The 144,179-nt window shown below is 43.7% G+C and overlaps 1 protein-coding gene across 1 annotated transcript; it reads right to left on the bottom strand.

The window, feature by feature from the left end:
- Positions 1–41,014: 41,014 nt before the first annotated feature.
- LOC133349238 (phosphatase and actin regulator 1-like) lies at positions 41,015–137,152 on the bottom strand. The gene is given in 14 exon segments (XM_061562563.1): positions 41,015–49,194; positions 50,619–50,695; positions 52,223–52,363; positions 53,573–53,634; positions 57,387–57,442; positions 59,974–60,130; positions 62,360–62,655; positions 63,314–63,761; positions 64,125–64,140; positions 64,142–64,329; positions 65,426–65,608; positions 66,353–66,433; positions 79,315–79,479; positions 136,967–137,152. Coding segments are annotated over 14 exon segments (2,019 nt in total). The 5' UTR covers positions 137,100–137,152; the 3' UTR covers positions 41,015–49,178.
- Between the last annotated feature and the right edge of the window lie 7,027 nt (positions 137,153–144,179).

Raw genomic sequence — 144,179 nt, 5'->3', positions numbered from 1 at the left:
TCTGCATACCAGTGCAACAACAAAACTCCTTGGACATAATTACGCCGTTCCTATTTGTTTCATTTGAAGCTAGTGCTGGCTTTAATGACCAAAAACAGAATTCTGTACTCGAAGGATCATCCTTTCAGGGTTGTAATGTGGTCCTGTGTTCATTGCCAAGTGTGTGTGTGTGAAAGAAAGTATGTATGTGTGTGCAGGTGGTGCATCTTACAGTCTTATCAGTCAGGCAACCCATGGCACCAAAGTCTGTACCGTGAACTCCTGCTAGCGAGCTACCAATACTTCACATGGCCTAAAAGTACACTTAGCCTGGCACAATCACCGTGTTGATGTCACCGCCATGCAGTGTCGAATGGTGGCCGATGTTGTTGTTGTTGTGTGTGTGTTGACTCAGCATCAAATGAACACCTGGTGTTGTGTGTTTCGCTTTTCACAGACTGGTAGGGTAAATGGGGTTTGTGAGCACCTATTAAGACTGGAAGGGCCAATGGGTATGGTGGTGTGACCGGCACCACACCCAGCCGGACTTGTCTCTCCAATGCTGATGGTAACACACCACACCACCTCTCGTGCGGTTAGTGCCCTGCGCTAACGGCAATGAACCCGTGGCTCACATCAACGGCAAGCGACACTATCCTGGGCTGCCCCTAGGTCGACGTCGACCCAAATTCAAATGAATATCAGGTTTGGTGTGTAAAACAGCACTGGGGAGACAAAGGCAGCCAAGCTCGATGCATGCCATACCACATCGACACATCATGCCATTTCGGCCTTGCTATGATACTGTGTGGTGGGTCTTCGTGTAATAATGGGCACAGACGAGGCGATTTCTAGTGTGGAAGGGCTTTATTTACAAGGGAAACAAAAGAAAGAATATCCATCCACAGGCAATATTGAAGGTATCCATGACGTCATTCGAAAAGAGTGGCCCATTGTGTGCTGGCGTCGTGGTCTAACTTGGCCAAATCACGCGTTTATGACAGCCATACGCTATGAGAAAATGGCGTAAATTGCAAATGTCCCAAACTATGGTTATCTAAGGCACAAACTCGCCGGCGCTAATTGTCGCACGTATTCCACACAACCTCTCCCGCTCCTGCCCTGGATATTGCTCACCCAAGGACTTCCCCATCCTCACCACATCAATCACACTCATCCTTTTCCCTTAGCAATTTACTTTGCATCCTCCTTCCAGGGGGGTGAAGCCTCTCTCGGCACGTGTTGTGGCGGGTACCACAAGATCCGATCGTGTCCTTCCAGTGCTCGCTGAACTGTATTGGCTTCCGGTTGCCGAACAAATACGTTGTAAGCTCGTACTCATTACACACAAAGTGGACCACAATTCTTTGCTGATCTCGTTAAGGAGCATAAACGATCACGCAAACACCGATCATCTTTGCAGTGGATTTTGGCGTGCCATCGATCAAAGACGGTCACTGCAATGCGTGCTTACAGATGCGCTTCTGTGGCCGTCTGGAACTTTCTACCTTCCGATATAAAGAAACCACTGGAGCTATGCACGTTTAAATCTAGATTGAAAACTAATTTCTTTAGAACTGCTTTTTGTGTTTAGTGTGTTTGTCCTCCGCACCTCCGATTAGCATGGTTGGCTTCGTACGGTGCGAAATAAGTTCAACATACATGAGGGTTGATGACTCAATCACCAGTCTTATTAGTATACCACAATGGATATGTTTAATCATTCTAGATTTGAAGTTTTCGTGACTGCAAGGATCCATACTCTTTGGTTCTTTCGGTAAAGTCACGTAGGTGAAAATAAAAAATAAAAAAAATTAAAATAACTAAATTAAATCACGACGTTTCGGAGGCAACACAAGCTTCCGTCATCAGGTGTGGACAACCACAGCAAAAAAAAATTGAATTACTCTAGTGGGCAGAATTACTCTAGTGGGCAGAGTAATTCTGTTTTTTTGCTGTGGTTGTCCCACCTGATGACGGAAGCTTGTGTTGCCTCCGAAACGTCGTGATTTAATTTAGTTATTTTTATTTTTAATATTTTCACCTACGTGACTTTACCGAAAGAACCAAAGAGTACGTTTAATCATGCGTCTGCTTCTGTCACACCCTAACTGCACTGACCCAGTAAACATTCCAATGTTTGGCCAACGTTCCATGTTTATTGGGGAAGCCCTTCAATCATCCTGTAGCAAGGCCATCATTGTGAATTCCCTTGCACCCACAGCATCCATGTTTCATCAGTAATCACAGTTGTACCATGTAGGCAACATGGCCTATGATGGTTGGTTATGTGTTTGAAGTCGTATTGTAGCAAGACAGAATGCTGTCACAGCAATCTGAGTTCCATTCCTCACCATAGTGCCTATACCAGTGGAAATGTATAATACAATACTGTTGCTAAACAACACATCGTTACCCATCATCCACCGAAGCTCAACAGAGCCCATGAAATGGCTTAATAACCATGATATAACGTTGACATTTTCATCTTGCCATACGAAAGAGGAATACAATACCGTATGCACTATAATACAATTTGGATGAATAGATTGTTTAAATATGCCTTACAAAGGCAAAGATGCCCCGTATAGCCTGGATAGACTACTGGAGCTAGTGCTCTTAGCAAATACCTATGAAGGCCGGCAAGGCACACGAGTATTTTGTTTGAGTCGACCTAGGGGAGTCCCAGAACTGGTTCAGATAATCGTCACTGGTATTGGCTGTGAGCGGGAATCGAACTCGGGTCGCCAGGTTTGTAGCACAGCGTGATATCCACTGCACTACCGCTCCCCATGAGATGCTGTACAAATAGGGAAGAACATGCAAATGGGAGTTTGAAGTGTGTTTGAAAAAAATGCCTCCTGAAGCTTTAATTATTCAGGGGAGAGAGCATTACCGGATGTTAGGCATGCTTCGGATAATTAAATAACACAATCATTAACATTGTATTATGTGTACACGTCAAGGCTGTAATTATAATATATATTGGGGGACACCCCCCCCCCCAATATTCAAATATGCTCAAAATGTCCCCCCCAATATATTTCTATAAAAATTAATTGCTATGCTATGTAAATAAAAAGAACAATTTGCTAAACCTTGGGCACAATATCTGGACTTGTCTTCATATAAATCAATGCATAAATTTCTGTTTATATGATTGTGGTTATGGTTGTACTTTAGGAATCCCTAATCTCTGCCATTACATACAATGAAACAAGAAATGGTAAAAAAGTAAAAACAGAGCAATGTAATACAATATACTATTAGACATTATTGTAAAACAAAAAAGTCCATCCCATGTGTTAGTGAATTTGCTTGATATTTTAGGCAGGAAATTAGTTTTCAAATTTCGATATTTTTTTGGGTTGGGACCCCCAGACACCCTGAAAGATTTGGTCCCCCCCCAATGTTGACTCCATGGCTACGGCCTTGGTACACGTACATTAGCAACGAAGACATTTGATTATAATTCACGTAAATTCGTAATATATCGTGAAATATGTATGATTTCATATTTACAGTTTGATAGCACTTAAAAGATCGACACGTGTAATGTATATTTTAACTGAGTCACCATCGCCGTGAAGCGGAGGTGGAAGGGGTGACTCTTAACTTGAATAAGGGATAAAAGAGCGAATTTGTTTTTTTTATTATAAAATAAATATCGAGAATGAGAGAGAAGAGATGTTAACAAAGCACATGGAATGAGGTGGTGTTCAAGCGCACGGGTTACATAATTCCACGCGACAGAGATGATTAGCACAACGCTGCCTGCATACACATTTACAATTGCTCAATCAGTTTAACACGTAGCAGGCTTTTGCAACAAATATTATCCATAAGAGGTGTTTTGGGTTAGATCGCATACATATAAATGTCGTTAAACCCACCACTATCCGACACAACCAATTAGTAAGGTTATTTGGCATGTTCTGTTTACGTGACAAACCTTTACTAATTGGCTGTGTCGGGTGGTGGTGGGTTTAACGACACATTTATATTTACGCGATCTAACCCAAAAAAACCCCTCTACCGTGGAGAATTGCTCAATCATCTGGTCCTGCTGCTACTGCGTTGGCAGCGGTGCACAAGCACCATTAACAACAACAAAAACACATGCGTCAATAACACCTTGGCCTTAAAAGGAAATATATTTAGACATATAATAGGCGACGTTTCAGGCAACGACCATCGCGTGCTACAAATAATGTCTATGGCTGCAAACATCGCTGATATATTTTCGTTTTGCTTTAAGGCCACAGTGGTATCGACGAATGTGTGTATTTTGGTATCGCTAGTGCACAATTATACACACAGTTGTATTGACGAGACTACAATGGTCAGGGTTTTCCACTGGCTCGTCTTAATAGACACGTGGAGAGTTTCCGGCACACGGTTTGCTCAGAGCTTTAGACACGGTCTTCCTGCAGCTTAATTCGTGTGCAAATTGTTCCGGTCGGACATGTCTTTAACATTTCCTTTCTTTATTACTGTAGGCTTTTCAAGCTTCTCCAGAATTCTGGCTTGCCTAAGTCTGGCTTCGGGAGTTTTTTTTGTTATAATGCTACAGTTTCTGCCTCTCTGTGTGTGCTATGAAAGAGAATTACCACTGTCAACGCTTTAGCAGCAACATCACCAAATAATAATGTGTTAGAATAAGATAAGAGGGGTGGGGTATATGGGCGGGAGGGTCCATTAAGGACCTTAAAGATGGTGAGAGGAATATTGTAGGGATTACTCTCTGGATATCTCATCTTAAGAGATGTCTTACCTGAAGAGTATTTACATAAGAGATATATTCAGGTAACAGAGAAAGCCGGTGCCAATCTCAGGCTAAAATGGGTACCCAGTGTGGTGGGTCCACCAATGTCATAACTGGGAGACAACGGGCATAAAGCATGTGTGGTGCAGATAAAACAAAGGCCCAAAGATAAAAAAAAAACTTCCTGGCAATAGCAACCCCAACAGTCAACTGCAATTGCCTTTGAGTACGTGTTGGTTTCAGTCTATCGCCGTATGCATGAGTGTGGTTATGCGTGTGTGTGTGCAATGTATTTCCTCTGGGCAGACAGTCAAAGAGAATGACAAAGTGTGCGGCGTCTGCAGGAATCAAATCATTTGGTTGCTTTTAAAAGGAAATATATCAAAGGAACAAAATAAAAATATAAATAAAAGTGCAATGTGAATTTCCTCAAATAAGCTCTGATAAACCTTCTGCCCTTGGCTTCTAATGCACTGTTTTATGAGATCCTAAATACATATGGAGCTGCTTATAAGATTTAATAACAGGTGAGGGTACATTGCGATTTATTATTTCACGTACAATGCAAGTCTTGGGAAATGGGAATTACTTATCAGTGATAAAAAAAACACAATGATAATAATAATAATAATTTACAGCCCGTTGTCATCCACTGGCCATGAGGCTCTATTTCACCACAATGCACCACGCTGGTCGGTGTCGGTTTGACGGAGGAGGGACCAGGATCGGTGCAGACATCACTCGTCATTGATGTTCTTTTTTTTAACTTGTAAATATTTTAACGATTGAAAAATATCGGCTCTTAAACATTAAACAAACTCGATGTAACTTTCAACAAGCCAATGCACGACACTGCAGCAAAACGAATTCTCCAGAGTATAAACACTGGGAAAACCCCAATAACTTAATGCAATGTAACTTACCCTTGATGTTAGCCATGAATTTAACACGAAGCATGAATCGCTGCACCGCTGCTATGTCCTCTTTAAACTTAGTTCCATGCATTTTTTCAAGTTTGCATCATGAGTGACAGCAAATAACATGGCTTGGTAATTTACCAGTAAAAAGGTCTTTAAAACATTGTTCTGTAGCACATTCAACACGCAAAATGCAGCGCTCTTATCGTGCGGTAAATAGCACGAAATACCAGCACAAGCAGCAAGTTCCACATTTAGAGGGCATAAACATTTTGCTGGAGCACCATAAAATATGGTGATAAACTTGAAATTCAGATCTAGATGCAGTGCCAAGGGGAAGAGAAATGAAATCGCTCAGAGTTGGAAAGTTGGAGAAAGTTTTTTGTAGATTTTCTGAAAGTCACTATAAAGTTATTTGCTGCAATACTGCCCGAGCTCATATTGATTGCTTGTGGATTGTATAGTGCTCACCATATAGAGATGACGTCCTCATTTCAGGCTATTGACAGTTTGCCTCTCGACAAAGCTTTGGCACAGTCAGCATTATTATTACGATTATTTTTATTCCCCAGCTGTGCTCGCTGCGAAAAACCATGGAATGTGTTTCTTATGTACTATTGATTCTAACTGAAAAGCCCTATTGAGATTCACACCTCTTCTCTGCACAAGCATCCAACCTCCACGGGGGGACACTTTGTGAGAGACAATCACATTTGCTAACTTGAGGAGAACACTTTATGGAATAGTACGTATATTGATGGTTTCAGCAGTAAGTACATAGGGCCTTCTTTAGATTAAGCTACGTTCAAGTCAATAGCGCTGCATTGTAGCAGCAAATTAATACAGCATCAATGTCATTTTTTCCCAAGACTTAGGAAGAGACATAATGGATCTGCATGGCTTCGAATGAATACCTTTCAAAACAACTGCATTTTCCCTTACATATTGTTTATCCATCCAGTGGTGTTTCCATTTATTATGCACACAAACAAACTACAAAGTGTTTTATATCACATTCCCAAATGTATTGTTTTCCTTCTCTATATCGCCACGATTTAATTACCCACAACTATCCTCTTTGTTACAGAAGATATTGCATTGATTACACAAACACAGACATAATGTAATTTCAACCGTGATGATGGGTACAAACTTAGTCATTATTGGAAAGATGTTATTAACCATGCAAAAAAGATGTAACTACACATATTTGGAGCATTCCTGGCAGCGATTTAAGCCGCACCACCTCTACATAACAATAGGCTCAGTCAACCATTCTACACAACAAAGACTCATTTCCTGGCAGCGATTTCAGCAGCATCATCTCTACATAACAAAAAGGCTCAGTCCCTTTTACACGCACCTTTACATCATCCGCACCTAGTTTACACAACAAAGGCTTATTCCTAGCAGCGTGCTTCAGCCGCACCGAACCTCACAAAAATCATATTCAGGGCCTACCTTGGCTCCTCCCACCCTCAACCAGTATATATATACAAATACTGTTTTCTTGGAATTTCTCTCACTTGATACAGCTATCGTGCTGTGACGGTTCCACCTGAAGACGGAAGCTTGTGTTGCCTCCGAAACGTCGTGATTTTTATTTTATTTTTTTATTTTACTTTTATTAATTTTTATTTTTTACCTACGTGACTTTACCGAAAAAACCTAAGAATTTTATTACACTGGTCAACAAAAAAAAAATTGTGGCCTGGACTTTTGCAGCTGTTTTAAACTAATTTCAGGGTGCTGATTCCAAATCTGATCTCAAATTTGCTCTTTCACATCAAATTTTTATGCTATCGGCATACCCCATTTTCATTGATTTTACCCGAAATTAACTCTGTCACTCATGATTGTAAGTTGTTGCGAGTCAGTGACTGCTTTAGTGTTAAAATGTGGTGCTATATTTTTAGGATAGTGTGTTTATAATATTATTTTATGTAGATATCCACATTTATTTAATATTTTTCTTCTGCATTTTTTATTGAAAATGCAATATTTGATATCTCAAAAACCTGATGTGATGCCAGATTTGGAATCAGCACCCCACAATTACCTTTAACCCGTTGGAATACCTTATGCCAGAAAAAGTGTGTTGACCAGTGTTATCAGGTGTCTATCACTCCACTCCCCATGCAGAGGGAGGTCACTGCTTCTCTTCTGCTGCTTGTATGGTCTGAACTAACCTCTTCGCTGCACCCTGTAGTTCTGTCTTGCTCGGTTTAAAAGGCCCGTACTTCCTTCTCTGCTGCACACGATCGCCATCAGGCACTTTGTACAACATACTGTATATTATGCGCTCCTATGGCGGGTTGTGGGTTATAAAATATAGTTAGCTGGCCTAACAATTGATTCTGGAAAACATTGGTAAAAAAACACACACACACAAACAGGGTGTGCTTATATTTGGTGGAACATATCATTGTCTATTTTATATATTGCATATAACCATGGGCAACAGCAAAATAAAACGTATTTCTATTTTTGCCCAAGAAAGACTCACAAAAGTCCCAAGACTTTTCCAGGCGGTTGTGTGTAAGATGATTGAACAAGTTCCATTTGAAGGCATTTTTTTCACATCAGTCTCATGACGTTCAAAAACCTAATCACATCTGTACTGCATCTCAAGGGGCCTTTGCACTTTCACACTGTTGTATAACACTGTTGTATTTCCTGCACCTCGGATCAGCACGGTTGACTATGTATGGTGCGAAAGAAGTTCAACATACATAATACAACTCCAACATATCCTTTTAATTCCTCCACATTGTTGCATGTAAAATGGCAGAAGAACTCTTGTACGCGGTGATGTGGGAGGATGAACAGTGCAGATCCTATTATGTAAAATATGTTCGTAAATGTGATTTATCTGTGAGAAACTCAGATGATCTGCGGAGAGGAAGAATAGGGGCATGGATGATAGGAGTTGTCATGGCTCCTCTAAGCTCCGCAGCTAATAGGAGTCGTGGGTAAATAGGGGTGCAGATAAGGAAAGCTCTATGGTACTGTGTATATTCTATGCAGGGCACACATTTATCAAGCACACGAGAGGATATTATCTGATCTGTATTGTGCATGTAGCGTATAACTCATCAGGTTGATACACTGTGCATAATGAAATATAACTCACACACAATGATGATCAGCCGATTGCTTTGTGCTTGTGTAGTAGTCACTGACTCAGAGACACTAGGAGTAGGAGGCACTCTATTTGTTAACAGCCTTCACAGTCCACACAAAGTAACTACAGCTCCATGACAGCTGGCAGACTGCCTGACTGACGACGCTGAGAAGATGAAGACGGTGACGGCGGCGAAGACTCCAGCAGCACGAAGAGGGGACCCCACTCCAAATGACAGCCCCGAGCTCTCCCTCAGGGCCCCCTTTTATCCTCCCAGCGTAGTCCTCGCTCCGCCCCAGCCATGCCCCCTTCTAGAACCTACCAGCGGGTTCCCGGGCTTCCCTTACGTGCCCCTTCTGTAACCTTTCCCCTACATCCCTCTCTCTGGCTTATCACGTGACCTGCTGACAGACAGGGTTGCTGCAACTGCAGATCCACTTCTCTGCCAGCAACCAGCGCTATGCTATGTAGTGACCAATTCCATGTCACTACACTTGCACCGATCCTTTAACCATCCACCTTTTGCATCAGCCTATTATGAATACTACCGACATAATCAAATGTGCACATTCTCCCGAATTCAGAACAAACACGACGAAGAGCTTTAATAAATCCCCAGAACCTTGATTAATAATCGGCTTACTTTCTAGAAAATAATAATTATTCAACCAATTTTGACTCTCACTCTCATCCCTGCAGCGTGCCTTTGAGCTTAAATTAACAGGAATAATTTTGTTGCTTTAAACGTGCCGGTGTGTACGCATGGTGTATGTTGCCGTGAGTGCCTGCATGCACGTCGTGCTTTGTAAGTGCCCTATTTCTCTACGCGATGTATCGACCACGGTCTCAATTCTCAATCACGCACCTTTCTCCGGCGCTAAGCAGATGGGCTAATCAATCCTGAAGCTGCCGCATCTCATTGGAGCTCCGTGGCTTTGATCAGGGCATACTACTGAGGCTGGCAGTCTCTCCAGGCTTTGAACTTAAAGCCTTCACCACCAGCATTACAATCTAAGCCCATTCCTCACTCGTGCTAAAATCTATTCCACATTTCCAACCGCCCTCTCCCGTCACATCAATCCCCCCTTTTCTCTACGACCAAACATAAATGTATCAATCAGCCACTCATTGTTACACGGTCGTGCCGTGCAGTATTGCAATATGTGCATAAAAGGTGACAGTTCAAAAGCCATTTAATGCCACCTAAATAACAAATTACATAGTGTGCGCATACATTTTTTAAAATTTTATCACTTCTGAGAAAACTGAACCAAACTGCTTGCTACTATTCCAGCATAAAATTAACGTTAAGCTCAACTCTCCTTATCGCAGCCTCTTCCATGCTGATCCCCAGCTCTGCCTTTCACTCACTTACGTTTTTATTTGTCAGGTTGGATCGCGTGTTGCTCAGCTTGTTGTTTTCCTTTCCGTTTCATTCCATGTGTTGGGGACTTCCTTTGGAGAGCTATACAGAACTACGTAGTGCCTCTTGCACTGATCATAAACACACACTTGTACCACAAATAACACTTCATCCTTTAATTAAGCAGATGAAGTTTACAATCACTGTGGTCATTAGCGAAGGCTCTGAGACATAAAATGCACATTCATTGCGAATCTGGTTTAATGAAAGGTGGCTTCCCAGCGGTGACATCCACTTCATCATTTTCTCCCCTAGGCATTTGAATATGTTGCTTTGAGTGAGCCAAAATAGACTACCTCCTGACCTAGATTTTTCACGTTAACTCTCTAGGTTTTGCCTGCACTGTAATTTGCTTTGCCCTCGTTTTTACTCACATTAAACTGCAACTTGCATCACACCATCACGTGATCCCTTCCTCTGCTGAATATTTTGAGGACAGAGACATCTGTGACACAATCTGGGACTTGTCCATTAGAATCAAGTCAATCTCATTTCCAATTTCACAACGTGTGCCCCTCTAAATCCATTGCCAGCAACCCTTCTCTTGAAATAAGTATTTATTATCTTAATGTCCATGCTGGCCGTGAACGCATGCTCACCTCTTTTATCCTTCACACCAATCTCATTCATCATCTCATCTCTGTATCGGTCATCTACTGTTGGTACACTGAGATTTCACTGATAAAGTATCAAAGTGTATATTATATGGGGAGCTGCGCAAGGGGACACGTTTTTATCGCAGCCTTCGTTCATATGACCGGTAAAAGTCTACAGTGCGACGTCTGGTTTGGCGATCCCCTCAATGGCTTCCTGAGATGCTAAGTCGAGAATTGAAGCACCTACAGCAACGGATCTCCATGGGCAGGTTGATGCCGATACGTCCCATGGTCTCGGGCTCACGGCTACGGTAGCACGTGGAGGCCACATCCCTCATTGTCCACTCGTGAAGCAGGCGGCCAATGCGTCATCGCTCGTTGTCCTGTTGTGCAGAGTGCCGTCCACTGTGTTCGAGGGAGCTCGAAACCTAGGAAGGACCTCTGCTGTCAGGTTCGTGATGAGGTTGTTGAGTCTCTATTCGTCATAGTTATAACAGGGTGAAGATAAGTGAAGAAAATAACAATCTTCTCAGACTTGTTGATGCCGTAGTTGTTTGAACAATCAATGGAAATGAACGACAGGATGTTATAGGAGAACTTACAAAATAAGGAAACGTTGGACTCAATATAAATACGAGCAAATCGTGTCAAATGAGTTTGTATGTATGTATGTTGAACTTCTTTCGCATCGTAGTTAAGCTCACCGTGCTAATTGGAGTTTGGTAAACAGTTGAGAAGATCTGTTGGAGCAGGGGTCGGTAACCTGCAACTCCAGAGCCACGTACGGCTCTTGAAGGACTGCCTCGTGACCGTCTAGTATTAACATGCATCACCGGCTCTTGAAATATTGAGGGTTTTTTTTTACCAAATGAAAAAAAAGTTATTTTAGTTGCCGACCCCCGTGTTGGACGGGCAATACTATAAAACATCAAAGTATGTATGCCTAGGACAGTCATTGAAAAACAGACTGAGATCAAATGGTGAAATAAAAGAGGGGACGAAATCGAGTCAGAGTGCATTCATAAAGCTGAAAAAAAATGCAAAGCAACATGCTAATGTGCCTAAAGTAGAACATATGGATCAGAAACATCAATACTGACAAAAAATCTAACAAATTCTGAAAAGTGCACAAACACACAGAGGGAGCTGTTCTTGGAATGTTTTATTTCAGTAAAGGCCCATCGTGCTAAGAAGCTGTTTTCAACAGTGGCCCAGTTACATCGAGAGACAGGAAGAGGAACACACGTGGATCAGAGAAACGCACAAGGTCGTGAAATCATTTTGACTGATAAGAAATGTTTAACTTGGGCAGGATGTCGCGACAAGGGAGGATTGCTGGTGGTCAAGATTTAGCGATGGCATGGCAGCCAAAGGAGAGAGGGGAAAAGAAACCTGCCCAAGAGGATAACCACCACCAAGATGGTGCGATAAAGTCACCTTGTTTCCAGGAGCTCGCTGGATTGGCGCATTGTGAGTCTGTGAGAGATGGAGATGGCTTGGAACGGCCATCATCCGGTGGTGGAGAGTTCGTGGCTGATAAAAAGGACGGTTTCCTGAATTACAGGTATTGGCTCATTGCTCTGATATTGGCATGCCATTAGTTACCTAAGCCATGCCCTGCCACCGCTACTTTTCAAAATATCGATCACAAAGGAACACTCATCAGGTTGTCTCTAATCGATTTATTACCCAGACACGGGCCCAATTATTGTCTAATTACAGCCTCCCCCAGTGGCGAATGTGTAGACCAGCCCATAACCAAACTACAGGCACACAAATTATCTTTGAGTGACTTAAACATTTTCTTAATTAATGTGTTATGTAAATGTGTGTGATAATCTAAGCCATGGCGTGGAGGTGATTGCATTTATTGTGCCATCTTTCTTGTGGCCCAGAATCAATTCCTGGCCATGCACAGCATTAGTGGCAATGAATGTGCAAAGATCTCTGAGGATCAGTGGTGGCACTAGAGGGGCCCTATGCACACATTCTTTTTTGGGGTGCCTCGTTTAAAATTGATCAAATCTTAGTGAGATGACAGAAGAAATATAGGAGCAATGGCGGAGCCAGGATTTTCAGGTAGGGGGGGGGGGCAACACGTCCAGCAATGAAAAATGATAGAGGAGTTGTTAGTAAGTAAGGACTTGTCCCTTGCTTTTTATTCGACGCGTGTGCGGGGATGGCACAGCCATCGGTCGAGGGTCGAATTCGCGCTCGCTGAAGGTGAATTGCCTTCAGGGAAGTCGTGTGGACTGTATACGCAACTGCACACAATTCTGAGTCACTTATAACTGCTTTGCCGTTACTTATTACCAATAATGGACTCAGACTATTGTCCTATCATCTCATAGAGTCCCTGGCATGTAATAATATGCCACACAGTGGCAGTGGGGGTCGCAAAATGCCGATTTATTACTAATAAACCCCAATGATCCGATCGAAATTAGGGATTTCGATCGGATCATTGGAAGGGCACGTGCCACCCCACTCCCCACTGGATAGGAGAAATGTTGACAAGCAGAGATGTAGTGAAATGAGAGACGAGAGACGCGTACAGGAAAGACATGAGAGAGATTAATTGGTGTTTTATGTTAATGGTTGTTATATTTATAAGGATTTGAGTTTGAACTGATGTAGGTTTCCTTATGTATGTTGAACTTATTTCACACCGTGCGTAGCCAATCAGAAGTGCCACCACTGCCGAGGCCTGCCATACTTGGCTCAACTGCATATGAGTAGCACTTGATGTACGGATGTGGTTGGCGTGAGAACGAGAGAGAGACAAAGGACAGCCTGGTGTGCACAGTGCTGATATTGCCATTTTCATGTGTTCCAAGCGGGACAGAAGAAGGAGCCTGCTCACAGCATCTGCACGGATGATCTCTCCACAGAAGAATAAGTTGTGTCGGGGTTTTTTTTCGTAATCATTTTTTCCATGAAAAACGATTCAGTTTCCAGTTGAGAGCAGCACTGCATTCAGAATGTTCTAAGGAAAGGATTCTAAATAATTAAATATAAATGAGAGGATTTTTATTTTTCGATGTAAAGCTTTCGTGACTGCAGAGATTTATTTTCTTGGTTCTTTCGGTAAAGTCACGTAGAATGGAAATAATAAAATAATAAAAATAAAACATAATAAAATAATTCTCACGACGTTTCGGCCACAACGCAAGCAGCCGTCCTCAGGTGGAGAGCAGGTCTGTCGAGTAGTCTGTCGAGTAGACTGTCGAGTAGACTCTGTCTACTGTGTCTACTCTGTCTACTCGACAGACCTGCTCTCCACCTGAGGACAGCTGCTTGCGTTGTGGCCGAAACGTCGTGAGAATTATTTTATTATGTTTTATTTTTATTATTTTATTATTTCCATTCTACGTGACTTTACCGAAAGAACCAAGAAGATATATGAGAGGAGTTGTGGCACGGACGTTTGCACACTGTGCTATGAATCCAGTGGCCTGGATTGTGATTCCAGGCTATGGCTAACATCAGTTGTGAGTGGAATCTGAATCGGTCCTGGGGCCTCCTTGCCCAGGCCACACTGAAGAGCGTGGTGAAGTATGGTCAATCAACTCATGCAGCTCGCACGGCACGGGGAGGCTATCATCCCAGAGTCAGCTGATGAAAGGATTCAATAAAATTCATGTAACATTTAAGAAATACACCAATTCCTCATCAATCGCATTGAGCATCCGCGGTATTTATGCCTCCACGTGTTTCCTTCGGCATACCAATTTTCTCACCGCGGTATGGAGTTTTGTGTATCCGAGGTTTTACATGGCGATTGGCACTTGTAATTTCAAATCACCCGCAAATCCGAGTTTTCTCATCCTCGTCAACGTCACCGTGGACTTAAACCCTCAGTGTTAAAGGTAAATAACATTTTATTGTTTTAATTATCATATTTTTACATTTATCGTTTTCATTAAGTTATTGTGTATTTCATTTGTATTCAGTGAAGGAGCAGGCAACTTAGCTAGGCTTTGACGAGTGTGACCACGGCCACAGCTTTCTAACCCCCTATTTCCCATAAATCCTTGGTATTGCCAATAGCGGTTTTACCAACAAACGGCGGTTTTCAGGAACGTAACCCCGGCAGTTGTCGATATATTGTTGTATATATAAATATAAAACAACTCATTTAAATATACGTATCTAAACAGTGCTTGGAATATTATACAGCTGTCTATTTGTATGTCTTATATAAATGTTAAGTGTATGTGTACGTTTGGTGAACAGCAGCAGAAAGATCTCGAAGGCAGTTCCCTCGATTCACTTCTGTTGCTGTAAATCAACATAATTCAATAATCAAATATATCTCTCAGACAACAGCACGCAATAAATGTATGAATATTGCCTCCATAAAAATTGATGGCCTTGCAAACTAAAATTGAGGATTAGAAAATAGCCTAAAGGATTCGGTTAAATTTGTTGAAGGTTATTTTGGCATTTATTTCAATATCTTCAACAATTACAGGCATCCGTATTGAATTTAGAGAGATTGTTTTGCAAATATCAGAATTGTATTATCAGGTGTTAGCAAAATGTTCTGCAATAAAAAAAAACCCGACAGCGTTGCTTGGCATTATCACATTCCGTTGTGCGTTAATGTTGTTTGCTCTTCCACTGAGATGCTTTACACACAATACAGTGATTCTGAACAAAATACATTGGTTGTACAACATCAACAACAACTATAACTTAAGTTGTCTATGCTATACAAATGCAGATGCCTTATATCGGTATAGGATATCGAAATTCAACATCGTCACATTATGCTTTACAAGAGTGAAGGACAGGACTGCGAAAGTCAATGAAATAAGGAGTGAGGGGGGGCAATAGAGTCACGGGGGGGCGGGGGGGTGTACACGAGAGAGAAGAAGAGCAGAGGGGCGATGCTATACCACTGCCTCGGGCCCAATGAGGCCAAATCTATGGGTGACAAAGCCATTAGCCCTTTGCTAATGAGTACCAGGGGCAGGGGCGGTTTCTTCATTAGGGCGATTGGGCGACGCACCACCAATGTCATTCAACCACAGAGTCACGCTAGCCGTCACTGTGCCTCTGGATATAGTCCAATCAGCGTCATGTCACGTTCTGTGGAGTACCGCCTCTTTTTGGGCGATTTCACTCCGGCTGAGAATCGCCCCGAGTGGCCCCATAGACTTACATTCAAAGATGTTTTTTTTCGACCGGGGGGCGCTGCAATGCATTCTCTATGGCTTCCGGGAGGACTCGCCCTAACGTGCTTACGTCATCATACGTAAGCACGTTTCATCCAACAATATAATTTGTCGCCACCTAGTGGAATCTTTAATAAAAGAAACTTGAGTGGATTGTATTAATAGTGAGTATAGAAACAAACAAGATGTATTGTAAGAGTCACTTTATTTTTCATTAATATTAAAGAAGTGAAGTTGCCTTTATATGCTTAAGCTGTTAATTTATCCATTGCATGGGTGGACCTTATCCTTATAAATCATCCAGACATTTGCCCCCCCTGAGAGATTTTGCAGGAGCCGCCACTGCCCAGGGGCATTCGGCATGGGGGGGAGGGGAAATATTGCAGGGTGTTTTCTGGGAGGGAGAGCGGTGGCGCAGAGGTTTGTACGCTGCGCTACGAACCCAGCCGCGGCGAACATAGTTGGCAATTGTGATATCTGCACTGGTTCTGGACATCTCCTTTTACCAATGGTCAAGTAAACCTATGACCAACATAGCATAGGGGGAGGGGGACCTCATCCAGCAGTGGCTTGATTGGCCATGTTTGTTTGTTGTAGTACGGAGTTAGACTGATGGCTTCAATCTAAGTTGTCTTGTGGTTGTTGTTGTTGTTGTTTGACTTACATCCCACTGGGATTTTTGCACAGCGTTGGTGTACAATGCTTTTTCTGGAAAATCTTTCAGTTTTTTCCTGGATTTTTCTGTTTGTGCATAGTCACTTTAAGATGTTTTCTTGTTCATGTTTGTATTTTGTGTTTGTTGCGGTTGCACCCGATTCAAGAGCCGAATGGCTCACAGGGCTATACCAAATAAATGCAACTGAACAAAATAACTGAAACTGAAACTGATTGACGAAGAGTTGATTATTATTATTATCTTATCAAGAGAGTGTACAGGTTATTTCGAAAGTCTTTGTTTAAATGTTGTGAAAATTAAATTATCTTTAAAGATCAAGTGGCTATAAGCTCATCTTCTTGGTTCTTTCGGTAAAGTCACGTAGAAGGGAAATAATAAAATAATAAAAATAAAACATAATAAAATAATTCTCACGACGTTTCGGCCACAACGCAAGCAGCCGTCCTCAGGTGAAGAACAGGTCTGTCGGAAAGACAGCGTCTGAAACTATAAGCTCTGTTTCAGAGGGCCAGGATGTTGTGGCACTGTGATTTATTTTTAATAGCAACATTGGAAAATGTGCTTGTTTCAGCCAAAGATGTTGCAGGATTTGAATATTTGTTTTTCACACATGCAACCCTGAATTGGTCTTTATAAAATTCTCAAGGTCCCATGGACATGAAGGAAAATGTAAATAACGTCTTCTTCGAAATGGCTGTGATGGATCCACACATTTTTTCCTTGTGATTTACCATGACCTAGAACCTGGTCTCATGAAACGAAATTTCAAGTTGCATAGTGGTTCTACATTGCCTTGTGTCACCACTAAAAAAAAATCTCTAAGGGAAATGTGTGATGGATTTGACATCAGGATAATAAACTGCGTTTGCTGCTGCTGATCATTGATAAGCCGCTGACCGCTCAGATCCTTGGAGGTCCAGCTACTGGGAATAAAGAATGAGGCTCTGCTGCTAAATCAATTATGTTGTTTCTGGCATTGATGCAGTGTCAGGTTGACTCTACCTCCCTGCAGGGCTTTAATACGTGGCGTAATGCAAAGCTGCAATACTAATTTCTGTGCGCATATCAGCCATAGAAACGATGGTCTTTCTGGTCCTTTCCGGGCCTCTTCTGGGGGGTTAGAGTGCTCCGAAATGTGCAACCTGAGATGGTGAGTCTCAGATGACGGTACACACCTTTGACCTGTCACAATAACATCACTTTGACCGTGAAGCCCGAGATGCTGCGTGGAGATACGGATTTAAATGAGAAATGTAGCGGCAGCGGCGGTGAGCGAGACATACGTCAAGCAAATCTGACACCGCCCTGCATCACAAACACAGTGGCACTGTATTTGCACTGCCCAAATGTCAATGTCGTGCAGCTCCGTGAGCCTCGGGATTTTGTATTGGCTCATAAGAATTCAAATTAATCAATAGAGAACCATTTCTGGTAAATTCACACAGAAATTATATCATTTAAAGTTTGCACTGGAATTTTTTTTTTACTCTCAATTGTCAATCCTTTGCTGGATGAAGGCCTCCCCGTACCATTTGTCCATGAGGGGATGATTGACAACATATTTCACTGCACGTGAGAGCTTTGGTTTAATTTTAGGTAAGGAGACTGAGATTTAAAATCCAGGATCGTAGTGTTGCTGGTACAATGCTGTGATCCACCCTGGGCTACCCAGTCCCCTGGGCATTATGTCTCTTACATATTATCAGGCAAAAGGTTAAACACAATAAAAAAATATATATACTTTCTTTGTCAGAACTGACCATAATGAAATACCACTCAAGTTTACGAACCAAATTTATTCGAAATTTATATTTCCTTGAGCAGGCTAACATGAAATGTAAGATGTGATACGGTGATATGTGATACATTTCAAAGGAATTTACAATAAAATTGTTAATTATCTCTTATCTCTGAGCTATACTGAAAGTTGGTGTAAAAATGTTGATACAAAAATAAATAAAAATTTATCATAAAGGAATGCATAATCTGTGGGGGGGAGAATGTTGGTTGTGTTACATTCATAATATATTTGCGTCTGCCAGGTCCAAATTAATTTTAAAATATATATAAACACAGTTTTTTTCATACGTGACTTAGAAATCAAAAGTCTACCAACCCTAGCGAGACATTCAAAATATTTCCTAAAAAATGTTACCAGCAATCCAGCACTTTCCCAAAAAAAGATCACACAATTTTTTTTTTCAATGTTGGTTGCGTATATCCTGTCAGGCTGGATAGTTTAGTGGATATGATATTTGGTACTCAAGTAACAGCAGGGTTTAGTAGTTGTAATCTCCTACCTGCTACGTAACACTGTGGAACATTACAATAAGTCAGCGGTCGGGAACCTATGGCTCGCGAGCCATATATGGCTCTTCTGGTGACGGCATATGACTCCCAGACAATTTTGAGTTGAAAAAAAAAATACAAAAATCAGTTTGGAACTGATTTTAAAATACTTGTGATATTTCTTAATAATACTGTGTCATTTTAAAGTAAACAGAAATTAGTTTTGAAGATAAATTTCACAGGTCACGGGGCCTCAACGCCTGCATGAAGCTCAACCTCACCACGTACGAACCAGACTACAAGGCCATCAGCAAAACCATGCAGCACCAGAAGTCGCATTAAAAGTGATACATATTTAATTTATTATACGTTAAAAATACTATACGGCTCTCAATGAAATATATTTAGAAATATTTGGCTTTTATGGCTCTCCCAGTCAAAAAGGTTCCCGACCCCTGCAATAAGTGGTATTCAAGAACTAATACAGCGATACCCTGACTTTCGTCGTTTCGCTCTTGCGGCCGTTTTCAATTATAACCACATTTCAAATTTCGTCCACGCACTTTCTTTTTCATTCAGTCTTTGAATAGAAGTCGTTCAGTGAGCATCTCTTATATTTGTGTTTATTCATATATATTATTAATTCTGTACTTATTTCTGTGATTATACTGTAAACAATTCCTAGTTCTTTTTGTGATAACAGTATAATACTACAGTGTTCATAGTTATTCTCGTGATTATAAAACACGTGTGCAGTATTCATACTGTGCATCTTTTTGTGATTTCTGGAAAATATTTATTTTTGTGCTTTAATATATTCATAATGGGTCCTAAGTGTGGTGATAGGAAAGCTCAAAGAACCCATAATGTTCTCAATTTGCAAGCAAAGTTTGACATAGTCACACTTAATGAGCAAGGCATGTCCCATGCTGATACAAGTAGCAAGCTAGGCATACCCCGCACAAGAGTTTGTACAATTCTTATTTATTCTTATGTTTATTTTTCTTTTATTTCAGTTTATTTAGGTTTCGCACGCAAATTTTATATAGCTACTGTAGTTGTTGCATGTACTTTCTTATATTTACTGTAGTTACTTGCATGTACGTTTTTCGCCGGCCAAAATAAATGTGCAAGCTAAATAAAGGCTCTGCTTTGACATTTGTCTATTTTTGACATTCATCCATGCTCTGCACCCTAACCAGACGAAAGTGCAAGGTATTCCTGTACGATAATTTTGCTGTATTATGGCCCTTGAATATTGGTGTTAGGACCTGCAATGGAAAATCGCCTACAATTATAAATTGCTAGGAAATAACAATAATAAAGATTACTTCCTCACTGCTTGCTGAAGTGGAAAAGCCCCTGTGTGAACTAAGAGATTTCCCTTTGAGAAACTCCGTCTGTGAAGAAGGAAATGGATGGCATGTCGATGATGAATATACACAGTGCAGTCAATTAAGTGAAAATGTAATGATCCATCTTTCCATATTGATTCTTCTTAAGCTCATAATACACGTGTCAAATCAGGTGTGAGAATTAATGTTTTAAAATTCATATATCATCATGTAATCATTTTACAGCATGCAGTGTGTCCCACTGGCGGATAAGGCACTTCTGGTAGAATCGGTAGAGATATAAAATTATCTTATACAATTTTGGCCTGGGCTTTTCACATATTCTTAAATTATGCCTCTAGGAGGCAATATCCCTGACACTGGTTCACGACATTTACAACTCGAAACGCATGCACGATTGTTTAGCAATGTGACTCAAATATCCAGAGATATGCAAACAACACAACAACCGATTGATGTAATGTAAATGTACATACAAATAAATACAAAATAACAAAGTGTTCAACATACATTGCATGAAACGGTTTTGCGTGAGGCCTGTGGTTACTTGTGGCTGCCACAGTCACCACAATGTGAAACAAATACTCTTCAGCATCTTGCATCGAATAAACGATGCTGAATTTAAAAGTAATATAATTGCTCGGATTAGGGTTGGTGTTTGGATTTTTGGCATCACGGTTCCATCGACTCGCATGTGGTACAGTCTGCTCGTGTAAATTATGCCCGTTGCAGAATTCCATAATGTACATTTAAATGTCGGAAGTAATTCGCCACAAGTTGCCAGAGACAGCGGGAATAACACTACAGTATGATACTGACTGCACAACCGGATCAGTGGTAGGTAAACACAATAATTGCCTCATAGTGCATTCACAGCATGGAACTTTTCACTTCTTCTTGGTTCTTTCGGTAAAGTCACGTAGAAGGGAAATAATAAAAGAATAAAAATAAAACATAATAAAATACAATTCTCACGACGTTTTGGCCACAACGCAAGCAGCCTTTCCGACAGACCATGTTCTTCAGACGCTGTCTTTCCGACAGCCCTGTTCTTCACCTGAGGACGGCTGCTTGCGTTGTGGCCGAAACGTCGTGACAATTTTATTTTATGTTTTATTTTTATTCTTTTATTATTTCCCTTCTACGTGACTTTACCGAAAGAACCAAGAAGATGAATCCCTGCAGTCACGAAAGCTTTAAATCGAAATTTAACTAGTCACTTTATTTTTCTCATGCTAAAGACGTTTCATTGTCAGCAACAAGCGATCGTGCTCAGCTCGTGTCACGTGTGGGGAGTGTTGGCTTCACGGCAATCACTCTCGTCTCACCACTGCTCAATAACAATTTTCAAATGGATGATATTGAGCCGCAGTGTAATTTAGAACGCCAGTCATCAATCCCTGAAGTTATTACAATAAAAAAACACCAACCTCTCACCATCAATACAAGAGCAAACGGATCTCACTTTTTTGTGTTAAAATAATGAACGCATCAATTCACTGATTGATCTACATAATTGATTCATTGACGTGTACAGAAAACTCCCAGGGGCTGCTCAGAATCTAAAACGAAAATCATCTTGTGAATGGTCGGGATGAATGATCCACTGTAAAACCATCAATTAAAGCCACGATTGGGGACGTAGTACATTTTAATGTTTTTTATAGGTGGCATATATGTGTGCTGTATACATAACGTCGAGGATAGACAGTATTATTTAATTAATTATACATTTAAGCAGGTGAACGATATTGATCCTGGAAGGTATGGGTTTCCGTTTTACCACAAAATGATAACACTATCGGATGCATCCATCACTGGCAGTTGTCAGCCACGGCTACGGAATTAATCACCACGGACTATTAATAAAATACCAGCGTCAATGACAGTGCTGTACTGTTATGAGTTGCATTTAAGATTTCAGTAAAATCCTTAATAATGTTACAGTATTATTTGTTCATTTTATTTTCGATAATGTGCTGTCAGTAGGCAAAGAACGATGCATTGATTCTTCGATTTAAATGTATTCCTGCGCTCACAGAGTACTCATCAAACTATTTTTAGGAGAATCGATCAAAAAGATACACGCCAATTATCACATGCAGATTATATGTGAATGCCACGTTCCCACGAACAGAGCAAAAAAAGTTGAAGAAACGAGACAGCAGGAAGGAGGTCGAAGAGAAAAGTCTTGAATTGTGACAAATCATTGATTTTCCGGAAGGGTAAATCGATTACATGTGTAGTGAGTTCAACTGAGTCGCAGACGTAGACTTGGAGGCAACACATTTATTGAACTCCAACACACGAGGCAACTTCCCCTTAACAGAATAATAACCTATGGTGGTGACCACCAGGCTAACTACACTAGTGACAACGTGACGTTTCATCTTCTTGGTTCTTTCGGTAAAGTCACGTAGAAGAGAAGTAATAAAATAATAAAAATAAAACATAATAAAATAATTCTCACGACGTTTCGGCCACAACGCAAGCAGCCGTCCTCAGGTGAAGACCAAGTCTTAGAGTCGCGGCATCTCTTCAGAAAGGTGAGAGACTCCATTAGCTGAGCCTTGTTATCACGGAGCTTGTTGAAGGATCTTTACGTTTTATGGAATCCCACCCCGTAGTGGCGGTTAAATTTCGATTTAAAGCTTTCGTGACTGCAGGGTTTCATCTTCTTGGTTCTTTCGGTAAAGTCACGTAGAAGGGAAGTAATAAAATAATAAAAATAAAACATAATAAAATAATTCTCACGACTTTACCGAAAGAACCAAGAAGATGAACCCCTGCAGTCACGAAAGCTTTAAATCGAAATTTAACGTGACGTTTGCCTCCTCCACTCCCTCCTCCACCGCGCCGTTCGGCCCCCGCCGGACCTCCGCCGACCGGGTGATCGGTCCCCTCGCGTTAGCGCCCCTTCTCAGGGACATAGCTACATCGCTGGATCACCGCCGCACGAGAGAAAACATTACCTATCACTGCCTCGTAGCGGCACTCGCTGGAATCATACGGATGCTGTGAGCGGCTCGAGGAGGCAGGACGGCAGGGAGTGGATCTTGACGGCCCGGAGATTGAAGACAAGAGAGAAACATCGTCCCGAGCTACTCTTTTTATTCCCTTAACTTCAAAGGCCCGGGGTGCCATTGTACCATGCGGCCAATCGTTCGCTTACCTGTGGTTACCGCCACCCCCCTGTTACCGTGTCCTCCATCGAATGCTGCGTGGCGGCGGCGGCCACCCATTGTCCCTCGTTGCCCATTGTCTGGAAGGGCTTTTGATTTCTTAATATTCCACCCTCCGTCCTCCCCCCAGTGTAGTGAGTAACTCATTGCGGTTGATCTTCTTGGTTCTTTCAGTAAAGTCACGTAGAAGGGAAGTAATTAAATAATAAAAATAAAACATAATAAAATATATTATATATTTTTTATTATATTATTTTATTATGTTTTATTTTTATTATTGTATTACTTCCCTTCTACGTGACTTTACCGAAAGAACCAAGAAGATGAATCCCTGCAGTCACGAAAGCTTTAAATCGAAATCATTGCGGTTGGCCCAGGGAACCTTTTCTTTCTGCACCCATTCAAGTTTAAACCACCAATTTTAAGGGCATCACAATGTAACTTGTCTTGCGAGGGTCGGCCAATCTCCTGGCACCGGGAAACCGTGGAACTTTCCTTCTAGGGGCCCTTCGGATTAAAACCCGATGTGCCAGGCAATCCCCCGCCAGGGTGGGGGGTAGTGGACAATCGCAGCGCTTGCGGAGTTGCTCTGCGGTCGTGGCACCACACTACTACGGACCGGGACCAACAGCTTGGGTCCGAGTCCACGTGTTTGAGACTCGTTGAACGGAGAACGTAGACGAAGAGTTTCTTCCAGGATGAACAACAAACCTGGTCCCTCTGGGGACCCGGCTTATATTCTCTGTGGCGTGGCCAGCTCCACCCTTGGCCACGACCACCTTCCAGAATCATCGGGAAGGATCTGGGTCCCAGTCACGTGACCACCCCTCGCCCCTTCTGGGGCCCCCTTTGTAGACTTAACTGGTCATGTGTCCTCCTGGGTCAACCAGAGTGCCATGGCCTCGAGTAACCTCATCCTCGGCCGGCACCCACACACCCTGTCCTGTAGGGTTGGCCCTGCACGCAAAGCGTGGTGCCATCCAGCGCTGTCACTCAGCACTCACCGGCCCCTCTAGGGCCGGTACTACACCCACACCGCGTGGTGTCCGCGATGTCGTTACACCGCACGCCGTGCCTCTCTAGGGCCGGCACTGCACGTTGACATCTCGCGATGTCACTACACATATCTACTTATCAAATCATAGAAGCATAATCGGTGACTGTTATAAAAAATGTTGTACGATAAAAAACGATTATGACTTACGTGAGGCATGCAACAACTTTTTTTTATGAACAGCGACATGCAGCCATGTCTGAAAATCCCAGTGTGCACTGGGGAAATGCCCTAATGGTATTTTAATATTTGCCTTTCATTTGCTCATTAAGGTGGGATTTGACAATACGAATTACCGATGATATTAACAGTGGGCTCAAAATGGCTCATCAGTAGCTCTGTGATGGTGCTAACACACTAAATACATAAACATTATAGCATTTACATGTTTAATCCCAATTAGAATAAAGCATACCACTCTGTAAATATTATACATTTTCAAGAATAGACGTGGGTATTTCTCGAATTTATGTATTACCTTGAACGCATGCAGCACCAGCGGCCAGGTGTGAGTTGCACACGTGGACACAAATCAGCTGCGATGCAGGCGAGACAGTACACGGCACAGGTGCGTCTCATGCAAGGTGTGAGCTTACCAGGAGGTATTGGGCAGCGACCAGGTGCGAATCAGCCAGGTGTGACTCGGTCTTGTCTGACTCAGGTGTCAATCTGCCCGGCGTGTTACGCAGGTGTTAATCGTATCCTATCCTATTACCCAGGTTTGAGTGAGACGTGTGTGCTGTAAGTTGATGTTAATCCTCCAGGTGTGCAACATTCAGGTGTGCCCCATGTAGGTGGGGGGGGGGGGTAGATGTAAATTCTCCAGGGGTGATTTGGCGAGCTGTGACTCAGGTGTGTTGCAGGTAGCCTCGAATCATCCGGTGTTTGGGTAAAGACAATATTATATTGTAACTTATTCTATTTCATCACAGCTACATACACCATTTAATTTGTCATGAATTTTTTTTTCTACTTTACCATGTCCTCTAGACTAAATGTTAGGTCGTGCCGATAAGTGGTTTTGTGCCTGTCTGTCAAATAGCCCTCTCAGCTGGGCAAAGCCAAATTAAGTCCAAGCAAAACATGCTCATGTTATTTTTATATGGTAATTGCAACTGGACTCAGGCTATCAAAGCAGTTACACTTGATGCCAGTGTGGTTTGGATTGTTGTTGTTGCTGTTTTAAATAATGGGTGCCTGACGTGGACGGCTCATGGCAAGAAGCTAGCACTTCTCACACCCCGAATCAAAAGTAGGGAAGCCACCCCTCTTCAACTGGGGTTTAAAGTTCTCCAGTGTAGATAGTTTACGAATACAGCGGTATCCTGGTCACTAATGACTGCACAACACCAAACAATCATATTGAATGTTTTTACATTTAATGTGGCTAAATTCCGGATTAGAGAATGTAAATAAATAAAATCACGTGGCACCTTCTCGTGTTGATTAAATATTGAAGTCGCTCGAATGGATTTCAAAATAAGTTCTGCGATATCTCCTTCCGCAGACCAAGCTCCAACATGGGGCGCGATAAATGACTCTGCAAGCGATCTGCATGGATAGTTTGTCACGATAACTGACTCCCACATTCTGAGAGTTGAACTCTGAATCTCTACTTAGTTGCTCTTAATTTGGCCAAACGCAAGAACTGACACCAAAGCACAGCTAGAATGATTGTTTTTTTTTTATAAAACGGGGCAAAAAAAAAACGGTAAAAAATTAACCCGTAAAAACAAAGTTTTTCACTATAAATCCTTAATATGCGTGGCATCGGTTTTATTTTATTATTCATTTCTGTTTTTCTTGAGTAAGAGTTTCATTTTTATCACATTGGTATTTTTAATTAAATATGAAACAAAATTTCCTAAAAAGTGGAACATTTTGGAAAAAAAATTTCACGAAAATAAATTGTCACGCACAACGAGTCTGTGTGCAAAATGTCAGCTCGATTGGATCACGGGAAGTGGGTTAAAAAAAACGACCGAAATATTTGCACGATCGTAAGCGCGCAAGCAAGCAAGCAAGTAAACTTAATATAAAGGATTTAAAAACACGATGATTTGAACTCAGGCTCTCGATGGAACTGGCTCAGCTCTGACATAGGCATCACAGCAGCGCGCAACCCTCTGCGTTCTCCCCCTCCCCACCACCACGAGCTACGAAGCCGACGTGGCCGCCCGAGTGATTTTTTTATTACACAGCCGTGGAAGCTGCAGTCAAACTGTCAGCGAGGCCCCCATGATGCGAGCGAGCGAGTGAGCTGTCAAGAGCGCATTGCGGAGGGAGCTGCTGTTGCCGCTGCTGCTGCTGCTGCTCCTGCACGGCACCCTGCTGCTGCTACTCACTGATGCATGGCTCCGTGCTGCTGCTCTAACTGCTGCACAGCACCCTGCTGCTGTTGCACAGACCCTGCTGCAGTTCGCTGATGCACGGCTCCGTGCTGCTGCTTACTGCTGCAACGGCTCCCTGCTGCTGCTCATTGCTGCACAGACTCTGCTGCTGATCGCTGATGCACGGCTCCGTGCTGCTGCTCACTGCTGCACGGCTTCCTGCTGCTGCTCACTGCTGCACGGCTCCCTGCTGCTGCTCCCTGCTGCTGCTCCCTGCTGCACAGACTCTGCTACTACTCACTGCTGCACGGCACCCTGCTGCTGCTGCTGCACGGCACCCTGCTGCTGCTGCTGCACGGCACCCTGCTGCTGCTGCTGCACGGCACCCTGCTGCTGCTCACTGCTGCACGGCTCCCTGCTGCTGCTGCTCCCTGCTGCTGCTCCCTGCTGCACAGACTCTGCTACTACTCACTGCTGCACGGCACCCTGCTGCTGCTGCTGCTCACTGCTGCACGGCTCCCTGCTGCTGCTGCTGCACGGCACCCTGCTGCTGCTGCTCACTGCTGCACGGCTCCCTGCTGCTGCTGCACGGCTCCCTGCTGCTGCTCACTGCTGCACGGCTCCCTGCTGCTGCTGCTGCTCACCGCTGGTGTATTCGAGCCCCAGCGCCACGGCGAGGATGCTGCGAGCCCGCCCGGCCACCAGGCGCATGGCGCCGCTTTCTCATCAACGTGTCGAGACAATTCGCTGCAGAGATTTTTTTTAAACGAAATTTTTAATTAATGTACTAAATATTAAACCAGCTGTATTTTAAGTTATTGAAATAATAAGTATTACTTTCCTTCGTAATTAACAAAGCTTTTATTTTTAAAAAAATCACGAAATTGTTTGTGATTTTTAGTATCAAGTACCAAGGAAGAGAAACGAACCATGCATGCGTCCATTGCTGGCTCTCCTCTCGCCAGCGGAGACACATTGCGGCATATTGCAGAATGACCCAGAAATAACATCAACAGACATTCTGCGATATCCTTTAAGAGTCCATCTTACATATCCACCAGGCTGAATTCGGTGGTGCAGACGAGTCAGCCGTTCAGGCTGAGAGTCCCGAAACTGCTGCTAATCATGTGAACGTAGTTTCATACCGTGTAAAAGAAGTCCGGGGTTTGAACTCGGCATTGAAGCAATGCTGGTTCGGCGTTTGTTCTCTGTTGCAGCAGAAATCCACCGACTCATTCAGTCACCTCTAAGTAGCAATTTTCATGCACATTACATCTGTGCTCTCGTTCTATATTCACTGATGAAATAGATCAAGTACTGTACGCTTCAAGCTTTCATGTAGCTCATTTATGATGCATACCGTGCCCGGTCAAGATGGGAACCCTACACCATTGTGATTGAATATAAGTTCCCACGGGACTCCATTGTGGCCTCAAACGCTAAAACCCACGGAGTGATTTTGACCATTTCACTTAAGGGTTGTGCCTCACCAACCGTCGGACTCCTCACATCAAGTTCAGTTGGAACCTATTGAGAATCGCAAATGTGATTCAGACTAGATTTGAAGCTTTCGTGACTGCAAGGATTCATACTCTTAGGTTTTTTCGGTAAAGTCACAGCTAAACTTACAGTAAATTTTACAGTAAATTTAGCTGTGACGGCCCCACCTAATGACGGAGACTTGTGTTGCCTCCGAAACGTCGTGATTTATAATTTTATTTCTATTATTATTTCTATCATTTTTATTTTTATTATTTATTTTTACCTACGTGACTTTACCGAAAAAAACCTAACAGTGTGATTCAGACTCTCTCATTACAGACGGTGAGACACGGCAGATGCATGCGTCGATAGTCATCTGGTCTCTGTGGTGGAACGTGACACAAATTTACGAAGATTAAAAAATGTGAAAATGTGCGTCGCGCGCTACAAGGAGGGGGTGGCGGCTGTATCTCGTCACTTGCTCTTCTTGACGAACATTGCCACTTCACTCCGGACTCCTCGTGTCATCGATTTCCAACTGTATCAACAGAAGCAGCATCGAGGGTGAATCCATTATTAAGTGTTGTTCACCAAGTGCATTAAACATTTATATTATTCCCACTGATATGAGATCATGAAAGAAAGAAAAAAAAACCCTGACACGTTCAATGACTTGGGTCCATGAAAAAAACAACGATGTCTTTAGGAAATTCCAGAAAACTCTCGCAAAAATATACATTTAAGGGGATTGGCAATGTCTTTGCTGGCAGTGTGCGGCAGTCTGCAAGCTCTGGGTTCCGCAGTCAGTCAATCTGCCCTGAGCTAACAAGCCAACTGTATACCACACTGACGAAGGTTTGGAATATTAACTTGGAAAACATTGCCATTTGAGAATTACGCATATTAATTCTAGATTTGAAGCTTTCGTGACTGCAAGGATTTATAGTTTTTTTTCGGTAAAGGCATGTAGGTACGTACCTACGTGACTTTACCGAAAAAACTTCACGTACCTACGTACCTACGTGACTTTACCGAAAAAACTTCACGTACCTACGTACCTACGTGACTTTACCGAAAAAACTAAGAGTATGAATCCTTGCAGTCACGAAAGCTTCAAATCTAGAATGAATATGCGTAATGCTCAAATGGCAATGTTTTACAAGTTAATATTCCAAACCTTCGTGACTTTACCGAAAAAACTAAGAGTATTACGCATATTCATCCGTGTAATATTCTAACGCAACGTTGACGGCCATTAACAATGAGCTCTCCAACGTGTTCTCGAGTTGCCTTGTTCGGCACGACGTCGAGCGCGTTCAACTCCTCACCCTCGACGTGAAACCCTCAGCAGAAACGTTGGACATCATGCCGATGAACACGCCGCACTACTTGAGAACAACGTTGGAGAGCTCATTGTAGGAAGACGCATCGGAGAGCCAGACAGCACAGCCGCGAAAATCAATGCGGGAGCAGAATTATATTTTGTGATGCATCTGTACGTCTTCAAACTGCAACATTTGATCCTTATGGCGGTACCGCGGGGTACCAAATAATACTAAATGGGCCGAGGCAATTAAATATTTTATTTCTGGGACACTATTTTTTCCAGGGGTCTACTTAACTCCGCCACCAATCAATCCGATATCAGTGCCACTCCGAGATGTCAAAAAGCAAACATGAGCATAACAAAATCCGTTATCGAAAAATTCTACTTTGAATAGTGCATCGTGTACAGCTCGTCGAGATGAGTCGATCGCCGCATCGCCGACTCATCAACAGACTAAAAATGACTGCATCACGGACATGATGCGAGAGCCGGGGCACGATGGTAACCCCCGGGGTTACCGCCACAAGGTTTATTTGCGTGAGCGTTACAGACACGGAGGGTACGCTCCGTGCGGTACAGAATATCTTCGCTGTCAGTGTTGCGTACGTTAATGGGAAATGAGCCCGGAATCATGGGTAATGTGTAAATAATGATTCCAGTAACAGCAACTGAAATGAAAAATGACGAACTAAAACCGGACGGAAGTTGCCACTGACCTCACGCTAAGGCTTATTTTCAAGGCTCATCCATTATGCGAGAGCAACACAGCATGGTGATCACGACATGACCACTGCCTCCAGTGCCCTTTGCACACTAGAGACAAAGTCCCCCCCCTCTCATTTATCCGTACACACAGGCAGGGTAAATTCTGGTAGTGAGCACCCAGGAAGACCAGCATAGTACACGAGGGGGTGGGTCTCTCTCGTGTCGATGTTTACACACTGCACCAGGTACTCATTTGAGGCTGAGTCGACCTAGGTGAGGCCTAGAACTGGTTCAGACAATCGTCACTGGTGTTGGCCATGAGCGGGAATCGAACTCGAACTGAGTGTGATAACCGCTACCCCCCCCCCCCCCACTTCACATCACATAGAGACAAATATACACACACACTCACCCGCGTAAAACATACGGACAAAATATGGCAAGGGTCTTCTTACACGAGTTCTGCAGAGTTTATAGCGCGTAAAGTTTAACTTTTTCACATTCAGCGCGATTCCCTTAATGATTAAAATGTCATTTTTTAAATAACTTTCTGAGTAGTAGCTGCTAATTTGTCTTTCCATGGGAACATGAAGTTTTGGATCGCTGCTATTCCACCACCATGTCAGCCCTCAAGCATCAGGACACCGTTCTCCACTAAAGGAGATCCTTGCAAATTGGAAATTCACTAAATCTGCTAATTTTATTTTCCAGTCTCGTTAATGTCCATCATTGACAATGGACAATTTCGCGACCAATATCATCCATAGTACAGTTTTTTTTGGGTTAGATCGCGTAAATATATGTAAATGTGTCATTAAGCCCGCCACCACCCGACACAGCCAATTAGTCAGGTTTGTCGCGTAAACAAAACAAACGACACATTTATATATTTACCCGATCTAACCCAAAGACACCTATATTGTGAATGTGCTCTGTGTTTGTAGCAGCAGGGAAGACATTCACTGGTCTATACATCTCAATGGAATTTGGACAAACGCTCTGTACAAATGTTCTACAATGGTCGAACATATTTCACTTAACCACCATTGCTTTTAGACAACACTAATGGCGTGAGTGTCATGTAGCATGCCATAGAAGAGATTTTCTTAAGCAATCGTTGAATTAGAAAATATGTAACCACCATTGCAATGCATCAGACAGAAACTACAATTTACAGGAGACAGAATAACAAAACACATTTATAAAACTTAATAATTAAAACGTGCGAATAACTGCGTGAAAAAAGTTCATCCACTAGGATAAGAGTGTTTCAATAAGTAAAGAGACAATATAATGTTTTCAGATAACATTTATTCGAATCCACGTGACAGACCATTCATTCCTCCACCGTCACCTGCACTAAACTACACTTGTCCCAGTGGTCCACAAATATCCTCATATCAGCAGAATCGAAGAGTGTTGATTAGTCCTTGGCCCATGATCACAGCATCGAAGACTGGTGATCAGCCCTTAGGCAATGACTGCATTATTGATTCACAGCCTCACCAGTTATCAAACTGTTCTCCACATCGAGCTTCTCTCAGAGGTCCAAACGGATGGAAGTCTGAAGGGGGCTAGACCTGGTCTGCGTTCCAGGTGCTCTATACAATCCTATCCAAGCTAAACCCACAACAACTGCACCCTTGCACATGCAGTCTAAAATGGCAAAGGTGCAGCCCTGCACTTGCAGGCTCACTCCACTGCTGGTGGAAGGGCCTCCACTACAGGGAGTTATCGAGAGCCCCTACAGAAGGAATTTTGGCCTAGTCCTCGACGCTGGCCAGACATCTTGGAAAGAGTGAAATGACCCACACCTGGTGAACCCATTCATACTACTGGGTGGACAGAGACGAGGGGATTTAAGAAACTTGCACCATTGTTTCAACTGCCGTGTCAGGTTATCAATCCGGTGACTTTAGGATTGCAGGTCCAGTGCGCAATAAGTATTATTATAATAAGTATTATTATTATTATAATCCAGAGCAGCATCGTGCAGTGTAGGCATGCATTTTCGTGCGGGAGGACCACTGTTTATCATGAATCCACAGCAATTTGGACAAATTAACCTTATGGCGGTTCTCGCATAATGTCCGTGATGCAGTCATTTTTAGTCTGTTGATGGTCGGTGATGCGGCAATCGACTCATCTCAACAAGCTGTACACGATGCACTCTTCAAAGGCGAATTTTTCTGTAACGGATTTTTTTATGCTCATGTTTGGCGTTTCGACATCGCGGAGTGTGGCACTGATTTCGGATTGGTGTATCCCAGTCGCAGAGTTAAGTTCACCCCTGCAAAAAACAGTGTCCCATAAATCAAAAATATTTAATTGCCTCGGCGATTTTGTATTATTTGGTACCCCGGGGTACTGTCATAAGGATCAAATGTCAGCTTCATCCAAAACTCAGCCACTCAACATGAGGGATGTTGTTTGGCTTTGCAGTAATGATTGAATTTCCACCTTGTTGTCATGAAAAAAATGGTCATGTCCTGATTGTCACCGTTGTACCCATTGGTCAACATTCCCAAAATTCAAAGAGTTGTCTCCATATTGGAACCTTCTTAGATACATTACACGTGTGTCTTTACACCCTGAGAGGACAAATACAAATAACAGTTTGCTGAACTTCGAATATGCAACTGTGCAAGGGCGCCACTGTCTTTCATCATGTTGCAAGCATGTCATCGAGTGCCAAAATCCGAAGAAGAAAATTTTTCCAATGAAATCCCAGCGTTATGCCCTGTTCACTGTGTATTATTTTAAAACCAAAATTGCACTGACATAGGCTATTCAATTATTAGCATTCTTATTTTATTAAAACCTGCGACTATTTTATTTTAAGGGCATATTTTTTTAGCATTGATGTGAATGTCTGTATATGGAAGCAATCATAAGTGATGTAACGAATGCATGCTTTGCGCACGTATGAGTTACAGTTGTGATAAAAACACAACGTTGCATACTGTCTTCACAGAAGGCCGTGTGCTGCAACAAAGTTAAGGTTAAATAACCTATAAATATGCACTAAAAAGGTTTATTATGGTTGGCACTCATGGGGAATTATAACGTATTATTTCAAACATCTTTTTTTCTGCCATAAAAAGTGTTAACTCCACTACACGAGCTTTTAAAACATGTGTTTGGAATCAAGCGTTACTAAATATTTCTGGAAAATATCAGCGTTCACGGTGATAATTTACATTTTTCGATGTTTACTCGGATTTAAAAGACCAGGCGGTGGAAATGTTCACGTTGTGGACCCATTCCATACAGTATTATGTACGCTTTACCCTTGTTTTACCTTGGCCTGAATAAGTATAATGTACAGTACTTCATCACTCCACTGCTGGATGAAGGTGTCCCCCATGCCATGTCAGTCATGGGGTTGCTTGATTTGCCTCACCACACTGCTCAGCTTCGGGTTTGTGAAGGTTCGTAGCACGTGGTACTTAGTTCTGTACCGTGTTATTACTTTTTTGTGAGTGTACCAAAACTAAACTGGAATCCATGGATATGATGGGATAACACTGCATGGCCTGCAATATATACCATGTTGCTTCTCAGCAGGTTGGTCACTCATGGGCATCTCATGGGCATGATGGCATGTCTCTGTGCGATCCTTGTCACTTGATTGAAATGCCAATTATTCGTCTCGGAAATCCTTACTCAGTTTCAAAACCTTTTTACAGGTTGTCCTGCATTGAGAGGTTTACCACACTAACGTATGAGAAGCAGCACTCATGATCGCCGCTATCTTCTGACCGCATGCCACAATATCTGGAAACTTCCAGTTGTCCTCCTGTGCAAGCATAAAGACAGGCTCATCCCGGCTTAACTTATGAGATTTGGCAAGATCGGGCATATTTTTTTAGGTGATTTGCTTGTAGGCGTATATTATAACCATGGAAATTGGCCTGCGAAATAATCAACTTCTTTAAAGTTCACGCTTATGAGAATGTGTTGTTAAAATGTGATTATAATGTATTTAAAGCAGAGTATGAATAGCATTATGAATTAAATGTTATTTTTGGAAGCCAAGTCCCACTGTGATGCATTAGACTTTTCACAACGCTGACTTGGTGAAGATGGTTTGGCATGATTAACCATTACGATAATGTACTTTTCTTACGTTGCTTGCTCTAGTGACAAAATTATATAAGAACCCAATTAATAAAGCAAAAAATTATAAAAAGAAAGATACGATAAAAACAATAAAGACAACAATGCATGGGCCAAGAGGCTTGACATCATATTTTTTGGGTCTTTCGGTAAAGTCACGCAGATAGGTTCAAAGAAAATAACAAAAAACTACGACGTTTCGATCACAACACAAGCATCATCATCCTTTTTCCTGATGACGACCGCTTGTGTTGTGATCAAAACATCGTAGTTTTTTGTGATTTTCTTTGAACCTATCTGCGTGACTTTACCGAAAGACCCAGAGAATATGAATTTCCTGCAGTCACGAAAGCTTTAAGTTAAGGCTTGACATCTCTTTCTAAATCAGAGCTGATTATATTATAGAACTCATAGCCACGTGATGGCACTGATCCAGTATGTATGTTGGAAAACGCATCTCCAATATATATCTCCTGTCACCACAAGAATGGGAGGAGACAAAAGTTCTGGCACCGGTGGAAATTTTTCCACCAGAGGTTTCTACCTATTGAGCATTACACAGGTTACCGTGTGCAATGCGCAGTGCTTGTGTGAGCATTGCAATGTGCAATGTATTATTGAAAACAATGGAAAGACTGCCACCTCGTGGTGTATGGTGGCACTGGGTTGTTGACTCGTTAGGGTATGGCTGATGTTGATGTAGAGCTGTGGCCCTCATTACAAGGCCCGCGGGCCACTGGTGGCCTTTAGTGAGGCCCCTGCCAAGACACAAAAGTGAAAACAACCCCTTGGAGGCGGTGTCTTATTGATGGAGAGCAACAACTACGATTTCACATCGAGATGGTTGAGTCAATAAAATCGCGTCGGGGGTAGCGGAGTGGATCCTCGCTGTGATGCCTCGCTGTGATGCCTTGCTGCGTATTTGCGATTCGTGCATCGAGTCCGTTATATGTTCCACGGGCTGTTATGGGTGACCCACAATCGCACATCGGATTTTTGTTATTTTCCCCAATTTGTAATCAGCAGTTGGTGGTGGTGGCCTTCACGCGCAAGCTGTCCCGACCGTACTTGAATGGCCGAGGGGTTAAATGTTCACTTAAAGCTTTCGTGACTACGAAACGTCGCAGTTTTTTTGTTATTTTCTTTGAACCTATCTACGTGACTTTACCGAAAGACCCAAAGAATATGGCCGGGGGTTGTCGCGTGCGCACTGATCGTTCATTCTGCCGTGGAATTCCGACGTTTGGCCAGCAGTGGCGACGTCCTGAGATGATTGTCGCAGGGTCCTCACCGTACGCCAACATTGCACCGCGTCTTGCAGGCAGTGCGCCTTTTGGCGTCATCTGGTCCAACCCATGTGAGACTAGGATCTAAGGAAAGCTGTCTCGGGTGTGGACCAATCAACTTCAAGGACAGTGCACATACATTATCAGAGTTATGTTTTTTGTTTGCATTATGACTGCAGGTATTGTGGTCTATGCAAGCATGACTCCTTGTAAAAAGGTGTCAGTTTTGTTGCCAGATAGAAGGGTAAAAAAACAATTATCAAGACGATTTTCTATTACAAACAAACAAAAAGGCTGCGCAAAAGTTGTTGCCTACAAACAAATCATCGCGATATGCACCCGACCAGACGTCGGAAGCTTAAGCAGAGTTTTAAGTCTGGTCGGTGTTGTAGGTTTGGGCAAGGGAGGTGCCCAGGAGATGACGGCATCTATCTTTGTGTGGCTCTGAGTGTTACACCCTTGTACATGTGAGTTTTCTCAAGGTCCTCCTGGTTTATTCCCTCATGAACAAAAACACGAATTCACCTAATAGCTAAAAGCATCCCAAAGCCGGACCTTACTGATATAATGCTTGAAGGACATTTATTTCGTTATTTATATAATACAAATAGATAGCCACGAATAAAATTTGCCACTTTAGATCATTAAAACTGCCTTCAAACAGAAATACATAAACTCATTAGCCGACCTTTTGGACAATTGCCTTTCAATTATAAAGAGGACATAACGATTGACACAGCGTACAAGATCACTGTCTGAGAACATTTTTTTGAGAAAGCTGACATTTAAACAGTTCTGAACGAACACGTGAACTGTTTTCCATCAAGAGATGAATGGGCACCCCATAACCCACCAAAAAGCCATAGAAGGATGCGTGTTTTGAAGAGACTCCCATTGAAGTGGTCCTGTGGTGTCAGGGTCATGGCCCAACGCGGTGACTTGAGGCTCGCCGTCTGTAGGGAGCTCCACAGGGCGATGTCTTCGCCTTTTCATGTTCGGAAATACCCCGATTCACTTCCTTTAACGTCGTTTCACACACGCGTCGTCACTTTATTAATCCTGCGACCCGATTTTCGTCGCCTGAAGCCACAACGTCGCGAACAGCACCTTTCGGGTACGCATCCCCGATGTATACCGGGATTATTACTCCACTTCAGATGGCACATCATAATCATGCATGATCATCATAATCATCATAATCATCCATGATCATCCATGATCATCATAATCATAATCATCATAATCATAATCATCATAATCATCCATGATCATCATAATCATCCATGATCATCATAATCATCCATGATCATCATAATCATCCATGATCATCATAATCATCATAATCATCCATGATCATCATAATCATCATAATCATCCATCATCGATCTAGTGCTGGATAAAGGCATCCCCAAGCCACATTTGCAAATGTGGTTTGCAACTTTGATCCATGTATCGACAGTGCAAATCGAATGTGCAATTTTATCGAGGAACTGTGTGTTGGTGTAGTCTGGGACTGTTTTTTGTTATTGTGTTGCTGCTTTGTCCAAGCTTGCATTTAGTGTTGAAAAATCGTCGGGAATTGATATACTTTTGCTATCGTTACCCATATACTTTATTTTTAGCGACGTTCTTAACGTTTTTATACTTTGCACTCCAGACGTGTTTGTTGTATTGTTTGTTGTTCAACTTTCTGAACTGACCCTACTGGACATCTGTGGGGAAAAAGCTTCATAGCTCATCGGATTCCTCCTGCAATATAAATAAATATTCTGATTGTCACCTCTCGTGGTTTTGTAACGCAACATTACACCGAGCTCCTGCTCACTGAGCCGATCTCACCGCACCTCTGATGAACACGGTAAGCTACGTACGGTGCGAAAGAAGTTCAACGTACATACTCACCTGTTGAATGTGGCTGGAAATAAATAAGTACACATTAACCATCATGAATATTAACCATCTCAGATTTGCTAACTGCATTTAATTTTAACAACCATTGGAAATTAACTACAGAAAATTTTAGAATCACTTCATACATACATATGCAACGCGGCGCTTAAGATAAAGGTGACCAGATTACACAAATCGGCCTTAATTGGTGCATAAATCAAAAAAACATTTAATAAAATGAAAACTAAAATGCACGTAAACAAACAAAGAATAGGCGTGAACTCGCACAGAAGCCTAAATTATTAGGCCATTACATGGAAACTGCTGGTCAATATCGAGCCCTTTTAAACAACAGAAAGGTCCCACTGCGGAATGAGAGCCAGGGCTTGCTTTGTTCGTGGGAACGGGAGAGTGGAAACCCATTAAAGCAGAGGGGAAAAAACAATAATGGAGGTGCTGGGGTTGCCAAAGGCAGATGTTGTACGTGCCGTTTAATTTGATTTGGCTTTAGCTGTGTGAATTTGTTCCAACTGTCTGTGGGTCTCGTGGGATGGCAGTGATGTTAGTGCACTGTAAGGTTGCCACCTCTTAGGTACAAAACAAACTGGTACATGTGGGAATTATAGATTTATTTTATAACCCCAGAAGAGGGGAAAACTACACTGTATTGTCTCGAGTAAAGTTATATTACACAACTGAAAAAAGACAGATTTCTACAGACAGCCACGTTGATAAAGAGGATGACCATGGGAAAACCAGTAAGGGTGGCAGGTCCAGTTTACTGGCCTACAACACTGGCAGCCCTGAGTTTGATTGCTGCCCTCCACAACGATTGTAATCTGCAGTGGTGATACATCACAGGAGATATAGAAGCGACTGCTTGTGTTTCTGGCCGCACCACTCTCGCACGTGCCTTGGTTGAACTTAATGGGCACGTGCAGCACTCTTCTTGGTTCTTTCGGTAAAGTCACGTAGAATGGAAATAATAAAATAATAAATAATAAAACATAATAAAATAATTCTCACGACGTTTCGGCTACAACGCAAGTAGCCGGCTGCCTAGTTTACTGGCCTACAACACTGGCAACCCTGGGTTTAATGGGCACGTGCAGCCGGCTGCTTGCGTTGTCGCCGAAACGTCGTGAGAATTATTTTATTATGTTTTATTTTTTATTATTTTATTATTTCCATTCTACGTGACTTTACCGAAAGAACCAAGAAGATGAATCCCTGCAGTCACGAAAGCTTTAAAACGTGCAGCACTTTTAAAAAATAATAATCCACTGCCATATCAGGGTCTCACCATGCCGTGCAGAATTGTGGGTGTTGTTCGACCATACTTCCCCATGCTGGCACGTGCAGGGTGGCGAAGGCGATATACAGCTTAAGATGCCTGAACTGCCCTCTACTGGCTCATGACCTTTTGCCCATTGAAGCCTTCTTCAGGTTCAAGGATCTGCATAGATTTCGAGATCTGCCAAAGATCAGGTTCGTTCCGAATGCTTTGGTCATGAAGTTGCCTTAATAGGTGCGCATAAAAACAGTACTCACCCCAAGTTGTATAGCGCAGTGAGTCTTGCCGGGTAAAATTAAAAATAGTTTAAGTGGGATATCTGCTTTGCATCCATTTCTTTATGAGCCTATCTGAAAATGTACACAGTGTTCTTCTATTAACCATGATATACCTATACTCTTTGGTTCTTTCGGTAAAGTCACGTAGGTATAAAATAAAATAAATCACGACGTTTCTGGCGCAACACAAGCGTCCATCATCAGGTGGGAACGCATGGTCTGCTGCTGTGGCAGACTATTTTAAAAGGTTTGAAATGGGTGTAACCCAAGGGTCATAAAGAAGTGGCCGGGGCTAGTGATGTTAATGTGAGAAATTAGAGGGCACGGAAGTGGCTATGTTAATGTGAGGGATTAGCATGCTGTTAATGGGAGAAATTAGAGGGCACGGAAGTGGCTATGTTAATGTGAGGGATTAGCATGCTGTTAATGGGAGAAATTAGAGGGCACGGAAGTGGCTATGTTAATGTGAGGGATTAGCATGATGTTAATGGGAGAAATTAGAGGGCACGGAAGTGGCTTTGTTAATGTGAGGGATTAGCATGCTGTTAATGTGAGAAATTAGAGGGCACAGAAGTGGCTATGTTAATGTGACGAGGGAGTGCAACCCAACGGGTGTAATCCAAAGTCTGCCTCAGCAGCAGACCACGCTTTCCCACCTGATGATGGACGCTTGTGTTGCGCCCGAAACGTCGTGATTTAGTTTATTTTCTACCTACGTGACTTTACCGAAAGAACCAAAGAGTATCGATTCCTGCAGTCACGAAAGCTTCAAATCAACATGATATACCTATCCCATTCATATACAATTTATAACATACGCAAAAATAAATTACAGAACAGATGCTCTGCACGGTCTTTGGTTTCTTCCCCATGATACTGCGCAGCACTAAAGACTAAACGTGTGCCCCAATCAGTCTCACGGCCTCTCAAGGCTAATGTCCCAGCACGGTTCTGTGCCTGAGAGGTTTGGACAATTTCATGAATGAGCATTCAACACGTGGGAGGGAACTGGAATGGGAACCTGACTAAACATTCCTTTTACTGGTAGGAACCACTTGGTTCCACCAGCCCACAGGAGATTATTGTGTCCGTCCGTCCGTCGTGCAGGGAGGGACTGGGTGGGGAGGGGAGGGTGGGGAGGGGCTGGGTGGGGAGGGTGGGGCTGGGTGGGGAGGGGAGGGTGGGGAGTGGCTGGGTGGGGAGGGGCTGGGTGGGGAGGGGCTGGTCACCCCGTGGTGCCCTTATAAAACTCAACGTTTAACCTACTCACGCCGGCTTGTGCCCGCCCTCACAGTCGACCATATTTGCGGAATACACCACGCCGCCGTTGACCCTGGCCATCGACAGAGCAACCCAACGTTCTTACCAGCTCCCTCCGCAGGAATGTGTTACGAGTAGAGTATTGTATAATGTGGGTTGCGGGCACACAGTGTCGTCCTATTATAAATTATATCATAAGGCATTTAATGTTTTACAAAAAAGTGGGTACCTTTTTAAATTCCTTGCGAAATTCGACAGCAGGTTATACGTTTTTCATTGCTAATAAAACATTGTTTTATTCACCACAAAAGTATTCATTAGTTTCAGGTGTATTTCGTGTAGGTTCATACTCTTAAACTTAGCCATTTTCCTTATTGAAAAAATGGGAGTGTCTGGAAAAAAGAGTTCCACGATATACGACTTCATTTGCCATATGCGTTTAACAACGACAGCACAAGTGGCGTGCAAAAAGCAAACACACACCGGGCATTACAATGAGGGGCACCTGCATTTTTTTTATTTAGAGTAGCATAAATACAATTAAAATAACATTCAAAAACATACAGTATTTACAATTTATTTAACAAGCGTATCCTTTCACTGAGATACAGGCAAGTACACGTGTACACACACACACACGCGCGCGCCAAGTATGTTTAAGAAACACAAGCGTAAATGAGAAAACGTGCGGCCCTTGTGATCTGTTTGGGACCCAGCTAAAGTCAGCCAGACGTGCTCACCTTTTCGACACAATCTCCTTTTGAACCATGCAGACATCGCACGACCGAGGCAAGTGAAGATCTGCCCACAGTAACACAGATAAACACCCGGCGAGGAAAGAGAGTGATGTGATTCTGGGAAAAGGAAATAGTCCAATATATTTTAAAAATCAGTTCACAACTCAATTGCTGATATCAGTTTGTAAAACCATATAAGTTAGTCAGGGGCTTTTATTTTTCTTAAATGAAAACATTGGCTCATGAAGGTGCATAACCTTCTGTTTAGAATGTTTTCTTTAAAAAAAAACAATTAAATTCAGCAGACACGACTTGTGTTGCACGGGCAGGGTGACGATCTGTTTTGACGTGTGGTGCATTTTTATGTGGAGAGCAGAGCCAGCTTGATGATTAGCGGTTACCTCCAGCTATTAAATATTGGCATCGCGGCTGCGTTATCCTAAAGGGAATGTACAAAAGTTATCTGAAAAACTGTGAATTGCGCTTAACAATGGTAGAGAGAGAGAGAGTGGTGAGCACTGATGTCTATTGAAAAGTGGTGGCAAATGCTATGCAAAGCATCTCCCAGGGGACGAAAATATTTATAGCAACAGTAAAGTGGTTTTTCATTGACACTGTGTGGACATCAGTGCCATGGGAACGTCAATAGTGAGAGGTTAACACAGCATACATGTACAGGAATATTAGTACTGGTATGAGATTATTATTACAAAAAAGTACATCATTCATTACTAGTATGCTAAAACCTAGCGAAACTCAAAAACTTTAGGGCATGCGTCAGAATCATTTGCGTACACTCGTGTTTTCCTGCTGGATGGGCTCAAAGCCAAAGCAACGAGATGGTGGACTGGAAATGCAGTACACAAAAGGAGAGGGTTTAACAATCATACAAAGGCAACAATACACAAGTGCTTTTTTCTCGAATGTCTGAAATATGACCATGAGACCCACCAAGAGCATCTCGTCATCAACATAATATTTAGCCGCAATTAATTTCTGTATAACCAAATTAAAGTTGTTTTTAAAGGTTCAAACATGAAATACATCACTGAATGTGTAGTACAGTGCTGGATGCAAATATAGCTTTGTCCTCGAATGTTCTTAATATCATCCCACTTCAGGGTACTCAGAATTATGCATCGGGACACATTATCTTATAAAGAGCTATTTCACTGCTAAATTGTTAATTTAAATGCTTTAAATAAATAAAATTTTAATCGTTTACATCTCTGTGAAAGTCAGCGGTTAAAGAGCCACCATTAAGTGGTTATATATTAAGTATGAGATGTATATGTTGCAATCAGACATAGTCAAGTAAGCTTAGCAATAAATTCCCTAAATTAAATTGAACTAAATGCCATGGCTCTCTATAAATGACTGATGGATAATTATTCACACCAACATTGCGAGTTGCAAAACAAGCGATTATGAATTAGCAAGCAAAACATTCAATAAATATTCAGCTCTGTACAATTAAAACAAGCAGATGCCTCACATAGAGTTGTCTCCTTCGTACAGGGCCGACTCAAATTTCTGAGCTTCAAGATCAAGTGTTCTCGACGCCAGTGGCGATTCACCCACCGACAATGGCCACGATGACGACTTCAAGATGGATTGAAGCGGTGGGTGGCCAGTTGGTTCAGGAGATGAACGCTAAGTCCATTAAAAGTCCACCTGAGCCAGCACCGATTAGAACCCGAACTATCACCCATGAATAAATCCAGGTTTTTATACATGTATTTTTTTATACATACAAAACATCCGGTTGGCAATATTTGCACAATTTATTACAAATCAACAGATGTTTGAAAGATACGAGTGACCAATGAATAACGATCGCAAAATAAGACTTGAAAACGCGCTTGAGCCATCGTTATCCAAATTTCAACATTATGCATCCCGCATCCTTCTCAACTAATAACATCGTACACTTTTACGTTTCATAGTGTACACACAGGAGGCATTCGCTGCTTAGAATGCACAACCAATATAAACAGTATTCCTGATATTAGTGGGTTTTAATTTTATTTGGCTTAACGCACGTATGCCGTAAGAACTTTACGCAAAACCCATTGTCATAAGCGCTTGGGATAAAAATGGCATAAAATAACCAACAGCCTCTTGACAACACTCTTAATCTTTGAAGCTGTAGCTCTGTCGAACAAAACTCAACGAGATTCACAAGGGCTTCAAATTAAAAAACACGAGGTAATAAAAAGACATACATTAATAGAATGGCAGTGACATTTACCACAATCCTCATCATACCGCTTAACCCAAGCCAGCAAAACAGTGAAGTGTGCAACAATGTCAACGTGACCCTCTGACCCTTGGAGCTCACATTGGTTCCTTGTCAATGTGGGACAACCTGGAAAGTTGTCTTTCGGGTGAACACTCCAAATGAGCTCTATCAATCCTGCTTGGCTTAAAATCATGGGCATGAATTTCCCGCTTTGCAAACGAGCTTTACCCGTGCGAGTTTGTTTTATACAATGGTTGTTAGCAATTTGCCCAATGTCAGCACATCCTCGATTATTCCAATTAAGCGTGACGTGATGGGTGCGTTTAGAGTGCCTCGCACTGACGCCAATGACTTATCTCATCGCGTTATTATGAGAACGCTGGGCGATAACAGCCGAGACAAATTGAAGCTTGTGTCAATAAAAAAAAACGAAATGGGGATCCAACGCTATGGCATTGTGCACACGTTTACTTTCTCTCTGTCTTCATCTTTACTCGCTCTAGAAATGATTGCTCCACATAATACTGCGTAAGAAATAGGGGTGTAACAATCTCCCCCCTCCCCCGTGAATTGTTACAATTCAGTCATGATTTGAACCAAAAATATTTTTTGGAACGATGCCGTGAATGTTACTGCCCGCCAGTGACTGTAGATGTCACATTAACCCATAATATGCAACATATTCCTATGGGGGGAAAAATAAATCCGATTGTTATACACGTGATTCGATGGATGTATCATTAGTTTTAAGACTGGATATTAAGTGACGACTTACTACATCGTTACACTCCAAACACAAATCTCCCTTTCGTTTTAATGTAACTTTCATATATACGTAAATAACCATCTCACTGTAACACTTTCTACTACAATATAACCCTCTCTCCTTGTCTGGAGAACAACTTATCGAAAAGGGAAGCTGAAAAGTGAAGTGGTAAGCGCGCTTGCCACAGAGGCCATTTTCACAAACAAGGTTCGATTCCCACATTCATTTGCTAAGCTGCGCACCAAATTTACCACAGCATGCCACTGGCTGTGTACAGAGGGCATCAGAGAGGATGTGACAGTGGACATCGTGTGTCGTTTTTTTACAGCCAATATCACGAATTTGAAAACGAGTTCCAGTTGAACTACAAACTAGAAGTGATGGTCCAACACTTCTCCAATTACTCAGGATTCACTTGAAAAAAGATAAACGACCCCATTATGAACCTTGTTAAATGAACGATGGTGAATTGTGAATGCAATATACAAAAAAAATACTCTGCTTAATTGTGCACGTTCATCAAGTCACACACAATTACTAAAACACGCTTTTCTCACCATTACAAGACGACCACTATCCAAACGATGACTTTCAAGCATTTTGCGGTAAAACCCATTAATAACATTGCACGTTCCTGAAAAAATAAAAATGTCTATTTTACACGTTCCTAAGCATTTTATTCCCCCCTCTCTTAAATTCATCAAATGCCTGTACACTACAAGGTACCATTACAGACACCACCATTATCTAATTTGATAAATTGTGGAATGTACATTTTAAACCACTGAGACATTGTGAAGATTGTCGCTTTAATAATCATTTGATTACGCCTTGCCAGGTCTCCTTTAGTCTTACTGGCCTCTCACACGTGTACGTCTCATTTAACTCGCCTACGTTAAGAAACTGGGCTTTTTTCCAATCACGCATTTAAGCACACTCTGCCAAATAATACACACTAAGCTGAAAAACATTAAATTAGGCCATTAAAAATATCATGGGAGGGAAACAAAACTGCACAGTAATTTTCATGCATGGCAAAACAAATAAGGTGTGCGTATACTCAACAACCCCATGTCACCAACAGCCTCGTGAAAATACCAACAGATAGTCTTTTTTAAAGTTGTGTCAAGAGTAACACAACATCATAAGTAGTATGCTGCTTTATCTTTATTTCACTGTCATAATTGTGTTTCGAGATGTTGGGCGTGATGTCAAAAAAATATATATAAATAGATGTATGGACTTGTTTCGCACCGTACGTAGCCAACCGTGCTAATCGGAGGCGCGGGCGGAGGGGAAGGACAACACACTAAACACAAAAAGACGTCCTAAAGAAATTACCAAACACGATCAATATAACATTTGGCAGAGGTGGCCAGGTGGCTCAGAGGTCCCAGCGTGGCACCGCTGCGACCTCTCAGATCGAACCGAAGCCACCGCCGGCTATTAAACTGCCCTCTCGAGGGTACTACGCTGATGGTTTCAGCACAGTCGCCAATTGCTGTAAAAAAAAACGTGATTAAATTTGGCACTGCACTTAATTTGGCTCAATTCCAGCTCTAAGAATTAAATAGTGGTTTCACTGTCAAAGCGATTAACATTACCAGCACTGTCCACTTGTGTGTGGGTCAGGGATCACTTGAAGGAATCCCAGTCGTTCTGCAATTTCTGCTTCTGTGGGCTGTTCTCTAACATCGCAGGTTGCACATACTCTGTGAGAGTTGCAAGCGGTTTCTTCACCTCATGACATGACACCGGTTGTACAATAGAGGACAAAAGGGGCAAAACATTACGGCAAATATCGTGCATGTCTTAAGCCTGATGCTGTACGTTTCAATGATTAGTTGACATGTTTACTGTATTCCTCTGCGTGTCCGGTTTCCCCTGGAATATTCTTTTGGTCTCAGTGAGCTCTCATCTGGTATAAATGTTTTAATGTTCTATAAAAAAAGGGTCATCGCCTGAAACATCGTCAATTATATATTTTGTTCATGTTGAGGCAGTGTTAATGATGAAGGGGTTGAGTTTTTTTGGTATAAAGCAAATGTATAAGCATAGTGGCTACGTTAGGTTTAAGTGGATGCTTGTCATACATTGCACAGCTTTCGCAGGATACTAGAGGGGCCGAATGTCTTTCGCCATAGCGTGTGCATTTTTTCTTTTTTTTAACTACAACTGGTGGAACTTCTACTGGGTAGGCAGGGACGTTACCTTGTTTAACGCACATTGCACAAGTTTACACACACATTGTTCATCCGCTCCCAGGCTGGGTATGGAGATGACACAATCGGGCAGGGGCATTTTTTTTGTCTGAAACACACGGCACATTGGAAAATAATGCTGTGTTTTAAATATATATTTTTCAAACAATGGGCAGAACTAATTTCTACTGTTAGTCCTGAGCCAGTGGTAGATATTCCACATTGCTATGGCGGAGACCAGTTAATCCATAGGACAACCACTGAATACGGAACATGAAATTTGTGTTTTAATCTATAAAGCAAAAAGCGTGGTCAAAAAGTCATGAGAATGATATATTAAGAGTAAGCATACACTCACACTTATTTTAAAAATACAGAACAATTTGTATCAAAGGACACATTCAATTACCTGATTTGTTCAGATGGAACTTTAAAATAAGGCAAATATTCAGCAGGAACAACTCTTTCAATATTTCATTCTCAAAACGTTGACTTCCCCCAATATTTAATATATAGCACACACACGTGTAAAAATAATAAACATGTACTGCACGTGCAATATATATTTACGTGTTTGTACATATACATTTAATTCAGACACACAAACTTATATTGCATATATACAAACGGAAATTGTGTGCACTAAATTATGTGCGTGTATGTGTGTGTATATATAATGTACAGCTCATATGAACACGCAAGACACGCAAGAAATGGCCAAGACCACATATGTGGATGCACAAATACTGTCGGGAAAAAATATTGACCTATGAAAACAAATGCTTCTTCAGCAGAACTCAAGTAAGAAAGCTCGCGGCTCTGCATCCCATTCACGTGTGATGACAATTCCTGCGAGCGAGAAAGTATTTCTGGCTCGCATCTGTCCAACCAAAGATAGGGGCTTGCGCGAATGCCTGCCTGGCTCCGATGCGAATGATGGGAGTCAATATGCAACAGGTCAACTGCCTCGAGTGGTTTTTCAAGTCGAGCGACAATCGGATCAAGTGTTGTGGTCTGCAGCGTTTTTGTGAACAAAAAATAAATAAAAGACACGATTTAAAAAAAGTGGACAACTGCTCTCAAAGCTCGGCTGTGATATGTGCAGAGCGAGCGTGCAACAGTGACGGGGGGGGGGGCAGGATGCTGGGAGGGAAAAAAGCCAGCACAAAAGGGCCATTTATTTGTTGCTACTGTCATCGCTCTGCCTTGCAATTGTAAAGGATTTTAAAGGGATTTTATCGTCCGTAATATTTTATTGCCACTTTTCCCATTTATTGTAGGGGTGTATCGCAGGCATACAAAATATTTAAATGTGCACGCATGGCCGTAGCTGAAGCTATTATGAGGACAAAAAGCCATATCCCCTTGGGCCTCAACACTCTCGCCACAGCTGCCTATGATGAGAGAGCTGTGGAGCCCCCCCCCCGACATAACCAGACAGCAAGGTGTGCAAGCACGCGTGTGGGTGCGAGCACGTCTGGTGTGTATGAGTAAATGTGTGTGTGTGTGTTGATGTGCGTTGAAGCGGTAAAGTGGTCGGTGCACCGTGTTGCTATCTCGGTAACTAGGGGGTTCATTAGCAGTAATTGGTATTTGAACCGGCACAGGTGGGGGAGACTCAGGTGGCCAAGCACACGTGGTGCTGGTACCACGGTCCCTTCATGTTTTCAATCGTTGTTGGTGCTCGCTAACAGCACTTGCCCTAACGGCCTTCGAGGTGAGAGGGAAAATGCTTGGCCTTTGTGCGTGGATATTAAACTCTTGCACTCTTACGTACAATTTACATGAATGAATTACCGTAGGTTAACTTTAATGTGCAGTAAGGTAATTAAAGGGCAAGCAGTAATCTGAACTTCACATTGCAGTGTTTTACGCATATCAGCATCATTGTCTTAGTATTGGCCTCTAACTCATTGTGAAGCTATTAAGCTGTCACACGTATGCAGTTTCTCATGACACCTCCATTGCAATATCTCTAAGTGAATACACATACAGGTAAATTAATCTGCACACGCAAACATACATCCAGATACTGTATACTAACACAAATGTGTGTGTATGATAGCTGTTTCTGTACACATGTATATTCGGTGTGTGGGGAGTGGTAGATTAGCGGTTAGCTTGCTGTGCGACGAACCCGGCGACCCGAGTTCGATTCCCGCTCAGCTCATGGTCCTGGGCCTCCTCCAGGTCGACTCAGCCTTAAATGAGTACCTGTGTAAAAATCACCACTCGGGAGACAAAGGTGGCCGGGCATGGCGTTCGGCCACCCACCCCCTTCGTGTGCCGTGCCGGTCTTCAAAGGTGCTTACTAAGAGCACTTGTTAAGGCTGTAAGGGGAATCTTTTCTTTTCCTTTGTATATTCGGTGCAATTGCCTGTGCTGCGTGTTTGCCTGCTGCTCCTCTTCTAAGCTCACTGAAAGTTCACACCCCGAATTATCCGCCAACGTTTGACCTTGGTGGACAAGGCAGGAGAGGCTAGCCATGGCCATGCAACACGCACGTATTTACTCACTCAACGGACACTCACACCCACAAAACAAACACCCACATCACCACACGAGGGCAGTCGCGCTTGATGTCGCTGCTGGAAAAAAAAAATCTTCTGCCGTCTCCACGGCTTCCGCGATTCCACTCCGCCGAACCACGCCTCTTCCGCACGCCACATCACCACAGTCAAATGTACACTATTCACAGCTCAGCGAAGGGTGGGCCCAGGGTCACGGCTTGTGGAATCTGCAAGGGACAGAAAGGAGGGAGATCCGGTGTGAGAATTTCCGCGATGGGTGTTAAATTGGACATGCGCCGAGCTCATTAGCCGCGTTCCCTGGAAATGCATGGCGGTACGCACCTAAATTTTGTTTGCCTGCCCTGGGAGCTGCTGAACCTCAAACACTGAGTTCCTGAACTCAATTGGGAAGCTACCCCCCCTGCACCTCAAGAGTAAATTTAATCCTAATACCTAGGGAATGTGATGCTCTCAATTTTACCACAAGGAGCCTCGGAGTTAATTTGGTTTTGCAATTGCAGTAAATTGGTCTGGCCCAGCTCTGAGGATTAATTTGGCAGATCGGCACAAGCAAAAATACAGAAATTGGCATCAAATGTGAGCTGCTAGGTAGAGACCACAGCATTTGTCCATTATCCTACAACAGCAGTTGCACATCTCGTGTTATGACCCAAAGGTGGCATGCTAATGCATTGGAGAATATTTAAAAGGTCTATATTATGTAAAAATGTAATATTCTAAATCAAGTTTGAACCACCTCTCCGGGGAGGTTTTAAGTGTGTTTTATCTCTCTCTGTGTGTCTCTGTGTTGTCTCTCTCTGCTTGTGTGTCGATCTTTGTTTCTCTGTGTCTGTGTCTTGTCTCTCTCTCTCCAAATTTCACACTTAACTTCCAATTTAGCAATCTTTGGAAGAACGTAATCAACCAGGCTATGCGTTAATTGTGGGTTGACCGACTCTCTGTGTTGCATTGCATTTCCAAATTTTACTAAGTTTGTTTTTATTAAGTGTGTTTTCTCTCTCTCTGTGTGTCTCTGTGTTGTCTCTCTAGTATTTCCTGCAGTTTGGTTTCTCTCTCTCTGTGTGTCTCTGTGTTATCTCTCCCTGCTTATGTTTCTGTCTATGTGTCTCCGTGTCTGTGCTTTGTCTCTCTCTCAAATTTAGCAATCTTTGGAAGAACGTAATCAACCAGCCGACTCTCTGTGTTGTATTGCATTATATTTCTAAGATTACTAGGTTTCTTTTCTATTTCATTTGTACCTGATGACGATTGCTTGTGTTGTAATCGAAACGTCGTATGCTATTATTTAATTTATTTTTTCTTTCTACGTGACTTTACCGAAACAACCAAAGAGTAATTCTACATTCATTTAATCAACACAGCGGATCACTCTGCGTATACTCAATGAGACTTACATTTTTAGAAAGCCAAATTTAGATGAATGTTGTGTTTTATGTAGCTGTTCGAGCTGGGAATGAAATGAAACTCGTCAAATGTGACATCCGGCTTATTACTTTAGAAAAGAGCACAGAACTGGAAGTGTACGCCTCAGCAGTGTGGTGGATTTCGAGTGGGGTGTTGGATGTGACAAGGTTTGGCGATGACTCTCATCGCCAAACCTGACACGACAAGACCTTTGGTGGCAACTCACCTGGTGAGATGCCTGCTCAGTTCATGAACCTCCATCTCAGAGCTCTTAAACTCATTCAACTCCTTGCGGATTGCAGCCTAACACACACAACAAAGATAAAGAGGCATACAGATTGTAGCGATGTAGGCCAAGGAAAATCCACACACAATGTACACTAAACACACATTGATGCGCCCACACATGCATACACACAAAGACAAAGGAACCCCCATGTAGCCTCCATAAACTGTTGTATGGGTGGCCAACACCATGCCCGGCCACCTTTCTCTCCCCAGAAGAATACACACACTGTAGCAGGTACTTATTTAAGGCTGAGTTGATCTAAAGTAGCCCCCGGACCGGTTCAAATATCCGCCACTATTACTCGGGTCACTTGGTTCAGAGTGAAGTGCGCTAACCACAGGGTTCAATGGCGAGGCACACCAACATCCGCAATGAGCCCCTGAGCTGCCCAGCCATCTCTCCCTGCCACCGACTCACAGCCACGACTGACAACAACCGACTCGCAGCCACCGACTCACAGCCACGACTGACTACTGACTCACAGCCACCGACTCACAATCACGACTGACAACAACCGACTCACAGCCACCGACTCACAATCACTACTGACAACAACCGACTCGCAGCCACCGACTGACAACCATTGTCTTCATTGAATTTGGCATCCAGACCAATAACATTTTAAAACTGTAATCGCTCCCTTCAAATGACCAAATTCAATTTGCTTTCTTAAAATTGCTGCTTCACAATAAATATTCTCATAATTCGCAAATTCACTTCATGCAGATTTTTTTTTTATCACAAGTCAGGTCTTGGTAGAGTTGAGTTTTGGATAACATTGGTAAAGGTGATGTTGTGTAAGGCAGTTCTCCTACATTCTTTCTAATGGTTTGCAATGTGTATTATTTTATTCTGTAAGTATAATTGCAAAAGCTTCCCGAGCAAAGAGTATAGGCATGTACAGTACGGGATTAGGTTTTATTAATGCAAAGTTATCAAGATGTTTTAGCGTTAAGTGCCGGGTGTAGTTTTGTGCTGGCTACTTGTTGATGACTGGGGACCCAGCCACAGGTGTTTTAAAGTAATAACAATTTCATTTTACATCACGTCATTCATGCTTATTGCATCCCACAACGCTGCACATTACTGATATGTATGGGCCAAATCCTATTTAAAGTGTTCAATGAAATGCATCGATCTGTGACGCAAGCCTTTAAGGTATCCTCATAGTTTGTCTTGCATTACACTCCGCATTTAAATCAAACCTCGACAGCAAATTACAACGTCATATTGTTTTTACACCGGCGCAGCGCAGGTATACCCCACGATCGCCCCACCACGACGAGGAGTGTGCAAAACCACCAAACTTTACGGACATCAAATGAGTGGAGAGTTCTTGACAACTTGTACGGCTTATACAGATCACGGACACTGTTCATGGAGGTTATTAAGCCCTTCAATGCTTTGTCAGTAAACCAACATTTAAATGTCTTCTCAACTGTAACAGGAAACCGACGCAATTTATTGGACAGTGACCTGCACTGGGTCTACCCAAAGGCTCCATCTCCCGTGGGAAACCCCCTCGTTGTCCTCGTCGCTACCTTGTCAGCGGCAGTGAGGCGCGTCCAGGGTTTATCAGCTCGCCGATCGTAATCCTGGGCATCCGCCACCTCCACGTAGTCGTTGAAGCGGATAAGGATCTTTTTTTCTCGCAGCTCCTCCACCGTGGGCCTCTCGCTCAGCTGTGGGTCAAGTTGGAGAGGAGTTTAAGCCAGGCGTGGGGAACCCGCGGTCTCGTGGGCCATTTACGACCTCACGTCGTATGACCCATGGCCACAGGTACAACCAGCGCGCAAACGGTGTCTCTCCCAAGCGCTCCGATGTGTTCTCGGGTTGTGCCACGCGTCGTTCGGCACGATGTCTGACGTTTCGCTCCACATTGCTGAATTCTGAAGAAGCTCTCAGCACGTGAAGCAAAAACGTCGGACATCGTGCCAGAGAACACGGTACAGCCCAGAAACGCAAACGCAGAGCACGTACGGCACAATCGCGAACATCTATGCATGTGTGATCTTTATCCATCACTGTGTGCATCTTAGGAAATATTTCGTGTATATGTGTGCTTGCCCGCCAAAGGTAAGTTTGTGTTTTCTTCCGCGCTCAATAATGTGACAGTGAGCGCACGGGTGTCATGAGCATCGCACTGGTCAGGTAACTCGGCGATTAGTCCAGGTGATTTCTGCAGGGCATTTTTAAAGAACAAAATCGGCTGCTAAGTGGACCTCGTTTATCAAAATGATGTCACTTTTTATATTTTTCAGTCCAATTCCAAAATTACCAGAAAATTAATTTTGCAAGATAAAAACTGTCACTGGAGGTGAATGATTATTAATTGTTTTGACCATTAGTTTACATGCCAAACGGCTTTCCTGCGTTAAAATAAACGTTAGGCATAAACAGGCTCTTACCTGATTTCAAACGAAGGAGGTGTGTATGTAACTATAACATAGTTACGATAACAAGACATTATTACAAGTCAGATTTGTAGTTTGGCCCAAGTCTTGCTTTGTGCGGCTATAATTATTCTCAGTGTAAGTAGTTGGCTTTTATTTATAATTGGGTGAGAGCTCGTGAAATTATCAATTATTTGTTTCAGGGGAGACTTGAAGTTATTGCAAGTATTCTTGGTTCTTTCAGTAAAGTCACGGGAAATAATAAAATAATTATTATTTCCCATGACTTTACCGAAAGAACCAAAATATGAATCCCTGCAGTCACGAAAGCTTTAAGTCAAAATTTAATGCAAGTAGGTAAGAAAACAAACTACAGGCTATAATTGTGCTTTCTCTGGATGTAAGTTGTACGTATCTTTCGCACCGTACATAGTCAACGGCTAAATAAAGGAAAGTCAAGTTGCTGCTACTTGGCTCACGTGGGATGAGTCGCATTACCTTTCTTGACAGGCGTCGCTTAATCTCCTGTTTTTCTTCCTGTTCCTCTTCTTCATTCTTCACTACAAAAACAACAGCATTGACAAGCAGGTCCCTCTGTGTGATGCTAGTAATTAAACAGGAAGGATTTGTCATCGGCACCGTGTGATATCAAGGCCGCAGCTCATTATCGCGCATTTGCAGGACTGTGTCTTTGCACCCTGATGGCAGGAATCCATGGCATTGCAAATTAACTGTAATTCATGCAGATAAAAAAAAACATCACGCCAATTTACATACCTGCTAAAACCATTCACATTGTAATTGTGCAATGAAAATTATCGCATGAGACAAAGGGTTCCTGTAGCCACCCAAACATGACATCATGTCAAGTAGCGGGACCCAGATGATACCGCTCAAATGCTTTCAGAGTAATTGCAATTAGATTTCCTTACCACACACTAGAGAGCACACCATCATGTCCTATATATCATGGCTTTATGCGTGTGTTTGATCCAATTTAAATTCATACTCTTAGTTCTTTCGGTAAAGTCACGTAGGTAAAAAATGAAATTAATAAAAATAAAACAATAAAATCACGACGTTTCGGAGGCAACACAAGTCTCCGTCATCAGGTGGGACAGTCACAGCCAGATTAGCTCACTTGATGCAGCTAATCGTGCTGTGACGGTCCCACCTGATGACGGAGACTTGTGTTGCCTCCGAAACGTCGTGATTTTATTGTTTTGTTTTTATTAATTTCAATTTCATTTTTTACCTACGTGACTTTACCGAAAGAACTAAGAGTATGAATCCTTGCAGTCACGAAAGCTTCAAATCTAGAACCAATTTAAATTGACTAATTATCATGTATTTTCCCCTCTAAAAATCACTGGTGACCAGGATGAGAGACCGCCAACACTCGAGAACCAAGTTGAACGTCAGCTCGCCGGCTGGATTCAAACTCAGAATCTCAACGCTGCGGGATCATTGCTCTGAAATGGGAAGCAGCCCTGTGCACCAGCGAGCCAGCTATATATTTCACGATTTAATTATATTGTAATATATTTAATATTAAAATTACATTTTGCATGAAAAAACTAATCGGAGGCATACAGCCAATTTAAAGGAATGCGCCGTACTTGTAGGCTTGATAGTCCACATGCAATCGTTTGTACGCGTAACAAGCTGCACTTAATGCCACGCAGGAGATATATCTACATTTATTAAATTGGAGCTACTTTCGCGATATTACGCAATGAGTTACGGGTTAAGCAAAAACAAAAACAATACCCCCACACCCATGTCACGCCCAATCTTCTCCTCCGTTAACATAAATACTATAACCATTCATTAATTAAGTGATTACAGGGTATTGTTACGCTCACGAGAAATGCATTGATTTGTGTGTGTAAGAATTATTGTTACAATTGACTGAAATGTTTAAGAAAAACTAATGTGGCAATCTTGACTTAAAGCTTTCGTGACTGCAGGAATTATTTGGGTCTTTCAGTAAAGTCACCCGATGACGATTGCTTGTGTTGCGATCGAAGCATCGTGATATTTTTATTATTATTTTCTATTTACGTGGCTTTACCGAAAACCCAAATAATATATATGACAATGTTATACATGAATGAGAGAGAACGGACAAGAAACAATGCACGAGGCAATAAAAAGGAGACAATATTTTGTAATCGAGTTGAAACTGTGAATTTTTACAAAGAATCAAATTGCGTGCATAGGGAGTGAATACCTACGTGCCTAATTATCGCGTTCACAAATCCTCAAATTGATTCTCGGCAGCATATTTAAGATTTTCTCTTTAAACTCTAAACCATCGATTCCCAACCTTTGGTGGTTCGCGGACCCCTAGTGGTCCGCGAGGCTTCTATAATGGGGGGGGGGGGGGGGGTGTCCGTGGAAAATTAAAATAAAAACATCCTCACCAAGGAAATGTCGTTTCAAACGACTCGTGGCATGTGGTGGTCCACGAAAAGTTTGGTGGTTGGAAAGGTTGAAGGAGGTCAGTCATCTATATCCGTAATTATTTTCATTTATTTATCTGACATTTCCACGGCCAGTGCAAGGGCCTCCACTTGAGGGAGCTCGAGGGTGCCCCTCGAGAAGCTATTTGGCCTACTCTTCCACACTAACTGTACGTCTTTCAAAAGGTAAGATTACCCACTTTCCACCGCACACGACCTGTGGATCTCCTGTCGTGTACGAACCTATTTATACTGCTGGGCGAACAGAGATGGGAGCATTTAAGAAACTTGCAATTTAAAATACCCTTTAGCAATGTAAAATGCCATTTACCGACTGGTTTTGGCAGCGATATTCCGTTAAGTTAGTTTCTTTTAAATTCAAAGGAGCTTAACGTTCTATCACTCTCTACAGGGGTGCATTAAATGGGATTTACTGTATCTCCAAATAACATTTCTGAATTCCGCACGGGTGCCGTTATTTTGGGGCAGCTCTCAAAATCCCAGGACACACGTCAAAAGAAACATTGGGACAAGCCAGACGCCGTATCGCTGCGACCAACCTCTACGCATTTCATGTGCACTGCGATAGCTGTTTGTTGAGCATTAATTGTTAGCAATGAAAAATACATAAAGTAAATAGCGATACACTGAATAAATAGCACATTTTAATTACTAGACCTCAATGCATCTCAAATGAGCTGATGGACTACAAAGCATAGCTTTTTTTTAATTTTGTGTAGGGATGAACGGTCAAACTATTGTTTTACCGTAATATCGCGTAAAAATGTATTGAGTTTATTAAAGTTATTACTTTTTGCATTGACGAGTGCCACCAATTTTCTAGTTCCAGAGGTAAATGGCACTGGGCAATTACATCTGCCAGCCCAGCAGCATTGGTTTACCAAGCATGACTCTCTGCTGATGAGACCCTGAAGGTCAAAACCGGTCCAAGTTTTTGTGTTCAAACGAGTGGTGCTGGCTAATCTTGGTCTGGAAATCTCAAGGGCTGATGGATGTAAAAATATACATTCTATTTTTAAGTTGGTGGACCAAAACATGTATTTGTTTCAAAATACATTTTAAATCATCCAGTTTATGTTGAGTACCACACCAAATCGTAAATCTTGGCGCAGTTTTAAGGTTGTTCATTTTCATGTTAACCCTAAACTGAGCAGGACAAAGCAAACTACAAAACGGTTGAAAATTAAACAGGTGTTCATTTCAACATGACCTGCTGAATCCCTCACCAAAATTCTGCCACAAAGCACTAATTATAACAATAGGTTTGACCCTTTCTGGCAATAAAACAGTTGTGTTAAGATGTTAAAACACTAAACAGAATCCTCTTTCAAGGAATCCTGTCTGCATTAATCACACGTACTTGTGGTGAAAATGCAAACAAAAAACTTCCTCTGATAATACATGCATTGTCTTTAAAACTGATTGGTCCACACCAGAGACAGCTTTCTTTTGAGCCTAGCCTCAAAGTGTAAGACCAAAAATGCCAAAAGGTGAACAGCACAATGAGGACATTTATAGCTCGGGGCGAGCAGTTACAATATGCGACCTTTATTGCCAGAATCAAAATGTAACAATAAGTTTTTACCCTTTCTGTCACTAAAAACAGGTGTTAAGATGTTAAAACACCCAACATAATCCTTTGAAAAAGAAGAAATGGGTAAAACCTATTTTAAATATTTTGATACTGGCAAGAACGGTCCCATATTAAAGTACGAATTATTCATCCACCACACTGGAGATGTGCAGTGCATGGTAGATCGGTGGTGATGCGGTGAAGACGTCAGCGATGTACGTTGACGCCCCCCCACCCCCATCGCGCTACTTACGCCGGAGAATATTTCTCTGTTCCAGCTCCTCGGCCGTGGGTCTTTGGCTCAGCCGCCTACACAAGACGCGCGGACACAAGTCACTCATGTCATTTCATCAATACACGTTATTATATGGGGGGGGGGGGGGAACACAACAGTCAAATTGTGGATTTGACAAGCCACCTCCTTTCGAGATAGCTGTTGTCCAAATCTTAAGGGAAGGTCCACTTCCTCAGTGACCTAATCTGACTTTAAACCCCAGCATCGCTTGTGTTGACACGCGTAAGAGACACACGAGAAGTTGATTTTACATCTGCAGAAGGAGCTGCCCTAACCCGTATTTCAGCTGTTCACATCCTGCATGCTGCTATAAAATAAACTCAATACAGTATATTGCATACGTAGGCTGAACTATTATACAGACATTATAACGTTTTGTTTTAACCAAACAAGTAGGAACACACAAATCCCATTTAAACTGTCCTCATGGCGTTTGGTGATCTCCTGCATTCGGAGCAGTGCAAAAGCACAATTCACGAAAATGCAACACATTGTTTAAATGACCCTGCCATTCATTATTTTTTTAACATAAAATAAATCACATTTCTAGCAATGGCCCTTCTCCATTGTGCATAGATTCTACACAGCATCTATACGCTATAAAGAAGGGCCGTTGCCTGTTAGCAATCATTTTCCTTTTACGATGGTGTTATTGACGTTATGTGTTGAATTTTTTTTTTTTTATTTATAACTTGGACACTTCACAGACAAAAATATTCTACATTTAAATTCCTCTGTGCGCACAGGTGGGCGGCGGGGCAGGGAGTGTCACCTCACATCACCTCCGGTGTTCACACACGGCTTGAGCGTCGATGTTGCCTATGTAGATGCTTACACGTACACTTTTCTGAAATATAATATTTTACGCAAACTAACAAGCTACCTGTACACAGGAAGTCGGGAAGAGATACAATGGGAGGATCTTCCAAAGTGGAGCAATTTGAATGAAGAAGGAAGGAGATGTACTGTTCTTGCAACATGGTAGCTGAACGCAGCACGGGCGAGTGTAACACAGTAAATCTGGTAGAATGAGCCCTTGACACTGGAGGAGCTAACCAAGGCGTGAAGTACATGGGAACAATGACTGTGGGAGTTGTGATAAATTAGCTGGCCGGTGGTGGCTGTGCATGGCTGCAACCCAGCAACTGTAGAGGCAGCGAAGTTTGGTGGATACCACAAAGGTTGTTGAGCTCCTTCCCCACGGGTGTCCGAGGAGGTGCTAAACCGTAGCTTACCAGAAGCTAGTCCAGCAAAGTGTGGACTAATATCACCGGTTCCATTTGTATGGGATAGAGTGTAACCCCCTCACACACGTGGGTTTCGCCCGGGTGCTCGGGATTTCTCCGACATGCAAACACTCATTAATTATCCCATAACATCTGCATGTATAAACGACCGCAGGGATTTGGTAATTATTGCTGCCTTTCCTTGACTACCCTTTCCCACTTGTCCGGCTCCCCACGACTCCGTGTCGTTCTCTCTCTTTGAGAGCGAGCGAGTACTGTGCACGTTACAAGTTGACATTCCGATGTGACGAGGGAAGAGACTGAATGAGGGGGCGAGAGTGACTGGAGGAACCCTCCACAGGCAGCAGCAGCAGCAAGTCAGGTCACCTTGGTCTCCCTGGCACGAATGCCGACACCACACCACCTGCTGCCGCACGTTAAGGCCCCCCGTTGACATTGAGGAAGTCCAAACCACGCTCAGATACCAACTACCACCGCAGACTTCAGGGCGCTGGAATTCAGGCCAAACGGCTGGGCCCAAAGCGCTGGTGGAGTGCTCGCTTGACCACCTTAACGACAAGGCTTTTTTTGTATAGGGAGCTTGATTAAATGGCTCATTAACTCCAATCGCCTGACAGCACGTCAGCCAAACCGAATATCCTGCTGTAGTCTAGCCAAGGGACCCCCCCCTCTCCCCAGGTGCAGCTGTCCCTGTTTAGCATAAGCTGTATATAGCACCCGCCTGCAAAAGGTCATTAGTGTGCCAGTTGGGGAAAAAAATGTTTCGTATTTTTTTTCCCAATCAGGTAATAGCAAGTAATGTATCAAATTGGGAAAAATTTGGACCATGACCCCGACCTATTAGTTTTTTGTTTGTTAATAACGACACGAGATCTTTAACGTCCACTGTGGAGAAAATGGCAGCTGTTGGGATTGAACCGCAAATCCAAGGGCCAAGCGCGCTCACACTTGGCCATGTCACCATCTTCATCATGTGGCACCGCTATAAACAAAGATCCCCCATATAGACTTTTTTCGGGCAACTGCAATTAGCAAATATTGATGAAGGTCAACATGGTACAAGAGGGCATGGGTGCCAGCTCCACACGTGGTCGCCTCTATCGCCCTATTGATCATGTATGCCCACCGCACCAGTTACTCATTTAAGGCTGAATCGACCTAGGGGAGGTCCAGGACCGGTTCGCATATTTGTCACCAACGTTGGTCTTGTGCGGGAATCGAACGCGCGTTGCCGGGATCATAACGCGGAGCGCTAACCACCGCGCTACTTCTCCGCACACACACGCGCACACGCCTACCTGATGAGTTTTGTGCCGATCTGTTGGCGCATCTCAAGGCGCTGCTCGTCTGTCTGCCGAGGCAGGATGTTCTTTTCCTGCAGCTCCTCCTTGGAGGGCCGGTTGCTCAGCTTGATCGCCAGCGAGTCCTTCCGCATAACCTTAGCAGCCAGGGAACCTTGCTCAACGCAGGAGATGGGGGGCGGGCGACACGTTGGAGGGACAAACGTTTGCTTTACAGCTGAATCTTCAGTGCATCACATGATGAAGGTAGATATAGGGCAATGATTGAAGGCATGCCGGGATCAAATGGTGAAATGAAGAAGCGAGCAAGAGCAGCCTGAAGTGCTTCTGGAAAATGTAAATTTTATCAGTGGGCCTTTCAATATTACGATTCTTTTTGAAAATGTAATTTGACAAGGAAAATTAACACACCAATGTGCTTGAATAAGAAATGTATCAAACCAGTGCATGCCGCCAGCTATGATATATGGATCAAAACATGGGACACTGACGTATGAAATTAAAGAAAATCTGAAAAATGCCCGTGCAAAGGACGCAGAGGAATGTGTTCGGAATTACCCCGACAGAAAGAGGAGGACTCGAATCCAGAGCAAAAGCAAACGAGAGACATTGAGACTGCTACGTGAATTCAGGCAGTCCACATCGCTCCAAGGGAAAACGCTCGACGGACGAGATTTGGTGATCGATATGAGAGAGTGACAAGAGAGGATTGGCCACTGCGGGGATGGAACGGCGGTGGGATTAAACCAATGTGGCGTCGCACCGCTGTTGAGGAGTGGTGATAACACGGAGAGGCCTCCATGCTAGCGGTGAGTGGTGGACATTTCGATTTAAAGCTTTCGTGACTGCAGGGATTCATCTTCTTGGTTCTTTCGGTAAAGTCACGTAGAAGGGAAGTAATAAAATAATAAAAATAAAACATAATAAAATAATTCTCACGACGTTTCGGCCACAATGCAAGCAGCCGTCCTCAGGTGAAGACCAGGTCTGTCGGGGAGACAGCGTCTCTCTCTATGATTGGGAACAATGAAACACCCTTTTTAAAACGAGAGACAGACCTGGTCTTCACCTGAGGATGGCTGCTTGCGTTGTGGCTGAAACGTCGTGAGAAATATTTTATTATGTTTTATTTTTATTATTTTATTACTTCCCTTCTAAGTGACTTTACCGAAAGAACCAAGAAGATGAGTGGTGGACAGTTCGTGGCTAAATGGTGAAGACGATGATCGCGAGAGATATTTAAAGCACGTGGCATTGTGAAACTATGACAAAGCCGACTAAAACCCATCAGAGGTAGTGGATATTTATTGCAGCAGCCTTATTCGGGATCGTCGCTAAAAGGGTCAATATTAGAAAGGTAGGTGAAGAGCATGAGGAATTCCCTTGCATCAAACAGAAAAGGAAAACCAATCTGCTGGTGTGGCCTCACTACGTCTCCACATGTTAATGATTCAAGGCTATCTCTCTCTCTCTCTATGGTTGGGAACAATGAAACACCCTTTTTAAAACGAGAGACTTTTGATCACATCGGGCTTTTTAAGTGGTTGTAAATTAAGGTAGCCGAGCTATCTGTCTTAACGGCAACAGCTTCAGAGGCACGTGACAATGTATCAATTCATCTATTCAATTATTTTTTTAGGGTACCGATATATGCGCTCAATCATGCACGTGAAAATTGATGATTTTAAATTTGCATAACTTGCACGCAATGGGCTCACGTGAACCCTGCAGCCACTGAAGGCACTGCATTCACTACGATGGCAAATACATTGACCCTTGATTAGAATCGCGAATCTAGACACGTGACAATTGATCAAACCTTGAAATTCCCATTGGCTTTTGTAGCTCGCTAAAAATAAGAATAAGCCTTTCCACTGTCGTGATGAACATGTTCGTTGACAAAGTGTTTATTATTTGAGCCAACAATGACTCTGAGTGGATGAAAATCATCGAGCATAATTAAGACCACGACTACTCTCCACTAAAGACCAATGCATGGTCTCTGACTACGACCAGACGAAACTTACTTGTCTGAACGAAGATGCAGACAAACATAATTTAATCATGTTGACAGAGTCTGCAGTGATAATTGGTTCTTTACCCTTCTATCTGGTAAAGAACCAATTATCATATTTTTACTGGCAAATGAGGTCCCCATAGTGTAGAGTCTGCAGTGTACCGGAATATATTACTGAATGCTGAATACATTAAATCCACAGAGAAACACCCATATGTATGTATGTTGATTTTGCTTTTGCACTATACGCAGCCAACCATGCTATTCGGAGCTCTGCTGGTTGTTGTCGACGAGACTAAGACGATAACTAAAGTAAGTAATTCTGACACGAGTGAACGCTGCTGCCCTGTCGGGGTCTCAACTCACTCTTGACGCGGAGCCGCGTGCCGCCCGGCCCGTCGCCCTCTTCACTGTCCGAGTCCGACTCGGAGTAGGCGTTCTCCTTGTCGCTGTCCTCATCGCAGCCCCCAGCCGCGTCGTCGTCATCGTCGTCGTCATCGCCGTCGCGTCCTCCTCCGGCCGCCGCCGCTGCAGCCGCTGCCATCGCCGCTGCCGCAGCCACCGCCGCGCCACGATGGGCCCTGACGCGGAGCTGCACCGTGGGGACCTCGCTCACCTCCACCCTCGGGACCGCGGCTGGCGCCGACTCCGAGCTGTGGAAGCTGAGATGGGGCGGCCGGTGGGGGACAGGGGACATGGAAACGTAGTGCAGGGTTCGATAAATTATGTAACAGCTGTCAATCATAAACGTCAATTGGCAGCAGGCTCAGTGTCAATAAACAACAGTTGTCAATCCATTGCAAAGTAAAACAGGTGTCGATCAGCGGTAGCAAAACTAAATGTAAATGCACAAAATGTGCTACCGATTTCCTATAAGGGCTCTAATAAATGCCAATGGAAAACATGAGTCAGGGTCAATGCACAATCGGCATCAATCAGTGCCAATTAACAGCAGGTATCAAGACAACCACTGTTTTTATTGGTTTTATTTAATTAAGTGACAGCCAACCAATATTCAATCTATTTTTCATATGGTAGAGCTGGTAAGATGTAGCTGCATTGAAAGAGTCGCATTACAATAATGCTCTTATTTATCCCCCCAAAAAGCTCAGTCTTCAGTCGTGTTCAGGGCAGTCTTACATTGGGGTGTATGGTTCATTCTGAATAGTGGAGGCTTGCTGTCAGAACAATGGGGGAGACCCAAATGTTGTGGTCTGTCTGATAGATGCACCACCTGGTGCTCCCCACTATGCAAACTCCACGTGCTTTAGCCACCCCAATATCTGATGATTGTTGTGGGCCATTTGCACACATACGCACCACTCCAGGCGGTGAGCGGCCATTGCCAGTGTCCGATTGAGCTCCTCGATGACGCTGCTCGGCGTCTTCAGGGGATGCCCCACGGAATGCTGGGAGGGCACAAACCCCACCGGTGCATGCTGGGAGTGGAGGGAGGACAGGTGCGGTGAAGGCGATGACATCGCCGGCCCGTGGTGCCCCGTGGAATTCTGGAAGGGTGCGCTGGAAGATGTGGTGGTCGCGGCCTGCGGTGTCGATTGTGCCGCCCCATGGCTGTGCGGCGATGCTGCCGTTGAGCTGGTGGAGGCCAGGGAGGCAGGGGCAGAAATCTGGTGCGCCAGGCCGTGCCGGGCCGCGCTGTGGCGAGCTGACAGCGTCGACTCCACGGCAGCAGCCGCCGCGCTGATGGCAGAAACCTTCTTGGGGGGCACCGTCGGAGAAGAACGACCGCCCTGGCCGACCGAGTCCCCTGTAGATGAACGGAGGGACAAAGGCACGCGGCACCTTCAGCACAACCACCGCCCATACTCATAACAGCGCTGCGTTTACAGTGACCGTGCTAGCGGCAATATCCATTGAAAGGCAAAAAGCATTTCGGCAGTTTCCTGCTCACTCCCCTCCTTACAGAAGGGCCTTAGACTAGGGCGAGCTCTAGAGAGCCCTACAGACAACAAGATCGCTATCAACGCCGCCGCTTCAACATACATACAAAGCTGCCAGGTTCTCGTGACATCGAGCGCAATCGTGTGATCTAAATGATGCCACACATCGGTGATAATGCCGGTCGCGGTTGCAACGCCGAAAAGAATCCGTGCCCCTCCTGCGCGCCTACCAGTAATGTGAGCGCACTGGGCGAGCGAGCGGTTTCGGCGGCAGGGCCGGCGGTTGTTTTGATGACGACGGCGGCGGCGTCTCGCTCCCCGCCGACTCGCGGATGCCCTGCGCCACTGGGGGCCCCTTCTTGGGCGGCATAGACGGCGGCGTGCGAGGCGGCACGGTGGTGGAGCTCGCTGGGGCTGGCGACGGCCCGGGCTCTGCTGGGGAAGGAGTGCGCAAACATCGACGGCTCTCTCGTTAGATTTTATCTGCAGATGTGTGCGTTCGTTCGGAATGTGTCCGGAGGTAGCAACGAAAGGGATGGGATGCGACAGTCGAAGGCTATCAGGTTGTTTCCCTGGTGCAATGATTTTAGAGCTGTTGTGCTTCACAAATACAACGCAGGAAATTACACTTTCTCATGTAGACCGTTCTACAAAAAGTTGTTAATTTACACCTACGGGATGGTGGTCTGAGTCAAGCCCTGGACAGGATATGAAGTACGGCCTTTAGATAGGTAGCAAGGATTTACAGAGAATAGTAATTATTATGGTGAAAATATAAAAAGTAAAAACAATTGTATTTGATTTAATCATGATGCATACAATCAAAATCCGTTATCTGTCATCCTGTCATCCACAAATATGTAATCAAATACCTTGAGGATTTGCAGGTGATAAAATGCATGTAATATGACAGGTGGTGCAGCGGTTAGCACACTCAGGTTTAATCGCTTAGCAACACGAGTTTTGATTGCTGTCCAAGAATAGCATCAGTGGCAAGGGATAACTAAGCTGATCCTGAGTACGCCTTCACCAACCCTCACTGACTAGCATGGAGAAACATTGTCAAATACTCAAGCCACGTGGTATGGAGAGACTTTCATCCAGAAGTGGAGCGAAACAAACGACTGTGCATGTGCTATATCGCAGGAAATGTTTTTATACTTGTGAATCCAGGTGCATCACCGCTGCTCTGCAGCATTCATTTTAAATGTAAACATAAGCGGTGGTTGGTGCTCTAATACGATTAAATCGGACAGCTGACAAAATCACGGATCAGCTATCGTCCACATACGATATGTGCATGCACTCAATTGGGCTGAATCACGGAATAATCAAGACTTCATCACTGCATCGACTCATCAATCGCAGAACAATCGAGACTTAATCACGGCGTCGATTCACTGTCCAGCGATCAGTGGATCGAGCAATCCCATTGGTTAGCGCTGCGTCATGTGAACCCGCCTGCCTACTTTTTTTTGCGATTGACGAATATCTGCACGCTCGGTGGTTTTGTCGCAGTCCTCGCTCTTACCGGTCTCCTCAGGGAGCGCCGGCTGTGGCTCGGGGCAACCATCAGGCTCCGTGGCCGACCCAGTCGCCGTCTCAGTCTCCTCCAGCTCGGCGACGCCCGACAGCAGCGGCTGCTCGCCCACCGTGTGGCCGTTCTCCGCCGTGTGGCCGCCCTCGTCGCCCTCCTTAGGCCCGACCTCTCCATCTGCGCAAGCGCCGTGCCGTCGAGTGTTGCCAACCATCACCCACGATAACTCCGCAGCCTCGGCGTCACGAGCGGCCGCGAGAGAGCCGCGCGGCGACTTTGACGAGCAATGTGTTTGGTTTATAATGCAAATATATAATCTAATTTTATATTTATTTAGAGCGCCTTCACACAAGGCTGCTTGGACAAGGTTAAAGAAATAGTGACAGAATATAATTATTTAGATGGCAGGGGGGGGCGTGCATGGATTGATGAATGAATGACCACAATAGATGGTACTTAGGGGATCACGAAAGGGTAAGTGGGGAACGGGAAGGAGTGGAGGGGCGAGGGGTGGGAAGAGGAAGAGAATGGGCAATAGAGAAGAGGTGAGGCTTTATGAGAGGACGTTCTTCATTGCACCATGTGAGCCTTCATTGGATGGGTTTCAACGAACGCCAATTATGCGCAGTCCGGGTCATTCCACAAAGTGGCAGAGCCAGAAAGTGAAATACGGCACCTAACGCCATGCACATCGTAAAACTGGCGTACAATTGATAAAAAGAATGTTGGTTGGTAGATAGGTAGGCGCATCCAAGGTTGGCATGCATGCAGGATAACAAGCAACCAAGTTTGATAGCCAAGTGTTTAGGGTAGATAGGTAAACAAGTACACAAAAGCAAAAGTTATGGTTATGCGATGATCGAATTGTTGTCCCCTGTGTAAGCTCACTCTGCAGCGAGAGTGTTATCCACCACTCCTGACCTTTCTCTGGAGCCTCCTTCAGCAGGCCGCGCTGGATGAGCTGCTCTCTGCTCTGTCGCTCCGAGAACTTTCTCTCCAGCGCTGCAAACGTCAAGCAATGTGTCATGTGAGTGGGAGAGAGGAATAGCGCACAGGTTCAATGCTTGAGATAATGAAGAACATTATTTGGGTGTCATGGACGTAATTTCTATTTTTTGTCGTTTTGGAGGCTTTTTTGAGCTTTGATTTTTTTCTTCCAAAAATCATTCCAATATTTCTGATGCTCGAGTGTGTTCACATGAAGGTCTCTTCCTTCTTATATCACATTTATGGAGGAAAGAAATTGGCCAAAACCTTACCAAGGAAAGCTTTACTTGGGCAAGCACTTGATGAAAATGTGTGCGGTGTAAGAAACCACAGTGACCGGATACATCCTCCAAGTACGTGTGAAAAAAAACAATCTCCACACGTTCAAGCTCAAAACCATAACCGTGGAGTGGCTTGATGTGACAAAGTAACAGAAGATGTAAGTGTGCAACCAGCTTTTGCTTTTAAAAATGGCGATGGGACTGGAGCTATGAGACCTGTTGGCAAAGGTGTAACCCTGAAATTCCTTGCTCACACCTTTGCTTTCACTCGAAGGGGAAGCTCTAGAGGATATTTTACACAACTCTCTAACAATGGCCACATGTCTTGGAAGAGGTGGGAGCACCTACACTTTACCCAACCACACGCGACTTAACAACCGACTTGACTGCGGGGCACTCATTTATATTGCTGGGTGCGCCCCATTTTCTCGAATGCCGCGCCAGGAGATGCAACCCGCGACCCATATGTGCAACGATGCATCCATTCCCTGGATGAAAACCCTTCTCACAATCACGAGACATGCATCTGAGCGCGTGTCTGAATCGATTGTATTCACCTGATATTATTCTATGTGGGTGGAGTTGTGGTTCACAACCCAGTGATTATTGAATTCCTCGCCACCGCTAGCACCAGTGGCGAGTGATATTTGAACCAGTCCGAGGCACCCTCGCTTCACCAATCTGCACTGATGAGCGTGTTGAAATATGGTCAAGCAACCTCCGTCACTTTAGCATGTAGTCGGCTTTCGCAACCAATATTATCCATAACAGGTTTTTTTTGGGTTAGATCACATAAATATAAATGTGTCGTTGAACCCGCCACCACCCGACACAGCCAATTAGTAAGGTTTGTCACATAAACAGAACATGCCAATTAGTTACTAGTCCATTAAGCAATCACAATAATTGATCAAATTGCCAGGGCGAAGGTTCACCACTACTTGTCAAGAAGCTAGTCTAATGTCCTCTACATGCCCGGAAAGGAGAACCCAGATGTAACGAGTCTGATGAGAGTTGGAGTGTCAAAGATACCTGTCAACCCCTTATCACTGCCCTACATTATTGAAGACCAATTCAGACCTTATTGGTCACCCCGTGCCCCTTATAAATATCAACGTTCATCCTACAAAGTCCCTTCACAAGGGAGAAACACAAACAAATAGACAAAAAATGTTTGCTTGCATTGAAACGGCTGTACGCCGTACGGACCTGACAACGCAAGTTCCCTGTACAAGAATACGGGTAAACCATATGGGTTTACAGGTATTATATTTACACACCTAAAATGCTAAGTCATTACAACTTATCATCGATTATATTATCCGGCGCACGATTATCCGGCTTCCAGCATTATAATCCGGTGGTCCCGAGTTGATCTGGCGAATCTGGCGAAACCGGAAAAACCGCGACAAAGGCTGTACCAAGTTTGGTGAAAGTCAAACACAAATGTTGTTGAAACAAGAGCATAGTAGTAAAGTACTACATCACTCCATGCAGAGTCTTCCAGATTGGAGTAGTATGTACGATACCATAAATACAGTAACTTTTTACATGATATTTTTGTCTATTTGTATGTTTGTTTATGCCAATTTCATTGAGTAAACAAATGCGGCACCCCCCTACCCTCCCCCCCGACAGCTACGGGATAATCGATGTTCTATCGTATTTTCAAACATTAATACCACATAATAATCGACACTCTACAGTGATGCTATGAAATTGTGTAACAAACAACATAGTTTAATCACGTGCTTCTGGCTCAATGCACCGACATGGCCACTGTGAGGTCCTCCCCCCTGACCACCTCCAATGAGTTTCTTTAGTCCAACACCACCTGTGATGTGGCCTTCAATGCACGGCTAATTTGGCAAGACATTACAAACGAAGCACGAAAGCTACGAACATACGCTCCCAAAATTCGAAAGCCTTGATCTGTTTTGGTGATGCATACATTATGCTACCTTATGAAAGGCATTCATAAATATTCATGGTGATTTCTGGCCAATATGTTTGATAGATGCTTCAATAAATGCGCCGTAAAACTGCATTTTGGCTATGATTTATGACAAGTGTTTATTTTTCCACTCAAGAGGCAGCAGCATTTGTTTTCAAATTATTCTTTAAGATCTTTAGCCAAATCTTAGTTCCAATTGTGATAAATCTCTTGCTCCTATTAATAAGAAAAGTTATATTTTATTTCATACTAAAGACACCGGGCATCAGAGTTACGCTTAAATAAAGGGAATAGGTGGAGCAGTGATTCATGCATTGGACAGTGAACCTGGTTATCCGAGTTCGATTCCTGGCCATGGCTAACATCGGAGTCAAATTAAATCTGAACCAGTCCTGACTACCCCCTGAGATCATCACCATGCACTGACCTGCATGATGGGGTATGGTCAAACAACTCATATAACTTACATGGCATGGATAGGCCTCTATCCACCACTACATTACCAGAGGACTATAAATGACTTCGCATTTAAATTGAGAAGGCACATTCATATATAGAGATAAATATATAATACAGATGAACATTAACTTACTGATCTGATTAAGGAGTATAAACCATCAGGCGAACTCCGGTCATCCTCGCAGTGGCTTTTGGCTAGCCATCAAACAAAGATGGTCACCGCATCGCACGCTTTCTGATGCGCTTCTGCGGCCGTCTGGAATACTCTTCCTCTCGATATTCGGAAGCGACTGAAGCTATGCACTTTTAAATCTAGATTGAAAACTCCTCTCTTTAGAACTGCATTTTGCGTTTTGTTAGGTTGCCCCCCCCCCCCGCACCTCTGATTAGCACGGTTGTCTATGCACGGCACGAAAGAAGTTCAACATACATACATAGCCCAGCTAGAGAGTGACTCAACCCATTTTAAAATCAGGAACGGTAAAATGAGCACCACCCAGCGAGGCTGCATCAATTGAGTTGAAGTCAACGGTGGATGCGTTGACACACGTGTGATCCGTTAACATATCCACCGTTGTGTCTTCACATCGGAGCTCCCTTTGGGTGCCAAACACAGACGGCCCTGAAACCAAGTCTCCTGAAACCAAGTGAAGTCACTGAGTGACCCATGTGTTCCCTTAGATTATGTTTGGTGGAAGGCTGCGTGTGATCACTGCCAGTTGGCTTAAGTGGCGTGAAGGCAGTGGCGTAAGCTATCGAGTGTGCAGGCGGCGCAACTGCACCTGGGCCCACGGGGCCAGATTGGGGCAGAGGTTCTGGGCTACGAAGCAGGGAGGGGGAGGGAAACTGGGCAGGGGACCCCATTTCATCCATTTCACCAGGGCCCACGCCAGCTACGCTACGCCAACGAGCAAAGGGTTTAAAACACGTGCATTAGGATAGGGCATGGTCCTGAGTCTGGTTTTTATGGAGTGAATGAACGGTGAGGAGTACAGATGGTAGACATTTAGGAGCAGCAGAAGAAAAATAATGATTCACACTGTGAGGAGATTAAAGCCCAAGGAAATATGGGCCACATTGTCATGGTCAGTGGCTTAAAATTGTCATTCTTGGAGACCAATCTTTGGGTCATTATCTTATTGAAACAGGGTGAGAGCCCACTGAGATTAAAGGGTCTCGTTTTAAAATCAGATGCGCGTCACGAACACAACACGGTACACGTGTCAAGTCCGATTAAAAAAACAGCTCGAGGCAGGATAGTCTAAAATGTACACAAACTTATAATTCGGAGAACGCCTTCAGGGATAATTCAGCGGTGTATAAAGAAAAAGGTTTCAAAGTACAGATTAGCTTCCAGGTACGGTGGAGGAATAATTCAGAGGTGTACAGAGAAAAATACTTTAAAGTACAGCTTAGATTTCAGGTATATTCAATACTGTACTGTCACATGTATGGGGAACCGTCATAGTAGAAGGATATTTCCAAATTTAGTTTTTTTTTTACTTAATATTGGCATATCGTATATTGCGTGGATTTAAACATGGAATTAATGACCCACCTACGCTCTCCCCCTCCTCCACTTCTAACTCCCCCTTCGTCCCCCACACACATACTGTAGTACATACACAGTACACACACACAGTGCACATGCAATACACACACACGCTACACACACACTGCACATGCAGTACACACACACATACACACAGTACATACACAGTACACACACGTACAATGTTGTCCCACGTCCGACCACATATGAGTGAATTCAAACCACAGAGAGCGAATTTTGGTTTGAAATAGGTTAGCCGCATATACGTGAAATCGCACAAACCGAACCCGCGTAAACCTGTGTGAATATTCTTTGGGTCTTTCGGTAAAATCACGTAGATAGGTTCAAAGAAAATAACAAAAAACTACGACGTTTTGATCGCAACACTTGCAGTCGTCATCAGGAAAAGGGGGTTAGCTTCTAAAGGCAAACTGTTGACAAAGGTTTAAAATGGGCGTAGCCCAAATGTGAGCAGCATGGACGGGGCAGCTAATGTTAATCGAAGTGGTGGATAGCGACCGCCACGGTGGTGGGTTTTCCACCAATAAAAAGGCTGCCAGGTAAAAATTTGCATGTTAATGTAAGATTGGTGAGCGGCCTCCACGACGAGCGCGCTGAGGTGGCTATGTTAACGTGAGAGATTAGAATGTTAACGTGAGAGATTAGAATGTTAATGGAGGATTGCTGAGCCGCAACCACTAGGTCGGCGCACGAAGGTGGCTGTGTTAGCGTGAGAAATTTAACCTGTGAATGTAAAATCGGAGAGCCGAAAATAACAACTAACATTGGAAGGTGGTAGGATGGGAACATCACAGCCAGTTATGACTTAAAACTGATTGATGACGTCCTTCCAATGATTGCTTAGTTTGTACACATCTTCTGGGTTGAATTTTGGGCTCACACAAAATGTATTTCTCTAAGACGAAGGGACTTTGAAAACCCACTGGCTATCAACAAAGATTCGTTCATGAAGCCATCCATATATACAGACACAATTAATTCACACATTTTAAGCAATTTACATTTTGTATGGACGCCTTATTATTTATATATATATATATTTGTGTAGGTAAAATACGCTGCGGTCCCTAAACTCTGGAATCGCCTCGCCTAAGAAGCAGGTACCACGTGTCTCAGGTGCGCCTGCTCTGTGTGAACGAGTTACGGAAGTAATCAATTAATTCAAGTAAGCATTGATGTGGGAGCAGGCGCCGTATCATTGATGTACTTCTCGACCGTGAGTTGAACGAAGTTGTTAGTAAAACCGTTGATTAAAAAAAACTATTTTTAAGGAGTTTAATTGTTATTTTCTTTGAACCTATCTTTGTGACTTTACCGAAAGACCCAAAGAATATTAATTCCTGCAGTCAGAAAAGCTTTAAGTCAGGATTTAAACCTGTGCGAATTACGTATAATGGTAATACCACCTAATGTGTCAAAATTCTCGTTGTTGAGATGTAAGAAAAAAATTCCAATTCTTCGATTTGAAATTACGTGTTAAAATAGAATGATAAAAGTGGAATTAGCAGTGGCAATCTCTCCGTAAGCATTTTTTGGAAGTTATAAAATGTGAGATAAACAGAATTGTATTTAATTTTTAATGCGTAAAAAGAGTGCACTGTGATTTGCTGGACTTCCCATTTTCTCTCTCCCAAAGCTCTTATAACCTTAAATTTTGACCTTGCTCGATTTATCTAACATGTTAATTCTTACTCTTAGGTTTTTTCGGTAAAGTCACGTAAGTAAAAAATAAAAAATAAAAATAAATAATAAAAATAAAAGAATTAATAATAGAAATAAAATAATAAATCGCGACGTTTCGGAGATAACACAAGTCTCCGTCATCAGGTGAGACCGTCACAGCTAAATTTACTGCATTAAGTGTATTTTTTTTTACCTACGTGACTTTACCGAAAAAACCTAAGAGTATGAATCCTTGCAGTCACGAAAGCTTCAAATCTAGAATGTTAATTCTTATCCATTACAACGATGACAAATGCTGTTTGTTGCTGTCCACTCGACGTTTTGGGCCTTTGGTTCTGTGTTCAGCAACTGTGCAAAAATAATCTGCAACAGATGAGGAAATAAGTGAAAGGGGGCCTTGTTGTGCACATATCATCATCATCATCGCTTGGCATTTAGATGGCACGGTAGGCTGCAGTGACAAAGCGTGGCACGCTGGGCTGCCCCACGACAAGCCAGCGGCATGCGTGTTGCGGAGTGTCAGACGTGGTGGGTGCAAGGCAGGGGCAAGCGAGTGAGTGCCGCTATTTGGCTGCACAGAGGGGCCATTGACGGCTCACCAGCGCCGTGAGCGAGAACGGGAAAGCTCAGCTTCAAGCGACGGAGAGAAATTCCACACGACCATGTCGGGACACGAGGGGGCATACTGGGTCACAGCGACACAGCCGCTGCGAGCACGCCCGCATCAGGGTTGCTGTTAATCCTGGTTTTCCCAGGACGTCCTCCCTTTGAGGCTGCTGTCCTGGGAATATGTTAGTCTTCCCAGTATTTAAAAAGTCCCAGTTCTCGTCAGTTGCGTAAACACAATGCACCACAGAAGCCAATGTGTTAAATGTAGTGGTGGTGACCACCCAGCTCACTACACTACACACAGGAGTTACAGCTACGATGGACCAGACCCTCCCTCGGATCCCAGCCACGTGTTGGTGCCTCTTCAGACATAGGACGTGGAGCTTCCAGCTTGTAGAACGTAGCGACCCCAGTCCCTCTCAGGGACCCACCTTATATCCTCCCGGGTCAGGGCCGGCTCCGCCCTGAGCCCCACCCACCTTCGCGAGCGTTCCAGCTCCCTCTCGATCCCTCTCTAGAACTCTCCCCAGACACGTGATCACCCCCTGGCGGCCTCTCTGTGGACACTCCGGTTCACGTGCCTCCGAGGTCAACCAGAGTGCCATGACCCGGGGCAACCCTGTCCCTGGGCTGACACTCTCCCGCTCCCCCCTGTGGGAGCCGCCACTGCACGCCATGCGTGGTGCCTACGCTATCCCAGCGCACACCAAGCCCTGCTAGGGCTGGTATTACACCCATCTACGGGGTGTACGCGATGACGGTGCATCGTACGCCGTGCTCTGCTAGAGCCGGCCTTACTCAGCAACACACACGATGCTGTCCGCGAAGTAAGTACATCGCACGCCACGGCTCTCCCGAGCCGGCACCCCACAGTGACATCCCCAATGTCAATACAGTTACATTGTGCATATAGACGGAATAGCTGGTCTTGTGATAGTCCTGGGCCATAGTGCTGGCTGCTCTAGTGATAGTATGTGCTCATCCATTGGTAAATGCTCCGGTCTTCTTCACCATATTTAGTAGGAATCAAATCCATCTACTTTAGAACAGAAGTCCAATGTGCCTACCCCGAGCACCACAAGAGCCACAGCACCGGAACATTTCACTAATTAATTCACGTGGAGTGCCATGGCGCAGTGGTCTACTTATGCGAGCAGTGACACAGGATCGGCGATGTCTTAATCTGGAGGAGTGAACAGCGGGCATTGTGTCCAATGTGTGTAACATGGCTAGGACTAGGCTGGCTTGCCACATCTCGTGCCACACTGCCAATTATGAATTAATGAGCTTTATTCGGAGTGACACTATCGCCCGTTGGGGAAATTAAAAAAAATCTTCACAAGAGATCTCACTTAATTAGCTTCTTCAAGTAATTGTTGGGATGGAGCGACAATGAAAACATTTGAGTGCTGTGCCTTTCTAAGTCGATTGGTCACTGTCTCGATTGCAAGAAGCCGCGCATACCGTGCCAGGGTTCCGCTCGATTGCGTTTGTGTCATTGAAACGTTACTTGTGATGTCTAATATTGCCGTGCGATACACTGTGCACAGTTCCGGATATCCAGACCTGCAGTGCGTTCATCATAAGTGACCGTCTTGTAGTTGGTGACACCTTTGTGATGTCGTTTAAATATAAAATGATGCAATTTTTCTCAGAGTAACAACATTAATCATAGGATGTTTTTAAATGCGTTAACGCTTTAAATATATAATAGCGCCTTTCAGTGTAAGTAGTCTTAAAATACGTTTTTAATGCTTACTAACTGAGGTTAAAAGTGTTTATACATGAACCCTGTATCTCCGTCCATCCCTCCATCTGTCCGTCGACAGCAGGGGATGGTGTGGGGTAGTGGGGAGGGAGGCACAATATCTCTCGTAAACATTAGATATCCTGTATGGTAAAGTTGTGTTGCTATGCCTGACGTACCCAGCTGAAAACTAGTCGTATATTTACTCGTATGGAAAATCACTTTGCCCAAAAAGCAACCTGCAAGTCTAAATTAACAACTTCCGAAGACAACACACACGGTAGAAAGCATCATATAATCCAGCGGTCGGGAACCTATGGCTCGCGAGCCATATATGGCTCTTCCGGTGACGGCATATGGCTCCCAGACAATTTTGAGTTGAAAAAAATAAAAATTAAAAAATTAAAATAAAATCAGTTTGGAACTGATTTTAAAATACTTGTGATATTGCTTAATAATACTGTGTCATTTTAAAGTAAACAAAAATTAGTTTTGAAGATAAATTTCACGGGTCACGGGTCCCGTGACCTGAAGTCGCATTAAAAGTAAGACGTATTTAGTTTATTATACGTTAAAAATACTATATGGCTCTCAATGAAAGATATTTAGAAATATTTGGCTTTTATGGCTCTCCCAGTCAAAAAGGTTCCCGACCCCTGATATAATCGATGCATACCAAAAACATTTTTACCTCACTTTTTATTTACTTCGGGTCTTTCGGTAAAGTCACGGAGATAGGTTCAAAGAAAAATAATCGATCGCAACACAAGCGGTCGTCATCAAGAATAGGGGCAATAGCGTCACTCCGAATAAAACTCATCTACATATATAAAAGGGAAATTTGTGATTATGTGTGTCTGTTCTAAATGTTTAGCAGACTTCCCGACATGCAACAAACTTGAAATTTGGCATGTGGGTACTTTCCAGACTGTACACCATGCAAACATTATAAAAAATAGACTTTTATATTTGGGGGGGGGGGCGCAATAATGCATTTATTTTTCACGAAAAGTGAGCTGTGACGTCACCCGCATGCGGAAGCATAACGCAGTATTGCCTGCTGATGTCACGCATCCCCCCCCAACTCTCCGCGAGTAAAGTGCCATACAAATGTGTTGCAGGTCTAAGGTGTTCTTCGCGCAGCATTGCTTTATTATTTGAGTCGTTTACTGCCGTACGCACACTGAAAGTTGTTTGTCTGCTGCAAGCGCGTGTATGTGTACCTATGGACGCACGTGCGTGTGGGGGGAGCGGTAAGTGTAGTGGTTAGCGTGCTGCACTACGAACCCGGCGACCCGAGTTCGATTCCCGCTCACGGCCACCACAAGTGACAGATTATTTGAACCGGTCCTGGGCCTCCCCTAGGTCGACTCAGCTTCAAACGAGTAACTCGTGTGGTGTGTGAACATCGCCACTGGGGGGACAAAGGCGGCCGGGCGTGGTGAATCCAAGTCCCGGGCGAAGCCGGGTAGTAAAGCTCGATAATTCATAATTGGCAGTGTGGCACGAGATGTGGCAAGCCAGCCTAGTCCTAGCCATGTTACACGCATTGGACACAATGCCCGCTGTTCACTCCTCCAGATTAAGACATCGCCGATCCTGCGGCACTGCTCGCATAAGTAGACCACTGCGCGCCATGGCACTCCACGTGAATTAATTAGTGAAATGTTCCGGTGCTGTGGCTCTTGTGGTGCTCGGGGTAGGCACATTGGACTTCTTTTCTAAAGTAGATGGATTTGATTCCTACTAAATATGGATGAGCTCATACTATCACTAGAGCAGCCAGCACTATGGCCCAGGACTATCACAAGACCAGCTATTCCGTCTATATGCCCAATGTAACAATTAAACAATTACAGTAAAAAACTTGATTTGAAGCTTTCGTGACTGCAGGAATCACTCTTTGGTTCTTTCGGTAAAGTCACGTAGAAAATAAATAAATTAAATAATAGTGTATGACGTTTCGATTAAAACACAAGCAACCGTCATCAGTTAGAACTAAATTTGAGAGAGAGACAAAACACAGACACGTGTTGTGTGCCTGTCTGTGTTGTCTCTCTCTGCTTGTGTGTCTGTCTGTGTGTCTCCGTGTCTGTGTTTTGTCTCTCTCTCAATTTTAGTTCTACCCTGATGATGACTGCTTGTGTTGCAATTCTATTATTTAATTGATTTTCTTTCTACGCGACTTTACCGAAAGAACAAAGAGTAATTACAGTAAAACCAATACATAAGGCAGCAGTTACACTAGAACCACCCAGCCACCCCATCTAGGTGTGACGATAATCCTGACCACTTAGACTAACACTGGTGCTTCATACAGAGCATCACAACACAATATACTGCCGCCTTCTTCAGAAAATAATAAATATACACTCATGCCCGTTATTCACCCAAGACTGATTTTCAGGAGCGGTCCTGCAATTGGGATGTCCGGCTAATTCTATTAATTAATTCTATGGTCCAGAGTAAGAGAGTAAAGTATTAAGCCAGTTTTAACACCTAAAGAACAGCAAAGATGAATTTAGCATGCATTGCTAGCACGGAAACCAAAAACAACACAAAGCCACCGCTTTGAAGCTGGCGCTGTGAGGAGATGGAAGGGTTTCAACGTTACGTCATGTGGCTGCAGGGGTGGCAAACGGCTGCATGCTTCTGTGCAGTCTGCTCCTTGAGGACACGGGGTATATTTTTAGCCACACGAAATACGTCTTTGCATTCATTACTGCCAGAACGTTGAAGTGTTGTATTTTTTTCTGTTAAGTATTGCTTTGGAGATTTTATATAATCCGCATTTAATTCACATGAAAGTCTCTTGTCTTTTGAATCCCACGTGATTTGTTTTACATTCCTCATCCAATTTTGAAAGATGTATTATCATTATATATTTCTTGTTTCGCTTGGAGCCAGCTGTGCCGAGACCCTATATTGACATCCCATGTTGGCAGAAACAAAAATAAAATTGTCATCACCCTCTCAAGTGACTGCAAGCCTTGGGACAGGAGGCTGGGAGAGCCTGGAGGTCATTGTGCTCACTCCTGAGCCAGTTTTACATGGAGTTGACAGTTTGATTGCTGATGCTACCCAATAATTTGAGTAGCAGGACATTTATCAAAATGTGCTGTCTGTCATGAAGTGGATAACACAGACTCTGGGATGGCATCCTTGACATGTGTAGGCTATTGTCTTCTTGGTTTCTAATTTCACATCTTAAATCACACATTAATAAAACCTCCACAAAACCCAGGTCACAATTAAATAGTGGCGAGATGTTAATGACCTTGCTTGATAGACAGGAGGTCGTTGGTCCGATTACGACCCTGATGCACATATGTGGAGTTTGCATGTTTGCATGTTCTACTCGTGGATCTATAGATGTTTCTCTGGGTCTTCTAGTTTTACCCTCCACATGTAGAAACACGCGTGTTAGAGTATTTGGCTGCTATACATTTACACATGTCAAGCCACTTCGTTGAGCTATCATTTGTGATAGCCAGGTAGCTTCTCAAAACGAGCTATATAGCTCAGTGGGCCTTGCCTGGTAAAATAAAAAATTGTTTAGTTTAGATACAAATTTCACAAGGTGTGGATGGCTAGGTTCCTAGGATCGCAGACTGCTAGACTAACCAATAAATGACACCCAAATAGACCTTAAACAATGGGGAAATACTCCTACTTTGTAATAAATATTGGGGGCATTTTTTGTAAATAAAGGAAACAGGTCAAAAAGTTTTACATTTTCTGTATGGGGAAAATAATGCACAAGGCATTCAATCTGCAAAGTGGTCCTTTTTACGAGAACGAATGTTCCAAGGAAGTGTGGCTCATCTCTGGGTGACCTTTCTGAGCAGTGTTCTCTTACAGTGACAGGAGGCGTGACTCAATTGTACATGCACCAGCGCTCGCTGCCTGTCCTCCAATTACCATACTGATACCCTTCAAAGAGAGACAAGTACGATGGGAGTGTAATTTATTATTTCTTCATTACGTGCCAATGCATGCAAAAAGGGTATGTTGCTGGGAATAATGCAAGTGCTGGATCTTCAGAACAAATGGGCCAATATGTATGTACGTTTTTTTATTACTACATGCATTCGTGGTGCAAAGTTTAGTGTCATACAATAAATCCCTTGGCTGGAACATTCAAAGTCAAGGTTCTCCCCGTGGTCGCATGAATTTTTCTTCGGGTCCTCCGGTTTTTCCCTCCACATTTAGGATCAACATGCGTTTAGAACAGTGTTCTTCACTCATTTTCAGAGGGGGGTGACTTTCGCTGAAATGACATCATCAGTGTGAGGGCCGCCACACTGCAAGGGGTTGTTTTCACTATTTGTGTCTTGTCGGGGGCCGCACGTCAGAGGCCGCACTAAAAGCCACCAGGGCCGCCAGTGGCCCGCGGGCCTTACAATGAAGAACACTGGTTTAGAGTATTTGGCTGCTATACATTTTCACGTGACAATCTACTTCGTTGAGGTGACCAGGCCACTTCTGACAAAGAGCTACATAGCTCAGTGAGCCTTACTCGGTAAAAAAAAAATGCCAAAGCGAAGATGAAGACTGTGGCTGGGCGAGTGGATGTCCGGGGCGCAGTACCTGCGGACGTCTGCTTGAACTTCTCGCTTTTGCGTTTGCGCCACTTCCAGGGCTTGAAGATTCGACCGAGGGTGGCGAACTTGCTGCGTCGGCGGATCGGCGGCGTGTGCGCGCCGGGGACCAGGGACTCGGAGCGCATGGCGGCGAGCCGAGCCACCTCCTCCGCTGCAAAAAGACAAAGAAAAAGATCCCCCGTATAGATTTACAGACTGTTGGGGGCGAGTGCTGTTAGCAAGCGCTTATGAAGGCTGGCACCACACACGAGGGGGTGGTTGGACAACACCACGCCCGACAGCCTTGTCTCCCCAGCGGTGATCTTTACGTACCACACGAGGTACTCATTTGAAGCTGAGTCGACCTAGGGGAGGCCCATGACCGGTTCAGATAATCGTCACTGGTATTGATCGTGAGCGGGAATCGAACTCTGGTCACCGGGTTCGTAGTGCAGCAACACTAACCGCAACTACACTACCGCTCCTCAGCACCTCCGCTGCACAGCACACACAGGCACACAACATCATCAGCTAACAGCCAACCCCAGCAGCTACAAATGATGACCTCATTTCCACTGGCGCTTCCAAGCCAAGCCAGCGTAGGGCCCTCACAGACTAAGCCAAGCCAGAATCAAACCATGACATCCGATTCTGGGCTTGAGGCCAAGCAGGGCCAGGGTTAATGACACCGAGCTCACAGTGCTTGCGACGTCACACAGTACACGCCGCATCATCTGCATGCGTCTCAACTCATCAATTGCATGCGATGGATGTCAGCGAGGCTGCCGACATCACGCGCGAAGTGCGTCACTGCTCTCAAGCTGTGCCTGGCCGACTCGGCACCGCCTCGGCTGTGCAATAGAAAAGAGAAATGTTAAGACGATATCATGACCATATTTTTCTTTAATGGTTAATAAAACCACACGGTGCCTTCGTGGCAGCCTTCCAAATGCACTCATTGTAATAATTATTATAATAACTATAATTGTTATAATAATTGTTATTATTAGAGCCAAATTCTGATGAAAATATCCCTATATAGCTTTCTATAGCAAGCATCTATTAAGCCCAAAATGACTTACATTAAGAGTCGTGGAGCCATGACAACGGCGAGATGTATTTGTCTCCCCAGTAATGATGTTGATCGCACCACAACAGGTACAGATTGAAGACCGAGCTGACACTCTAGGTGAGGAACATGCCAGATTAAAAAAAAAATTCTCAATGGTAATGTACACTGCACTGGGATGCAGGCACAGTGCATGAAAGGCAAGGTCACTGCTATAACACGCACAGGTACGCATACTGCATATTACAAATTACGGTGTGAAAAATGCATCTGAAAGCACCATAGTCGCATAAAATACAATGCTGCTTAGGCTAAAAAATAAGCAAACATGTTCTATAAATGGAGGAGTCTAATGAACACCCACGCCCCCAGAGTAAATGGCACATGCCAACGCACACATTAAGTAAATCTGTTTCCAGGGTTGAAATTCTGGTTGCCGTGGAAACCGTTACTAACCAAAAAACGCGGTCCATGTTGCTCACGTCTGTCTAGCGGGGTGGCGGCGAGGAAACAAAGGAACACGGGCGTTGGTTGGCGCACGCATTGTCTGCTGCAAGACGGCACGGCAGAAGCTTTCAATGTGCCACGTCGTGACGGAGACACGGCAATCAATTCGTCTCCTGTGTTTACCATTGGTTTGAGAATACAGCCGGGATACGAGTCAGTCCCCTTAATTTAACCGGAGGGAGGAACTCACCAAAGCGCAACGTTTCAAACTGCAAGCGAAACAAGAGATTTAAAATTAGCATCAGTTACTTGATGAATGGCCATTGCTTAATCACTTGCTTTGCAAGGGAGAGACCTGGATTCAATCCAGGGTTTTTTTTATTGTTGTTGTATAAATTAATAAAGGCGAGACACCACTGAGATTCATTATTCCATGTTATGTTTTTACAAAAGAAAACTCGTTTCTTTTCTGCATCATTGTGGCCCTCGCCAATAACATTCGATGAATTGAATACAATATGTACAATCCTTCTCAGAGATTCTGGTCTGCCCGGAAAGGGCCCTGATCATCCTCTGATATGTAAGGAACTCCACACGATCATATGGATCGACTCCAGTTGTTACTTGGGGATGTTTGGTACCCAGCCATGGTCCAACAAGAACCTTGGCTGTCCTTGTCGACTGCCCTGCTCAGACCGATTTCTGACCGAGGTCGGATGACAATGTCGTCCACACACCGAAATATAATTCTACACTTTCACCCTGCAATGCCACAAGTCGGACTACAAGCATCTTGGTCATGACCCTCAGTGCCACAGGTCCAAATGGAAGCACTCGGAATTCTGTGAGGAGCCAAACACTTCTTACCCTCAGGAATCTCCATCATGGATAAAATATCGAGATGTAATACGCTAACCGACACATTGTGGCACTGTACGTTGCAGTAGGAGATAGGATCATATCCGTGCCACTGGTGCCCGTGGCTCCCGCACCAGTTCATCGGCCTGAACAGCCCCAAACCTTCCATGATCTCGTCCCATCGAGCCGCTCTCCTCGCTGCCCGTGGAATACAATTGCTGGTTCGGTTGATAAAAACACTATCTCCATTCTTCCTTCTTACCTTTCCTTTCTTTCCCGCCCCCCCCCCCACATTGATCTAACTGAGACTTATTGGACGCCTATGGATTCTCTGTCACAAAGAAATACAAGTGGGACGAGTGTCAACCAGAGATGACACGGAGGACGATGGCAACACACACAGAGGGGTTGGCTGGTTCATCTCCACCTGTCGATGCTGGAGGTCTGCGCAAGTTGGCCCTCAACCAGATAATTTCAAGTCATGGACACACACACGTATTACGCGATGTCGTATTGTACACTTACACGTGTTTTCCGCCTCACACTGTTATTTAGAAAATAATTAAATGTTCAATTGTGCAATCTGGCTGGTGATAAGTCTGCAGAGGCATAAGTGGTGGTGACATAGTGTAATAAAGGACTCTCTCTCAGATGTCGATCTCCGTTGTCCTTTATTGGGTTCGTAGAATCTCGTTACCACGGCGTCCTCGCTCAGGCCCGCGTCCCTCTCGACGATCTCTCCACAGCCGCTCGGCTGCTCCGATAGGCAGTCTCCCTGCTGCTCCGATAGGCAGTCTCCCTGCTGCTCCGATAGGCAGCCTCCCTGCTTCTCCGATATGCAGTCTCCCTGCTGCTCCACCTTGCAGCCACACCGCTGCTCCGCTCCCTAGCTTCACTGCTGCCCTGTACACAGCTAGCCTCCCACAGCCGCTAGCTCTCTGCGTCTGACACCGATGGGTGACGGTGTCGACGTCTCCCTCCGCGTGGCGACCGCGCCACTCTCTCCGTCCTGCCCAGCGTGGCCTCCTCCTGTTTCACTCCGTCTCAACTCCTCTTTCCCCTTCCGGTTCTCCCCCTAAATCCTCTCTCCCACGTGACCCTAACTCCACCCACTCCCCACGTGACCCAGACTCCGCCCCCCCACAATCCTTGCTCACATTACAATAGGAGAAGAAAAGGTGGTTACAGCAACAGGTGCAGATAGTTACAATAAAGCACACGTGACCGGAGGTACCGACTGGGGGGGCCCCCAAAGAGGCGGCTGGGGGACCACAGGTGCACGAGTGCGCCTTTTGTTTGCATTATGACTGAATGTATTGTGGTATATGCAAATATGACTCCGTGTAAAAAAGGTGTCAGTTTTGTTGCCAGATGGAAGGGTAAAAAAACAATTATCATGAACAGAACTACATCGCGTGACTTGTACGGCTGCCTCGGCGTAGCATCACACATGGCGGGATGCTGCTGGATGCTTCTAGATGCTAAACATGTGCCTCAGTCATTGTTCAGCATACACATATCACGTGTTATCGCAGGCTATGCTTTACCCGATATGATATACGAGCTTTACTACCCGGCTTCGCCCGGGACTTGGATTCACCACTGCCCGGCCGCCTTTGTCTCCCTAGTGGCGATGTTCACACACCACACCAATTACTCGTTTGAGGCTGAGTCGACCTAGGGGAGGCCCAGGACCGGTTCAAATAATCGTCACCGGTGGTGGCCGTGAGCGGGAATCGAACTCGGGTCACCGGGTTCGTAGCGCAGCGCGCTAACCACTACACTACAAGGCGTTACGCTTCCACACGCGCGGGTCACGTGACAGATGTGACGTCACAGTTCACTTGCCGTGCAAAAAAATCAATGCATTATTGAGCTCCCCCCCCCCCACCAAAAAAAACTAAAGTGTATTTTAATAATTTTTGCATGGTGTACAGTCTGGAAAGTACCCACATGGCAAATTTCAAGTTTGTTGCATGTCGGGAAGTACGCTAAACATTTTGAACAGACACATAATCACAACTTTGCCTTTTATATATATGGAGATTATTCATTATAAACGCGACTTTTCCATAACGCGGTATTCTTCAGGAAGGTAACAACCGCATTGTAAGGGAACAGACTGTAATTATACACAGGGTGCACAGGGTGCAGCGTGTGTATGTAAGATCCTCAATTACTTGCACTTCGGTGAGTGTGAACTCAAGTGAACCACATATTTGATTTGTTTCTAGCACCCCAGCGAAGACATTTTCATGCCATGCTTTTAAAAATATATTTATTTTGCTTCACTACATAGGCAGGTCTGACTCCTTACTAATGAGCGGTACCATTAATGTTGGCTATCAATGTAAGTGAGGAATTGGAAGTTCATACTTGTTGGAGAACAGCAGAAAGAATTAGCAGTAATGTTTGATGTCCGCGCATCAACGGAACATAACATCTCATACTCATGTTGACATTGTAAGCCTGTCATTGAAGGTTACGCTTCCCCTCCTGAAATGTAGACATCCTGTTATTTTTTTTTTTACAAAACGCTATGTCCTCCATCATATTACCGTGTCTTGGTTTGGCTCTCTGCGCCTTTCGCACAGCCAACGAAATTATAAGAATCGAAAATAATCCAAAATAAGCTCGAATTTCTTTCTTGCATTTGTATTGGTGAGTTTCAATTTTTGTTCACATGCACGCATCACTTTCTCAAAGGATGTGACTTTTTCTCAACAGAAAACGTTACACACCACAGTACACATGTGAGTGCACATAATAGATGCAGGTGAGCAGAGGTGAAGTGCCCGGGCATACCGTGCTATCAACTTAGTGACCACTTACCAACCCACACTAACCATCACAATGAATATAGTCCAACAACCTCTGTGGCCGACGTTGAGTGGCATTCATCCAGCAGTTGATTGGCAAAGGGCTGTTAATAATAGTTATTTATTTGTAATATAATTGACTTGGAAGTCGATCGGTCAGTCAGTAGAGCAGCAGAGTTCTAAGTAAATAGGGTAAATCTAGATTGAAAAGTCATTTCTGTAGAGCTTAATTTTGTGTTTAGTTTGTTGGCCATGCCCCCCCCCCCACACCTCTGATTAGCACGGCTGGCTACATACGGTGCGAAAGAAGTTCAACATATGTATGTATGTATGCGTACATAGCATAGTTAGAGAGTGACTCAACCGATTTTCAAACCAGAGACGGTAAAATGAGCACTACACGACCGAGGCTGCACCACTTGAGTTGGAAGTCAACGGTGGATACGTCGACACACGTGTGATGGGTTAACACAACATCCACCGTTGTGTCTTCACATCCGGGATTCCTTTGGGTGCCAAACCCCGCGGGCCCTGAAACCCAGTCTCCTGAAAGCAAGTCAATCCACGAAGTGACCCCCAGTGTTCCCATAGTTGATGTTTGGTGGAAGGCTGCGTGTGAGCATTGCAAGTTTAACATGAACTGGGCTGTGCAAATTCAGGTAGGATAGGAAAACTGGCGGCCTCCTGCCGTGTGACAGATTTGGCTTGTGTGAGGATGTGTAATTGGAAAAAATGTGCTTCACAGCTGCCCACCCACTGCCTCAACCTTTTCCTACAATATTAGTTTTCCCCTGCAGAGACATACCAACTAAACAAATGTACAGGACACGCATGCATCACGCACACTGTGGGCCCAAAATCATGTAGATATTTTGGCTATCATTCCATAACATTCTGGCACAATGGCAGCCGTTTTCTCATAAAATTGGCCCAATTCAGATTTTTGCAATTCACGCGGGGCCGATTCAGGACAAAAATGCACTCGTTCTGCCGCTACTCGTTGTGCAGAGCCAGAATGGGCCCCAAGTGGGCGGGTTTGGAGAGGAGCTAACGATGGTGAAAAGTTCGTACAAATATGCAAACAACTTTCCGTCATTGTGCGAAATCAAACTATTTATCCATTCCCGTGAAAATTTTGCGGAATGTCTGTGCCAAATTTCGAGTCTGTTTTTGCTGCGATAATCTGTGCTATGTATGAAGCTGGCATCGGAGGGAATGGGGGCAGTGAGGGGGCAGCACTTCACTACAAACATGGCGACCCGAGTTCTACCAAAGTTTCTACTGTATAATTGTATCAATTTGGAAATTAGAGGAAATCGCAATCACTCCAGCAAAACTGGAGGGCGGAGGAGTGATGCTCACAACAACGAGCAGAACGCCAGGCAGCTAAAACACAATAAGTTGGCACAGTTGGGAGCACACGTAGTGCATCCGCTATGTCATCTCACACAGTTAGCTCATAACATCTGGGTGTGTTCCTTGACCATCCTGCTAGCGCACCTTTGACATTTCATGTGGCCTCAATGTGCACCTAGCCTGGCACAAGTACTGTGGTGAAGTCACTGTCCCTACCTGGCAAATGGCAGCTGGTGTGGTTTTATCAACCGAACTCCAGTAATTATAACTCTTTAATAATATATGACAGACACCCTCATGGACACCCTGTACAATCACCATCATCTGTGAATCAAATAGTGCGTCACAGAAGCCAATAGAAAGGTTGGTGTAGCCAGTCAACGGTTACTCGTAAAATATATAACTACAAATGACATGCTACGAAAAGTACCAGTGTCATTTATAACTTCAAAAAAATGGGAAGGTGAAAAGCCGATTTTAATCTCGAAGACTGGCCCCAAGGATTGACTCGGTGTCGTTCTCATCCATTATTAACGCTGCAACATTAAGAAAGAGAATGCACCTGTTCAGTGCACCTGCCTGCAGGTTGAGTCCCTGCATTTTTAAACAAACTATAGATCATTTGTTTAAACTCTGTGCAATAAAGTACTGGCAGCTCCGAACAACTTTAGTAATGTTGCCGTATTTAAATGAAGTTTTTTCCTTCACATCACTGCTGGACGAAGGCCTGGCTTACACCATGTCAGTCATGGGGCGGGGGGGGGCTGTGGCAGGGAGTCATACTTAACAGTGATCAGCGTAGGCTGGTAATAGAAGGGGACCAGTACCTGTTCAGATATTTAGTCGTTGCTGACATTTACCGTGGCTTGGAATTAAACTCGGGTCACTGGGTTAATTGCGATGTGCTCGCCACGAATAACAAGATCCCGCACCTCCGATTAGCACAGTTGGCTACGTACGGTGCGAGAGAAGTTCAACATACGCACGTACAAGTCACCAGGAAGGTGTGCTATCCCATCAAACTCAGAAGCCAAGCAGGTTGTAGCCTGGACAGTACTTGGATGTTGTGACCAGAATGCATACAAAACAGGTGTAGTCAGAGCTGTGGGCAGGAGAGGGCAGTACAGTCAAATCCATTGTTGTGTTGTAGTCACCCCATCTTCACCAACCAGCGCGGTGAAGTATAGTCAAATGACCCTGACAATCTTCACACCCAGCAGTCAATTGATGAATGAAATTATCGTATAATTATACGACAATTGTACTATTGGGAGTCGTGGCAACAAGGTGTCCTTTTTTTTCAATTCACGCCACAGTGGGAAAAGACCTCGACAGAGATTGTCATTGAATTGCTCCCAAAGGCTTCAAAAAACAGGTTGAAGATTCAAGTGAGCGTGTGTGTGTGCTATTCATCAGCGGTGGCTGGTGGCACGAGTAACGCCTCTGTGTGTGCGTATGTTTGACTTCTTTCACGCTGTACGTAGACAACCATGCTGATCGGAGGTGCACGGTAACTCTGTGTGCTTTGCAAAGCACCTGGATTGTCTACGACTGAAAACACAAGGGCGTTGTTGCATATAGCAGTTGTTTTGTCGGTGATTTATGGAACAGATAAATATACACACGTGACATAGCCAGCAGAAGTCACGGCACACGGCCAGCTATATAGCTCATGTATGTTACGTTGAATTTCTTTCGCACCATACATAGCCAAAGGGATCATGGAAGTAGTTCTGTGACATCCGCTTCCATGGCTAACAGGATTGCGCTGCTCTGCGACAGATCCGAATGACTACATGGTCTCATGATATTAAGCCCATAGCATAATGGGGGGAAAAACTACTAACGATAAATAACACGAACATTTGAGACTATATGTTACGTAAAATAATACAATAATAATAAATTAAAATAAATTAAGCACCAACTTTTGTCTGCGACTGAAAACACAGCGGCGTTGCAGCATGTGGCGGAGATGGTAGTGAGTTGTAGGCTTGGTGATTTATTGCACAGAACACTCTACACAGCCAGAAACAGTAACTGCACGCACCCCCAGTTATTTTGCTCATATCTCACCGTGACGGTGCTGCAATAAAACGCGCCTCTAGGGGTAGTTCAGTAAGTAGGTTAGAGACTATCTCCGCAGAGTTCCAATGGAATACCCGACATATATTCCAGTTGCTCGGCTAGCTCTCAACAATCAACAACAGTTAAGGGGAAACATTTTTTTGTGTAGATGCCAAAAGCTAGACCTTCTTTGATACTCGGCGAACCAACGATATTCCTGGGGCAAGATTTCACGTTACAAACAATAGGTCGCATGCCCGACCGTCACAGATCTGGCCCGAACAATTAAAACGCCCACAATCCAATGCAGTGTGCGCACGGTGTAACTGTCGCTGTTTATAGAAGCTCACGAATTTGACACTTTTCACACCCAGTCATGCAATCTCGCATAAATTAGTTTCCTCCTAAAGTAGCGTGAAGCACGCTTAAGGCAGCTCGCGCTTTACGTTTGTAAAAATAACTTATTTGCGCAAAGTGAAACTGTTATTCTCTACGGCTGTTTGTATATCTAACCTCTTCATGTATTTGACAAGACCTCGGGGTCCCCCCCCCCCCCAGTGAGTGAGATACGCGACATTGTACTTGGTCGTCACAAGTATCTCTGTTGCTCCATCTCTCTGTGGTCCCCAGCCATGGCCGATCACGCGATGCCACTTTAGTTCGCCAGGATGGAAGTCTGTGCATTCACGGTACATCATGTCATGTCTGCACACACGTTTACTGTGGGAGTTGGAGATGCAGACTTGCTGAGGGCCTAGGGGAGAAGGCTGATTGAGCGTGCCTGCGATTATTACGTATATTTGTGAGAATCTCAAACACACAATTGTCAAGAGACATTTGGCAGCACAAATGCCTGTGTGAAAGGCAGCAACGCTATCACAGCAGGGTATGCATGGCACGTGTATGTTTGTGCAGACAGTAATTTATTTAGTCATTTATTTGTATCTCTGTGCCTATGTGGACTTGCTATGGTGAGCAGCGGCTTGCGAAATGTTTGATCATGTCAATAACTATTTTTGTTCACTAAATAATTAAAAGCAATATATTCAACATAATAACAGAGAAAAATAGGTTATTATATTGACATATGACATGACTTCTTTAATGGAGGGAGCTGTGGTACAGCAGTTGGCACACTGCGTAATGAAAATGGCGACCTGGCATTTAATCCCAGTGATGGCTAACGTAAGTGGCAGGTGGCATTTAAACTGGTCCAGCACCGTCTCTTTACTCACCTGCCCCGACTACTGTGGTGAAGTGTCGTAAAAAAAAGGCCAATAGCCAACATTGCATGAGAAGACCTTCCTGTAGCAGTGGTTGGACAAAGGGCTGAAAAATAACCATTTATTACCTTGGCTATCTGTCACATACTGCAAATAATAGACGTGTTACTTAATTACTGACAACATATTATTTGAAAAACTACAAATTAACAATACTGGCCATATGCTCACCCCCCCCCCCCCCCCCCGTGGTTGGATAATTAAAAATAATTTACAAAAAAACAATACTGGTCATAATATGAGCACATGGGTTTGGTCATTCGAAACCAATGCCAGTGTGTGTGCTATGGCATTACGTACTGCAGCCATTACCATGAGGCTAGCTAAAAAAGACAATTTTACAGTTGTTTAATTCCAATTTAGCTTTTCATTCAAAACAATAATTACCACATAATAACCGTTGCAACAAAAATCTATCCCAAAATTGGTCCATTGTGGCTGCAGTTATCATCTTACTGAAAATGAATGCATCGTCTTCCCATCGTCTTCCCATTTCACTCAGGGTTCATTGTTGGCCAAACAAATACAATAAATGCAAAGAGCCCAAAACACAATGCTGATTAAATGACTTCAGTAATGTACTGGAATACATTTAAACAACACGCAATGATCCATGTCACTCGCATAATAAAACACAGCAATACATTCACGGAAGTTGTACATTGATTGAGTAGTGGAGACTGCTTTAATCACAGGCCGGGGTTCAAAGGTGGCCTCTAACGGGGCAGAGATGGGCCTTACTGCTTGTCCTCGAGCGGTCCTGTGTGTCAACGCGGGACATAAATCTGCGTCGCCCATGGCCAATTAGTGGTACCTCAAGGGACATGGCAGTGTGACTGGAAAGCTCATGGCCTTGTATTGTCAGTACTTCCATGCACTGGCAATTGAGACAAGCAATTGCATGGCCTTGCAAGTGGCCGACTTAAGCTCACAACACCAGAGAGTGAGTTCGAGCACTGGCTATAATGACTCTGTGACTTTAACTGATATTTGTACAGGCATATACGATGCTGGGGTGAGTTATGTTAGCGAGCACCTATTAAGATGTGCACCACACTTAAAAAGGAGGTGGAGTTAACAATACGCCCGACTACCTTTAATCTCCCTGGTCCGTAATGATGTTGACTACACCACCTCTCCATGCCGAGTCAACCTAGGGGAAGCCCAGGGCAGGCTTATGCGATCCCTCACCTGGTTATAAAGGACATGGTGATGATGAAATACCAAATTGCACAAGTGCGCATCATCGTGAGCAATCGAACGTACATCGGTAGTATCATAGTGTAGCTCTTAAACATGTACATATTCATTCAAACTCTTGGGGTCTTTCGGTAAAGTCACGTGGATAGAAAAATAATAGAATAATGCAAAATCACGACGTTTCTATCGCAACACAAGCAATTGTCTTCAGGTGAAAAAATATAGCAGGCGGACTGCTGAGGCAGGAAGAAATATTTATTTCTGCTGTATTTTTTCTTGCCTCAGCAGTCCAACTGCTGTATTATTTCACCTGAAGACGATTGCTTGTGTTGCGATTGAAACGTCGTGATTTTTATTTTTTTTATTTTTCTACCTACGCGACTTTACCGAAAGACCCAAAGAGTATGAATTCCTGCAATCACGAAAGCTTTAAGTCAAGATATTCATTCAAATATAGTTACGTAGATATGAAGCTACATTATGTCTTCCAGCTTTTGTCTAGTCACTGATATGTGGTTAATTCCTACTCGCCTGCCATTCAAGACCTCAACAGGAGAGACACTGCCTAGAGTCGAAGCTTCAACTGGTCTGTTCTCCATTACAAATACACGTCCCGATCGCAGTCGTTCCGCCTATTTGCCATCCGTTTCCACAATTAATGCAGCTGTATGTATGTTGAACTACTATCGCACCCGACGTCATACCCGTCAACCCATACGGTTTAGCCCATATTCCTGTACAGGTACATTGAGTTTTCTGGGCGATACGGCATATAGCCGTTTCAATACGGGCAACATTTTTTTTGTCTATTTGTTTTTGTTTCTCAATTGTGATGGGGCTTTGTAGGATGAAGGTTGAGATGTATAAGGGGCACCAGGTGACCAATAAGGTCTGAATTGGTCTGAAATAAGGTAGGGCACTGATAATGGTGATTCCAAAAGTTTTTTGGTTTGGCCATATTTGTTATTGTATGGAGTTAGAATGATGGCTTTAATATAAGTTGTCTTGTGGTTGTTGTTGTTGTTTGACTTGCATCCCACTGGGATGTTTGCACAGCGTTGGTGTACGGTGCTTTTATTTTCTGGAAGACTTGGCAGTTTTTTACAGGATTTTTCTGTTTGCGCATAGTCACTTCAAGATGTTTTCTTGTTCATGTTTTTGTTTTGTATTTGTTGCGGTTGCATCCAATTCAAGAACCAAATGGCTCACAGGGCTATACCAAATAAATGAAACTGAAACTCAAAACTGATAAGGGGTTGACAGGTACGCTACATAGCCAACCGTGCTAATCGGAGGTGCGCGAGAAGGACAACAAAACAACAGCCGTGACCACATTGCAGCCGTACACCTAAAACATGTTTTTACACTTGTCTCTCTGAAGAGAGCAAACAATGAAAGCTTGCCGCTCTTCTAATGTGCATTTGTGCAAGGGGTCCATCATGGAAAAAGAAAAAAAACACTGCACCTGAGCACAGTGAGTGTGCCTCGGTCGTTACGCGATATATTTTCGACTGACGTTCCACTGGCCAAAGTTACACACGCTTTTAAAAGTCTCTTTGCGTACGGATACACCCTCTCATACTTGTATACACTCACACACCACATCCTCCCTTTCCTTTATGTTACAGAACAGGGCTTGGCAGGCACGCAGGCACGCAGGCACATATGAAAACAATTAAATGGCCAGCAACGGGCTCTCGCCTGCACAACGTTACAAGCAAGCAACGCAAGGCGGCCCGTGGGTCGCGGGGGGAGCGCTCACCTCGCCCTGTTCCACTCCGGGGACCCTTGGGCATGCGAGGAGGGCCCCCCCCCCCCCCCCCCCCAAGCTAAACTCATAACCCCCCCGCCGCCACCATCCTCCTCCACGCTATCCCCCTGCTACCAGCAGCACCGCGGTGATTGATTACACGTCACATCGCACCTGTTTCCCCGATAAAGCGCGAGGAGAGTGGAGCGCACGAATAGCAAAGTGCAGAGGAGCGACTGAAGATCGTGCGCTCTCACACTCGCACCCAAATCATGAACCACCAAAATGAAAAACCATTGCCTAACAACGTGCATGAACCATAACTTCCTGACCAAGTCTCTGACCCAAACCTCTCACATGAAACTGAATTCTGAATCATAACCACTACCTCAACCATAGCTCATATCCACGACTGACCATAACTTAACCCAATATCCTAAAATCCCCAACCTAAATCCTAATTATAGCAAACAACTTCTTGGTTCTTTCGGTAAAGTCACGTAGAAGGAAAATAATAAAATAATAAAAATAAAACATTATAAAATAATTCTCACGACGTTTCGGCCACAACGCAAGCAGCCGTCTTCAGGTGGAGAACAGGTCTGTCGAGAAGAACCAAGAAGATGAATCCCTGCAGTCACGAAATATAGCAAACAAGGCAACGCGTCTCCTTGCTCAATAGGCGAGGAGGCACGGCTCAGCTTCATTGGTGGCACTGAGCCTATGCTGGAAATTCCATATTCCTTTGGCCGAGACCAATCTCTCCGTAGGATGAACCTTAAGGTTAAGACCACAACCAGAAACGAATCTGGAATGTTTTCACGAAAAAGCGTGCAATTAAAAACATAACCTACGGAGAAATAAACCCAAAACAAACATAAAAGTTAATAAATGTATTACGCGATGTAACACGATTTTTGTTCACTGGGTAGTAAGTGTTATTTTCTAATTGCTTATGCCTCAAAATTATAGAAAATGGCTATTATTCCACAGAAACTTAGCTTTTTTTGTTACACAGTGTTAACAGACATATACAAAAGGGAAGAATTACAAAGTAGGATACGAATGAAATCCAACCCGTGTCAACTGCTAGTAACAGCATAATCAGTTGTAAAACGTGCTGACAGAATATGAGATTAGCATATAAGCACCCGCACACACACACAGCCACATTTACATACAAGGCTCTTACAGTCCTATATATTTAGCACCGTCGCCTGAAAAACCCACAAAAACATCATGTACTCCGTTCACAAATATCATAATATTTTTTTCCCCAGCTGTCCTCTGGAATGTTGTTCAAGGAAGAGAAAAAAACGTTTAAGAAACAAGTTCGAGCTATTATTTATAAACTACACGACCACATCACAAAGTGCTTCTCGCTGTGAAATCTACATCAAGGCATAAGCAATATCCTTTAGAGATTCCTCTGATGTCGTTAGACCAGGTTTGAGACCATGCAATCCACTCCAGTTGATAACCTCGATTAGCTGCTGTTGCAAGCCGGTGGTAAACTTGGAATCAAACATGGAAATAGTCTGAACGGTTAAAGTAAGTGTCGTGCAATTGCACGCGGGCACAAAATTACACAAAACGCAATGTGGAGTCGAACCCTGGATCTCAACGGTGCTGGGTTCATTGCGCTGACATGGGCTCAGTATTATTTCCCTTGAGCCACCAAGCAGGCTCAACACACATTTGATTTTATCTACTCAGTTGAAATAATCTGAATGGTTGAAATACCACCATTCTATTGCAGCATCTAAAAAAAACTAAACCAAACTATTTTCAGTTTACCAGGTAAGGCCCACTGAGCTAAATCTCTTTTTCAGAAGCAACCTGCCCACAAATGATTGCTCAACAAAATGGCTCATCATGTGCAAATGTATAGCAGCCAAATACTCTAAACACGTTTCTAAATATGAAGGGAAATACCGGAGGACCCAGAGAAAAATCCGCACGACCACCGGGAGAACATGCAAACTTCAAATATGCAGGCGTCAGGGTCGGGATCGAACCCATGACCTCCTGCGTACCAGGCGAGGGAGTTAACATCTCGCCACCGCGGCGAGTATGTGGGTACAAAATAATGCGACTGTAACCACATACTTAAAGGGCGCAGAATAATAGGCAGCCGTTGAGACTTATTCTCTTGCTGCACTCTGTCTAAGACAGGGGTCGGCAACCAAAATAACAAGAAGAGCCATTTCTTTCCAATTCGGTACAAAATTCAGTATTTCAAGAGCCGCAATGCATCTGAGTACATACGTACATATCGTCAAGAAGCAGCCCGTAAAGAGCCGCATGCGGCTCCGGAGCCGTAGGTTGCCGACCCCTGGTCTAAGACAACACCAAGGTGAGGAACACCCGATGACAAACAGACTACAACACAAGGTGGGATTCAAACACGGTAAATAGCATTTCAGTAAGCCCATTCAACATGGTCCGTATACCACGTAAAAAAAGTTGTGGAACATGGCCAAGCGACCGCGATCAGTCAATTGTGATCATGCACATTTGCTGAAAGTGAAACCGAGAGTTAAAACTTCCAAGTTTGTTTCATTCGGAATAACAAAAAAAAACTCAAGTTCCGTACGAAACAAAACATGGCAGCAAGTCGGAGACACAAAAACACAGCGACGTAAAAATGCAGTCCAACGTGTTGCGGTATTAAAACTTGCTACGCTCTCTAATGTGGATGGAAGAAAAGTTTGCCGGTAAAATGTGCAGCCCGGCAACTGCTTGTTCAATGCCACTGCTGGTGGAAGGGGCCTCCATGGGAGGGAGCTATAAGAAGAGCCCCCTGGAGGGTATTTTATCCTCTTGCACACTGGCCAGATGTGTTGGACCACACTTTACACCAGCACGCACGACCTGCAGATTGACTACTGTGGTGCAGCTAAGTATATATATACTGCTGGGTGGATAGAGGAGGGTGGTGGTGGGTGGGCTATGATGAACTTGCTCGTTGTTTTAACTGCCGTGCCTAGAGATCGAATCGAACTGGCGACCTCTGGACTGTAAATCCTGTGTTACCCCATCCCACCACGGTGGCATTCCTGGAAAAATGGTACAGTAAGAAAACAATTCCACCATTTCACGAGCAGCACAGTGTGGTACTTTTTCATGGAATTTAAACATTGATGACTCACGTCCCAAAAATGTCAGTTTTTGGGCTTATGTTTGGGCTTTCATTCCTCGCTCCCCGTGAAGTGGGTTTCATTTGCTGGCATAAACAAGCGAAACGAATATAAATACTCCCAGGAAAGAGAAACCTGAGACGAAATTAGTTGTTTTTTAGTGCACCTAGTGCACGTTGTTGCTTTTCTAAAACAGAACTATTTAAAAAAAGAAAGCATTAAACCATTAAAAATTTAAACATGTCCACATGGCGTGCAGAACATTCACTTGCAAGGGCGAAGCATAATAACCGCAGCCTCTCTTCAACTATCAAGTCAATGTGCATTATTTTAGGTGGCGAGACCCCAAGCTATTGGACATTGTAATTAAATAACTGTAATGGCAGATCTGGTAAACATTTTACGGCAGCTATTTGTCATTACAAGTTTACGCCACACCAGCCTCCTATTTAACAAGTCCAAGTTATGTAAGGTATAGCAAGGTACAGTGCTCTGCAATTGCTCGCTCACATCGCTGCTGGCAACAGGGCCTCCACCAGAGGCAGCTCTAGACAGCCCCTATAGAGGGTTGCTTTGGCCTACTCTTTCATGCTGGCCAGATGTGTTGGAAGAGGTAGGGGGTTTACTTTACACTTTAACCCACCACACTCGTTCTGCGGTGGAAAACCCATTTGTACTGCTGGGTGGACAGAGGTTGGAGGCTGACCAAAACTTGCCCCATTGTTTCATCCGGCCGGCCCAGGAGATCAAACTGGTGACCTCTGGATTGCGAGTCTACGGTGATACCCATTTACACCATGGCAGCATCCGCATTAAGTTATTTATTGACTGCAGTTGTATATATATATTCATATGTAGCTGCAAAGCGTTACGTACAAAAAAACACAAACATAATTTTCAGCCCTTCATCAATCCATTGCTGGATGACAGCCCTTCCCCATTCCGTGTCAATCACAGGGTGTTGTTTAACCATACTTCACCATTCTGGTCAGTCGGAGTTAGTAAAAGGGGTTGGGGGAGAGACTGGTTGAAAATATCACTCGCCACTAACGTTAGCCATGGCTGGGAATCTAACTCAGGTCACCGGCTTGGTAGCGCAATGTGCTCTAACCACTGTGCCACCGCGAAATGTGTATACAACATGCGCATACAACAACTGCTCAGTTCCCCTCGTTCACAAGATCTGTGGCTACACGAGCCTATTGCACCAGTGGGAAATTGCAATACCAACGACGGTGCTTATGATCTATCTCCTTGCCGTAGCTGAAATGTCTCCCCAACTTGTAATTCAGTACTTATATTGTGTTCCCATACGCTGACACGTACATTCAATCAATTGAGATATTTGCAAAAGGAATGAGTTTTTTTAGCATCGTGTTGATGATAGATTGCACACATTGATAATCCCCAAACCTCATTAGCAGGCTGCAATTACAGGACTCCAACCATCATCTGTGCTCTGTGGCAAACATACATATTGCCAGGCTACCCAGCCTCCTGCCTCCAAGTCCGCTCCTTGGTTTATAGAGTCCAGTGCTTTAGATGATTGAGGAGTTTGGTACAGACAGAACTGCAGCAGATGTGTAATAAAAAGCCAAGAAATAAACTTACCATTTCCCGGCTGGAACGGCCTCCCTGGAACTATGGCTTGACCCATCTTTCAGCAGGCGAAGCTGCACAAAAAACTCTTGACTATCGCTCACTTGTGAAAGGATTAAATAAAACAAAAACCTACTCCACCCCTCCCCTCGCCATACACAGTTGGCTCTCGGCGCAGGTCTGGGGGCTGGAAAAAGGGGCGTCTAAAATGCACTCCTTCCCCGGAGTCTTCACGGAACAATTGTCTGTCCACCTAACAAAAAGTAATTTGCTGTTATATTTGCGTTGCTTAAACAAAACAACTCGTGCAGAAAACGCTTCCCTTTTCTTGCGGTCAGCAGCCGAGTCTGCAAGGCAGAAGAGACTTTGCTCGTAAACGACGTCGCTTTCCAGCTTGTCTGGCTTCACTTTCCGACCAGCCTGGCCCAGCTGACTGGCTGGGGCTTTACGCGCACTGCGAGAGAGAAGGCAAAAGCCAAGCCCACTTGCATGGCACTCTCCCACACGCAAAGCACGCTACCCGACGCCGAGCTTCCGACGAGACGTACGAGGCTACATGCCGAACATGCCTGGATGTCAGGCACGCGTGCACATTCACACGCGCGCGCGCGCACACCCCCGGTGCGTCCGAGTGCGCTCGAGTGCGCTTGCGCCGTCACCGAGTTGCACGTCCGTGCAAATGTGCACATGGAAGTTGTAAAGGGACACAAGCGCGCACCCCGTGTACGTACGCACGCACGCGCGTGCTGTTCGTACGGGTAAATAACCAGTGGGGAATGTTTAAAAAGCCACGTGGCACGCTCTGCGAAAGAGACGGAGATTCCCAATTTAGCATAGCGGGCTGCCAAAAAAAAGCAAGGTTCGATCTGCGAGCATCTATTAAAACTGGTATGGCGGACACGTGTTTGGTGTGGGGCCAAACTCAAGCACACCCAGATGACTTCATATGAGATGCTTATTTTAGGTTGAGTTGACCTAAGGGAGGCTGAGAGATCATAGCATAACCGCTGAGATCACAGCATCGTCCGCTAATCAGCATATACCAAACACCGTACTTATACACATGAACAGGCATACATACACACAACAATGCGCAATGGAAGTGTATTCATATGATTTCGATTTAAAGCTTTCGTGACTGCAGGAATTCATCTTCTTGGTTCTTTCGGTAAAGTCACGTAGAAGGGAAGTAATAAAATAATAAAAATAAAACATAATAAAATAAGTGAGAATTATTTTATTATGTTTTATTTTTATTATTTTATTACTTCCCTTCTACGTGACTTTACCGAAAGAACCAAGAAGATGTATTCATATGAACACGTAAACAAAGGCCACACACACACACGTACCCAACGTACACACAAATACGCTGAAACGAAAGCATACACTGATGACATTCCCAGACATCCCTGCAGACAAACAAGGACAATCGACTTCACACACAACAATTGTCAGAGCTGTATTAACTTATATTTACAAGAGTGAGATACTTCTTATTCATATATCATTTGGGGCCAGTATTTCATGCAAGTGACGTCCCCTCGTGCCTAAACCATGTTAGACTCCCCCGAATAATCCTGCTGCAGCTAATCTAGTGGCAAGATGACACACGTACACACACGTACACACACACACGCACAAAACACTGCCTGCCACTTTCTGCACCAAGTTCTATACTCTGGTTTATTCGGTAAAGTCACGTAGGGAAAAAATAGTAAAATAAATAAATATATAGAACTACATTTTTCGTTGTATTATTATTTATTTTATTATATTATTTTTTACCTACGTGACTTTACCGAAAAAACCAAAGAGTATGAATCCTTGCAGTCACGAAAACTTCAAATCTAGAACCAAGTTCTATGTTTCAAAGAATACACACAAATGTGTAAAAAGCGCTCAGCCTCTATGCATTACGCAAAAAAACATCAGCAGTTTCTGAAGAAGTCTATTGTGGTCCTCTCGTCTTATGTCACCATGAAAATAAATGTTAACAGATGCTACCTGACTGAAAGGCAGACGTGGTAGAGGGATAGACAATTGTAGACTGTCTCCATCTTCATCAGGACCTATTAGTCAGCAATGTTTGCCGCTGTAAACTCTGCCTCTGGGATCCACGCTTGTGGAGTCCTCACTTTCACACTGTGGGGCCCATTTAGCTTGGTGAGCGCCAACAAAAATCACATCTGCAAATGACGAGACGCACCGCCGATGGCTCAAATAAAGGCCTACAGATGTGTCTTGCTGCACATATCAGTCCTTTGATCATCACCGTGCAGTTATGACACGTGACCTTATCGTGGCAGCGTTGTGATGGCCTGGAGCCAACCCCATGGCAGTGTGAGATCAGAGCCAGTACCACCGAGATCCTGGCTTAGAATCCCGAGATCCCAAGAGGGATAAACGCAATTTTTGAAAGTCTGTCATTAGTTTACACCCTTTGTATAACTGGGTGATAGCCTATTGATTTTTTATTTTAAGGCATAAATTAACATGTTTTAATATGGCCCGTTGTCAAACAAACAACAGCCACAGGGTCTTTAAAGTTAACGGGAAATAACAGTACTTACGTAAATTATACATTTTAGAGTCAGTGTCCGAACCCATTATGATTGACCTTGCGGTGTTCTCGTAATTGTTTCTGTGTCTTTTTTTTAGGAAACATTCAAAAGCCGTATTTTTTTTACCTGCAACCTACATTCTATACTACCACATATGGACAACCAGCAGGTTGATGTCACAAACAGATCATGTCTATTGCTCTAAATGGCAATTCAGGAATCATCTTTAGGTGATCCCCCAACCTAGCTGAATAACCCCATACATCCCTTCTACATTGATCATTCGTTAAAAACGAAGTTATAATCAGAGAACACCTAGAAGAGTTTGGAATCAATTTGGAATCGTTTGGAATAGATTTGTTGCTTTGCGGACAGAGTGTTGGGCATTTTTAGGTCAGAGCGTATCATATTTCATCAAGAACAGTACAGTATTTATTTTCTGCCACGCTCCAGGTACAATAACTCTGCGGAAGGTCATGTGCGATAAGGAGCACCAATGATAAAATCCAATTGTTCCAGTTACATTGCGACTAGTGGTAAAAATAAACCCCCATCAAAATCAAAGGTAAAATATCACGTAATTAAAAAGTAGCAAGCAAAGGCAACTAACTGGAAATGAATTAACTCAACACATGAAACGGTTATACAATACAGGTTAACACACGTAACAAAAACGAGACTGAATGCAATATTGGGTCAATACCACAATACAAATGCTGTACAAAGCCACATCAATAACTTTAGCTCTAAAGATATTCACACATATATCATTAATGTTAACACAATCTAGCCCAAACACTAGCTATACCACCACTTTAAACCATGACTATGACCTTGGCCTTAGACTTAATTCTAATCATAGGCTTAAATAGAGCTCTAATGATTACATGATAGCACTAGCCATAGTCTTGATTCTAACCTCAGCTCTAACTATGGCCCCCAACCGGAGAACTAATAGAGTACTAACCATAACGATAACCCAAGGCCTAAAGTCACTTTAGCCCTCATTACAGCACTATCCACAATGTACCATGGAGTTTTACGACATGATGTCAGGCATTTTAGATTTGAAGCTTTCGTGACTGCAAGGATTTATACTCTTAGGTTTTTTAGAAATAAATAATAAAATATATAATAAACTGATAGAAATAATAATATTATTTTATAATAAAATTATTGAAAAAATCTTACTTTATTTCTATTATTATTTCTATCATTTTATTATTTATTTTTTATTTTTACCTACGTGACTTTACCGAAAAAACCTAAGAGTATGATGTCAGGCAGCTCGCTCCACGTGCCGAAGATGCTCCCAGCACGTGGAGTGAAACGTCGGGACCATCATGCGAACAACAGCAACGCGGTACAGCTCGAGAACACACTGAAGGGCTAGCAAGCACAACTGTGAAAACCTACGCAGCAATATCCGTATTCCTTGCCTATACAGGAAAGGTTTAGATTGAGAATTGACGCTCGTGCCGTACAAAATCACCGACGGTCACGGTAAAGAGAAAGAAAGGCACCGAACAGGCCATCATCGATCTGTGTCAAGCTTTATTTAATTCGCAGCGTGACGCTTTTTCTCATTAAAACGCCTCCTGGCCGGGCAAAAAGGAGTGGAACATGCGTCACGGGGATAAGAGAGGCCGCAGAGCAATATTTGCAAGCTCTATGTCGCTCGAAATAACACACCACTCTTTCATTCATGCAATGCGGCATAACAATAAAAGACTGCAAAAATGTTTGTTATCCTATTACAGTTCCACCTTACTCCCTAAAGGGGCTACCTTTTTTTGCCGCTGTTATGCTCCCGCATAACGTCTCCAATCATTTTTGTGTTGCGTTCCCCAAATAAATTTCTCATTATTTCCCTAATCAAAGGGTTACATTCATTTCATAAATCATTTTGTGATACAAATCCCAGGAATCAAACCATTATTTTTAGTTGGAGGAGGAGGATGTTCTAGATGCCAGTCACACTTTTTTATTTTACCAAAGAGCCCAGTTCAGAGCGCGAGCGATAAAAAAAGAGAGGGAGTCACAGTAGATGTCAGTCACACTCGAAGAAGTAATTTACGCCCTTTCCAGTATGAACTAAGAGAAAGCTCCTGGACCAGATGCTATAGCGGCGGGGATCAACCAAACAAACAGGACATTTACTAAATGTTTACGAAGAAATGAAATTACTTCTATTGTGAGGACGCCCTCAATTAATTTTCTATTCAAAAAGGGAATCGACTTTGAATGATTCCAGACCCATGGGCCTCTTATTGCGCATAAATACATGGTTCACCAAGATTGTTGGGAACAGAATAATGGAAAATTTAGAAGTCACCCAACCGCACGAGGAAGCTGGGTTTCGGGCCAGTTTTTGTTCTCTAACCCACATACAAATTACTACTCAGATTCTGGAACAGACTAATGAGACAACTAATTCAATTACCACTGCGTCAAGCCTTCGCACACTCTGAAAAGCAATTTGAAGAGTGAAAATTGATGGATTAATCCGAGCTTTCTCAAAAACAAAGCCTAAATAAAATATATTTATAAATAATTAAAAAAAAACTTTTTTTATGGAACAGCTAAACTGAGATTGCATGAGGAAAATAACAGAAAACCTATTAGAACAGAGTTGTTATTGCCAGTATTCACAGAGACATTAGAAGATGTCTGATAATTGGATTAAGTTGAGAAAATATTACCCATCTCAGATTTACCGATGACAGTCACTGTAACAACTCATGGATAAGAACTACTGTACATGAACTGATGGAAGAACGCAATCATAAAAAAGCTGTACAGTTGAACTCGGAAACATATGAAGCAAACTAAAATCATGCACTAAACAAATTAACGATATCTGTTCAGAGGAATACAACTCGAAAACCCAGAGCAGGTAATGACATCGGACTTGGATCAACATTAGGATATTAGAAGGTGGATAAGAGTCGTTTGGAGTTATTTTGGAAACACTGCCCAGAATAATAGAAAACAACGTACCAACATACTTAGATAATGACATGTTTAAATAGTGTTGATTACTTTTGAAATAATGAGATAAGAAACCTGGACATTGGAAAATAAACTGTTACAAGAGCTAAAAAGTTTACAAAACAGCACGAGGAGGTGCATGCTTGGAACTCCACTGGGACAGAAAGAAGAAGACGTGGATTGGAGAACATCGCAAGTTGGAGGCATCATTTTAACTGTAAAGAAGAGTAAGGGGCCGTCCATAAATGACGTCACGCACCTAGGGGGGGTCAGACATTTGTGACGATGTGTGACGAAGGGGGGGGGGGGTTGAGAAATGTGACGTCACATCAAAATGAGCAACTTTAATCAAATATAGACAACACGTTCTACTTAATCAAATAGACTTTTTAATAAATGTTTTCTCCTAAAACATCAGAGTGCAGCGTCACATTAAATACGCACTACAATGACAATAGTTTAAAGCGATTTGAAGCATGTTTTATTTTTTTTTGGGGGGGGGGGGGAGCAGAGCTTTGTGACGTCATATTTAAGGGGGGTCTGACTTTTTGTAACGCCACGTGACGAGGGGGGGGGGGGTCAAAAATCGTCCAAACTCGCGTGACGTCATTTATGGACGACCCCGAAGCGGGCTTTGACGGGACATGTTCGTTCAAGGGATGATGGCCGGTAGTCGAGACGTAGCACAGTGTGGCAGCCAATGGAGGGAACACGCTCAACATAATGGCATTTGCAGAGCAATGAAATCAGCTGAGCTAGAGCCACAAGGATTGTTACATCACAAGATCGTGAGAGAATGCAATGTACTGTAAATGCGTCATACTTACGACGAGTAAAAAGGCATGTGAGCTGCAATACTGATATAATTATCAAAATTTGAAAATAATATGACTACGTGTATTCAACATCCACTTACATTGGCGCACACACCTTAGTATTTCCCCTAACAAAAAATATATTGTGGCTGTGAGAATCGAACCATGAACCCTGTACCAACCCTGAATGGCATGAGCACTGACCGCTAGGCTACTAGCAACCCAACGTATCGATTAGCACGGTTGGCTACGTACGGTGCAAAAGAAGTGCAACATACATACGTACAAAACAAGAGTTGCATCATTTCTCAAAAAACAGTGCTAACTGTACACTCTTCACGCATAAAGAAGAGATAAATTACTGATATAAAGATTATTTAAAAGACAAGCTACCTCGGTGATTCCACAGCCAAAGCGTCAGCGCATTTAAAATTCATTTAAAAAAAAAAATTTGCTGCTTTTTTCTCTCTCCCCATGATAGCGTGGATTATTCTCCGGGTCCTCCAGTTTAGCCTCCACATTTAAAAACATGCATTTAGATTATTTGGTGGCTGTGAATTTCGACGTGTGCTGATATAAGCCACTTCCATGAGCTGTCATGTGTGGCCAGTGAAAAAGAGCAAAAAGCTCAGAGGGCTGTATCCGATGGTAAAACACATTCCTGCGGAGGGAGCTGTAGTAACGTTGGGTTGCTCGGTCAATGGCCAGGGTCAACGGCGGCGTGGTGTATTCCGCAAATATGGCCGACTGTGGGGGCGGGCACAAGCCGGCGTGAGTAGGTTAAACGTTGAGTTTTATAAGGGCACCACGGGATGACCAGCCCCTCCCCACCCAGCCCCCCCCCCACACTCTCCACCCAGCCCCTCCCCACCCTCCCCTCTCCACCCAGCCCCACCCCTCCCATTTTTGGATGCACGACGGACGGACACAATAATCCCCTGTGGGCTGGTGGAACCAGGTGGTTCCTACCAGCATAAACAATTGGTTATGAATATGAAAACAACAGAATAGGTTAGAGTATAGGTATTGCATAACATAGTAAAGGTCAAGCACAAACATCACAATAAAATACTCATAAGCATATCAACAGACAAGCAATAATATACTCACAGAATATGGTAATTTTACAGATCTTTGTTGGTTTGCAGTGCAGGATGTGTGTGTGAGCCAGTATACGTGGGTGAACCTGAGCGGTGGGGTAGCGGTTAGCGCGCTGTGCTACGAACCCGGCATCCCGAGTTTGATTCCTGCTCACGGCCAATCGGTGACGATTATCTGAACAGGTTATAAGCCTCCCCAAAGGTCGACTCAGTCTCAAATGAGTACCTGGTGCAGTGTCTAAACATCGCCAGTGTTGGCCACCCAGCCCCCCCGGTCTTCAGAGGTGCTCGCTTACAGTACTTGCCCCAACAATCTGTTAAGGTTATTACGGGGGATCTATGTCTATGTGGGAGAGTATGTGTGCACGTGCTCAAAGCACCGGTGTTTTTGTAAGCAAAGCGAACTGTGAATAATTTACGTGGAAAAATTGAAAATACTTTACTATGTTAGGCCACAATCAAGAAAGTATGACCTCACGTTCAGTGCCCTTTATTGCTTCACATAAATTTGCAATAACACACAAAACCGTGAGTCGTTAGCACGATTAGAGACGCTCACATTACATGGGCCAAGGCTGTCTGCAACATGCGGCAACACAACACGAACTGTGGACGCCAAATTGAAAAGGACATCACTGAGAATGTAAAAGGCTCACTTTTTGTAACTGTGTTACCTGGTTTCCTACTACATACATCACCCACATTGCTTGCCACAATCCATGTCGGACATTTCAAAGGTACACATTAAGGAACAGACATAATCTGTTCTGTAACAGGAACAAATTTGTAACCAGAATAATGAGAGGATACTGTGGAAATTTAACTCATTAGGACTCCCAATTGAGCGTGACAATGTTAACATTGCCAACGTACCCACAGGGGTGTGCGATTAACCAAGTGGGTCACGAAATTACAAAGCGTCATGGAGTTTCCGTGCTCTTATCACGGATGATGGAAATGAGTCGTAAGATGGGACCAAAGAAGATAATCAACCTTTACTGCCATGGAGCAGAGCCCATAAACTCTGCTCCAATTTGGCAGAGATTTTAGCAAGCATGCGCGCTTGTGTGTGTAAGTGCACGTGGGATATTATAACAAAGGCTAGAAGCGTAGTGTTCAGTGTACTTGCCACCCAACCAGTTTGCAGAATCCGCAGATCAATTGCAGCAGCCAACATGTAGTTTTCTCAGTAAATTACCACAACGCATGCTACACTGTAAGGTGAAAGTAAAGATCCTGTGACCTGTTTTTGCCAGAGTAAAGCCACTGTGTTGCCATACATAACCCAGATACATTTTCAAAATGACATGCAAATGGCTGCACGTGTACATCCGTTTTGTCAATCCACTGCTGGATGAGGGCCTCCCCATGCCATGTCAGTTATAGGGGCTTTGTTTCACCATACTTCAACATGCCGGTCAGTGCAGGTTGGTGTATCACAAAGATTGTATGTGTGTAATCAATTAATGCCAAGAATACATCTCAACTGGGTGGGTTAAATGAAACAATGCATTACATTGTACTCTTTTCTTGGCATAAAGATATCATTTTATATATATAAGTTTATCATTGAATGAGCTAAAAAGAGAACCCATGTAATGATAAAAATGATTTTTTTTAAACTTTGCAATGGAAAACATTCATCTCATATTGTGATTGGGTCACCTTGCGTCAATATCTCATGGCCCCTCAAAGATTTTTCTCCCCAAGCTCACATCCATATCACATTATCGAGTCACACACGCACGCACACAAATATAAGACAAAGACCACCCCTATAGCCTAAAAGACTGTTGGGGCAAGTGCTGTTAGCAAGCGCCTATGAATGCCGGCACGTCACACAAGGCCAACACCATGCCCAGCCGCCTGTGTTTCCTTTGTGGCGATGTTTACATACCGCACGGGGCATTCATTTGAGGTTGAGTCGACCTCGGGGAGGCCCAATTCAGAAAATTGTCACTGGTGTTTGCCATGAGCGGGAATCGAACTCGGGTGACGAGGTTCCGCTCCCCATACACGCGAATATACACGCACGCACACAAGGGAAATCCTAATAGCTCTGGCCTCCATCAGAGATTCGATTTGGAAAACAAAAGTGGTACATTATTTTTACCGAAAAAAGCACATGTGACTCGCCTAAAAAATGAATTTATTTTAGCTTTGCTGGCAGGCATGGTATACACAAAAGTGCGTATGCCAAAACAATCTATTTAAGAGAACAGCACATTTTTGGGAATTGGCGTTTTCTGAGCGTTATCAAAAATAATCTTCAGTTGGTCTAGAAGGCAAGCAGATTGCTTCATGAAGTGCAGGGGCATGTGGTGAATGTTTTTTTTATGGAATGACAACACGTGTCTGCCTAGAGAGGTATTATTCGTGTCTGATTATAAATCGAGCACGTAACAAGCAGAATAACATGAGGATGGAAACAATGTGATATTTGAAATCGTGAATTTACAATCATGTATGAGCACATTTGGAATGAATTGTGGGTAAGAGAGCTCGGAAACAAACCTAAATCAATGAACAGGATTACAAGAATAAGTGGGGGGCGAAAAATCTATTTATTTTTTTGGTCAATTTATATTACGTGCTGGCGGACGTATTTATAGGTCTAAAAACTACAGCTTCAACATGACAAACAGTTGAACATTTTATACACAACATCCAGTGCAGGAACCCGCTTAAACTTTTAACATTCGTATATTATTCACAGCTCCATCTGACTGTCCATCATACATTCCATGAATATGTCTTGCATGTATTTATGTACGTACATATAGATATACACCATTTTTACACTGATAACAATATCTTATTTTATTTACATCATTACCACGTTTAGTTATTTAAAAAAAAACTATTGTGGTGTTTACGGCTGAGAGACAGGGTTGGTGGATCAAGCTGAGATCATGTTCACGGTTACCGATTAGTGAGGCAAAGTGCTTCTAAGAGGAAGTACAGCAAGTAGTCACGTGTTCAGTCTTGACTAGTTATTCACGAACTTGCTATCCGCGATTTTGGCTATTCGAAAATCGCATCTGGAAGTCTACAAAACTGTATCGAGAGAGAAATAAAGTGACGTGATAAAGTGATGAGATAAATTGATGAGATTATGTTATGAGAGATGAGAGAGAAAGCGATGAGAGAAAAAGTGATGAGAGAGAGAATTATGATATTAAGTAATGAGATAAAGTGATGATAGAGAAAATGATGAGAGAAAGTGATGAGAGAGATAGAGATAACTTCTCTAAGCTTTCAAAGCATCTGCAGACATTGCGCGTACGATATTTGTAGGCCAATATTATCTACGAAATTTGCTATACACGAGCATCTCTGGAACGCATCCCTCATGCATAACGAGGCAATACTGTACTCGGTGTATACTTTGAGTCAAGTGTAAGAGTGCAGATCTTCAGTGTTAAACTCTCACACGAAAGTAGATTTTCTTCGGGCACTCTAGATTCCTCGCACGTGCAAAGATACTCAAAAGCTAATCGGTCAAACAACCCAAACTGGTCTTGTATAAAAGGGCAATCAGGCTCACTGAGGCTTTGCTGCAATAACAAATAATAATAATAACAATAATCGCAATGGTAAATCACAACGTATAAAAAAAACGCAATTGTGCGAGCGAGTTTGGTGCGTGTTGAAGATCAGCGGGCAACAAGAAATGACTGCGTCGCATGCTTTGCCTCTCAGATGGCGGAGCCCTGCCCACGCTGCAATAAAGGCACGGGAAGAGGGCACGGGAAGAGGGCACATGAAACAGGCCGGAGGATCAAAGCACAAATGTCAGCTGATCACAGAGGGTGTCAAGTGCTCAGGACCGGCGCTGCGGACCACGGCAGCTGGGTAATTCGGGCCAAGGTCTCCTATTTACTTACTGCGAAAGCTCTTAAGAGAATCATTATTTATTCATTGAATGAACGACCGCACAAGTTTATGTTTCCTACGGTGTTATTTAAGTCAATGGAGACTGAATCTGTAGGCAGAGAGAGGTCGGGTAGCCCAGTGGTCCGTTTGCTCATCACCAAGCCAGATTGTGCAGAGTACATGGTTACAGCCTCCATTAGGGATTCGTTTTGGAAAACACAAGTGGAACATGATTTAGAGCGGTAAAGAAATGTATCTAATACTAAACACGGATGTTAAAGACCCCGTGTCAATTTACATTATTCAATTGAGTCGGGATGGATTGGGAGCCAGTAAAGGGATGGAAGGTTTGGTTTGATGTGGTCTTCAGGAGGGCCGAGGTGATTCACAAGTGTGGCATCGTAGTGTTCAACAAAAGGATTGTTGTCCACAAAACCAGAAACAAGAGACAGACTACAGGAGCAGAGAAGGAGAAAGATGTCTGGTATGGGGTTAAGAGGTTTTGGGACATGGAACTAGGAGGCCTTTAGACAACGAAGGAGACATTTGTGAGGTGGTGGTCACTAAATGGACGGGTGAAATGGTGGTGTGAGCGAGGGACTTGCCGTTGGAGATGACAAGGTTGGAGAGTGTAACCATGGGAATGAAGGTTAGATGAGATTAGCTGGGCGTCGGATGAGATAGAACTAGATTGATCAAGGCATTGATGTTGATGTCACCAGTAATGAAGAGGGGAGACCTAATGTCGAGGTAAGATCATAAAAGTCGTACATGGTTTGGCTTTGATGGACAGTAGATGACAAGAGTTTGACGTTTGAGGGAGGGATTAGAAGAAATGCTCAAAAGAGGTGAAATTTGATGATCTAATGACACAAATCTCACAAGTCAGGTTTAGAGATGACAACAATCCTACCACCCCTGCCATGTGCATGCACACGCGTGTCGAGTCGATAACCAGTCGAGTGATTAAAGTTTAGAGGGGGGTGTGAGACAAGAGGATGTTATTGATACCTTCCTACAGAAGACACATTTATTTAGAAGCAGGATGAAGCTCAAGGATATGAATCACATGTTGGAGGTGGGCCAACCAAGCCTGACAAATTACATCATCTTGGTGGAGCTAAATGAAATAACGGCATAGGCAGAGCGATCCCCTTGATCGAATGAATGTGAATCACACCACAGGGACATTTTGCAAGCGAGATATGACATAACTATGTGGAGAAAAAATTTGGAGGTACAAATTCAGCACTGAACAAAGGCAATCCATTAGAAGCGACACTGATTCTGAAAGAGTTTTGCTCAGAACCCACTTGAAGACATTACAACATGGGTATATTTTGTGGCGAGCGATAGCGTACATTTTTAAATAAAACCTCGTTTTGAATGCCAATGTAGCTGTACCATGTGGTTCTGAGATAGGCACCCACGCTTCAACATCACATATCTATTATTTAAGCGCCTAATCTGTATATTTGTCCAGAGAACTGTTCATTGACCGCTCCCTTCATTTCAATGAATAAGGTGGCATTTGAAAGAATACAACAAGTCATTTAGGAAACAACGTTGAAATTATGAAATTAAATTCAGCTTAGACACGATCGTTCAGCTTTTTTGGACATCTATGCTGCTTATCTATTCTAGAACATGAAGCGAGTTACTATTCAAAATTATATATCGGATAGGCGTTTGGCGTTGGGGGATGTATGTGTACAAGTGGAGCTCACGGTGAGTCGTGGGTGATAAGATACCCACTGCAGTAGCTGCGTGATATCTTTTAAATACATGAGTAAGCTGCATTACAAGGATGGCGTGAAACTCATGGAATTGTAAATGAAGCTGAAAATAAAAATGTAAAACTAGCCGTGAACTGGAAAAATGAAACCATTTACATACAGCACATGCTACCACACATTGCTAAATAAAATAAGCAAATGTATTCTTAGGTTTTTTTCGGTAAAGTCACGTAGGTAAAAACATTAAAAAGTAAAATAAAATAAAAATCACGACGTTTCGGAGGCAACACAAGCTTCCGTCTTCAGGAGGTACCGTCACAGCCACGACAGCTGTATCAAGTAAATGAAAGATTGCAGGAGCTAAGAATAGACTGCATAACAAAGGCTGAGCCTTTGTTATGCAGTCTATTCTTAGTCTTAAGCCTCACCTTACCATATTAATAAAAAGTATGCGGCCCTTGCCCCACCACCTTCTCCAGCCATTATATAAACGGAGTGGTAGCTCCTGCAATCTCTCATTTGCTTGATACAGCTGTCGTGGCTGTGACGGTACCACCTGAAGACGGAAGCTTGTGTTGCCTCCGAAACGTCGTGATTTTTATTTTATTTTACTTTTTAATGTTTTTACCTACGTGACTTTACCGAAAAAAACCTAAGAATATGAATCATTGCAGCCACGAAAGCTTCAAATCTAGAATTAAGCAAATGTAATTGTAATTTCAATTTAAAAAGTAATTGTCTTGCTGTCCACGTTGGCGGAGACTACCAAAATTCACAAAAACACATCACGTGGGTTTCTCTAAATATTCTGCGATACAGAATAACCAGTTCCGATCAAAATATTCACACGTTCAGAATCTAACACAAACCATCACACGTTGTGGCATATGAACTGAGCTCATGCGATCGGCTGAAAGTGCACCTGCCACCTCGGAATCATCATCGACAAATAAATCTGAAACCTCAATGTCCTCCACACACCAGCCAGCATGCGTAATGGCAATCAGAAGTCATTCTCTTTAACGCAGCCTAAATAAAGAGCCACCGACCTCAAAAATTGTGCTAACTTGCTAGATGTTTTTTGTTTCATAAGTAGTCTTTGACATATTTTTTCTTTTAGATAAATAATGTAAAATGTGCACGAAATAAGCATGAGACGAACGAACGGTGCGGCAACATTTTTTTTTTAAACAGAAGCCACAACAAACCTCAACAAGGGGCCTCCAATCCCACTCAAACAAACACACGACCGACATATACAACAACGACTTCAAGAAAAACCAAAAAAAACCCACACACAATGTACGAAATCATCGGTGAAGCGTTACCACGTACGTCTGGACCGTCCCATCGACGGTGGAATTCGCGACCTCGTCTCGGTGGTCGAGGGCTGGGCAGGAGACGCGCCGCTCCGCGCCCGCTGCATTCCGCTTCGCTCTCAGCACCCACCCACCCCCACCCTCCCTTCCTCGCAAGGCAGTGCCGAAGATTTATTTTATATTTTGTTTAAACATCCTCCCGCTCTCCTTGATTCGTCGTCTTCTACTTTCTTTCTTTCTCCGCTGCGTCCTGTCCCGTCCAGCCACGCCGCAAATGCCGATTTCACTTCGGTGAGATTGGCGGTATCGAAACTCGCGCTGGCTGGCGTTTGTGCGCTCCTGCCTGCCGCTTGCTCCTGGAAATAGTTTAGATTTTTATTGCTGTACAAAAACATGCCTGTGTTTTCCTTTTTTTTTACACTCCGTCCCACTATAAAGCTCTCGCGCACTGTATGCGTGTGAAGTGGGCAGCTCCTCCAGCCTTCTATGACCTGCAGTGCATACAAATGATGGTGACTGCACGTGACGTGAGTCCTCCCTTATATATTTAATCCTAAAGGGAATGAGATTATGCTGCTGCCGCTGCTGCATGACAGCTGCTTTGGCACATGTGCTTCACACACCGAGAACACAAAATGCAACGGTGAACTGTGACCCGTAACAGGACGTTACGTCACTCAATCAGCAATAAAATATACTGCACTCGTCATAATTTGTGTAAACATGTATTATCCCTTTAAAGTGTGCTTTCAGATATTTTGAGCAAATGTCCTCCTTTCACATAAATAAGAACACTTGAGCTAAACATTATCAACGTTCCAACACTGGCTATTTATTTTGGGCAATCGCTGCTCTTGAGAACGTAAGAATTGTAGAATGTTTGTTCATAGATGTTTTTTGTTAATTGCGTAGTTTCGCAACATCACTCTGCCTTCTGAATTACCTTTGTGTTGCAGATTCAAAATTGGCAAAATGTGTAATTTGCGAGCGAAAGCTGGAATGTATCATAATCTGAAATCAATTTTTTTTAACTGCGCCACAAAAATTCCATTAAAAAAATATCGGATGCATTCCTCATACAGCACCCATATCTCCTTTACAAAATGGCTATTTCCTCTCAATTGTCTCTCAATATATGCTAATAAAGGTTATTGAGCAAGAGGGGGGTCTCGTGTCACTAGGCTCTCTTAGAGCAGTAAATTGAATTAAATTATATTTCATTAAGCTCATCACTTGCCAGAAAGTAAAAGGAACGATGGGTTTAACACCCTGCACTTACTGCCACTCAGTATCACTTCATTTATAAAGCCACAGAAGTGAGAGTTTTGATTTTCAGACAACTTTTTTTGGAAACTCATGGAGGTGTCACTCGGTGTACCGATGACACTAACACAGAGTGATGAGCTGATTGGCCTTGCCGTCAACATGCTTGCAACTGGGTCAGGAATATTAAAGTTGTTGCCACAAACGCCCAACAGATTTGTTTTATGTGTCCTTTCTCTGAACCTGTGTGCTCTGTCTGTTACATATCTACACTTATAATTAGCATCAGCCATGATCAATCTACTGGTGGATGAAGGCATCCCCTGGTGACATGAACTTGATTCCTGGTGAAAGCTAACATCAGTAATGAGTGATATCGGAACTGGCCCTTGGCACCCCCTTCACCAACCCACAATGACCATCGTGGTGAAGTATGACCAGACAACCCCCATGGCGATATGGTGGAGTGGTCTTCATCCAGCAGTGGCTGACAAAGGGCTGTAAATGATTCGGCTACAAATATATTTACCATACGGTATATAGGCAGACACTGCAATTTTAAATTAATTTGGGCAATATAATGGCTTGTCTATTGTGTAAATAGACCCATAAACAGTCCTGGTTGCAAAAGAGTAAAATAAATTGTCTCCCAGACTTAAAGAGTCCAGAATGCTCGCTATGCACTTGAATACACAAATGACTAACTCTTATTAGACAGACAAAGCAAATTAAACATTTATCACGCAATGGCCATTTTTGGCACAAAGATGATGCACTAAGTATCTATCCCTTCATGCCCCAATTAATTCAATTACTTGTTTTACAGATAGCATCCCAACCCCCAAAATCTTGCGTGCCATTTGCAGCATCCCATGATACCGCCACGCCAAGAAAAAAAAGGTCATCTCCACGGTAACCGTTCATCCCACAAGATGAGCTCCAATGTGCCTGGCAGGCGGCTGTGTGATCGTGGCTGGACTGGGTGCCGGGGCAAGGGTCGAACTGAAACCCCAGCTATGAAGTGGCACGGACAGGGCTGTCCATAGAGGGGATGCGGGGCCCGGGACCTGGGGCAAATCCCACTGTGTGGGCCTCCAGATGCCTTCAAACTCACCCGGAAGTATCACATCTGACACTGTGGCGTAATTTTTTAGGGCCTTCCCCCTGCCCGCCCCCCCCCCCCCCAAAGTGCGGGGCCCGGGGCGGTCACTCCGATTCGCCGTACCCTAGAGACGTCTTTGGGCACGGGCCATCTTGCCGTTTCGTTTGTAGCGGAAAGATGAAGACACGTGCGTGGGAAATGTGATGTGTACTCAATATTATGTGGGGATACTGCCGCAGTGGAATGGTTTTACGCACAGGACTTGAAAACCCAGAGGGTCAGTGGTTCGATTCAATCTCCCTAGTGGCACAGCATAAGCCGGGTGCGACACAGCAAGTCGACTGGTAGGTTGTGTGTGGTGGGGTAAATTGTGGGTAATCCCACCTCTTGTAAGATGTCTTGTCAGTGTGGAGGAGTTGTACCCCGTTAGATGATCTATCTGAGAGCTCCCTCGAATGGGAAGACCCTTCTGCTTGCCGCGGAATGAACATTTAATCGCGAGGTTGCACATTTAGCGTTTTTTTAATTGTATGCGAGGTATGTGATGTGAGGTATCAATTTATCGATTCAAATCTATTCTTATGCTCATGGTGCACACGCTTAACATTGTGCATGTAAGAATAAAGTATATCTATTATGCAAACCATGCAGAATGTATATAATAAGCTTATATTTCGGCACACGGAGGTAACACAACTGTACAAACGAGATAAAAGAAAAAAGTATATGAGGTTGTCAAGACGAGACATTAAAAATGTAGTTCACCACTTCAATCGTGACCCCGAATCATGCTAATTACTTGGGAGTGGGTGATTCGGTGCATGCCTACTGTATCCGTCTATTTGATTAAACATTAGGGTTGACTGCAGCGGTGTGTATTTTAGCTCAGCGTTATGTTCCATGCTTTCAACTTGTTTAAGTAAAGGCTACTTACAAACCCACCTGCCCACTTTTCGACATACTTTCCGAACCACCTACCAACCCCATCCATCTCCCTACCCTCCTCCACCTTCCCACGAATGAACCTACCTACCAACCTTTTAAATGATCTAAACACCTATAGATCCACATACCTATCTAACCTACTACCCTCCCACACTACTACCTAACTAGTAACAAACATCTTCTTGGTTCTTTCGGTAAAGTCACGTAGAAGGGAAGTAATAAAATAATAAAAATAAAACATAATAAAATAATTCTCACGACGTTTCGGCCACAACGCAAGCAGCCGTCCTCAGGTGAAGAATGAAACACCACCAAGCTTGGGGCGTATATTTAAGCTGGGTTGGAGGGGGGGAGGTGGGAATATACGCCCCAAGCTTGGTGGTGTTTCATTGTTCACCTGAGGATGGCTGCTTGCGTTGTGGCCGAAACGTCGTGAGAATTATTTCATTATGTTTTATTTTTATTATTTTATTACTTCCCTTCTACGTGACTTTACCGAAAGAACCAAGAAGATGAATCCCTGCAGTCACGAAAGCTTTAAATCGAAATAGTAACAAACACTTTTAATTACATCAGATATATTCACCTATATACCCTTCCATCTGAATACATACCCTGTGTTATACCTACCCACTCACTCTTTTAATTACCTAGTAATCTAACTATTCACCTGCCCACGTTTATACCTACCTACATAAACTGCATTTATACCTACCACATATCTCTCTAATAATTATCTCAAAACCTACCTAATCACCTACCCACCTTTATACCCACCCACCCGTCCCCCGCAGCTCCGATTAGAACGGTTGGCTATGTACGGTGCGAAAGAAGTTCAACATACATACACCCTCTAATTATCGAATAATCAACCTATTCACGTACCAACCCTTCTCCCTACCGACTTACAAAACCCTCTATTATACATCCCAACTCACCCCTCCAATTACTGTTCCCAAACAACCTACCGACCCGATTACCCACCTTTCTCCCCACCCTTCTACCTACCTGCCAACTTACCCAAACACACCTGAAAATGTAATAATAATATAAAATTCGCCCAGGAGCAACTTAAAATCATTGGCGCCGTATAAGTTCACACCTGCCAAAGGCTTTTGGTGACAAATCAAATAAATGCCCGGTAGAGCAAGAACCAGGCAAGCAAACCCACCCAGGGGTCAGAAGGAAAATCAAGGGGAGGGTGTCTGTGTGGACTTACAAACTACACACGCGCTACCTCCTGGACACCCCTTGGCAACAGGAGAGCTCCTCTTCACCACAACTTGCTTGTTGAACGTGCACTCTCAGTACGTGCACTCATTCCCTGTGTGCCCAGCCGCTCCAGTGAACGTTCCGCACTTGCAGTGATGCCATCAGGAGGTGGAGAGTGAGCGTGGACCAGTACTTCGTGGTCTGTCCTCTTGTCTCATAATTACCCCTGATATTATCCCATAAAAAGGACACTGCGTGAGAACGCTGACCTATCCTTTAAATATTTTACAAGCAACGTGTATTCGCAGTATGTGCTTAGTTTAAGAACTGAATTTATAATAAAATAATATCAAAGAAGGCAGTGGGAGTGCAGTGGTTTGTGCACTGTGCCATGAACCTGGTGCCCTCGGTTTGAATTCTGGGCATGCAATCATTGACGAGTGATATCCGACTTGGTCCTGGGCAACTCCTTCACCGACCCCTACGTGGTGAAGTCAAGTCAAGCAACCCCCTCGACTACCACTGCACAGGGAGGCGTTCATCTGGCAGTCGATCGACAAAGGGCAGTAAACTGTACAATTATGATAATAACAAAGGCTATGTATCTGTATGTAAATTAGCATTGGGCAGTGCTTCTATCTGTTTGTGGCCCCAAATTAAGAGGTGGAAACTCTATTTTGCATTGGATTTCCCAACCAAGAGCTTCAATTCTCCACCAACTGACCACACTAATGCATTTGTTACTGCTGCCATTTGTAACCCGACTGCAACGATTAAATGCCATACATTTGAGGATCTAATGTCAAGGTTTCAGCAATGCTGGTTTTGTGCTTTGACACGAGCGTTATTCACCAGAGCCTCCCAGCCACCTCAAAATGAGAATTTATAAATTGTAACCTCAAGAGAGAGGGATCGATCCCCACAAAGGAAATCGGAAAAGGCACAGGAGTGAGAAATTGTTGAGGCATGTTTGAGACAAGCTGCAAAATCATACAAGAAGACAAAGGAGCAGAGGGAGGGTAAGCCCTTTCGAATTGGATATTGGCATCATCACCAGTTTCAGCTGCCAGACAGCCACATGTAATTAAACACATCGCAGGACACTGCGAGGTGAATTGTCATTGCCGAACCTCTTCAAAGCCTCATCGACCATCAGGGTGAAAGGTGATTGTGAAGAAAATGCCCCACCTCCCCAATAAAATAAGCCTTTCTCAGTGGCTTTAAACTCAAGAGTGCTGTTTTTCCCGCCCAAACTACCCATCGGGAGAAGAGCGGGTTCTAATTTCCCGAAGCCCTGTGCCCCATTCTACACAACCGTTGCTTTGGTGCCGAGTGAGTCGTGCCAAATGGGTACTAAAAGAATCATCCCACGATTACATGAATAAGCACACCCATTAACCTGAGATAGGTACTTTAACTTGACGGTGGGCATGCAATGAGTCACTGAGCCCTGTGGGCAGTCAGATCCGGTGATGGAGAGTAGTTTCCTAGAAAATAATTCCACAAATATGATAGCCTAGTCCGTGATGTAAGCTCAGGATTATATTTCGACGTGAATATCCTCACCCAAGTTTGTCTATAACCTTAAGCTTTCAAGCCACCCATCATGAATTTATCAACATCATAGCAATATTATTTTACAACTCCACCAACCTTATATTGAATGTTTATGCCAATGGCAAAATCCAACATTACTCATTTCAAATTGGTCTCTTGTTTCGCTCAGCTGGAAAGCCAGAACAGCAGTCATTTATCTGGCCACTGAAGCAGTCTGCACGCATTCAGCAAGTTGAACATTGCAATGCTGTGCACGATCATTATCTCAATCTCAAAGAAAGCCACCTGCTGCAGGGTGACTTGACGTTGCAACTCTTACCCCCCCCCCCCGCCCCCCCCCCCCCCCCACAATCTCACACTGATAACACTATGTAACACGATTTTTGTTCCTGGGTAGTAAGTGTTATTTTCTAATTGGTTATGCCTCAAAATTATAGAAAATGCCTATTATTCCCCACCAACTTTGCTTTTGTGACCGGGACTTTATGTGAAGGAATGACGCAAATGCACACGTTTTCTCATTGAAAATAGGTAAATTTCAAAATATCACTGTCGTGGTCACAAAAGCAAAGTTTGTGGGGAATAATAGGCATTTTCTGTACTTTTGAGGCATAAGAAATTTGAAAATAACACTTACTACCCAGGAACAAAATGTTTTTGTTATACAGTGTATAATCCGCAAAGAGCAGTTTTCAGCATGCTCCTTAATATTCGGTTAAAAGTAATTTTCTTCACATCAACCGCCTGTAACAGAGTACGGTCTAAACCTCTTAAACTTATTACTCGTAATTTAATCTAAATAAAATTCCAAATCATGAAAACATTTTGTCATTGGTAGCTTGTCTGAGAAGACTATTAAACCTTGTTATATTTGAGAACCTTATTTGTGAATCACAGGTGACTGATAACCTGGAATCAAACCCAGAATTTCATCAGTTCTGGCTCAGTGCTAAGAGCCCTAAGAGTTACCCAGAAACCTCACAGAGACAGAGACTTGAGCAGGTAAACAAGAAAGCGGATCATACATCCAATGCCTCCCCTCACCTGCCTCAAAGCTACCAGAGTCCGCAGAGAGGAGAGAAACAGGATCGTCGCACCGAAAGGCTGGCTCGTTAGAAACTCCCCACTGGGATCGAATGTGGAGGCTGTATCCAAAATGGCACTCCTCCACATCCATCCACCGACACCAAATTTATGCCAGTCTAGCGTGACCAGCCGAGAATAAAAACACGACGCGGAATTAATGGAATCGTCGCTGCGCTGAATCCCATATTCAATCAGTGCGGGCGGCTTGGATTCCACTTTGCTCTGCGTCGCAATTTTTTTCTCCAATTCTGGCAGCATTGAAAGGCGTTGGCGCTTTCCGCTGATGTCGATGCCTTTTTTTATGGATTCCTGTGCTCAATCCACAGGACCGGAGCTGTTGGCTTATGCAGTCTGGCTATAAATCACTGCCGAGTTTACCAGTGTAACAATTTGAAATGCGAGTCACAATTATTTTTTATTTCGAAATACGTTTGCCGATGTATACGTATAGACACATTACATGTAAACCCACTGGGATGGTCCCCAACAAAACTTTACAAAACCATAACGTAAAGCTATGAAAGACAAACCTGTACAATCAATGACAAATTAAAAATTTCATGAATGCATATACCTTTAAAAGTGAAATTTTCAATTGTTTTTTATTTTAAAAAATTACATCTCAAATTCATAGATTTAAAAATATGACATTGTATAAATTATATTCTGCTAAAATACTTGACAATTGCCGAAGGTCAAGAATAATAACTAAAGGGCAGTCAAAGAACGGAACGCATACGAGAGGTTGACCACCCAGGAGGAGATGGAGCAATTAAATCAGCTCATGTACCGGTGCTGAGTGAATTGTTATATTGCCGTTTTGCAGGAGATGGCAGTGGCTTCAGGAAGCCTCATCCAGCAGTGGATTGACCATGCCTAATGATGATAATCAGGAGTTAGGTATGGATACTTAGTTCTGCCGTTAGCACCTCAACTCTATATTCGCGTGAATAAGTGAGAGTAAAAAAACATGTTCCAGTATTTACTATTCGCCTGCTAATCTATGTAAATATTCAGTGAAAAAATAACTTCATAATTTTTACAGTGCTTTACTTTTAATTTAAAGCTTTCGTGACTGCAGGGATTCTTATTTTTGGTTCTTTCGGTAAAGTCACGTATAAGGGAAATAATAAAATAATAATAAACATGCCTTGGCTTCAATGTAATTTTATAACCGATATGAATTTTCATCAGCTGAAGAGGTTGTGAGCTGCTACTGGTGTCAGAAAAACATCTAAAATATTGAATGACCCATATCTAAATGTGCAAACCCTAGGTACTGGGTAAGTAACTCTTACACAGTACTCAAAGAGCCCCTGTCTCCACCCTTTTGCAAAAGAGACCGTGACTTTCATTGCGCTGCCATCTGGATAATTTAAGGACGATGAATTGAAAGAGAATCACATCCCTGCAAAAAGTAAAAGCGTCCGCAGCTTATTAACATTGTGTTCTCTTGCATGAACAACATCAGCACACAGCACAGTCAAGAGCTGATATAGCACGGGCAACCAACATTTGACTTGATGTTCGCATTTAATCCATGACCCATTTAGCAGGACTAGCAGCCACGCAAGCCAAATGCTGTTTTAATGACAGTATTGATTTAAAGTTTGGGCGGGGAAGCGTTTTTCTGACTGTGGTCTATTTATTTGTCCGATGGTGCTCTCACCTGGGGCAGGCAGGGTGATTCGAACTCAGACCTCTTGCCAGAAAAATAAACGATCATTCACAAGCCTATAACGCCAACAAAGCAATATATGTGCTTTAAAAATGCCCACGGTTAGAAGCCTTTGCGATTCCTTATCACCTTTGCAACAGACACGTGGGAACCTGCGGTCACGCAGGGAAATGTACTGCGTTTTATTTCTGCAGTGTCAAAAGTAGAAAAATCCTGGAATTAACGAGACTTCAAAAACTACGAAGTGAGATGCTCGGAAAAAGTTATGACAGGTACAAGATGCAGACGTCTTTGCTTTTGACATGTAAAATTTGACCTAATGGAACCCAACACATTACATTCAATGGCCCAGCACTGTAATTTGGAAGAAGCCAGAAGTGGAGGCCATAAATGCAAGATGTGGATTGACGGCTTAACAGAGACAAACGTAAAATGTCGATTTAAAGCTTTCGTGACTGCAGGGATTCATCTTCTTGGTTCTTTCGGTAAAGTCACGTAGAAGGGAAATAATAAAATAATAAAAATAAACATAATAAAATAATTTTCACGACGTTTCGGCCACAACGCAAGCAGCTTGCGTCGTGAGAATTTTTTTTATTATGTTTGAATTTTATTATTTTATTATTTCCCTTCTACGTGACTTTACCGAAAGAACCAAGAAGAAGAGACAAACGTAGTACAGGAAACGATCGGCATGACCAGAGAAAGAAACGAATGTTAAAAATGGGGGGGGGGGGGGGGGAACCCTTCAAATAGGATAACTTCGATTGACCAATGACTGCAGGAAATGATGCTCAATCACCAAAGACAAAGATCCCCCGTGCAGCTTTAATAGACTGTTGGGTCAAGTCCGGTTAAGAAGCGCCTACGAAGGCCGGAACGGCACACAAAGGAGTGAATGGCCAGATCCACACCGGGCCGCCTTTTCTCTGTCGTGGCGATGTTTTTACACATTGCATTAGGTACTCATGTGAAGCTGAGACGACCAGGGCAATGTCCAGGCCCATTTCAGATAATCGTCAATGGTGTTGGCTGTGAGCGGGAATCGAACTCGGGTCGCCAGGTTCGTCACCGCCCACCGTTAGCACCACCATCATCATCATTGTCGTTATTGTCACCGCTGTGAGTGGTGACGCCTTGAGGTAGTATTTTACTGTTCCAGATCCCCCTTGAGAAATTAACCACAAGCTCTGCCACACCCTCGTTATCACAAAAGCCCCTCAAACTGGCTATTGCTCTTAATGTCTTGGACATTAGCAGAGCAGATGTCGGGGTGATGAAAGGGGTTTAGTACGCAGAGATCAGAGAAAAGTAATTTGGGGCAAATGAAGGGTGCTTTAATGACCGCGTGTCTGACCACCATTAAATGTGTACCGACGTTCTCAATTGCCCGGTGGTGTGAAATATCTGTATGCACTACAAACGTGCATTTATTGCAAATCAGTTTCTATGAAATGAAATAGCCTGCATGTTATAACATTAAAACCTTACTCGTGGCAGGATCCAGCCAAATGCTTAAGTATAGTTGAGATTAGAAAGGATTTAGTTATTAAAACTTTGAGGCTTGCAGATTTATTAAATCTCTCCCACACCAGATGGGTCACTGCTAACCACACATCCACCCGCAAATACATGAAACAAAAAAAAACTGTTTAAAAATCAACTTATAATAAAATCAGAATGCATATAAAGGCAAAGCATTGGGCAATAGTGTTTCTTGCTGGCCCTTCTTTATGGAATCTGCAGTGAAGAAAATTGGCACTGCCCAATACGTTACCGACTATATGAATTTTCCATTGAGGACAGTATTATTGACGAATGTGTCGAGGTTTTGTAATCTATGTTTTAAAAAATACTTCGATTATACGTATGAACGCACACGTGTTCAACCAACAAAGATTAAAAAAAAATATTACGCACAAAAAATAAATGATGCGTGATGTTACATATCTATGATAAATCTATATCCGCCCGATGCGAAATAGATAATGCATCTCCAACGAGCTCTCACCTGGTTAAACAAACAAATAACGAAATGAATTCTCTCAGGGGAAGTGGTCAATCAAATACCAAAATGAGACAAGGGATGTCAATATAAAGATAATATCCAGAGCAATACAGAGCTAGCGGAGGCTCGCAACAGGAATTAGCCACGTAAGACCTCTATGGTTCATAATTTTTTCATACATTACCTTGACAGGATAATTACAAATGAGTCATGCAGAATCTCAAAACACGGCAAATTGGCCATCAGACGCAGGAGAAATGGCTGAAGAAATGGAAAGGCATTACTATGTACGAGTTCAAAATAATATAGAGGTTACAATACCTGGGAGCAAACAATAAAGTTTCCAATTTCACCGTTTCACCTCTTGACATTAGATTCTTTTTTTTAATTACTATTTTGCTGTTATCATGCTTCCAGAGGAAAACTTTTCCCAGTACGTATAATTTTCTGTTGTATTTGTCATTGATAACAATACTACAAAGCCGTTTTATAATACGCTCCAGAGAGCAAAACGTATCCAAAACTTGTGCCCAGTTACACAAATCTGGTCACACTCTAACACATCTACTGGATTGTGTGATGCACCTGAAACTTTCGCTCTAAAATACAGGGGATCAAAGTAAGTCTCATCATCTGTAGAAAACAATTATCTATGCAGACGTTTGTGAGCACACATATTTGAAAATCCACCTGTTTTGTCTGAACAACCTTGAACATGAATATCATAAATCGGTCGTAATACGTAACATAATAATATATCATTAACAGCTCTTTGTCAATCTACTGCTGGATGAGGGCCTCCTTTCACTGTATTGGTCGTAGGGGTTTGTTTGATCATATTTTATCACGTTGGTCAGTGCATGTGGGTGCAGGGGGACACATGACCTTTTCAGATATCACTTGCCACTTATGTTTCCATGACTTAGAATCTGTTACGCTGCGTATTTCTAAATTAGGTTAGGTGCATGATTGGCAATGTTTTTCTTTTGGTTCAACTTTGTTTTACAATTTTCACCTCGGCACCATATCATAAGATGAAGTGTCCATTAGGATCTCCCTTGAGAGCAGTACAACCTTTAGTCTAGATTTGAATCTTTCGTGACTGCAAGGATTCATATTCTTGGGTTTTTTCGGTAAAGTCACGTAGGTAAAAAATTAAAATTAATAAAAGTAAAATAACATAAAAATCACGACGTTTCGGAGGCAACACAAGCTTCCATCTTCAGGTGGAACCGTCACAGCACGCTTGCTGTATCAATTTTATTTTTTTACCTACGTGACTTTACCGAAAAAACCCAAGAATATGAACCTTTAGTCTCATAGAACACCCTACAGAAGTGGATATCACAGAGCTACCTCTGAGATACCTTCAAGTGACCTCTGGAAATATACAGTTGGAGGAAGCACTTTCCCATCTACCATGTATATGAGAGTAATGTTCACCGCCTGATGGTCAAAGCAATATATTCATTCGTATAACTTGAATTGAGCCAAATTCAGTGAGGAACTACATTTTATTTATGGGGACCTCATTTGCCAGTAAAAATATGATAATTGGTTCTTTACCCTTCTATCTGGCAACAAAACTGACACCTTTTTGCAAGGAGTCATGTTTGCATAGACCGCAATACCTGCAGTCATAAATACAAACAAAAGACATAACTCTGATAATGTGCACTGTCCTTGAAGTTGATTGGTCCACACCCGAGACAGCTTTCCTTCGAGCCTAGTCTCATATGGGTTGGACCAGATGACGCCAAAAGGCGCACAACTCAAGGACAATGCACCATCAGAGTATGAGAGCTCGGGGCAAGCATCTACACTATGGGGACCTCATTTGCCAGTAAAAATATGATAATTGGTTCTTTACCCTTCTATCTGGCAACAAAACTGACACCTTTTTGCAAGGAGTCATGTTTGCATAGACCGCAATACCTGCAGTCATAAATACAAACAAAAGACATAACTCTGATAATGTGCACTGTCCTTGAAGTTGATTGGTCCACACCCGAGACAGCTTTCCTTCGAGCCTAGTCTCATATGGGTTGGACCAGATGACGCCAAAAGGCGCACAACTCAAGGACAATGCACCATCAGAGTATGAGAGCTCGGGGCAAGCATCTACACTATGGGGACCTCATTTGCCAGTAAAAATATGATAATTGGTTCTTTACCCTTCTATCTGGCAACAAAACTGACACCTTTTTGCAAGGAGTCATGTTTGCATAGACCGCAATACCTGCAGTCATAAATACAAACAAAAGACATAACTCTGATAATGTGCACTGTCCTTGAAGTTGATTGGTCCACACCCGAGACAGCTTTCCTTCGAGCCTAGTCTCATATGGGTTGGACCAGATGACGCCAAAAGGCGCACAACTCAAGGACAATGCACCATCAGAGTATGAGAGCTCGGGGCAAGCATCTACACTATGGGGACCTCATTTGCCAGTAAAAATATGATAATTGGTTCTTTACCCTTCTATCTGGCAACAAAACTGACACCTTTTTGCAAGGAGTCATGTTTGCATAGACCGCAATACCTGCAGTCATAAATACCAACAAAAGACATAACTCTGATAATGTGCACCGTCCTTGAAGTTTATTGGTCCACACCCGAGACAGCTTTCCTTCGAGCCTAGTCTCATATGGGTTGGACCAGATGACGCCAAAAGGCGCACAACTCAAGGACAATGCACCATCAGAGTATGAGAGCTCGGGGCAAGCATCTACACTATGGGGACCTCATTTGCCAGTAAAAATATGATAATTGGTTCTTTACCCTTCTATCTGGCAACAAAACTGACACCTTTTTGTTGTGCGCCTTTTGGCGTCATCTGGTCCAACCCATATGAGACTAGGCTCGAAGGAAAGCTGTCTCGGGTGTGGACCAATCAACTTCAAGGACAGTGCACATTATCAGAGTTATGTCTTTTGTTTGTATTTATGACTGCAGGTATTGCGGTCTATGCAAACATGACTCCTTGCAAAAAGGTGTCAGTTTTGTTGCCAGATAGAAGGGTAAAGAACCAATTATCATATTTTTACTGGCAAATGAGGTCCCCATAGTGTAGATGCTTGCCCCGAGCTCTCATACTCTGATGGTGCATTGTCCTTGAGTTGTGCGCCTTTTGGCGTCATCTGGTCCAACCCATATGAGACTAGGCTCGAAGGAAAGCTGTCTCGGGTGTGGACCAATCAACTTCAAGGACAGTGCACATTATCAGAGTTATGTCTTTTGTTTGTATTTATGACTGCAGGTATTGCGGTCTATGCAAACATGACTCCTTGCAAAAAGGTGTCAGTTTTGTTGCCAGATAGAAGGGTAAAGAACCAATTATCATATTTTTACTGGCAAATGAGGTCCCCATAGTGTAGATGCTTGCCCCGAGCTCTCATACTCTGATGGTGCATTGTCCTTGAGTTGTGCGCCTTTTGGCGTCATCTGGTCCAACCCATATGAGACTAGGCTCGAAGGAAAGCTGTCTCGGGTGTGGACCAATCAACTTCAAGGACAGTGCACATTATCAGAGTTATGTCTTTTGTTTGTATTTATGACTGCAGGTATTGCGGTCTATGCAAACATGACTCCTTGCAAAAAGGTGTCAGTTTTGTTGCCAGATAGAAGGGTAAAGAACCAATTATCATATTTTTACTGGCAAATGAGGTCCCCATAGTGTAGATGCTTGCCCCGAGCTCTCATACTCTGATGGTGCATTGTCCTTGAGTTGTGCGCCTTTTGGCGTCATCTGGTCCAACCCATATGAGACTAGGCTCGAAGGAAAGCTGTCTCGGGTGTGGACCAATCAACTTCAAGGACAGTGCACATTATCAGAGTTATGTCTTTTGTTTGTATTTATGACTGCAGGTATTGCGGTCTATGCAAACATGACTCCTTGCAAAAAGGTGTCAGTTTTGTTGCCAGATAGAAGGGTAAAGAACCAATTATCATATTTTTACTGGCAAATGAGGTCCCCATAGTGTAGATGCTTGCCCCGAGCTCTCATACTCTGATGGTGCATTGTCCTTGAGTTGTGCGCCTTTTGGCGTCATCTGGTCCAACCCATATGAGACTAGGCTCGAAGGAAAGCTGTCTCGGGTGTGGACCAATCAACTTCAAGGACAGTGCACATGATCAGAGTTATGTCTTTTGTTTGTATTTATGACTGCAGGTATTGCGGTCTATGCAAACATGACTCCTTGCAAAAAGGTGTCAGTTTTGTTGCCAGATAGAAGGGTAAAGAACCAATTATCATATTTTTACTGGCAAATGAGGTCCCCATAGTGTAGATGCTTGCCCCGAGCTCTCATACTCTGATGGTGCATTGTCCTTGAGTTGTGCGCCTTTTGGCGTCATCTGGTCCAACCCATATGAGACTAGGCTCGAAGGAAAGCTGTCTCGGGTGTGGACCAATCAACTTCAAGGACAGTGCACATTATCAGAGTTATGTCTTTTGTTTGTATTTATGACTGCAGGTATTGCGGTCTATGCAAACATGACTCCTTGCAAAAAGGTGTCAGTTTTGTTGCCAGATAGAAGGGTAAAGAACCAATTATCATATTTTTACTGGCAAATGAGGTCCCCATAGTGTAGATGCTTGCCCCGAGCTCTCATACTCTGATGGTGCATTGTCCTTGAGTTGTGCGCCTTTTGGCGTCATCTGGTCCAACCCATATGAGACTAGGCTCGAAGGAAAGCTGTCTCGGGTGTGGACCAATCAACTTCAAGGACAGTGCACATTATCAGAGTTATGTCTTTTGTTTGTATTTATGACTGCAGGTATTGCGGTCTATGCAAACATGACTCCTTGCAAAAAGGTGTCAGTTTTGTTGCCAGATAGAAGGGTAAAGAACCAATTATTACATTTTATTTGTTGGGATTTTTTGTGCTGTCTTTGTTTTAGTTGATGTATCTGCTTTTGACATATATTGTTTAGGCAGATGCCAATGTGCCTGAAGAACATTTTTACTGATCAGTATATTTATTTACAACAAATGTAACCAATCAAAATTACCTACTATGTCATATGGATTAGAAATTATTACACAACAAGATGAAACGCATGGTGAGGTGCATTCCTGTTATATTTAAAGACAGAAAGATGAGCTCATGAATCCGTGAACAAACCCAAGTTGGAGACATCATATTGACTGTTAAGGAAAGTGAGTTTGGTCACGAGAAAGGCTGATGGGCAGTGGTCAAGGTTATCGAAAAAGCAGCCAGCAGCCAGAGGAGGGAACATGCCCAAGAGAACATCAAACAACAGGAATGGTGCGATAAAATCATCTTGTGCGTCGTAGCGAGATGCATTATGGCATCGCAAGACCGTTTGAAATGTATTTACAAAAAAAAAGTTTTTAAAGGTTATTATTGAAAAGGAAATGAACAAACGTCAGCTAAATTGGGATATTAGAAATCATCTTCTTTTTCCCTGATGATAATGCAGATTCGTCTCTATTGAGCTGTAGTCACCCTTGTTGCCATGGAAACGCATGTCCCTCTAACAAAAGGGAATTGTTTCTTACAGAAAAGAAAGCATAATATTTGTTGATACTTTCGAAGGATCAATAATTATTGTGAATGAAACTGCTACTACGAATAATAATAATAATAGATTAAATGAAATCAAATAGAAAAACAAACATAAAATAAAGCCACATTTCTGTCTAAAGATATTTCTGCACAACAATACACGTGCTATCAACTTCTCTGCTCAGTGAAATGTTTATTCATGATGTTCCTTATTTTGCACAAGAATACACGTGCTATCAACTTCTCTGCTCAGTGAAATGTTTATTAATGATGTTCCTTATTTTGCACAAGAATACACATGCTATCAACTTCTCTGCTCAGTGAAATGTTTATTCATGATGTTCCTTATTTTAATATTCATGGGTTTTTCTGCGAAGGGGTCTTGATTAATCATAACTTTGTCATTAATGTTGTGGGTAACGTTCCTACCTCAGGTATGGTTTACAATACAGACATAGTGTCTTGATTTAAAGCTTTCGTGACTGCAGGGATTCATCTTCTTGGTTCTTTCGGTAAAGTCACGTAGAAGGGAAGTAATAAAATAATAAAAATATGTTTTATTTTTATTATTTTATTACTTCCCTTCGACGTGACTTTACCGAAAGAACCAAGAAGAGACATAGTGTCGTTACAATAGAGACACAACAAATGGTGTGCTTTTCTCATTCCTGTCAAAAAAATATTGAACCACTGTAAACATTGAATTTCAGACGATTTTGTACAAACGTACCTAGTACTGTAGTGAGCAAGCACTGACCAATAGGTAATATTTTGTCCTTCGCGACACCTCCAATAAGCACGGTTGGCTACGTACGGTGCGAAAGAAGTTCAATATACGTACATTCACCCACCCTGGCTACAGCTAATGTGCTTCTCAAAAAGGTGACCTTTCTAAAGATAATTTCCAAAAAGATGCTGCTTCTGTTGGCTGTAGGTGTCACCTAAAAAGATTCTTTGCACAAGCAATTCAACATACCGGACTAAAACATTTCAATATTTTACACTGTGTGCCCTCTGGTCTGACATACATTCGGTACACGTTATGGTAAAATACACCATGCTGTATAATTTCACTAATGAGCCACTTTTAATGTTCACAGTTTTACAAAAAAAAATTCCATTGATTGATGAAAGGTTGCCAAGAAGATGTGTATGTAAAATGACTTTGTGTTAATTGTAAATGTAAAATAGTGATAATCAGAATCGCTGCTTAGAGTGATTACAACCGAGAGTCACTACAAATGGCATGATGATCCGTTTATAGATGCCACACCGAAGAAATTAGTACAGTTAAGTATACGGAAAACAACATTTTAACACACTCTGACAAAGGCATTGTTCACTTTTCTGCATTGCAACTAGGACTCAAGAGGAGCCTTGGGTTAGTGATGTGAATGTACTAAATGTCACCGTATGATTATTCTCATTAACATCCGTGGATAATACCATAATCCACTGTGCTTTGTGGTCATTGCAAGAGGCACAACTGTACAACCATGTACAGTTTTTGAAAGTATAACAATCAACATCCTGATGCTCTATGTGATTCCAACAACTTACAAGTCTACCTAAAAAATCTATATGTTGCAGTACTGTATAATTATTTAGAAAAAAACACACCATATATTACAAATCACTTGACGAGTGACCATCTCATTCCGAGGAAAGAATCATTGGGTGTGCGTTACTAACTGCACAAGTGCAATAACACAGCACAAACAGTAGAGGGGGGACTGACTATATACGATGGAGAAAATACAGGGACATGTAAATATTTTTTACTAGTAGGAACCTCCTGGTTACGCCAGCCCACAGGGGATTATTGTGTCCGTCCGTCGTGCAGGAAGGGGCTGGGTGGGGAGGGAGGGGCTGGGTGGGGAGGGAGGGGCTGGGTGGGGAGGGTGGGGAGGGGCTGGGTGGGGAAGGTGGGGCTGGGTGGGAGTGGGAGGGGTGGGGCTGGGTGGAGAGGGGCTGGTTACCCCGTGGTGCCCTTAAAAAACTCAACGTTTAACCTTCTCACGCCGGCTTGTGCCCGCCCTCACAGTCGGGCATATTTGCGGAATACACCACGCCGCCGTTGACCCTGGCCATTGACCGAGCAACCCAACGTTCCTACCAGCTCCCTCCGCAGGAATGTGTTTTTTATTCTCCCCATCAGTGTATTTGTTGTACAGGGACCCCTCTACTTAGGAACATTCGACCCATTCATAAACTTTCAGAGATACGAACAAACCTGTCTGTATGTCCAGTTGCCTGTTCGGACCGAGAGTCGTAAGTTAAACCACCGCGCAATAGATGGCGGTGGTGGCATCTACATCTGCAAAACGTGAAGAACCAGTGGAATCTACATCTGCAGGAGATTATACAACTTTTAAAGCTATTTCCCGTGTTTAGTGTAAATGTCGTACAACATGTTTGGAATGGACAGGAGTAAAGTTGGACTTACGAACAAATCGACTTACGAACAGACCCCTGGAACCTAACTCGTTCGTAAATAGAGGAGTCCCTGTACACGTTGCCGTGTTGATGATCCATAAACAGCTGTGAATCCAGTAAAACACATGTGGGAGGTCACTTTTTGCCGCAAAACCAAACATGTTCAAGATCGCGTCCGTAAAGAACTGTGACTTTCTGCAAACGATCACCATATTACCGCACAGCTTTGGGAAGCTCGTTGGTTTAATCCTGTGTGGACCTTGTCTTATGAATTAAATGTACATCTATTGAAAGTATAGAACATGTACTGTAATTCAACGTATGAACTCTTACGTAAATAAAGAAAAAGAAGTAATGGAAAAAGAGCAACTTCAGTCCCTTAATCGAATTAGTTACTTAAGCCTTAGATTAATTTCTAGATTAAGGGACTACACCTGTCCCTTATCAGGGCAACACAAATGATACATTCAATGTTCATATTGCCCTGGAAAGTGTAAGGTAAACATCCAATATTTCTCATGCTATCAAAATTATATCCCAAAATATTAGTGCCTCCGATGAGTATGGTTGGCTACGTAGGGTGTGAAACAAGTTCTACATACAGTACATACATTCACTCCAGGAAAGAAGCTGCTACATTTACAGAAGCAAATGATTACGCACGTAAATAAGGCAACATAATTTTAAGGAAGCTGTGGTTTGTATTTCATTCTGCACTTGCAGGTGCTGTTCTCAAGCCAAGTCAAGTACTGATAGTGATAGAACTCACACTCAGAAAATAATGGTTGGGTGACTGAGAAAGTCAATTCCAATGTCAGTGTCAGATGACTAAATATGCGCCTCTGCATTCTTGCTTTTCCAAAGTTCAAGCCCAACTAGAGATTAAGCCAGATTATCAGGATAGAATCCGTACGCTGTACAATGGAAAACGTGTGTGTCGTTTGCGGAATACACACTGTATTTAATTCAGAGAGTAGATGGCATGAATTGTGCATTGTATATCATCATAATTAAATTGTGCAGTGGACATAACCTATGTGAATCACGCGAATTAAGGCACCGTGTGCTAGCGTAGCGTTCAAAGAAACTACAGGACGCGAATCATCGCTGGCATACAAATGAAATTGATTCACGGTATGAGTCAAATACAGTAGAGTACTGAAAGTATTTTTAGACGTGGCAATTGCACGCTTGTTTCACACAGCAGGCTGTGGGGTAGTGCAGCATTGATTGCCATGATATAGCTGCATCCAAAGGTATGAGGCATTCATTGCCTGATAAACAAATTTCCCTAATTATCCAACTGAGGAGTAATTTGCAAAAGGCAGAACACGTTATAAATAGATACAAGAGTATGAATATTTAATGTGCACCCAACCATTTTATTTCGTTGGGTTCCAGAGAACCTACAACACATTTTTTTTTGTTCATGGCCACACTTCCGTTATTGCAGTTGTGAGTGAAACAAAGATAAGGGGCGAAAGGGGGAAACGTGCTTTTCTGAAACCACACGGCAAACACAGCCAACACAGACATCATCACCAGAATGCCAGCAGCCAGAATCCTTCCTAGACGTTTACCAAGAGCCCCCCCCCCCCCCCACCAGAGTCCATGCCACACAACAAACAATGGCACAAAAAACAAGCCCCCTCGTTTGATTGAACACTGCACTTGTGATGGACACAAAGGGCCTCCACGTTTCATAACAGCATTTGGTCATTGTTTTTTAGTGGCGTGGTTCCAACAGCCCATGTTGGCTGCACGATCTTGAGATCCCATTATAGAAAAAAATGTTTTTACTTGTACGGCTTCATTTGTAAGAGATGTGCATGTAATAGGTGTGTATTCTGTCGTGGTGTGATATTACAAGGAAACGCGTATCAAGAATTGTACAGTAATTTCGTTTGTAAAATGTTATATTATAAACCACTAGTGCACAACATACGTCAATGGTTTTATAACAACACTACTGCACCATATTAGTATATATTTTATATACTAATATATAATATGTCCACATTACAATATAGGAATACCTTCAAATGCTAAGCATTAGTTAAAACGTATGGCAGTGTATTAATGTATTGTACATGTACCTCAATACGAATATCTACATTTGTTCCAGTACAGTATAGTGCATGCATGATACATTTGTATACGCAGTCATATTGTGCCATGTACGTTTACGAAGCTATATTTACATTTGAGTGCAAGTATAATCAAGTACTTGTGTGCACGCACCAATGTGCAAGCATTGTATGTTGCATAGGGACGTGCATTGTATATGCACAGTAATTTCGTTACCATTCGTGCACATGGTGAAATCCACAAATGTTGCCCACTAACAGGGCTCACGTTTGTTGCAAACCAAGGACAAAGGAAACGTTGGAAGGGCGCCCGCTAGCGGCAACCCAAGCCTCGCAACAACATCGACAGCACACACACAAAAAAAACCCCACCGCAATTTTACACGTTGACAGCAGCAACGCAAGCCGGCGAATTAAAGCGTAAGAAGAATAAAAGGGCTGCAATAATTGGGAACGATGAACGGTCGTTGATGATTGATGTCACGACGAGACAACGTTTCGGCATCGTTCTCAGCCACAATGTCGACCGCAACATGCTACGGCTGCTACTGCTGTTGTTTTTTTCCGTTTGCATCCGTCGTCAAAGATTTTGACAGGATATAACCGTGGCCCTGCCTTACGATAAAACAGCGTCTGTCTTTAAATCGCGAGAGTGACATCATCGCAGGCACGGAATGAGCGTTCACCAAACCCGCGTTCTGCGTGCCACCAGCTGCGTCTGCATGACACCTGTCAATCAAGTTTGACGTGCACATGACATGCACGTTCACGGATGAAGCATGCACGAATAAACACACGCACGGGGTAGGGGGGGGGGCTCTGGGACTATATTTTATAAAGAAACGTTAAATGCTAGTTGTGTGCCCGTTTAAAGTCTTGTCACTTGTCAGTGCGTGCACACACACACACATAGAAGCACACGCACACAAGCACACACACACAGGCACACACACATACAATCACACACATACAAGCACACGCACACAAGCACACACACACAAGCACACACACACACACAAGCACACACACGCACACAAGCACACACACACAAGCACACACACACGCACACGCACACATACAAGCACACACACAAGCACACACACACAAGCACACACATACAACCGCACACACATACAACCGCACACACACACAAGCACACACACACAAGCACACACACATACAAGCATACACACACATACAAGCATACACACACATACAAGCACACACACATACAAGCACACACACAAAGCACACACACACACAAGCACACACACACATACAAAGCACACACACACATACAAGCACACACACAAGCACACACACACATACAACCACACACACAAGCACACACACAAGCACACACACACATACAAGCACGCACACACACACAAGCACACACACATACAAGCACACGCACACATACAAGCACACACACAGATACAAGCACACGCACACGTACACACACACACAAGCACACGTACACACATACAAGCACACACACACAAGCACACACACATACAAGCACACACACACACACGCACACACACACAAGCACACACACACAAGCACACACACACAAGCACACACACAAGCACACACACACACACACAAGCACACACACATACAAGCACACACACATATAAGCACACACACACAAGCACACACACAAGCACACACACACACAAGCACACACAAGCATGCACACACACACATCCAAAGCACACACACATACAACCACACACACACATACAAGCACAGACACACACATACAAGCACACACACACAAGCACACACACACAAACAAGCACACACACACAAGCACACACACATACAAGACAAAGATCCCCCGTATAGCCTTAACAGACTGTAGGGGCAAGTGCTGTTAGCGAGCACCTATGAAGGCCAGAACGGTACACGAGGGGGTGGGTGGCCAGCGCCACGCCCGACCGCCTTTGTCTCCCCAGTGGCGATGTTTACACACCGCACAAGGTACTCATTTAAGGCTGAGTCGACCTAGGGGAGGCCCAGGACCGGTTCAGATCATCGTCACTGGTGTTAGCCGTGAACGGGAATCGAACCCGGGTCGCCAGGTTCATAGCGCAGCGCGCTAACCGCTACACTACCGCACACACACACATACAAGCACACACACATACAAGCACACACACATACAAGCACACACAAGCACACACACACACAAGCACACACACATACAAGCACACACACATACAAGCACACACAAGCACACACACACATACAAGCACACACACATACAAGCACACACATACACATACAAGCGCACACACACATACAAGCACACACATACACATACAAGCGCACACACACAAGCACACACACACACAAGCACACACACACATACAAGCACACACACACACAAGCACACACACATACAAGCACACACAAGCACACACACACATACAAGCACACACATACACATACAAGCGCACACACACACACAAGCACACACACAAACACATACATACATACAAGCATGCATGCATGCACATTGAGGAATATAATTGCAGTGTAAGAGCGCTTTTACAGCGTGCATTTACTTTGTGTGTGTGTACACATTGATAAGCATGCATGCATATTCTCGCAGAATGCCATCATAGATGTGGTTACACATCTACACTGAACAATACATCTGCACACAGCACACGTGTGCGTTATACAGTACAATGATGTGCATATTAGAGTACACTTCAATAGTCTGTGTAGCCTGCTGTGCATATCAACTTGCACGAACAAATGTGCATATAATGACATGATTTCATACAGCATACTTACACAATAATACAGTTTAATTGTATACTGCACCGGTATATTTACTCTACATTATATATTTTTTTAAAATCCATGCAATTGCTGTATACTGTCACACTCCTGTATGCACGTGTACCGAAGTTACCACATGCAGTCCTGTATTTGAAATCTGTTTGATGCATACATTTCCACGTATGCATAGTACACAATACCATGTAGTCACACGCACAGAAACCCCTCACGTGTTGATCATTGTCTTGCATGACGCGCATCGAGTACGGATGTAAGTGCATTCATATCCATTGTTTTATTGACGAGCAGTGCAGTCTATAACCAATCCGTGTGTGTCTACATTCATCGTACAAAAATTACATTCTGCCCACACATCAATTTGCATTTACATAGATGCATGCCCATTCATACAGAGACAATTATAATGATTATTAACTCAACAGTAGTGTACTCTACACACCCACACGCGTAAACTGAACGATGAAATCAATGTGCAGTACACAGCACGTGTCTGTACACACAGGTGTGTGTGTGTTACTGAGTGATTGCAGGTGCCAGCTGTAGAGGGTTAGGTGGGGGTCTTGTCATGAGGATAGGGGACAGGAGGATCTAGATAAGGTGGCTAATGAGGTTAGGAAGCTTATATGGGTTAAGAGAGCTGGGGGGGGCTAGGTGAGTAGGAGAGCCAGGGGGGGTTTATTTAAGAGGGTGTTATATGATTGTCGTGGAAGGGATTAAAATATCGTTTAATGGGGTAGGAGGTTATCGAGAAAGGTACCAGGGCTACAGGGGATTTAACAGGGGTTTAAACGGGGCTTGATTATCTCCAGCAGGATTTAAAAAGGGATACTTTGTCTATCGAGTCAATCAGGGACTTGAGCATGAGGTTGTCTTAGAGGGCTTAACGAAGCTGAGGCTTTCTAGGAGGGTTTAATTCTGGCTAAGAGGGCTAGAGGTCCTCAAGGAGGGTTCCGTGGGGGTGGCTGGGCTGTGAAGACAGCTTAAGATGGCCTAAGCGTGCTGGGGGAAGGGGGTCTAAGACGGGTGGGGGGGTTAAGAGGGCTAGGCAGCTCTAAGAGGGCTAGCAGGGTTCTAATAGGGGTAGGCGATCCATCGAGGTCTATGACGTCTGGGCTATCTCCGTGGGTCGACGAGGTCTCGGTTATTTACGAAGGTGCCTACGAGGAGGATAGGTGCCCTATGGGCGTCTAAGAGGAGGAATAGGATATCTGTGGGGGGGAGGGGTCTGTACTAACCCAGGACAGAGTGGTAGGGGGGGGGTTAAGACGGGGTGGGGGTGGGGGCTAGGGCTCGGGGCGGGGGGTGGGGGGGTTTAAGGGTTGGGTAGTGCTCGGTGGTGGGTTAGGGTTGTGGGGGGGTTAGGGGTTCAGGGTTGGGTGTTAGGGGGGGGGTTAGGGGTCAGGGTTGGGTGTTGGGGGGGTTAGAGGTCAGGGTTGGGTGTTGGGGGGGGTTAGAGGTCAGGGTTGGGTGTTAGGGGGGGTTAGGGGTCAGGGTTGGGTGTTGGGGGGGGGGTAGAGGTCAGGGTTGGGTGTTAGAGGGGGTTAGGGGTCAGGGTTGGGTGTTAGGGAGGGGGTTAGGGGTTCAGGGTTGGATGTTAGGGGGGGGGTTCGGGGTCAGGGTTGGGTGTTAGAGGGGGTTAGGGGTCAGGGTTGGGTGTTAGGGGGGGTTAGGGGTCAGGGTTGTGGGGGGGGTTAGGGGTCAGGGTTGGGTGTTAGAGGGGGTTAGGAGTCAGGGTTGTGGGGGGGTTAGGGGTCAGGGTTAGGTGTAAGGGGGGGGGTTAGGGCTCTTGGGTGGTGGAGGAGTTAGGACGGGGGGGCTCGGGGCTCGGGGGGGGGGCAGCAGGGGTGGGTTCGTCTGGGGGAGGGGGGGGGGTCAGGGTTAGGTGTTAGAGCTCAGGGGGGGGGGGTGGTGGTGGTGGGGGGGGGGGTGTTGGTGGCTCTCACCCGCCTCGGCGCCCAGGGCGATGCGCGCCTCCGCCAGGTACGGGGTGTCGCTCTTGGAGCGCAGCCGCTGAGCCGCGGCGGCCGCAGCCCGCGGCGGCTCCTCGTCCTCGTCGCCGCTCGCAGACGCCGCCATTCGAGACTGCCGGCAGCAGCAGCAGTAGCAGTGGCAGCGGCGATGGGAACAGAGCGAGAGGGGAAAAGCAGCGGTGACAGACAGGAGAGAGAGAGATGGGGGGGGGGGAGGTAGGGAGAGCGGGGAAGGAAGGGGAGATTGAGTGGGGGGAGGAAGGGAGGGATGGCGCGGGTTAAGGGTTAGTCGGGGTTTTGGATACGGACGACGAGAAGGAGGAGGGAGCGAGGGAGGAGGAGGAGGGATTCAGAGGCGATGGGGAACTGAAGGAGGAGGAGGAGGTTTTGGAGGCTGTAGCAGCTGTAGCAGCAGCTGAAGCCGGCAGGATGTGCTTATTGCGTGTTGGGGTGGTGGTGGTGGTGGCGTGCTGAATATGCCGGGGTTTGTTGGTTTGGAGGAGTTTGGAAGTCGTGGTTAGGGATGGCTTTTTTTTCTTGTTCGCTTGGAATATTCGGGGTGTTCGTTTTAAAGCTCCGTTGAGAGCTCACTTTCTTGAGAACTGCTTTTTGTGTTGAGTTTGTTGCTGACGTCCTCATCCCGCACCTAACGATTACCGCGGATTTGGCTACGTGCGGTGCGAAAGAAGTTAAAAATGCGTACACGCATTGCTGGGTGTTTGGGTGATGCGGGTACAAGGCGTAGTCGGGTTGGTTTAAGTTATAGTATTAAGTGCTGAGTGTTTAGTGGTTGGGACTTGCAAGTAAGGTTTATAATATGGGGGTGCAGGGAGTTTAGTGCAGGATGTTTAGTGCAGGATGTTTGGTTCTGTGTGTGTGGTGCAGGGTGTTTAGTGCATGGTTCTGTGTGTGTGTGTGGTGCAGGGAGTTTAGTGCATGGTTCTGTGTGTGTGTGGTGCAGGGTGTTGGTTCTGTGTGTGTTGGTGTGGTGCAGGGAGTTTAGTGCATGGTTCTGTGTGTGTTGGTGTGGTGCAGGGAGTTTAGTGCATGGTTCTGTGTGTGTTGGTGTGGTGCAGGGAGTTTAGTGCATGGTTCTGTGTGTGTGTGGTGCAGGGTGTTGGTTCTGTGTGTGTTGGTGTGGTGCAGGGAGTTTAGTGCATGGTTCTGTGTGTGTTGGTGTGGTGCAGGGAGTTTAGTGCATGGTTCTGTGTGTGTGTGTGGTGCAGGGAGTTTAGTGCATGGTTCTGTGTGTGTGTGGTGCAGGGTGTTGGTTCTGTGTGTGTTGGTGTGGTGCAGGGAGTTTAGTGCATGGTTCTGTGTGTGTGTGTGGTGCAGGGTGTTTAGTGCATGGTTCTGTGTGTGTGTGTGGTGCAGGGAGTTTAGTGCATGGTTCTGTGTGTGTGTGTGGTGCAGGGTGTTTAGTGCATGGTTCTGTGTGTGTGTGGTGCAGGGTGTTTAGTGCATGGTTCTGTGTGTGTGTGTGGTGCAGGGTGTTTAGTGCATGGTTCTGTGTGTGTGGTGCAGGGTGTTTAGTGCATGGTTCTGTGTGTGTGGTGCAGGGTGTTTAGTGCATGGTTCTGTGTGTGTGGGTGTGGTGCAGGGAGTTTAGTGCATGGTTCTGTGTGTGTGGTGTGGTGCAGGGTGTTTGGTTCTGTGTGTGGTGTGGTGCAGGGTGTTGGTTCTGTGTGTGGTGTGGTGCAGGGTGTTGGTTCTGTGTGTGGTGTGGTGCAGGGGTTGGTTCTGTGTGTGGTGGTGGTGGCAGGGGTGTTGGTTCTGTGTGTGTGTGGGGTGCAGGGTGTTGGTTCTGTGTGTGGTGTGTGCAGGGTGTTGGTTCTGTGTTGTGGTGTGGTGCAGGGAGTTGGTTCTGTGTGTGGTGTGGTGCAGGGTGTTGGTTCTGTGTGTGGTGTGGTGCAGGGTGTTGGTTCTGTGTGTGGTGTGGTGCAGGGTGTTGGTTCTGTGTGTGGTGTGGTGCAGGGTGTTGGTTCTGTGTGTGGTGTGGTGCAGGGTGTTGGGTTGGTTGCAGGGTGTGGTTCTGTGTGTGGTGTGGTGCAGGGTGTTGGTTCTGTGTGTGTGGTGTGGTGCAGGGTGTTGGTTCTGTGTGTGGTGTGGTGCAGGGTGTTGGTTCTGTGTGTGGTGTGGTGCAGGGTGTTGGTTCTGTGTGTGGTGTGGTGCAGGGTGTTGGTTCTGTGTGTGTGTGGTGCAGGGTGTTGGTTCTGTGTGTGGTGTGGTTCAGGGTGTTGGTTCTGTGTGTGGTGTGGTGCAGGGTGTTGGTTCTGTGTGTGGTGTGGTGCAGGGTGTTGGTTCTGTGTGTGGTGTGGTGCAGGGTGTTGGTTCTGTGTGTGTGGTGTGGTGCAGGGAGTTGGTTCTGTGTGTGGTGTGGTGCAGGGTGTTGGTTCTGTGTGTGTGGTGTGGTGCAGGGTGTTGGTTCTGTGTGTGTGTGGTGCAGGGTGTTGGTTCTGTGTGTGTGGTGTGGTGCAGGGTGTTGGTTCTGTGTGTGTGGTGTGGTGCAGGGTGTTGGTTCTGTGTGTGGTGTGGTGCAGGGTGTTTGGTTCTGTGTGTGTGTGGGGCAGGGTGTTGGTTCTGTGTGTGTGGTGTGGTGCAGGGTGTTGGTTCTGTGTGTGGTGTGGTGCAGGGTGTTTGGTTCTGTGTGTGTGTGGTGCAGGGTGTTGGTTCTGTGTGTGTGGTGTGGTGCAGGGTGTTGGTTCTGTGTGTGGTATGGTGCAGGGTGTTGGTTCTGTGTGTGCGGTGCAGGGTATTGGTTCTGTGTGTGTGTGGTGCAGGGTGTTGGTTCTGTGTGTGTGTGGTGCAGGGTATTGGTTCTGTGTGTGTGTGGTGCAGGGTGTTGGTTCTGTGTGTGTGTGGTGCAGGGTGTTGGTTCTGTGTGTGTGTGGTGCAGGGTGTTGGTTCAGTGTGTGCGGTGCAGGGTATTGGTTCTGTGTTTGTGTAGTGCAGGGAGTTTTTAGTGCCGGATGTTTGGTGCTGTGTGTATGATGCAGGGAATTGAGTGCAGTGTTTATTGCATGGTGTTTGGTTCAGGTGTTTTGCGCACTTTCTGTTCCGTTTAGTGCAGCCTGTTGAGCACAGGCAATGTTATTTGGGCGTTTGGTGAGGTTCTCAAGTAAACGTATCTCATTGTGTTGAATCATTTGCCTAGCTTGTGAGTAATTAGTGCTGTACCGTCTACATGGCTAAAGACGTTTGACAGTGGATCTCTTACAAAAACCCCTATTGTCTCCACCTCCGAATCTATGCACGGATCTTATTATCCGCACAATTCCAAAATTATGTGCGGAATAAAATTATGCAACAAACAAGGATCATAGGAATATGCCGATAGCATGTGCCCATATCAATTCAGAATAGGGCTGTGTATTGTACAAATAGTATAGTTAGCGAGCAGCTCTTTTAGTTAGCATCATACATGATTAAAGAAATTGAGGCTTAACATGTGTGCACTTGGATACACACTTTACTAGGTACTGATTTTATGGATGTGATGGTGACAGCTTTGGGGAGGTCTTCATCAAGCAGTGGATAGATCTTGGCTGATATTGAGATCTACCAGAAGTCAAAGCCGGAATCAAATATAAATTGCACTGGTCATGTGCATGGCCAGAAAAAAAACATAGTTTGCTGGGATCATAGTCTGGAGTTGCACTAACCACGTCAACAATGTTGGCATTTCCAATGCTAACACTGTATTGTATTGACGAATCAATGGCGTTGTCCGGTGCTGTTTATTGACCTTCCTGAGGTGTGCCACAAATCCCAAAGGTTGGCCAATGAACTGTGTTATATGCGTGGCAGTAACAATGACCACATTATGACATTGTGCTGTCGTATTGATTTCACTGGGAAAGAAAACCTCAGAGTACAACAATGGTGTCATATATGAAATCATACAACTACATGCAAATATATAGTAGTACATTAAACAGAAATCATTATTTTTGTTAACCATTTATGTGCCAATTAAAGTGTAAGGAAACAACGGTGTTGCATGTCTCCACTGGTACAGTACTGCTTTATGACAAGCAGTGCTTCGTGTGACATTGGAAAACGACGCCAGAAAGACGCCACAAATACCATCTTGTCAATCAGTCTTCTTTGACCGCAACTGTAAAGCAGTACTGCTGTATGATGTGAAGACAAGTGGTTTGGTTGTGGTAATTTAATACATATCTCTTAGCAGGTTTCAATCAAACCTTAGTCGAAAAAGCGAATTTGTATTAATTATTTGTGTGTAGTCATCAGTGATGGGACCTGACAATTAACTTCATACAATGTATGAGCCTGGTTTATTTTTGGGGTTGAACAAGGAATGAGAATTAAAGTCAGGCTGTTAGTAGTGTTGGCTCAGTGCTCTGATGTGGATGGAGTACGATATTAGCATTCTAAACCACCCAAGCACCACCACATCCGGCATGGGTATTAAATAATATACAAAGCAGACGACAGCACGTTATACTGAACTCATGCTGTGATTAGGGGTGGGTTCAAGTTCCGGTCATCCAAGACAACAAAGGGCTGCCTTGCAAAGCAAGAATGATCGTCTCAACCGAGGCACCAATAACTGCGTAGAAGAATAATAATCTTAAAATTGTATTTATTTAAGCCTTATTCTAAATATTCATCGTCAAAATAACGTTCATAAAAGCACTTGATGATTTGCCTTCCCCAAATGGAGGGTGATGTAAGGCAGATCTTTGTAGCATATCTGGCGTAAGACAAACATGATATACATTGAGAATCTGTGATGTCACTTCTATGTTATTTCAGGAGGGATGTCACTGGTGATGTAGACAGTCCTTGGTTGGGTTTTAAATACCAATGGCAGAATTAGTAGCGTGGATCAGTGGCGCAGTGGTTTGCATGATGAAACCAGCGACTTCAGGTCCATTCCTGAAATTGGCTAACATCAATGGCGAGTGGTTTCTAATTTGGTCCTGTGCTCCCTTTTCACAAACTCCCACTGATCAGTGTAGTAATGTATGGTTAAACCACCCCCATGACAGCCCCAGTATGGGAGGGCTATCATCCTGCAGTGGGTTGACAAAGGGCTGTAAATAATTATTGGTTTTAGACGAATTGGAAGTATTGATTGTGGTTGAAGATGGAAACCAATAATATGTGTTAAGGAGAGACGGTTTGTTAAGCCCATTCTTTCATCTTCGTATCCATACAGGTCCAGTGCAAAAGCTATGGTGAGACTGGTGACGGTTTTGATATCAATAGAAACTTCTCAGCCACTGAATACACGCACAATAATAATTGATCCATCAATATCTGTCATCCATCACGGCTATCGAACACTTCCAATACTAATGCTAATATGTGAATACTGTCATTTCACAGGGTGTTTAACGTTTACAACTTTTGCCCTTGAAATGTTTTATAAGAGATGTAATGTCAGCGCTATATAAATACAAAGCGTGTATACAGCAAGTAGCGTAGTTTAAAAAAAATATTAGGTCTATTCAAAAATTGTATTGTAGGTGGACGGTGAGCATCTCACCATGAAATCTCCCAATATGCCCAGGAATTACTTCGCAAGAGATTTTTTTTGCAGAACTTCATAAAATCCTTCAAATTACCTGCATACATTTTCCCAATTGGTAGAAGACTTCCCACACTCCTACAAAAACACATTTCTGTTACATGACAGTAAAACTAATATTTGAATACTGAAATTTAAAATTTTGCTCAAATTAAAAGCCAAATTTGATATTACGGCTTCCGTGTGCGGTCACTGGTGACCGGGCTGAAACCATCAACTCGTGGCATGTTGGCCTCAGTGCTCTGACCTCTGGGTCATCCGGCCACCTCAACAGATGGAATGCTTCATAAATTTTCTCCATAAAGAAATGGACCTCTGTTAGATTATAACCATATTTTTTTCTATCTACGTGACTTTACCGAAAGACCCAAAGAATAGAACCATCAACTCTGAGCAAACTGGCTCAGTGGTGACAATATTGAACACTAGGCACTGCAGCCACCAGTGGTGCCAAGGTAATGCAAATGGTGGGTGATACAACGAACATTTGAACCTTATGGCGGTACCCCCGGGGTTACCATAGTACCCCGGCTCTCGCATAATGTAATTTTTGCAGTAATTTTTAGTTTGTTGATGGTCGGCGATGCGGCAATCAACTCATCTCGACGAGCTGTACACGATGCACTATGGAGCATACGAGCGTTCAGGGTTTCATCGCAATCGTCCTCGCTGCGTTTCGACATCGCGGAGTAGCACTGATTTCGGATTGATTGGTACCCCAGTCGTGGAGTTAAGTACACCCCTGGAAAAATTAGTGTCCCAGAAATACAATATTTAATTGCCTTGGCCATTTTGTATTATTTAGCCCCTTGGGGTACCGCTATAAGGATCAATTATTGTCACATTCATATTACAGAAATCTTCGATATAGGTGGCTGGGTAGTCTTGGTCAGCGTTCTCACCACTCAGCCAGTTTGTAGATCGTGATTTAATGCTAAAACAGTTCTGTGCTCAAGTTTCCCCCACAAGAAACTGTATGCACTATCCACATGTAAATAATATATCCCACATCTGCTTTGCAACGGAAACAATCTCGACATAAATAATATAGAAACAGTCTCGATATGTCTAATTTCTGTAAAAATAATACTTGACAGCCCTTTGTGAACTCACAGCTGGATGAAAGCCTACGTGCAACATGTCAGTCATGGTTTTTTTTGCTACCATACTTCACCATGCTAGTTAGTGCTGGTTGGTGATCGGGGTGGTTGAGAACCAGTTAAGATACTGATGTTTGCCAAGGCTGTAAATAAATATCAGACTCACTGGGGGCTCATAGCACAGTCTGCTAATGACTATGTAGGCAACTCAAGTCTAGTTTTGTGTACGATATTTTATTAAGATGTGTTTTTATCAACAATCTCGAGAATTAACAGAATCATTATTCTTGATGCAATTATCTGGCTCAAGTTACTTTATTTCAACATCAATTTAGAGCAGCACAATCATTTCTACCGTTTGCTTAAGTTGTGTTTATTAATTATCATTTCATCTGAAGTTGCAACGCTGTTCTCACTAATCATGCCATTTTAATGTAAACATAATGGAAACATTAAAATGGCATTCATAATCAACGTTTTTGGGTTTAGATCGCGTTTATTTATAAATGTGTCGTAACCCTCCACCACC

The sequence above is a fragment of the Lethenteron reissneri genome, chromosome 29, assembly GCF_015708825.2.
Source record: "Lethenteron reissneri isolate LAM-NWPU_2019-01 chromosome 29, ASM1570882v1, whole genome shotgun sequence".
Classification (NCBI taxonomy): domain Eukaryota; kingdom Metazoa; phylum Chordata; class Hyperoartia; order Petromyzontiformes; family Petromyzontidae; genus Lethenteron; species Lethenteron reissneri.
The sequence above is the reverse complement of the archived record's forward strand: the minus strand, read 5'-3'. Positions and strand labels throughout refer to the sequence as shown.